At 42.6% G+C, this 120,586-nt stretch overlaps 3 protein-coding genes, 1 non-coding gene and 1 pseudogene across 5 annotated transcripts; 2 read left to right on the forward strand and 3 right to left on the reverse strand.

The window, feature by feature from the left end:
• Positions 1–4,543: 4,543 nt before the first annotated feature.
• On the forward strand, positions 4,544–8,648 carry LOC139307149 (ras-related protein Rab-37-like; the record flags this gene model as incomplete). The annotated part of the gene is made up of 8 exons (XM_070931033.1): positions 4,544–4,663; positions 5,456–5,497; positions 5,687–5,753; positions 5,871–5,923; positions 6,249–6,314; positions 7,209–7,265; positions 7,354–7,430; positions 8,543–8,648. Coding segments are annotated over 8 exons (588 nt in total), but the record flags the coding sequence as incomplete, so codon positions are not given.
• A 4,851-nt stretch (positions 8,649–13,499) lies between these two features.
• On the forward strand, positions 13,500–32,771 carry LOC139307148 (Na(+)/H(+) exchange regulatory cofactor NHE-RF1-like). Of its 2 annotated transcripts, XM_070931032.1 has the most exons (7): positions 13,500–14,090; positions 26,619–26,783; positions 29,313–29,466; positions 29,623–29,669; positions 30,864–30,869; positions 31,439–31,555; positions 32,407–32,771. In XM_070931032.1, the coding sequence occupies exons 1-7, from the start codon at positions 13,620–13,622 to the stop codon at positions 32,560–32,562; spliced, it is 1,116 nt and encodes a 371-aa protein (XP_070787133.1). In that variant the 5' UTR covers positions 13,500–13,619; the 3' UTR covers positions 32,563–32,771. The 2 variants fall into 2 exon arrangements, with proteins under 2 accessions (XP_070787133.1, XP_070787132.1); XM_070931031.1 differs by lacking the exon at positions 30,864–30,869 and having other exon boundaries at positions 26,613–26,783.
• A 3,749-nt stretch (positions 32,772–36,520) lies between these two features.
• LOC139307147 (caskin-2-like) lies at positions 36,521–78,594 on the reverse strand. Its single transcript, XM_070931030.1, has 21 exons — positions 78,501–78,594; positions 61,862–61,913; positions 58,113–58,210; positions 56,133–56,278; positions 55,447–55,542; positions 53,707–53,840; positions 50,225–50,333; positions 49,908–50,016; positions 49,655–49,749; positions 48,144–48,261; positions 45,956–46,084; positions 45,278–45,364; positions 44,246–44,373; positions 43,870–43,951; positions 41,346–41,419; positions 41,107–41,217; positions 40,709–40,810; positions 40,389–40,527; positions 37,454–39,706; positions 37,117–37,357; positions 36,521–36,826 (listed from the first exon to the last, which is right to left on the reverse strand). Exons 1-21 carry the CDS (start codon positions 78,592–78,594, stop codon positions 36,730–36,732), a joined length of 4,494 nt encoding a protein of 1,497 aa, XP_070787131.1. The 3' UTR covers positions 36,521–36,729.
• Positions 78,595–91,681: 13,087 nt separating this feature from the next.
• trnah-gug (transfer RNA histidin (anticodon GUG)) lies at positions 91,682–91,753 on the reverse strand. Its single transcript has one exon. It is a non-coding gene; the product is annotated as a tRNA-His (tRNA).
• Positions 91,754–104,090: 12,337 nt separating this feature from the next.
• Positions 104,091–105,168, reverse strand: LOC139307146 (piggyBac transposable element-derived protein 4-like; annotated as a pseudogene).
• Positions 105,169–120,586: the final 15,418 nt, after the last annotated feature.

Consider the following 120,586-nt stretch of genomic DNA (forward strand, 5'->3'; position numbering starts at 1 on the left):
CTGTGAGGTGCGGATGGAAGCTCGGAGAGGCTAGCGAGGCGGACGTTGAGGTCACCCTGCTGCACACGTTGGTGGGGGGGGGGGGGGGTGGTGTTCAGATCCTTTACTTAGGCAGCGGTACGGCAGGGTAAAAAAAACTCCATCGCAAGTAAAAGTTCAAATTACCGTGGGACAGGAGAGGGGTCGCTCACAGTAACAAACCCACGGAGAGATTGCCACCCGACTCTGCAGCGCCCCCCGGTGCTCACTGTTTGTATGGCGACTTGACCGTTTCGGTTGACTCTCACCGCTCTCATCGACCTCTGTTTTCGGCAGGCAGCTGTTTTTATGGGGGGAAAGGTATTAAAAGGGGGGCAGGAGTTCTTCGGGAGTTGGTGGAGAGTAAAACGAGCTAAAATGTATGTATGAATGTCGGACATAAAGTTTGTAAGGCCCCCCCCCCGGCCGGCCAAACACAAATTAGCTAACATGAACGCAGTGTCGGAATGAGGCTAGCCGGATAGAGGCAGCCTCCAGTTCGGCGTGGGGGAGCCGCGTCGGTCAAACAGCTCCTTTCCCCTCTCCTTAATTTGGCCTTTTTCGTCGGCGATGCCCCCACTTTCTTTCTTTTTTTTCAATATCGGCCGCCACGGAGAAAGGAGCGCGCCAGCAATCTGAGAGATTGTTGTGTCCTTGTGGCTGACGGTCGCAGGAAAACGCAACCTGCTAAAAGGCCACTGCTGTTAAAGTCATCGTTAGGAGGAGTGATCTGTGCTCCTCGGGACTACTTTGTGTCATTAGTGGGAGTTTAGCGAGAACCGTTGTAATGTAACCATTATGCACTTTGACCAGCTGCCTTTAATTGCCTTTGGGAGCCGTGTGTGTGTGTGTGTGTGTGTGTGTGTGTGTGTGAGAGTGCTTGTACTGTGAGGGGAGCAGGTGCTTTACAGAGCAAAGGCAAGCTGTTCTCTTCAAAAATCAGAAACTGTCCTTTCAGCTGACCAGCATGAGCAAGTCCATCTGTCCAGTCCGCCCCTTCTCTCTCTCTCTCTCTCTCTCTCTACATTTTGTTTATGTTGTTTTTTCTCTGGGGGGGGGGGGGTAGCGGCTTGGGGCGTCTTTGAGTGCTGTTTGGTTTAGGTAGAGGTTGAACCACGGTGACGCTGTGCTCCACCCAACATTTTTTTTTTTTTTACTAAACTCAATGTAACATTAATCTGGGATTTGGTTATCATGATATCTTTCACGGGTCTTTAAAGGATAGGCTGGTGTCCTGTTCTTCTTATTGGCAACAAATCCTATTAAAAGAATGCATTAGTGCGTCTGTCAATGCTTTCTGACTTCCCTGCGCCGTCTGGGGCACTTAGCCACAAACCCACTGGTTCCTACTGAAGTCGTCAACCTTTTAAAGCTGCATGTTTTTATGTGAACCATGCATCGAATGACTGTGTGCAATGTGAAAATGGTCACTCATAGTGATAAAAAAAACACAGAGAATTATTACCCCACTCCTCTTCTTTTTTTTTTAGCATCTTTCAGCTCATTGTTTTGGTTTTTACAGCCTGCAGACTTCACTGTTTGGGTTCAAGTCTTACGGCTCTCGTCAGCCTTTATTAGCCAAAACAAATCGATGCTGCTTTTAAAACGGGTCGCAAGTACAGTATCTCTTTTTGACCGCTAATAGCATGGTGCGCGTGCACAAGGAAGAATAAGGCTGCCAAACCCGCACGGGATGCAGCCCATTGGACTAGCATTAGCTTTCAGCATGTTCAAAGAATCGGCTTCTCAAGGATGCAGCTCATTAAAGTGTGTGTTTGACATTTAACAACGGAGCTGTAAGGCACCGAGGAATAAGCTATACCAGGCTTTCGGGCATATAGATTGTTTTGGTTTTGGCCTTTTCATGGTACTTGTTGACAGTTAAATAAATATTTAAAAATATGTTTTACAGTTACAGTTAACTGACTCACACTTTTGTGAGCTTATTTGAATGTTTTAGCTCAATCCAAATGAACAGTGAATCATTCCACGTCATTATTATTTTTTTTTTTTCCAAAGTATTTCTAAAGCACTTATTGTGATCCATGCATTGTTTTATTGTTTCATACTAATATTAAGGTATTTATTGGAAAACATCAAAACACCCAGTAATTCCCATCTGGTTATTTTATCTAAAACTGTACCATGCCACGATACATATTGCTTTGCAGGATATGAAATTACACACCAGTGTATTCCGTATTGCAGAATTCACAAGCGTGTCGTTCAACATGCACACACACACACACACACACACACACACGCAGGGAGGCATACACATACTGCCACTGACGTAAATTTGCGTCATCAGATTGACTTTTAATATAGGAAGCTACGGAGCTCCGCTGTCGTTCTGTGGTTTCAAATCCCAGCTGCGCGGCAGGGTATCGAGCAGTCCACATCCGTGGCAATATGAAAACTGTCGAGCTAGATTACGTTCCAGCCCCTGCGTCACAGACTTCATGCTCTCCGGGCAGATGAGAGTGACGTTTTCCCATTGCTTTGGGCAGGGGAGATCAGCAGAACCTCATGACTCCAAATTCTCTCCGCTCCCTCGACTTCCCTCACAGAAAAGGGACTTCCACGTATCATGTCTGTTACCATGGTGGCCTCCATGGAAGCTTCTTGGTGAGAACAACTGGGCTCAATCAGGAACAAAAGCAAAATCTGCTTACGAGCCCCGGAGATGAATCAAATCTGATGCTCTCTCTCCCCCTCCCTCTCTCTCGCGCCACACCGCGTACATGCGCACTGTACTGTATACATCATCCATGTCCAACTCCCAGACATCTGCGGTGCTTTCCCCTTAATTGCCTCCGGCCTCCAGCGGGGCTTTTGTGAGACAGGATCACTTCCCGTTAACCCCTGTTACCACGGAAACAGTGTCAGAGCCCCGTCACCGGGCCACCGCTTGTTTCACTCCGCTGCTTCAGTCCTCGCACACACACACACACACGCAGGTGTTATGTTTACACGCTCACGGGGATGTCTAAACAGGAAACAGACGCCATTAGGTCACAGGAGGATCAGGCCAAATAACAATCCTGCTGTTTGTTTATATTATGCTCCTTAGTTGAAGCCACTCTGTGTTTGCCTTTCTGATCACTTTATCCATTGTTGAGGGATCCATGATTTTGAATGCGTCTCTTCTTACAGCCGCAGTGTGTGAAATACCCCTTGACGACTGACTGTTCGCCAAACCTATGCGTCAGTAGCACAGCGTGCTGTAGTCAGAGTGATACTTGGCATTTACAGAGCTTGGAGGTCGGCGCCTTTTGTCATTTTGTCAAGCACAAAAGTGTAAGGAATGGATTAAACGGTGCTTTAACGTGGGCTGCACAACGCTGCAAGACTGCATCGCTTTGCAGGGTCACAGGTTACGCAACCCTGCAGCTTCTTTCAAAATGCTGCGCTTTCCCTCTCCACAGAGAGAATGACTAGCTGACGTTACTGGACGACGCCTGAGCAGAGTCGATATGAAAATTCAGAGGACGATTGTTGAGGCACATTTCTATCCGCGACTGAGACGTGACACGTACCCGGGAGTTTCTAAAATCCCCGTAAATGCTGAAATCAAAGGGAGGCTGTAAAAACCGTTGAGAAAAGCTGCTCCAGCTTCTCCAGTCTAATCCGTTCCTCTCCTACCTCTTTCTGCCTTCATCGCTCGCAAAGCATTAAGGGCAAAACTGAGTCACAGGTGAACCGCTGCATGGCTTAATTGATGATTGCTTGACTTCCTTGCTTTGTCTTGTATGAGGACATCCAACCAACCGAGAGCGCTTCTGACTTTCTATGGATGTTTTAGAACAGGGTCAAAATTTGGACACCTTATGACCACATTTGACATTCTTGTGTATATATAGTGCCAATATAGATAGCCAACGGTACAGAGTTGAAAGGAAATTAAGGTAGTGTGAGATGGGGAAGGACATGCAATAAAAGCCCCCAGATGTCGGTGCCGTAACACCAGAGTGCCCTCAGATTTGACATTCAATGGAAATTCAAGACAGGCCCACTTCTAGATGTTTGGCCAAGACCGTTTCTGACAGTCTGTTGCCGTTCAGAACACCTGTTAGACACACCTTATCATCTATGGACATTCGAATCAGCGGAATAATGTAAACGTCGTTTTAAGACCACTTTTGAGCATCACTAAACGTTCATTACGTGCTCAGAGTTAGGCCTCTTACTGTAGTGCGACTTTTTTTTAAGTGGGCTACAAATGAAAGAAAGGCCTATTGAAGATGAAGTATTGACTGATGGCCCTGGTGACTAACTTGGATTGTCTTGAAGGTTATCTGCTCCGGCTCGTGAGTCACACTGTAATAGCGAGACACTGCCAAGCTCTTGTGAAAGATAATATAATGTTTGTGCTGCTTGGAGGCAGAAACGTCCACCGACGTGACGCAGACGCTGACTCACAACTCAAAATGGCAAAATGATGGTGAGGGTTTTTAGCCAGAGAGAGGTTTCCGAAGGCTGATTCTGACACCGGGACGGTTTGATCGATTGAACCTGACCTGTTTTCCTGCAGACGATCCTGGTCGGGGACAGTGGAGTGGGAAAGACGTCTCTGTTGGTGCAGTTCGATCAGGGAAAGTTCATCCCCGGCTCCTTCTCTGCTACAGTGGGCATTGGATTCACGGTATGTGTGTGTGTGTGTGTGTGTGTGTGCATGTACTATTTGCGTGTGCGTATATCTTTTTCATATGGGACATACAGGAAGTGAAATTCAGTAGGACAAATCATGCAGTTAAGTGTCAGTTCATTATAATAATAATATCTATGGTTTTGGTTTAATTGGCCCAGTTTTTGAGATATCTGTGCGAGACCTCCGCCTCCATCCCTATCCCTATACAATGGAGGCAAATGGAGTTTATTTTGTTCACAACATTGCAAAATTACAAAAGAATCTGGATAATTCATAGGACACCTGCTTCTGATTTCCTCGGGAAACAAAAGCACTCCAACTCGACTACTTAAAAGTCCTCCAAAAGGGACTGCTCTCAAGGCAAGGTGGTGAACTACCGTAAGCCGGCAAGCTAACAGCTAACATGCAGGCCAACCAGTAAGAGGCTCGCGCAGTCCCAAGCACACTCACAAAAAGCTCTATGAACTAGCTAGCTGGTTAGCTCCGCAAAAAACAAACATGCCTCTTTTGTGGAGCGGTATAAATGCTGGTGTGACGGGGGCCTTTAATCCAACCAAAGTTCCAAAGAAAACAGTTGACAGTGAGACCTGTGGACGAGTATCACTGATCCTTCAAAAGAGATGCTGCTGCTGAATCTTTTAGATGTCACAGAAATCTCAAAACACAGGTTTCTGTTTGGTAATTTGGGCAAATTGCTCCTTTAATCATTCTTTAATCTGTGCGGCCAGTGCCAATTCCAGCGTCAGTTCAAATCTGTGTGTGTGTGTGTGTGTTTGCTTCTCTCAGAATAAAGAGGTGACAGTTGACGACGTGAAGGTCAAACTACAGGTCAGTAAGTAAATCAGCTCCTCTGAGAACTTGATGTGCTTTCACAATAGCAGCCTATTTTTAGTGCGTGGGCTGGTTTCCTCTTGGGCGCCAGCGTTGTAACTGAAAACGAGAGTTAGCCAAGTGGAACCAGGCCAAATCACCATGTACAGCTTCTTTTTTTTCTTTTTTCTCCCTTCTCTTTTTCAGATTTGGGACACAGCGGGACAGGAAAGGTTTCGAAGTGTGACACATGCCTATTACAGAGATGCGCACGGTGAGGCGGATACACACCGGGATCTCCATCTGACTCTCAGCTGTACATTTATCCACAGAACTTGCTGTCATATAGATTCATTTATCATCTTCTTTATTTTTGGTTCTATCTCTAAAGCTTTGCTCCTGCTGTATGACATCACCAGCAAAACCTCCTTTGACAACATTAGGGTAAGTCTGGGATATGTCTACAGCCTGGAAAGATATGGGAATGAGCGGGTCAGCAGGAGGAAATGGCCTTTAACTAAAATCAGTAAAGCCAAAGAGAGTATACAATGAACTGTGGATCAACTATCAATAGTGTCGGCACAAATGCACATGAGTGTGCGTGCATGCATATGTGTGTGTGTGTGTGTGTGTGTGTGTGTGTGTGTGTGTGTATTATAATTAACCTGCCCTCCAAGTTTAAGCCTAATACAAACACACTTTCTCTTTGTTTTGTTGGATTGTCTGTGTATTCCTGTGTCTGTCTGTCTGTCTGTCCCTCTTGTTGCAGGCATGGTTAACAGAAGTCCATGAGTATGCACAGAGCGATGTAGTCATCATGTTGCTGGGCAACAAGGTGAGAGGGAATAGTTTGAGAGGCTCCGCAAGTGAAGGAAAGAGTCTTAAGTAAATAGAAAGGGATGTGACTGTGGCCCCTTGCAGTAGCAGATATGCAATACATGTTTGTGATATTGATTGAATTTACTAAAAGAAGATATGGTATAATATAATTATAAATCATATGCATGTTATAATAAAGAACTACCAATTAGCAGGAGCTTGGTTTGTGTATTGAAATATCCGAGGACGCACATTTACACAATACGAAAATGAATAGAAGAGAGTCAAAGCCGCAACAATCATCAATATTTGTATATTAACTATGGGTCAAATGACCGTGTGTGATGTGACAGCTGTTGCTCATGGTGACAAACCCCACAGGGAATTATCACCAGGCAACCGTTCATGCCCATTAAATCTACACTGACTGGTTTAACTGACAGTTTTTACTGTTATTGCCATAATCAGTCGCTACCTAGACCTCCACCTAAAATTACCCAATGTGATGGTTAATATAACCGCTATGTCTATCAAATGAAAGAGGCGGGTTATGTGGTTTCACGCCATTCCACTGTTTGACAGTAGGCGGCAGTAAACTCATTAAGTAACGTAGCAATGTGCCAGCAAAAATAAATGTATTATGGGGAATTATAATTAATTAATACTGCTGACTGGAAACCTCCACAGGGCACCTTAAAATGTATTTTTAAAGAGTGACACCACGCGTATTTGTGCTCTAAGCATCCTGTAAGAAGTCTGAAGTCTTAAAAAGTTTATCACGCATGTTTGTTTTTTAAATATTTAAATATTGCAAGACACACAAGACCACAAAGTGTACAGTAGAGTCTTTTTCCAGGGGACCTATTCTTACCATACTGTCTCTGCATCTCTCTCTCTCTCTCTCTCTCAGGCTGACATGAGCAGTGACAGGGCGATCAGGAGAGACGAAGGAGAGAGGCTGGCCAGAGTGAGTATTTCATCCACAGCTGTGCGACCATAAGTGACGTGGTTTACCCTGCTGGTCACCGTTGTTTGGCTCCTCTTCGTGTCTGCAGGAGTACTCGGTTCCCTTCATGGAGACGAGCGCCAAGACGGGAGTCAACGTCGAGCTGGCCTTCACTGCTGTGGCCAAGTACGAAGCACTGTACACTCTGCTGTGCACTCAGCTGGCCTGAACTATTCCTTTCAGCTGTTTGGTGTTCAGCACAGAGAATAACAAGCAATAAGCAGCTGCTAATACAATAATATGTCAAACTCTATTTGGAAAAATATCTCTAAAGGGGTTAATACACATGTAGTCACTTACAGACATTAGCTGTCACATATTTTTACTGATGATGATGACTGAAATCATCATTATGATAACTGTTATTGTAATATATCATTATTCATGTTTTACAGGCTGTTTCAACCACAGACTGTGGTTTCAACCCATTTATCAAGCCATTTAATGAAATGCTGTTTTGTACACTTTAATGGGATATTATAATCCATGAATTAACCCCAAAATTTGGGGTGAACCCCTGAATTTGTGTTCCTTCCTTGAAGGGATTGATGAAGGGCTTTATTTGATATTTTAATTGCAAATTTTTTCCCCCCCTTAAAAGTCCCTTATTTCATGCAGAAAACCTATAAAAAAAAAAAAAACTTCAATATATTTCAACACATTAATGTATCCACCTAATGAAATATATGCCAAAATAATGATTAATGATTTCTTAAAATATCTTTAATTTGCACCTGGAAATATTTCAGACCACTATTTTAAACCGCAATGCCAATGATCACATTGATTTATATCAGTAAAACATAAAATGCTTATTGATATGGTAAATATGAAGAATGTTATACAGCAAAGACGCGACAAAATTAATAATAGATTTTTCATAGGATTAAAACAATTATTTTCATTTACATATGGAAAGATTGGGTAAATAACATGACACCACATCTAGTAATATACATCGATCTCATTCATTATTCATTGACATTACTCATCGTCTTAAACTGCTGAGCTGTTTAGACTGAACCATTCCTTATCCACCCCCTCATAGTTTTTCCATGTTACTGCTTCCAGGGACAAAAGTGACTGTCCTCCTAACAGTGTTAAATGAAATCTTTGGTCAGCAGCTCAGCAGCTCAGCAGGCACAGCGACGCAGCTTACGCAGCAGCCTTCACAGATCGTTGAGTGAAATCTGTATTTGCTTTCTAAACCGTGTGATGTCTCTGGTTCTGCTCCTCAGGGAGCTGAAGCACCGGGCGGTCCAGCATCCCAATGAACCCAAGTTCCAGATTCATGAATACATCGAAGCGCAGAAGGAGAAGTCGGGCTGCTGCAGCTACTTCTAAATCTCGAGTCCTCCTCCCACCACTCTGGGTGAACAGACTGTCCAGAGACACACCAGGAGCTACTGAGTGGGAGGAAGCCCTATTAAGTCACTGCTGCTCCCAAAATATGATGCTGCCAGTCATTCAAGACTACAAGCCAAAAGTAGATCAATGGAGTGAGAGGAGGATAAACCAAGCTATTGACTCACAAAACCCACATTTTCTTTAGTTAACAGTTTACTCAACTCTTTAGAGTTCATCATTATGAGCGAAATAGTTTAATGTAGAAATTTAAGCAAATAGTACACAAACGATTAGAATGATATGAGAAAATAGTCCTATGCTATTGGTTTCCTTTGTATGAGTTAGATGAGAAAACCACTCTCGTGCATGTTTGGAGCTGGAGTCAGGATGTGGTTAGCCTAGCTTAGCATGACGACCGGAGGCGGGTGGAAACAGCGAGCCTGGCTCTGTCTAAAGTTAAAATAGATACGCCTACCGACAACTCCAAAGCTCACTCATTAACACGTTGCATCTGTTTAACCCCGAAATGCATGGGTGGCTTTGCAAACATATCTACATACCTCAGGTCTTTAGTGCAAATGATATAATGCAAATGAAGCCATATATTAAAATCATGTAAACTTTTCTGAACAATAACAAACACACAAAAAAATGTATTTTTGCATCCAGCATACCATGAATAAAAAATGTATCACTCTTGCATACCTCAAATCTCTTGCAACCCTATAAACATTTTAGAGAAAAACAATGCTTTTAATCGTTTTTAACACCAGAACATTATTAAAAACAAATAGTTTGAGCAATAACAGGGAGTTTAGTGCTTAATCCTGGGTCACTTCTGACCAGAGGTATGCATTTAAAGGTTAACCCATACACAAACAGAAATATAACAAGACCAAGAGTCATGCTAGCCATGCTAGCAGCTCTGTGAGTCTGTACCACAGCGGTGCTTTGAGCTAGATGCTAACATCAATATACCAGCATGCTCACAATGACAATGCTAACAGGCTAATGTTCAGCAAGTATAATGTTTATCAAGATCAACATCTTAGTTTTGCACGTTAGAATGCTAACATTTGCTAATTAGCAATAATAAACACAAAGTACCACTGAGGCTGATGGGAATATGCTCTGCAAGTATTTGGTCATAAACCAAAGTAAAGTGCTGGACAAGTTGAAATTTTGACCTGATGACGGCGCTAGATGAAAAGATTGGGATCACCAAAGAGGTTACAATTCCTCCTCAGGGCAACATGAATGTCTGCACCAAATGCAATGGCAATCCATCTAATAGTTGTCGAGACACTTCGCTAAAAAAACGGAAATATCAACGTCATGGTGGCGCTAGAGCAAACATGCGAGAACCTCCAAAATCAGTAGGCTTCATCCTCTGAAGACCATGAATGTCTGCAGAAATGTTCATGCCAATCAAGCCAATAGTTGTTGAGCTATTTCATACCGATCGTGCTAGCATTTGTGGTGTTAAGGGGGAGTAACATGCCCTAACTACTCAGCTTAGCATGCTAAACTAGACTAACCACAGCTGAAGCTCCATATTTAACGCACAAACTCAAGATTGATACCGACCTTCTCATCTAACTCTCGGAAATTAAGTGAATTAGCATATTTCCCAAAATGTTTCACTTCTTCTTGAAGGAATTATATAATTCATGCTTCTTTGAATAATATATTTTTGGTTGTTTGCCTTACGTAGATCTCTGACTGGAAATAGTTTGTTTTTTTTAACCTACCTTTTAATTTACCACTAAATCATTGCTGAAGGTGTGTTGCGATCACACCAGTTGGCCAAACTGGAAGATATTGTAAAAACTACATACCCCCACGCACCACTGACATAAACCAGAGGAGAACACAGTCTCAAGGCAGAGTTATATAAGTTTGGATCCGCTTTGAAAAATCAACATTGCTACGACCTTATGTATCATGCAATGTACCAACAGATGGAGACAAAGGCCATACACTGTGTTCAAAGCCATGTGCATGGACAAAAGCCCGGTCCATATATATGACTTAGTCAGGCTGGCCAGCAAACTGTTCCGAGTGACTGTCGGCGGCTGTTGAACACTCACTGACTCGAGAAAAGCTCAGGGACACAGCTGGAGGAAAAGCGTATGTGCTTTGAGCACCTGGCGAGGAAGACGGCAAGGGAACTCTATTTCTGAACATGCAGAGGAACTGTTTTGGTCACCTGAAATGTGTCTCCGAACATAACCAATTGACTATGATCTGTGGTTGGATGTCCAATTTTGTCCTTCATTTAGGAAACATTTATGTCTGTATTGTGTTAGTGAGTGACTGGACAGATTTGTAAAAAAATCTTTTTTGACATGTTGGCTGCATTATCCCCCCCCCCCCCAAAAAAAATATATTTTGCTTTTTCTGGCCTGATTATGGCCTTTGAAGCTCAGTTGCATGTTTGCCGGTTTGCATGTACCAAATATGTGCGCAGTGCCTCCAGAACATTAAACTCTGTTTATATTTGTATCAAGATGAACATGAAAATATGAACAAATATTTAGCATTTCTCTTCAGATTTTAACTCAACACTCAGGGTTAAATTTTGTTTTGAAATACAAGATCTAGCATGTAAGTCCTCATCACTACATTAAAGCTGCATTAATTGATTTTCATTATCTTTATTTGAGCCACTTGGGGGCAGCAGAACAAAATGTAAACATAACATTGCCGTATTACTTGAGGGGAACAGCAGAGCGTGGTGGTAATCCTCTGTGGGTGTGTCGCTCCAGGCGACACCTTCTGCGTTACACATACGTCATTTGATCCACCGATAATAGAAAAATATTGATTAGTGCGGCTTTAAGGAGCTAATGATGTCAGAACAAAACAGCTCCATGTTCAGGTTTTACTGTAACACAAGCAAGTGAATGAACTTCTGTGTGACAACAGAATGCAATGCTCTTCTGCAAATATTTCATATTGGTCAGTTACTTTATGGATGCCCTGACTCAGTTTGGACAGCTCAGGTCTGACACACTTTATAATCTAAAATTATTCAGACTTTGTGTATATTGAACAGTTCCTTGATGACAGACCATGCTGCCAAAAGTTGTCTTTGACGTGTTGTATGCTGCATAAGAAATAAACTATTTTTAACTGAGCACACTTTATATGGACACTAGTTTCCCTTGCAGTCACCCACCACATGATTAACAGTAGCCACAAGGGTGTGTACATGTGTGAGTGTGAGAGATAGACAGGTTGCAAGCTATCAAATTACCACAAACCAGCTGACAAACAATGCATATGGGGCCTTCGGGGTTCCTTGAATTCTATTTGCCTGGTTTTGTGCTTCACTCAAAAAACAATCATGATCATGATCAACGTTTGTTATGTCGTGAAGCTGCAGGAATAAATAGAAACAAAACTTCCCATCTGCAGGTCTAGCCTTCAAAACAAAAGCGTAAAAAGTGTTGCAGCTTTTAAAAATGTGGATTCAAATTAATTTACCTTCCCCCTTGTTTTCAACCTTGTACCAACTCCAGCGAGGGAGATGTTGTTTCTCAGTGCTTTTATGGTCCAGTTACCTCATTTTGTGGAGGCCGTGTAATAACGTGGCATCACTATTTTCTAGATACTGCTTGCTCTCCTATGTTGAGAAGTTATGTGAAGTCGCGACCTTTCTTTGACCAAATTGTGCGGCAATGTTTGGTTGGTGAAAGTTGGCGAAATAGTAAAGATCGCTTAATGATCTTTCAAAAGATTGTCTTCGTTTTCAAGGTCAATAATCATCAGCCTAAAGGAGAGCAGCATCTGCAGCAACAAATCACATCCAGTAGCAGCACGTAGAACAAAAACAGAAGATCCAACCCACTTCTGCAGAGGTCATCTGCCTCCCAGACTGTAAAACTAGAGCTCTGGTCAAACCCTCTCTGTGGAAGGTTTTAATACCCTGCCCAATTACATTTAATCTCCAAGCCCCTCCTTCCTCAAACAGGAGGAGGAGGAGGCTGTGGAACACATTCAGGAGACCAAACTTAAGTAACACAGCATGTCCTGACTGCATAGCTACTTATACTACTGAACTAATAAATGTTATGAGTAACACCTGTGCTTTTCCCTATTGTCAATGACTTCCCAACATACTGTTATGTGTCCTGCGCAAATGCACGAGTGTAAGAAGTCATGTACAGTAGCCTGTGCAGTGTCAGCCTTGTATGAGGCTTGCAGAAAGCAGGAATTGGTACTCCAAACACTGCAGAACAGTAACCAAAGGAAAGAAAATGAGGTACCCAAAATATTGTTGCTAGTCAGGGTCATAGCCAGGATTTAGAAATACTGAGGTCATAAATCCATCCACCCCCCCCCCCCCCCTCCTCCACTCCCAGATAATTTTGCTCTGTCTACTTCTGATGAGGAAAAACAACTGTTGTATTTACTCATTTAGCATATATATTTCTTAAATTTTCAAATTTAAGGGCACTTAGTCTAAAGGACATTGGTATCCTGCTTTTAAAACACACTCTGTAACTTTCAGTTGTAAACTGTAGTTTAGATACCCACAATCTCAGACAAGTAGATTCAGGGGACGTGGCCCCGTGTCCTCCATGGTGGCTACGGCCCTGAAATCTTAACAGTTGCGATGTATACTGAGAAGTATTAGCTTTTATTTTGAAAATCCGATGACGCGCGTTAATCTCATTGCTGAGCACGGGACGCTTCGGATTGGATGTGGAAAAAGTAGACTGCGAAATAGCAGCTCACGGGGGGAGGGTCCGTGCACCAGGCGGTAGGCGTGAAAACGCAACATTAGCAGCGGAAAGTTTACTGTGACTCAGTGCAGCGGAAGTGAAGTTCCAGCAAAGTTAGTGTGCGCAACAGGTGTCAGCTTTTTTAGCGTATGGTTGTTGCGTGGCTCCGTCTTTAACGGCTTTGACGTGGTTTGAATAGTGAGGATAAAAGTTTTCCGTCGGTCCGAAGAGTAACAACATGTCAAACCTCCGACCCAGGCTGTGTGTGCTGGAGAAAGGAACCAGCGGCTACGGGTTCCACCTGCACGGGGAGAAGGGCAAGACCGGGCAGTTTATCAGGCTCGTGGAGCCCGACACTCCCGCCTCCGCGGCCGGACTCCTCGCGGGCGACCGCCTGGCGTTCGTGAACGGGGAGAGCGTGGAGGGTGAGAGCCACCAGCAAGTGGTCGCTAGGATACGGGTCACCGCCGGGCCACTCGAGCTTATCGTGGTGGACGCTGACACGGCCGAGCTGCTGCTGAAGCACAACCTGCAGTGCCGGAAAGAATTCGTCACGGACGGGATTCCCGTGCCCGGTGGGGACAGCGACTCAGACCGCGGGGACACACAGAGCAACGGCACCCCGAGGGAGCACACCCCTTTCCCGCGCGAGAACGGGGATGCTTCCTCGGAGAGGTCGGAGAGACTGAGTGTCAGCTCCAGCACCAAGGTACAGTAAAGCACAGCACCTCACTCTACTTAAGTTACTGCACGCTTCACTTAGTCGTACCATTAGATTGTATTCTTGAGCAAACATATTTTAAAAAATACTGTTGCCTCATAATAATGACTAAATGGGTGTCATCCCGGTTTTCTTTGGGCTTTAATAAATCCCCTCTAAACTAAACCCACCCTGGAAACTGTCAGGTCAAGAGGTCAGCTGTTAACTCCCTGTCCTGTGAATAGTAGTGTGGGTGATATGGACAAAGTCCTCTCATCCGATCCTGTGATTTCCTATCAACAAACACAGTGTTCTGATATAGTACACACTTCTGGAAAATCAGTTGAGAAACTTCCAGACGTAGAAGTTTATTTTTGGCCTTTGGATCAGTATGTGTTACGAAACCCCCTCGACTCAAGGTCCAAGTACATCACTTACATTGCGTTCTATCCACAAGTAGTTTCTTAGTTGAGAAACAGTTGACAAAATATTTTTGGCTAATCTAACAAGAATTATTTATACCTGATACAGAATTCAAAAATCATATTGCTGCATCATTTACAACGCCCTAATACACCCAGAGATGTTAAAACGATAGCTACCACGGTATAAGCAGTATGGCAGAATCTCAAATTTATATCATCTCACTGTATATGTTGACATTTTGCCCAACTCTGCCTGTCAGTGGCTAATCATAAACTGCGATGTGAGGTTTACCAGCTCGTTCACAACACATTTAATTCCACATTACCGCATTATCATTGGGTCTCAGACTAACTTGCCATATTCATCAGTCAAAACAGCGGTGGGCCCTGGCTCACATGTCCCCATCTGATCCGAGGCCAGCCCTGCCTCTGAGCTGCAAAGGTTATGTGGAAATAGATCCCCAATTAAGTAGCCACTTCCCGTGCCAGCAAAAAGGCTACAAGCTCAGGCGGAGAGGTGACACAGCACAGTGAAACATGCCAGGCCGCTACTCATTCCTGTTCAACAGAGTCTTTGTCACATCAATGTCTGTCAGTCTCTCTGCTTCTCGTCTTGAATTCCCCGTCAGGTTTGGCTTGTTGGACCAGAGGTTTTGTCACATGCCAGGTAGTCCACATCTTGTTTTTTTGAGCTGTTATTATCATCTGATTGGATTATGAGAGATATGAATGGACACAATGGGATAAAGATGTTTCTTTTATTGCACACGCCAAGAGTGTTTAGACTTTGGTGTTGGATGAAGGTGCGTCGCAATTTCTGGTCTCCTGAACGAGCTTTGTTGACGGTCCTCTCAAAACGAGCTAGATTAACAACAATGCTAATGGTTCGACGCCCTGTCTGGGCCTCTGAGACCTTCCACCACATCAAAATTTTTTGACGTGCATTTCTTTCCTTGGATTACCATAATCCGGCCTCCTTTGAAAGACCAGGCTTTTGTTGTCCGTTGTGAAACAATTTTGAAAGGTTATTCTTTGAAATGGTCGGAAACATGGCAAGCTTTTGTAGGCTATGTAACCGTTTCAACCAGAAGCCCAGCCAGCCTGGGCCCCGATTTAAATGTTGTGTAACAGCAACGTAAAAATAGCCTCATTGTGTTGGCGTTTAGCTCTGAGAATGGGAATCTGAGAATTTTATTTCGGATTTACAAATACAAATGGGATACTTGGCTATTTTAAGACTTGGCCCCCCTCAGTAGGTAAGAGTCAAGGATCAGCTATAAAACAACATGAAGGCACTGGTAGTGATTCTGTGTCTTTCATGGATTACATTGTAAATCCTCATGCTTAAATATCTATTGGTAAATAGTTTGACACCCTTTCTGGGACTTTCCACCACATCGAAATATGAAATACTTAGCTAGCTCCCAGGTAACGTTAGGCTAAGAGCTAGCTAATGCTCATCTCAACCCCCTTCTTTGTGCAGCCTCAAATGTCGGACAAAGTTAGCAGTTGTTGCTTCTCCATTCTTTTCTGTTGACCGCGACATAAAGACTCGTCTTTATATCCAAATTGCAAATGTGCGCTTCCAAACACATCTTCCCTTGCAATATAATTGGCTACTGTTGGATAGATTCAAATTATATCTGTTGTCAAAGTTAAGCTGCAGGTCTTTTTTCGATGTTGTCAAGTCTAAAGTCACCAGATTTAAGTCCACGCCTCTGCCTATACCTGTATGGATCTTCACGTAAGCACATTTTGCCCCTGTTCTGCTGTTTACAAATGGGATGTTTAGGTCTCTGTCTCCTTCCACGTAGGTGGCTCATGCCCTGTCACTAATACTCTGACCTCCAGCAAGTGAATAGGCTGGCTGGCTGGGATGCTAACCTGCAAACCTCCAGCTACATTCCTGCCTGATGGGAAACTTGGCAGAGCCTGCCTGATGGTCTGATACCAGCTTCCTAGTGGGATGCACTTGAGTGGGCTGGCCAACGATGACGTGAAACTAGCCCTGCTGAGCACAATCGTGGTTACGCTTCAAACAATAGTTCCTTTCACATGATTGTCTTTGGTTAGACTTGGTATTGCAGCCCACGGCTCAGTCACTAAACTTTTTTTTTTCACACTAGATTAAGCAAAATGCTCATGGTGATGCTCTTAACAAAGACTAGGACATCTAATTCTTCAGAGATTGCTTTTTTCCTGGCAGATAGAAGCATGAACTGAGTGAGCATGCCATCATATTATGGTAACATCCTGGCCTCCAGCGACTCGGTCCTCCACCGCGGCTGAGGGCCGTCTATCGGTCACCATAGAAATCCCAAGCAGCAGAAAGAGGCTTTGTCCGCAGTGTTTGCATGCAGAGAAAGGCTTCTGGGCCAGGGAGGAAAGGAGAGAGGACTCTCACGCCTCAACAAGGGAGGCCATGCTGACCCTGAAATACCTACACCCTCACTTAACACACACTGTCAATAAGACCGGAGAGAAGTGAGAATACGTGGGTGTGTGTGGGTGTGTGTGTGTGTGTGTGTGTGTGGGTGTGGGCCACAGGATTAAACGGCAATTTGTTCTGCACTTGATGTGAAAATGTCAAACAAATGATCAAGTAAAAGGAATCCGAAATTAATGGGTGTTGAAAGTGTTGAGGCAAGGTTCAATATAACATAAGTTGGTGCCATTTCACTCCCAACAATCCACTGGTTACTCATTAGGAGAGGATACAGAGTCATTATACTGTTTTCAGCCCTTGTGCTGCTGGCTTCCACTCGCCGCTACAGAAGATCTTGAGACTTTGATCCTCGGACTCCGACTAAAGGCCTTGAGGCAGCCCTCATCTTTCCAAGGGAGCATTTCTCCTTCAGTGTTTCGCAACATATTTTATCACCCAGCTCATATAAGCCTGGGGTAGAACAATTAATCTGGTGCTTTATTGAGTCAGGAGTAGTGAACACTATAAATCAGTATTGCTGCCATGTTACTCAATATTTCCACCTGTGCTTAAGTTTATTCCACTGATAGAATGTCTGCAGTTTGTTGCACCCCATGCATATGATATTTTCTCTGTGTATTACTCAACATATCGAAAAGTGTTTTACAGCTTAGTCGACCATATAGCTTGACCAATGCTGGATTTTTAACAGTCGATAAGAGCACCTTAAGGTTGTTTTTTAAAATGATTGTGACCAAGATATATTCTGAGCGGGACATTTGATTAAAGGACAGATGATAAATAAACGTCTGAATGTTAGAGCAGAGACTATCTGAGGGCCACATCCTTTCTAAATGACCTCAAAGCATCTCCAGCGTTTTTTGTACTGCAATTTACTTATCGGTCAGCGTATATGCCCGATACATATATATCTACAGTAGCTAATATCGGCCGGTCAGCTCTAGTCAATAAGAAAGTGAATTGCCTATTTTGACAATTGATTAACAGTCATTATTAAGTAAAAAATGCCAAACATGCTCGTTGAATATCTTTCCATGCTATTGCAGCAACTGCACCTGGTAAATGACCTTTTCCTACCGACTGAGGATTGACCTCTCAGCAGTGATCAGATAATTATCATTATTAGCGTGTGTGTGCGGAAAGTCTGTTAGATGTGCACGTACGATGCAGGCAGGAAGGCAGAGGTCGTCATCTGGTGGAGATGCCGTTTAAATTAACTGACACATGTTCACTGATGACTGGACACCTGATTGTGCAGCCCTTCCTGTTACTCCCCCAGTCAGTACCAGGCTGTTGATAAACTGTGCCTATCTGAAGTTACATTATAGCCTGTACTTAACATGGCATTAACAGCACTGATTGTTTGAAAAGTGAAAAAAAAAAGGTTTTACTGAGACCAAATCTTTATGGCATTGCCTGCCAGAGCAACTTTCCATCACATGTTTCTTGATATGGGCTGCCATCCAAAACAAACTCCATAAAAGTGCCGTTGACGTCATCTGACTTAGATCCTCAATGCCTCCCTGTTTTCCTAGTGACATAGTCTCAATAAACACACACACAGATACTAAAAATGCCTGTGGGCTGTCCTTTTTATTCTTAGCAATAGAGAAAATGTTGCCATCCCATTCATGTTTCAGCATTTTCCACTTGAGGTTAACCAGTGACACGCTCCTTACGCTGAGATGACAGGAGACTTTGAGCCATCACTGCTGTGATCACTTTGTTGCCTTCGGCCTCTGACGGGGCCGTGAAGTTAAGCTTTCCAGTGAAAGCCTGCAGATCCGTCAAGATTTAATCAGTGTTTGTGGCATGACAGGGATTATAATTACATTTGGTACAAGCAATTAGTGTCTTTGAGGTCTCTCCATCTCTCAAACTCTTACTGCGTTGATACTATGTTACATACTGTACGGAATAGGGCTTTGTCCTCGAGCTTTGCACTTCAACTCTGATCAGTCAGCAGTTGCTAAATTGAGAATTCAGCATGACCAAACCGATTTTGAGATGATTATATGCATAGAGACGAGGCGTGGGGAAAGTAGAAATACAAGATGTTCTGAAGTGGACAGTTGATGCAGAAAATGTTTGCCACCAGTCCCTTTCATACACTCTGTTATGGCGTCAAATTAAGTTTTGTGAAGCTAAATTTGAAAAGAATATTATGTAAACCATCCATTTGCAGCTGCTTACCCAGGTCTGGGTGGCAGGAGGCAAAGCAAGGTACCCCAGACGTCCTACGTCTCAACCACACCCACCAGCTCCTCCTTAAGCCGGGCTCAGACTACAGGAGTCGTGGGCCGATTGATCCCAGATTCACCCCTCCTGACAATCAGAGGAGAAATCTGGTCTGGGACCTTGGTCGGTACCAATGTTCAGCCCAGATTATCTGGTAGCGGGGAGGGGTTTACAGATCCAGTCTTAAACCTCCCAAACTGCTCCCAGACTCATCGTTTCATACCACAAGACCACAAGAGCCAATGAGAGGGAGTCTGCAATCTGTGAAGTTATTTGCAATTAACATTAGCAAGATGCTTGCTAACTTAACTTGCCAACATTAGGACTGCAGTACATTACTGGTACAGTACTGGGTGGGTGGCTTTTTCCCCGTTGCACTCCACTGAGCTCAATTTGACACCATACATTCTCCCATGTTTTTCTCTATAGATTTATAGAAGACAGATCTGTAATTCTTATTCTGTTCCTATCACATCTTTGTTGCACTCTTTCTAATACATATATATACATACGTGTATGTTTATATATGAATCTTAAATAGATTTTTCAGTTGCATATTTCATAGCCACACACACACAATACAAACATACAAGTTTCACTCACACGCAGCAGGTTCCTCTGTCAGCTTACGAGCTGTTAGCTGTCGGGGTGGAGCCAACGAGGAAACCACTTCCTGTGCCTGTAGCGAGCTGCTGTAGTGCTGAAGCTACATTGTTTGTTTTTGTCTCAGCCAGTTAATGACAACCATAACGCTAGATGCAGTGGCAGTTCTGTGTATTATGTAATCTCATAACTTCCTCAAGCAATAAACACAAAGCTACATGTTACCACGTTCACCAGTCGGTATATGGCTAATCAGTTTGGACAGATTGGACGTCACACACCAAAATACAACTGGCCGCTTTACTCAACATGATTTATTTACTGCAACAACTACTATCTGCAAGACTATACATGTAATACTGTCATGGAAATGGGTTCTAGTGGTTACAAAAGGCAGAGTAGTGTACCAGCATGCTTTGTTGGGGCTTTTTACTACAGAAAATGAGTCAGAATGAGGCTGGCTGCCTGCCTGTTTTTTATTTGTGTTACACAATGGTAACGTTTTTTTTAATCCTAAAAGTAATTATGTTACCGCAACAAGTGATAGATTAAAGTACTTGGTCATTGAACAGATACGTGTGCTGCCGGACCTCACTCATTTTTCAATTGATTTTGCATTTATTTACTGACAAGATTATTATTTTTGCGTCAAGGTCCACCTACTAGCTTTTTCAGAGCTTTCAGCAACATCTCATGGTCTTCATCAGCAAATGGAACTGGCTCGACCATATGATGTGGTTGAAAGCTCCCAAAAAGCTGGTAAGTGGACCTTGAGTTGGGGTCATTTTGTCCCACAAATAATAATAATAATGACAATAAATCCAATACAAGAACTGAAAAGCAGTGAGGAGTAAATTGGAGGAACTGTTATAAGTCCATTGCACAACATCTGCCGTTGAGGTGTACTGTGGACTGCAGTGCCTGGACTCCTCTCTTTTGAGTAGATTATTTCAAGAGGCTGGCGTGAGAGGGGCTGTAAGGTTCAAGAGTGTCACAAGGCATGCAGCACTCTGACAAACCTGTAAGGGTGGTTCAGTGTAGCTCAGTTCATAGACATGGGATATCTTGATGAATCATGAACATGTTTGGGGCGTAGCTTTTCTTTTCTCTCAGTGGAGTTGTGCCCAGAGATGGTCGTAAAGGTTTCACGTCACACTCTGTTTAGCGTTTCACCCTCAGGTCAAGGTCCTCCCAACAAGTCAACCCCTTATTATGAGATACCGAGTTGGAGCACAGGATCTGATGTTTAACTGCAGCGAGCTGTAAAACCATTAACCTTTGATATTCAACAAGCTGAGGGAATGTTTACAATGGCTGCCTTTTATACCATCACACTGAAACTAGGCTAATCCTGCATTCGCAGTGTGGCTGCTTGTGGCAGATCGCAAACCAGGTGTTATGTTGGTACAAAGTGTCATCCACTGAGCCTGCAGCCAGATCTCTGCAACAGGAATTGTATTTTCTGGTTACTCTGTAGTTGACCTTTGACCTCAGGTGCTCTGCAGATCTACAGATAAATATTTAACTTGAAATGCTAACGTTAAATGTATTTCTTTTAATTTTCTACAAAATTAAAATGAGCTTATGTTTAAGGTGTACGAGGACGAGAAGAAAAAAAAAAGGTTGCAGGCATTTTAATGGGACTTAAAGTGAGCCTGTTGTTGATGTGGGTAGAGAGAGCGCAGCCCGCAGGCCTGACTGCACTGACAGGCGCTTTCTCGTCCTGTTGTCATGTATACCAGGGATGAAAGAGACCGATCACACGTGTGTCACGTCGGGAACACGCCGCAATACCACAGTGAATCAGACAGAGACTGATATAATAAATCTATCCACAAGCAGCCAAAACCTGTCCGTTAAGCTTAGCCCGGAAGTGTTGAGTGTGATTGTAGTTTTTATAATGGGCTCCGACTCAGTCCTGTCAGACTGTGTTGAGGGCTGAGACGTATCAGCATTCCTTTGAGCTCTACAGTGTCAAACTGTTGTCACACACACATATATGACAACACATTGCATACCAAGTGGCATACCCCTCAGATTGGTATTTGCAGATGAATTCTGCGCTGCTCCCAACTTTCACTGCAGGGATCATTAGGGTATCATATTATTATTATTATTGCTGGCCAGTCACATGTCATACATACTGTGTAGATACTTCAGATGAGCTTGTAGGAGTGTGTGGGGTCTCTTTAGCAACAAACATTGTAAATTGTATCAATGCCAGCATGTTAAAAAGACTCTTTGCCGGACTTTACCCAGTGGCGTCATTATCGTACAGCACTTACTGTCGCTGCACTGTCTTGCTGTGCGCGGCTCTGCTGATACTGTGGTTTTCCTGTGCATGCTTTGAAAGAGACGGGGGGGGGGGGGTAAGAAAGTAGCACTCAAATTTCACTTGAAATGCACGCATTATGATCGTGGTAGAGAGATTTATGTAGATGGTAACAAAGGAGACGTCTGTGTCTTGCGTGTCTCTGCCACACATACATACTCCCAGGGTCGTCTTCTCATTTCATATAGATTCACTGGTATTTGCAGAGAGAGATAACCAAAGGGCGATCTATCTCTGGTCACCCGTGCCACAGGCAGATCCTCTCCTCCCCTACGGCGCAGTAAATGGATTACATGGAACCTGTTCACCTTACACGACGGGTTGAAACGCCCGTCAGTAGCCATGCTGGATCTGTGAGATGGTCCGCTTTAAGCAAAGTGTTTTGTCCGATCCTCTAATGTCTGAACGTCCCTTTTCTGTTAGATGTTAGTGTTGTTACGAGAGCTTGAAATGTCCGTACCTGTTTAGTCAACGGTGGTCAGTGACGACAAACACCAATAAACCCAAGCAGTGCTGCGCTCTTTCCGGAGATTCTTCTTTAAATTCAAACTTAAATTCATGTGCATTGGGGAAACAGGCGTTTACATTGGTAAAAACATGTACACAATGAGAAGAATTGTGATTTTGCTGTTAGGAAAAAAAAAAAAAATATATATATACAGATAAGTAAATAATAACTTAAAAGAAAATGGAAAAGAACATTTAAAAAACACTTTCTCTGGGCCGAGGTGACTTACTTTTCTTTTTTTCTCAGTTAAATTTTTATTGTCTTTTTACCTATATATACAAACACAACAACAACAACAACAACAACAAAACAAACAAACAGTGAAACATGTTGTAAAGGGGGGGTTACAGTTCATACATAGTTTGCTGGTATTTTCTTATTAAATCATTGTACAATTTACATTATTATCAATAAAATTATACAGTGCCAATGTCCCTATTTGTAAACCTTAATCCATTTTTCCCATTTTCTGTTAAACACATCTTCTTTCACTCTGAGAGAACAGGTCATTCTTCAACAGGAACACTTCTTGGGGATTGTATATCCTAATACCTCACCCAATACTGACTTCAGTCTTTCCCAGAATTGGCACGTTTGTTGTGTTTGAATTCGTTTGCTTGTTATGTTAGGTGTGATAAAAAAACATATACAATTTTTTCCAATTGAATTCTCTCCACTTAAGTGAATTTGTAGATGTCTGTAGCGTGACACACATATGGTACCACTCTTCTTCTGAAATCATGACATTCAACTCCTTTTCCCACCTAAATTTTACATAGAAAGTGGTTTTAGCCTGACACTCCATTAAGCTACAATAAAGTTTGGAAATAATCCTTGGTGTATTTCGATGATATGCATTGACCATCACTTCAAAAGAAAGTGCTTTTTGTGTGTTTGCTTCATATTTGTGTGTATGATTGGCCGGCTACTAGTGTTTGAACTCACACACAGATAAGCTAACGGAAGGGACTTTCGGTCGCTGAGTTTATCCTTAAAGCTGCATTAATTTGGTATTTTTGGCCACTTGGTGGCAGCGGATGAACACAACAACAACAAGAATATACAGTTTTTTGTTTGGAGTCGTGCTTGGGGCCACCCGATGAATGCACTGCAAGTCTAATATCTAATGACTGTTCCGTGTTCACCGGCTAGTCGCTAACTGTGTGTGTGGTTTGGTGCTGAGCAGGTCGTGTACAGTGGGTTTTTACTGCTGTGAACGAGGTCGATGAGAACGGCGAGACCCTGTAGAGCTGAGGGGAACTGCAGAGTCAGGTGATGGCTGTTTGTGGGTTTATCAGTAGAAGTGAGACCTTTCACATACATACAATATTGGTTAGCGAAGCTTTAAGAGGGCATTTCTTCCCAGGCTTGGTGCCATTTTAGGGTGGAACCTATGTTGCCTGACAGGAGGCTCTGCCTTAAAGGTTGTGATAAGGGAACAGAGGTCTTCTCGCAGTAAATGCCACAGATTACATGAAAGATTGCAACATGATTTGCTGCAGCCAGGATGGACAGTGATGCGTATCTGTAGATGTATTTTTAGGTATGTATACATAAACCCCCTGGCCCAGAAGGAGGTATATAACTCTGCCTGCAAGATGAGAAAATTGTAGTGTACAGCATTCCAGTAGCGTACTTTGCACCCAACCTGTTATATCATCCTTATCATCATCATCATTAACAGCCACTGGTTATGTGGGCTTTGTCATAAACGTGCGATTCCGTCCAAAGGTTCAACCTGACCGTCGCCTCACCTCAAATCCTCCCAAGATCCCATTGACTCGCTCAGAAACCTTCAGCAATCATCAACCAACCCGACTTCATATAAACCCCCCGGATCGATGCGTAATCCACTTTGCAAAGCGGCTGAGGGGGGCGCGCCTGCACCGAGCGAATGCTGAGGTTGCAGCAGTTGATCTTGAATGGTCACATGGCAGCGGCTGGCTTGCAGATAGCTGCTGATAGCCGAGGAGGTTGCACAGATAGCTGCGGTTTTATCAAGTGATGGAAGTGCAACTGGCGGTGGAGGAACTTTTCTTTTTTTTTTTTAATATATAAAAACGGCGCCTCAGATGTTCACTACTGTTGCCGCTTCATTCACACATTAGCTGTAAAAGGGCTGGGAGGCTTGGCTGTGGAAGCCATGCGCCAGCAAGAAAAGACATTTTAATTTTTAAATGAAGGTTGCAAGAGAGTAAATCGAAATTTTAACTTTTAACCCTTTGAAAATGGACATGTTTAAATGGATCTAAAATAAAAACAATAATGGCTAGAACATTCATTCATTTGCGTCAGAAAGCTATCATTTTACGCTACGTTACATAAGGTGAATAACGCGGCGGGTCGTTGTTTGCACAATCCTGTTCAAATCGATCTAAAACTAAAACCATAACGGCTAGAGCGCGCATTCTTTTTGCGGCAGACAGCTAATGCTTCTGTCTTGAGCGTTTATCACATTTTGCGCTCATGATGACGCCATTTTTACGTTACGTGCGGCGCAAAACGTGACGCCAGAGGAGGGAAGCAGAGAAGAAGGTTGATAGGAAAGTCGGAGAGATATTGGGAAACTTAGAATTGCACATAGTTCAAATAACTTATGGAGTGTTAATATTCTGTTGATGTTTCTACATTTAGAAATCTTTTGCATCAGTATGTTCTGTGTGTTTATTTTGCAAAATTTGACGAAAAAACACAGAACCGATTTTAGTATTTTCTCTATTTATGACACAATTTCAATACCTTTTATTATGGTACATTGACTTGCACTTCTTGTAGCTTAGGTTGCACAGATTCTAGGGACATGAAGCATTTGAAGATATTCCAAAGAAATTACATCACAATAAGCTAAAATTCCAATGTCTGCACTGGCGGACCATTTCTATTGCAGAGTTTAAAGTCAAAATGAGTTAGTTTAGCAGTATCTCTGAATTTTGACATGCATAAAATTGGCTTCCACATTGTCTGCCGCACATCCCCAGACTGGACAATATGTCAAATGTTCACAGTTAGATTAAGGAGAGAATTGTAAAACTGATCTTGATTGTCTGCAACAAAAGTTTTGTAACATGACAACACCTTTTTTTTTTCTTTTTATGGCGCTGACCCCATTCGACAATCGTTTAATAAAGAAGTCGCTCGCAGCGTCAGTTCAACAGCGCTCTAACTGCACGTGTGATCTCCACGTAGATCGTGTCATAACAAAAGATTCATTCAATGTATTACATCATGTACCACACGTACAGTATGTAAATAGGGAAGTTATGTGACGTACGTATTGGTGCGGAATCTCAGATTGACGCAAGCCACATCTGGAAAGCAGCCTGCATTGGAGAAATCGAAGGCAGATTAATTGCACCACGTTGTGTTTACATTGCGCGGGTTGAAAGCAGCCATTAAGTAGCGTATGTCCCGTCCCTTCTTCCAATCAAACATGGTCCCGAGGTTCTTGAGCTGTCTCCCTGCTGTGTAGTCGTTGTTGTGATTTGATTAACTTACCATCGCTTCATCTGTAATATCTCTTCATTGTAATTTACGTATACTATTGACTCAATGAGTTAAAATTCTGTCTCATAATTATGACTCAAAAAGTCACAATGTCTGTTTTTCTTTTTCTTTTTCCGGGCGGAGAGGGGCATTTCAGGGACTCTGGAAGTGATGAGTATTCCCAGGAAATACACAGAGCCGTGCTCACTAGAGGCTCTTCAGAAAGTCTGAATGGCATTAATCAGCTACACAAATGAAGTCGGAGCCCAGATGACACTGTGTATTATTGCTATTTAACACAGAGAGGCAGTAAAATATTACTGAGCACTCCTTTTTTTAATGAGCTGTTGATTGTCTCGTGTGTGTGTGTGTGTGTGTGTGTGTGTGTGTGTGTGTGTGTGTGTGTGTGTGTGTGTGTGTGTGTGTGTGTGTGTGTGTGTGTGTGTGTGTGTGTGTGTGTGTGTGTGTGTGTGTGCGCGCGCGTGTGTGTGTGCAGGAGGAGAGAGGCGGGCTGCGGCCTCGTCTCTGCCACCTGAAGAAGGGGGCCAGCGGCTACGGCTTCAACCTGCACAGTGAGAAGTCCAAACCAGGCCAGTTCATCAGAGCTGTGGATGAAGACTCCCCAGCACAGAGAGCCGGCCTCAGACCGCAGGACAAGATCGTCCAGGTACGCAGACACGTGTACACACACGCACGCACACACACACACACACACACACACACACACACACACACACAGTCGGTCAGACTTTTTCACATTGTTCCTGATTGGTGAGATTTTTTTCCTGATACTGTGTGTGTGTGTGTGTGTGTGTGTGTGTGTGTTTTATTTTGTTTGGATCTGAATCAGCTGTAATCCTATTACATTAGTGGGCAAACAGGAAGCTGAAATCCTGAGAGGTATTAGGTTGTTATTATTAAATGGAGAGTGTATGAAGCTGTAATATGCATATGTTTTTGCGTGTGTGTTCATCTACATGCTCGTGTGTGTGTGTGTTTTTTTATGGTGTGTGTCTGAAGCAGAAATCAGAATTTTCTCCCTCACTGTGTGTGAGACAACAACATGGCAGGGTCCGAGTTAATCCACTTACTGTGTCTGCTCAAACAGTCTGCAGGGCCTCTCACGTGCAGGAGAGAAGGGGGGAGGGGGGGATGGGTGCAAGGATGGTGTAAACGAAGTAACACCACAACTGTGCATGCTGTATTAACATCGAGAGAGAAGCTCTAAACAGGTCGTGGTGGAGGTGTAAGAGGTGGATTTCGGGAAACCAAACGCTCAGAATGTAATGAATGTTCTGTGGAGGTCGGGTCACTAGAGAAGAATATAGCGGAGCGTTCTGTACCACCGGTCCAATGTTCGCAGCCAGCGTGGGAGTCGGGGAGGCCGAGAGATTCCTGACGGCATTCCCACCGCGGATCTTCCTCCCACAGGAATTCCTCAGCGACGTCTCTCCCTGGATGCTTGATTAGTTCCAACTCGGGGAGTATGCTTGTATACCCCGCCCTGTAATAAAACGGCGCTGCCAAACATTTTCACATCACCGATACCGTTACTCATCTGTCAGGTTTCGTTCCATTCATTACTTCTTCTTCTACTTCTCTACAGTTTATGTCCAACATTCTTATCATCCTTTGGCTCAATAAGATCCAAGTGATTGGAGTATTTCCATCTGTTGCACCCTCCAAATATTCCAACAATGTAACAAACAAGCAGAGCCCCAAACCCACAAAGCAATGCGTCACATTTTTATAGATGTTAAAATGACCATTGTAGACCCGTCAGTGATGACGCAAAATGACGATGATTAGGAAGTGTCCAAAATCTCAATTTACTGCTCACTATTGACTAAACTACAGAGTGTGTTATATTAGCAGTCGTGAGCTAGTTGCTAGTTGCTTCCCTCAACACTTAGCTGACTAGGTAGGTAGCACGTTCCCTTTATTTAACAAGCTAAATAGACCCTTTTAGTGCAGATGTCATGATTACAAGGCAAAACAAAGGAAAAACGAATCACTTCAGAGTAGCAGGCTACATAACCTCCTGAAAGTATCCTCTTGCTGTGTTGTTGGGTGCCAGAACCGAAGGAGTAATGGCTCCAAATTTAAATATTTATCACATACGAGCTGCCACTGCCAGTCAAAAAAAAAAAACACCCCAAAAAACAAAGACAACTATGGTTAAGCGCAATAAGACGAAATGAGGCGATCGTGTTTGTAGCTCACAGTTCATATCACGTAAGGTTAAATAACGCGTTGTCTGTTGCAGGTATGGATAACGGTATAAAGGTGTGTCCACCTAATCAGAAATTGGGGAACTCTGAGGAATAGGTGATTTCTCTCGTTACGCTAACTCTTCTAGCGCGTTAGCTAACTCACTGAGTGAGTGTGTTCGGGTTGGCCAATCTGGCCCCATTGGTCAATGTTAATGTTAACCAAGCGAGTGACCGTACATATTCAGAGAAACTCCTATTTTCTTCAGCCATTGTTAAGAAAAAAAACAAGCCAACAAAACCTGCTAGCTAGCGTTAGCTCCGCCCTCAAAAATAGTCATAATGTTTACGAACAGAAATGGGGTCTATAAAGAGAGTTAGAGAGCTAGTCTTAGCATTCATAATTACTTTGGTATGGTTGTCGTTCTTCGCTAACAGGAGCTAACTGGCTAAATTTGGTAGCAGTTATTAAGCTTGCCAAGAGAGGTTGGGGGACGTAGTCCTTTTTTCATTTTCACTCGTCATAGCAGGTGGAGCACAGGTGTTACTAACAACATCATTCAGGTGTCCCAGCTAGCCATGAACAATACCCCGGAAACTGAAGCAGCTAAATGGAATTTGGCCATTATTCATGTTATCATTTACACCTGTGCTTCTTCTACTGTCACATGTCAAAATGTCTTCTGTGGCATAAAAGTGTGATTTGGAAACACGCCATGATATTATACAGACGTTTGAAAAGGAGCGTTATGAAATAAAACTGTATGTAATGAAATGTTATTAAAGTTTAATAAATATCTTTTTTAGCTATTTTCATAATGGTGGTTAAAGGACCGTACCACTGCTTTTGCATGTGTCATGTCCCACAAATGAAATGAAAACGACGTAGCAGACTGTTGAAACTTATCCAATGAATCAATCCGCCCTTAAACTGCAATACAACGTGACAATAACGAATCTCCCCCCCCCCCCCCGTCCTCTCTCAGGTCAATGGAGTGTCGGTGATTGGCATGCAGCACTCGGATGTGGTGGCAGCCATCAAAGCAGGAGGAGACGAGACCACGCTGCTGGTGGTCGACGCCGAGACCGAAGAATTCTTCAAGCAGTGCGACGTCCTGCCCGCCGAGGAGCACGTCACTGGTGCGACACACACACACACACCAATCGCGTTTGGCTTCGTAAAAGTCGGCTGCTTTAGTGTCTGGAACGTGGCAGAATCAGCAAAATCGCATGTCATTGCATTCCATTACGGTGTTAAAAAGGTCGTTTATTGTATGTCTTCTTTTCGCCCTGCAGGACGTCTTCCTGAGCCAGCGTCGGAGAGAGCATCAGGGGAGGAGGAGGTGAGGACCACTGCACACGCACACACACGCTTACAGATAGTGGCCTGGAAAAGCCCCACTGATCCTCTCTGGACATTCCTGGTAGCAGATTAGGAGCTCTGGACAGTGTTGTGTGAAGCACTCTGGCTGTCTTCATGCGTCTCCCGTCAGGACTGCACTGTAAAACTCTAAACACACAAGCACACACATACAGACCTGCGTCTGACCAGTAACTACTCATATTTTGATGCTGGTCCCAGTCTGTAACTGTTGTGCAAAATCGGTGGAATGCCCCTTTAATCAGCAAGCCAGTGAGTTGGTGTGTTATTCCACAGCCACAGCAGGGCGAGTTTATCAAAAGTAAACACATCCTCTCCACACACACACACACACACACACACACACACACACACTCTCACAACATGGGAAAAGTGGATTGGCCCCTCTGGTGACATAGCGACTGACCCTTCACCATGGCAACAAGAGCTCACCAGTGTGTCTTTCCCCTTCCTCTCTGTCTCTGTCTCTCTCTCTCTCTCTCTCTCTCTTTCTTCGGTGTCCCGGAGGATCATGGGATTGAAGTGGCTTTAACTCTCGTGGGGCGAGTCGGGGATTATGCTAATGAGCGGACTAACGAGCGCCGTTCACACACTCGCACATGCAGGCAGATTATACTCTGCTGCAGCAAGAACAAGCACTCATTCACCAGCAATTACATAACTCACGACGACCTCTGACCTGTATACGTGTGTGTGTGTGTGTGTGTGTGTGTGTGTGTGTGTGTGTGTGTGTGTGTGTGTGTGTGTGTGTGTGTGTGTGTGTGTGTGTGTGTGTGTGTGTGTGTGTGTGTGTGTGTTATCAGTTGACCATATAAACGGCTGAGTCGGCTTCACCATCAGTTACAGAAGCTGAGAAACATTCCGCAGCTGACTGAAATGAGTTGATTTGAGCTAATAGGCTCCATTGGACAACTTCTACTGCCACTGTCAGTTTGTACACTGACCTATTATATACACACAACATAGCAACAGACCGACCACTTGCATAAAACACTCCCAGACTCATAGAGCGTCCATTACGAGAGGAGAGTCTGAATGAAAGTCCTCCTCCAGCAGGGAGGAAACGTCGCCGCAGGGCTCCTGTGTTTTGCAGCATTTGTCCCAAAGCCACTTCCAGAGGCCCGGGTTTATTTTTAGGAGAGCACCTGCTTACGAGTTGGATGCCAATTTTCATCCACACATGAAGCGACGTCGCCGTAGATCAGGGAGATCAGGTGCACTTGGAGACCGTGGACAATATTTCAACCAGTTTGTCCGTCCTGCGCACAAAGATTAGTGCTGACGCCGAGCCTCCGCTTTTTTAATAAGTGAGTGGTGGGAATGTGATTCAAGCGGCTCAGCACGGGGCTCTGCTGCCCCCTGCTGGACAACACCGAAACAACCGTCCACGTTACAGAACGTTTCCAGCCCCTGCAGACCGTTTCAGTTGTATAAGTCCAGGTTTTGAGATATCCGTCTCTGAGGTGTCTGCATCCACGAGGTGAATATCGTTTTGTTTGTGGCGCTCAGTGCCAAGATGATTCTAGTTAAAGCAAGCAAAAAAAAAAACCAACACTGATGCACTCAATTTTCAAGTTTATCAACTGCTGTTTTTAAGTACCCAATGGAATCCCAGGGTCCATCAAATCCAGTTACCCAAAGTCTTGGAGGACCGACAGAGAGACCCTTTTTTTCATTGTCAGCAAGGCCAAGGAGTCTTTCAGTGTTGAAACTGTTTGCTTTGTTTGGCAGGGAGCAGCGGAGGCGAAGCCCAAAGCGCCCGTGAGCTCGGCCTCCTCCAGTGCCTCCTCCAGCGCCTCCTCCAGCGCCTCCCTGCCGGCAGCGACCACCAGCACCCCCCCTCCAGAGGTACTGCAACCGCATGTTTACTTCATGCAAACACTTTAGCGCCTTTTTTTGTTTGTATTGATAAAACTCCGAGATGCGCTGAGCACATGCACACATTTATACACTCGTCGATCAATAGGTCTCTTTGTCCCACCCCCTGACTGTTGTTCCTCTGGCCCAATAATGATGCAGAGGGCACAGGCATGGCAGCTTTATTTCGATTATATGTAATACCCCTTTCATTTGGTGGTCAGTGGTTGTTCATTGACCCCAACCATAGCTGCCCAGGCTTATGGCATCAAGCTTACGGCCATAGACAGAAAGGTGCTCACCCAATAATGTGTGCCGGAGCACCGTCACATGTCTGGTCAAAATCAGGATATGATTGGACACGGGGGGGGGGGGGGTCAACCCTTTGACCGAGCGTTGAGGCCACAAGGTCTGAGACTTGAGAATAAAGTTGAACTATTTCAAGACAAAAAGTCACAATTTCGTCACTTGAGGAAATGTTTTGGCGTATTCCCTCGACAAATTACTTGAACTATCAATTGATGGTAGTTGGCCAAATATTTTCCTGTAGATCGACGAATCAATTAATAGACTATCGGCTCATAATTTCAATCAAGAGAGTGTTGTAAACAGTGTATAAGTCCTTTTTCTCGCCGGAGACAATCTGACATGTAATTCAGGTGTTTGGGCAAGGTTAATGTACAATCTGTGGGGTCAATTGGGGTCAGCTTGCCCAAGCCGCGTCCCCAATTGGGACGGGAGAGTTAAGGCAAGTCTCCAGGAAATTAATGTAAGTCTATGTAATGGCCCCAAAGGTGACCCAAGTAAACATGGTGTGTGTGTGTGTGTGTGTGTGTGTCCAGGTTGAGAGGGCCCCGGAGCCGTCCCCGGCTGTCGACAGCCTGGGTCTGGGCCTGTCGCTGGCCCAGGCCAAAGAAAGAGCCCGTCAGAAAAGAGCCGCCAAGAAAGCCCCGTCCATGGACTGGAGCAAGAGGAACGAACTGTTCAGCAACTTGTAAATGACACCATCATCATCATCATCATCATCAGGTCCGTCTCCTTCAGACTCGTCCTGCCCTGTGTCCGGTCTCTGGATTTTGTTTTTATGTATGAAAGACATGTTCACATTTAGAACATTCTCAAACTCCCACATTGAACAGTATTACGTGATGATTTTATTCGTTTTTAATTTAGTTATTACTTTCATGTTCAAACAATGGTTGAAAATGTGAACGTCACACACAGGAATGAATGTTAATATATTACGAAGAATGTTTTAAAAGAGGAAAAAGTAGTAAATGTACAGTTTCTCGCATGAAAAGGACCGTGTAAGGAATAACGGGGGGGGGGATAACCTGTCGGCAGATTTTTGAGTCAAAAGTTTAAATCTACAGTTCAAATGAATTTGATGTGTGCAATCAGTAACAAGAATGAAAGAATGGATAGACATTTTCTCTCGTCAGTATCTGTGACTGAACAATGCTGAATAACTCTCCTGAGCCCTCATTGCCAACAGAACCGTTCCATGACAATCTGTTTTTCCTGTCGGAACACCGTCAGTATGTTCAAAACTCAAGGTGGTTGAAGGGACTGTGTAGTTTTTTGTTTGTTTGTTTGTTTAAATGACGAACGCTCTCGTAGCCCTACTGGAAAACAATTCTCCACTGTCTGTCCAGTCGTCTTTCCCTCCAGGGTTTCTGCCATGATATGTGATTCAAGGAAATTACAGATTTTTATTTTATTTTTTTCCCAACGTTGCTCTTGATAGATTTGTACATACATGAATAAATGATTTAAGAGGGGAGAAAAAAAAAAGAAGTATTTTGACTGGAGTGAAAACGAAGCTTCTCAGTAAGTCGTGTTGATTCTGCTGAAATTTTAAAAGCTGCGCCTGTCGGTCTGAGTATCGACGACACTTTTTATCACGTGAAAGTGTAAAGTATGCAGGTGTGCTTGTGTTGGCTCTGTGCTGTAGAATGTATTGAGCATTGACAAATATAACATTTGGATCAAACGGAATGGAGTCTCTTTTGTAATCTCGTACGTTCTTCACCGTAAAGCTGCACTTATCCATATTTTTATGTTTAGTGACTGTGTAATGTGACAGCGGACACAGTTAGCAACTAGCTGGAGAACATAGTGGAGCATTTAGCAGCTAAAGAGTCCTAAATATAGATATTTACAGTTATTATAGATGCAGACATTTTTCCAGAACGGAGCTAAAAGGAGAGCGAAGGCCAGAAACGTGACCCCAGTTGAATGCTAACGTTGCTTTGTGTCTGCTGGATGGGAAAATTAGCCAGTTCGCTAACACATATCATCACGCTGACGTTAATATGGGAATGTTGTGTTTTACAGCTTGTTCCGCTCCCCACATATGCCACAAAACTAATTTATCAATAGTCCTTTAACTTAGAGGTCCACTTACTAAGACCCTGAGATGTGGTTGACAGGTCCGGGAAAAAGATGCTAAATTTACCTTAAGTTAAGATTTTAAAAGTCTGGTCAACCTTTACAACCGCGTCATCTTTCCAGTGTCTTGAAGGTGTGTTTGGGGGGAAAAAAACCCTGCAGGTTTACCTGTCTTTATTTGTGGACATTTTGCTGCTAAACCGTTGTGCAGTCTATGTGCTAACTGTGCCGACATTAGCTGTAGCTAGCTAGCTATGCACTTAGTGTGTGGCAGCCCTGGTTTGGGCGCTAATTTCAAGCTCAAATTTAAATATTTTCAACTCACATGGACACGTCTTCACCTTCATTTGCACCACCCAGGGTAAACATATGGAAGTCCAGGGAGGCAAAAATTACTTGCGCCTTTACATTTGACTAAGTAGGATTTTTTTTTTTTTTTTTTTAATTCCCCTCGCTTTCTGCCTGAACACACCTGGACAAAGACACACTTCCTCAGTACAAATTGTCCTTTTAATGATTTCCAGGATGGTACAGAATTCCAGTGGAAATATTAATACAAAGTAACAAGAATCCACCAAAATGGAACAGAGGAACCAATAGTGTGAAAATGCCTTAACACCTCAGAATGTTAGAAACATGCCGACCCCCTTGTTTTGTTACAGTGCACCCGTCTTCTGCCTGCAAAAGTTGGGGGAGAACTTTACAGTTTAAAAAAAATCGAAGAGTGCATTTGTTGGACAAATAGAGATTTAACGGTGGCTGTAGGTAATGGCTTTTCTTCACTGGCCTCATTGACAGAGGATAGCTCACAGGCAGGCCTTCAACCGCAACAATGAAGTGAATGGCATTGGGTCAGCGACTGACTGTAACGTCAGACGAATTCATAATAAAAGCATCTTTTTGCACAGTGAATACTCAATAAGGTGCGTAAAAAAAAAAAAAAAAAAAAAAGAGGACAGGTAAATGAAAGTAAAGGAGAACTAATACTTACACAAACACAAACAACCCTAACACTGGTGATCCTGATCAACTCTCACTAAGCTGGTTTGCAGCTGGTTCTGTTAACCCTGGTTTTGCCAGTCCAACTATAAGGATCCATAGTAACGTGTTTAATGAGACAGGATGAAATAGTTGATTCCTGCTGGGAAACTCGCTCATTGCAGCAGTGAAAACTAATTATTCAATGGTTTAAAAAATAAAATTAAAAAAAATCATATATAGCTATATAGCTGGCTAACCCACTATTTACTTTGTGAGAGGTCCCTGCTCGTCTATGGAGTCTGGAGTGAGCCGGAATAATTTGAACGAAGCATTATGGAAAAAAAGATATATACTCTTGTCCCTGCAGGAGTAGTTGCCATTGATGTCCGACACTGTAGTCGGCACTGTGGACTCGGTCTACTGCAAGCCCACGGGGAGAAAAAAGCCAAAAAAGTAGTGCTTTTTGTGTTCTTCTGGTCTTTATGAATACGTTGGTTATCTGCTTATTAACAGGAAGTGATTCATCAAAATGCATCAAACGCGACCGCGAGAAACATGCAGCTTTGCTTAACGCGTTGTGAAATTGAAATGCTAGGTTGGCACATTACTAAAAGGTGTGGGGAAAAGTTACATTTGAAAGCCTTTTCAAAAGTAATTTTGTGATTCCATTTGAAGATGTAAAAGGTGAAATAAAAATATCAATAAGCAAATGTAATTATTTTTTATTTCTTTATACTTTCAGTTTTATAATGCATAGTTAAATGCTATTTTAATTAATACATTTACAATTTTTAAAAAAACAATGTAAAAAAAAAAAAAATTTATTGCAATTAAACATGTATTTTAATTATTTCAGTGGCACACTTCAGACTCCATACTCATGCTTTGTAAAACTGTAAATCTCTTACAGTGTTCGGTCACTTTGAAAGACTAATTCTAATTATTATCTCTTGAAATGCTTTGTAACAGGCCACTGTTGAAATGTTTAAAAGCATCTCTCATTCTTTGGAATCAGCACACTTACAGTAAATTCACTTAATAGCACCCTGAGGTGAGCTGTAAAAACCTTCCGAACCGTTGGTGGGAGGTGGACTGAGCTCCACAGTCTCTGAATATCAACTTTACTCCACAGCAGTCACGCCTGAGAAACATGTCTTTTCAATAACGACTCAAAGAAAGAATGTTTCCTCACTTAATGTGCTTCCTGAAGAGGATAAAACGTACACACATGGAATATGCTGCTTTTAATACAATAAACAATATTTTCCCCGTGTTATAGACAATAAGCAGCAAAATATATATATATATATATAACACAGTAATGCTAATATACACTAGAATGATTTAAGTCAAAAGGAATTCCATTTGTTAAAAAACAAACATATAGAAGTATAAATATACTCAGTATAAAGATATGACTACACACATACACAGTGCCACCATAGACTTATCTATACATTTACAGGTAACGTGTGAATAAAATGGACCCTTATTCCCTTTAGTGATAATATACTGAACACACACAGACATCTGGAGGCTGATCTCGCAGCTGCTGTTTGTTATTGCTCCAATAACATTCCCAGGTGTGTGTCCTAAGGCGAAGTGCTCACGTCGGGAAAAAAACAACAAAAAAAACGGGGCAATATTGAGGAAAAGTTGTGCCGGAAATCCTCAAATGTGCACTTATTGATTCATCCGGAGTCAGCGAGGAGGTGCCGAGCCCTCCGCTGCCCCCTGCTCTTACCGGCGTGAAAGGTCCTGCTTTAGTCCCCGCGAGGCGGAGGTCGGGGACGTCACTCCAACATGGCGTCCAGCTGGTCAGCCAGGTCGTCGAACATGTTGCCGATGTCATCCAGAATATTTCCTGCCGCCTTCACTGTGCTGCTGCCGCTGTGAAGCAAACGGGGCTGTGTTACAAGCGCACTGACACAGGTACGTAGAGTCAATAATAACATTGCACTCACTTAAGTTCAATTATCTAAAACACTTTGCCTGAAATGTTGCTAATAATCCCTCATTGCACAGAAAATTGTCTGCGTACAACTATGTATATAATAGTGCAGAAATTACAATGAATTTGTGATCTACGTAAAGAGGTGTTACACCTTATCCAGACATCGTTCCAACTGCGAGCACACAACCACCCCACCAACATGTGAGTGTAGATCAGTCGTCCTTACCCGTCCACACCGCCCCCGTGTGCCAGTTTGTTCTCCACCACTTTCAGAGCCGCCTCCAGTGACGTACTGGTTTGCTCCATCCTCTTCTGAGCCAGCACCTCCAGACCGGCCGCACCAGCCAGGGGTGTCCCCGCTTTCCCTGCCTGACCCAGTAGCGCCGAGGTGGGATACGAAGGGGCCGGAGCAGCTGGGGAGGACGGAGCCGCGAACGCAACGCTCTGGACCACGGTTAGGGTCGGAACTGAGGGACAAGAAGGAAAGGATTCATCTAAAAATGAATGCATTTTGAGGCAATGTTGTCACAAAACAAGTTTTGGGGGTTTTTGGCCAGTGTTACCTGCTGTTGATGTTGAGGCCATGCTGGGCTGAGGGAGTCTTGATGCAGACAAACCGGCAGCTTTCTGTGGACTCTCTGGCTTGGACATCAGTATCTGTGGGTGTTTCACAAGTTTGGGACCGGGTATACATGTCTGTGTGTGTATGCTGCCCCCCAGCTTTGGAGAAACCGTGTGAATCTGCACACTGGTCAGTTTGGGAATGGCCGTTTGTGCAATGGCTTGCACCGGAGACACTGTTTTCTGGGGGGTTGTTGGTTTGCTGTTAGGGGGTTCTTTGAGAGGACTGGAAGGCTTTGAGGACACTGGAGGCTTCGGGCCTTTTCCCATGGAGCCCACTCTCTGGAACACATTCCCCGGCCTTTGCGATTCATCGTCGCTCAGTGTACTGACGTCCTCACGTGTATGGAGACTCTTGGTCTGCGGGTGGTTGTCGTCTCTGTTGGGGGTGGTAGCCTCCTCGGGTGTCGACGAGTCTTTGGGTTTGTGACGCCTTTTCACCGTGTCAGACTCTTTCAGATTGAACTCTGGGAGCTCCAGGCTGTTCGGGGTCTGGAATGGACCCTCCGGAGGACTCTTGACTTCAAAGTCTGCTTGGGTGACAACTGCTACCCTGGGCCGCTGTTTGATAGTGAGGTTGCCTTCTTCGGCGAAAGGGAGGTGGCCACCGGAGCCGTGCTTTGGAGAAGCAGTGCCATTCTTTGATATTCTTTCACTTTTCCTTGCCTTCGGTTTCTCTTCCAGTGTTCCCTCTGCACCTCCACCTCTTTGTCTGTTAGTCTCCACTTCTGCCCTCTCGCTTCCTGTCCTCCTCAGGCCCCCCAGGCCCAGAGCAGGGACAGGTTTAGAGTGCTGTTGGATGATGTGAGTCATCCCATATGGATTCGGGGAGGAAACAGGGCTGAAAACAGGTGAAACTGTGATCTGAGTCGGTGGTATATCTATCCTCCTGGATGGACTACTCCCGCTGCTTCCCTCTAGCCTGGCTGCAATGCTCCTCACACTGCCCGTGCTCTCTGTCTCCACCCCTCCCTTCACCTCTGGCTCCACCACTTTCCCATTGCCTGGTTGCCGCACTGGGCTGCCGCTTACTGAGCTCATCCTCTTGGGTGGCGGCGGCGGCGGGCCTTTGCGTCGGGATCGCACGGCGAAGGAGTGGCTGCGGTTGATGTGGCGCTGGGTCCCTGTGGCGCTTGTGTGCCCGCGTCCCGGCCTGCGCGACAGGGTGGCATAGGAGGGCATGGCTGCAGAGGAAGCAGAGGTGCAGTGGGGAGCGAGGTCATCGTCTTCGTCCGGCTCACCGTCGGAGAGAGCGTATCGAGTCAGGCTTTGGGCGCGCTTCTTGTGCGGGCCTCTCTGTGCGTCATCAGGTGGACCCTGTCCAGGCCGGGGTCCCAGCAGAGGGACAGCTCCAGGCAGAGGCTTAGAGAGCCCCCGTGGAGCCCCGTTGACACCTCCTGCCTGGGCATGGAGGTAACTGAAGGCTTTCTGTGTGGGGGAAGGCTGCGGGGATGGAGAGGACGGGGAGGAGGGCGGGTGGTGCTGAGGTTGATAGAGGCGGTTAGGGGACTGGAAGTGTTTGGCCTTGGGTGGGACGGCCGGGTAAGCAAAGCGAGGCATCTTGCTGGGAGTTAGCGGAGGTGTTAGGGGGGAGAAGGGAAGTTTGTTGGGGGTAACAGACCGACTCTGGTGCTCCCACATCTCTGTGGGTCTCTGTCTACTTCTGCCTCCAGGACTGCTTCCTCCACGCTTGGCCTCCTCCCCCACACCGCTCCCCAGACTCTCCTCTGACCGGCTGGCTGCCCTGGCTGAAGACTGAACAGCTTGGTGATCTTGAGAATATCCTGAATTTGAATTTCCAGAATTCCCTGATCCCCGCGATCGCACGCTAATGCTCTCCTGACTGACTGACATGGCAGATATAGCCGTGGCTGAGGTCACGCCCCTGATGCCAAACGCCTCGGCAGCTCCCCCTCCCGCCCTGCCCATCATAGCGTTCTGCAGCTCAGCGCTCAGCTCGCTGTCCTGGAAGGAGAGGAGGGTCCTGGGCGTGCGAGGGGAGGGGCAGCAGTCATCAGAAGAAGCGTCGGAGCGAGTGTGCACGTTGTGCGTTGGCGTGTGTTCAATGGCCACCAGCTCCAGGGCGGCGGGGGGCTTCCGCCGGAGAGTCCCGCCTCCCGCTCTGTCGGAATGGTTACGAGAGCGCTGCAGGTCAGACAGTCTCTTCACGGCTAACATCAGCTTCTTCTGATGGCCTGAAACAGAGAGACAACGGTCATTACAATCTTTCACACAATGATTTAAAGCAAGGCTGTGTCACTTGTGCTGAACAGCGGCCTCTGTGGCCACAAGTAGAAATGACAGAATTCAATCTTTCAACCACATCCCAAGGTCTTCCTCATTGAATGAATAATGTCAGCTGCACAGCAATATCTATCTAAAGCTTGCTATCTAAAGCTAACATTAGCCACTGTAAGCCACTGGTCATACCAGACCACACCACACCGGGTTGGGGGTTTGAGCCCCAGCTCCGCTTGTCATGTCAAAGTGTCCTTGAGCAAGGCACTGTACCCTGAGTTTTGTAAGAGGGGGGATGTGTTATTTCTTCTTTCAAATCTTACATAGTAGTCATACCTCTTACTGCTAATTGTCTTGTGCTATAAAGTATGTGTAAAACATTTATATGGAATATTTTCAAGGCCTAAAATGAATGCAAAGCCCTAATTTCTATCAAAGTAGAGTGGAAATTCAAAACTTAAATCTGTGAGATTCTAAATCACAAGGCTTCTAAACCTCACTAGTGGAACGGCATCTTATGGATGATGGCTTGTTTGCAAATTTCAAGAGGGTGAAGAGTAAAAATGGAATGGCTTCATACTTAGGAGGGACCACCAAGGCCCACATCAAATTTCATAGGAATCTGATCCAATTCCTCACCCAGTTTGGTGATGCCTATCTCCTGCAGGTCCTCCCAGGTGATGTCTTTGACAATAGTGATGGAGTCATAGCCGTTGTCGCACAATCTCTTCTGGTACTGAGGCAGCCCGATCACACTCAGCCACTCCCCCAGGTCGGACTGAGCAGCAACGAGCGCAGACCGAAAGAGACGGAGGAAAAGAGGGAGGGAGGGGGTGATGAGACAAACAAACCACAAAAGAGACAGCAGACACAAGCGGTTCGACGTATTACGACAAATCCAAGAAGCATTTCGTGAGTGTTACAACAACGCGGGAGGGACGGCAGAATTGTTTCCTCACGGGAATGTAATCAGGCAGCCACTCGGGGATGCTCAGCTTGCCGATCTCCATTGAGATCTTTTTCCGGTGGCCTGGTTTGGTCACTCCGATGGCTGTCAGGTCCTGAAGAACCAAACACAAGTGAGCAGCCAGTGACTGAACGACTCAGTTTCATTTCATTACTGTTCATCAAAAAAAGTTGAATTAGCTAATAAATCACCGTTGTTGGTTCATTTCCCTACATATTCCTTCATTTTCAGGAATCAGTTGCCAAGCTATTATGGCGCTTTATAACAATACATGAAAAACTCTGAATGAGTCAGGCAACCAGTAGCTTCCATCCCCCCATTGTCTCAAATGCATGGCAATAATTCATTCATACTTAAAATGCTTAAAGTTATAAACACACACACACACACCTCAGGGGTCATCCTGCTGATGGTGGGTACATCATATCCTGCGTTGATGAAGTTGGATGTGTACTGCTCCAACTGGAACTCACACAACCATTGGTAGATGGCCTCACAGTCCTAGCAACAGAGAAGGGGGGACATATATGAGGCTTCTCTCACACACACACACACACACACACACACACACACACACACACACACACACACACACACACACACACATTTACTCCTAGTTCTCAACTCACCTTGCCCTCCAGAAGCTGCTCTGGCCTCACAAAGCCTTTCTGAGGAGTGCCGTTGACCTGCCGACGGGAACCACCTAGAAAACACGCACATGCGCGATCAGTCCGACGGGACGACAACGTCCGCCACGCTTTATTGTGAGTGACGCCGGGACAAAGACAGAGCAAAGACTCGACTGTAACAGGTCTCTGGTAAGTGAGACAAAGCTAGATGTATAAAACTGATAAAAATAATACAAATTGTATTTTTGGGTAAGGGAGGGGGGGCGGTGTTGTTGTTAGGTCTCTCCAGGTGAGTAAAGGTGTGTTATCAGACTAAACACGAGCATGATTTATCCCTCCCTCAGCCATGACACATTACCACAGATCTCCGAGGAATGCGCCTTTCCTCCCGCTTTCCCCCGCCGTCACCTCTCTGCGGCCCTGAGGCCAGTGTTTTGATCGCTCCCTCGTTTTCTTTCTGCCCCTCCCCCGACAGGATCCATCTACCTTTTAATTATCACCTTTAACAATAAAGCACCTTTCAGAACACGCAGATAAGCTTTGAAACGTTCGAGTTAAGAGTTTTAAGCGTGTGGGGGGGGGGTCTATGCTTATTTGCTTTCTTACAGAGAGTTACGTGAGATGGATGCCAAGCTATTTGTCTATGCATGAAGTAAAGCGCTTGAGCCAGGAGGCGATTAGCTTAGCATAAAGACTGGAAGCAGATGCTAAGCTAGGCTAACCATGCCCTGACTCCAGTTCTGTACTTAATGCACAGACACAGTGACGTCAATCCTCTCATCTGACCCGAGGAAAGATAAGTGTATTTCCCAAAATGTTTAAGTATTTACTTGAGGTAATTATTTTTACACTTTAAAAGCTTTTTCTTCTGTATTTTTCATTTACTCCTATTTTTCCTCTACTTTGTTGTTGTCGTCAGGGGCCCTGATCTCCTCAGCACCTAGTGGAGAGGTATTTGGCCTCAGGGCAAGAGGCGAAACCTCATCAGGCCGCGCTTCACAAAGCCCAAATAAAATAACAAAAGTGCGTGCCCTCCAAAAAAAACCACACACGACTCAATATTATATATCAATGTACATCTGATATAAAATCCTTTTAAAGAGCTTTCCAGACATTCTTTGCGCCTAAATAAGAGTAGGGAAGAAAAAACATCAGCTGTCCTTCATCTGCAGAGTCTCCACATTGTGCCAACAAACAAACAAACACCGACGTCCCGTTTGACAACTGAATTCAGCGACAGAAACGACGCAAGAAGTGAAGGAACTCCCGATCCCCCGCGGCCATGGCAAAACGCCCCATTAAAACCTGCGCGGGACTTCTTACCCTTCAGGAGGAGCGGCGAGAGCGGCAGAGCTCCTGATGTTTGGCACTTCATCCTTCACGCAGAGCCGACATTTCTTCAGCTTTAGTCAACTTGTCGGTTCTCCTTCTCCCCCTTTCTCCTTCATTTAACAAATGTGTTTTGCTCTCTCCGCTTCTGTTCCTGTCTCCTCCCTCTCACCCCTCCCTCCTCCTCTCCTTTACTTTACTTTAACTCCCCCGCCTCCTATTCAGCCTGAGGTCAACACAGATGATCCTCTGCTTCATAAGTCCCTCGCTTTTCTATGATTTTTCTGCACCTGAGAGACATTTTGCTCGCCTTCAGTGTTTCCTCAGAGAGGCGACCGGGTGCTTTTACGGGTTGTGTGGTCGAGAGTAGCGAGTGGTTTTATTGGTTTCTGTGGTGAGGTAAGCCTTTTCCTTTCAGACTGATTGCAGCAACAGCTCAATCTGCAGAGCAACAGCACTGCCGCTACGCTTGTCTTCCATTGCATTCCTCAGGTAAAAGTACAGTGACGTTTCAAATGTACGCCTTGAAAATAAGTCATAGAAATGTAGCTACGTCTCAGGAAATAAAGGGATTTAAGTTAAGTTTACCTTCTTACTCGTTTTTTGTTTGTTTTTTTACCCCCAAGACAGAGCAGAAATATTTTTTTTAAAAAATGAAAAGGATTATTAGGACCACCGTTAGGACAAAACATCTGAGATTCAAAATAAGTCATTTTACAAACATAAGTGTACATTTAATGATAATAAACTTTATTTCTGTAGCACTTCTTTTTACTAGAAAAAGTCATAATATTACGAGAAAAAGTTAAAATATTAGATCTGTAATTCTTTGAGAATAAAGTCAAACTTTTACAAGACAATGCTATAACATTGCAAGAAAACATGTTATATTATGAGCTTTTAATACTGAACAGGTGTCAAATGAGGGACGTGGATGACCAAAGGTTATAGCTTTCAGGAGGAAGCGTCTCATTATCATAGATTTGAGGAATCTGAAATGAAATCGATTAAATGATGTGCGAGCACGAGTCCATCAGTGGACATGTTTCGAAGCAGCAGCTAAAGCACAGCGGAGGCGGCCGAGTCAAAGAGTGCAGAGATGAATCTCTGGAAGTGATATGAAAGGGAGCCGGAAGCTATTGGGGGGGGGGGGGGTTTCCCCCACAACTAACCTGTGGTTCCCCCCACAACTAACCTGTGGTTCCATCGGCCTGTTTGCTGTGGTCTGCTCCCGTGATGTGGAGATGGTCTCCTGATTCGCCAGCAGAGGGAGCCAGCTGCAAGCATACACACACACACACACACACACACAATAAAAGTCCTGACAATGACATCAGCATATGTGAGCATCAAACTAGTGGAGAAATCTGACATGCTGTAAGATCACAAGTAGGTTCTAGGCCATTTAGAAATTGCATTGGAAGACTGGGTACGGAACATTTCGACGGAGCAATAAGGGATCAGGGTTTGTAATGAGGAACATCCCACACACAGTTTGTAGTACAGTCAACAGATGCTCGGCTTGCTCTTATTTACGATCAACGTCGCCGGTCTCTCTGAGCAGATCTAACCTTGCCGGGGTCAGCGTTGTGGCGACTTTGAGTCCCGTTCTGCTTGTGGCCGCTGTCGGAGCTCTGGCCGCTACCAGCGCTGCGGCTGCTGCCCACACTGCCGGCGCTGCCAACGCTGTTTCTGTCACCTGAGGGAGAAAGAAAGAGAAGCAAAAAAAAAAAGAGATTGCAGTGTGAAATGAGACTTTCAGACTTTCAGAGGAGAATTTCAGAGGTAGGGAGTCAGGAGAGAAAAGGCATGTGTTCTGAGTGCACTGCTGATTTGCTTTCTCTCTAAGTGTTAAATGAGAATCTCGACACCAATCTCATGTCTGTGTGTAAGCATGGAGCGAGGCCTGGCAGGTGATTAGCTTAGCTTAGCCTAAAGACTGGAAGCAGGAGGAAAAAGCTAGCTTGGTTCTGCCCAAAGTAAAAAAACAAAAAAATAGGCCTATCAACAAATCTAAAGCTCAATAACTGTATATATCGTTTGTTTAACAAATGCATTATCAGAAATGTTAAAAATGACCATTTGTGATTTTAGGGGGAGTTACATGAAGTAACCATTTCTTAACGAACAAGTTTATCCATTTTAGGAATTTTAGGAATTACAGACGGCATTATTTCTTTGCTTTCGAAAAGTACAAACTTCGTGACTCAACACATGACATGACTTGTTAAGATAATGGTTTTTCATGTTTTTGCTGCGCAGGCCATCAGGGTGGAGGCAGCTACGCCAGCAAGCTGCAAAACACCCGAGACACCAGTCAGGAGAAGCATAGGAGTTAGAGAAAAGGCTGGTCACTTACCATTACGTCCTGCTGCAAAACAACTATGGTTATGGTTACTGGATTATTGGGGTGTGGGTGGCGGGGGGGGTGGGATTTGCAGGGAGGCAAGGTAAGGTCAAGACTTTGGGATATAAAAGGGATAACGATGGGAATAAGCTTCCTTAAAGAGGCCCAGTTTATCGGAAGGGTTGGGATGGGATCTGGTTTACAGGTTCACCCGGGGTCGGAGGGGTGGCAGGGGTTGGGGACCACACACCCTTACCAGTGGGAGACCTCCTGAGGACCCAAATGTCCTGAGTGGGGCTAGCAGGACTAGCTGGGGCTGAGAGCTGACTGTCAGGTGGAGCACCTAACAAACACACACACACACACTTTAGACACACACTCACTGTACTGTAGCTGGGAGTGGACCTATCAAGCTGACACTGAGCACCAGAGGACTGATCGAGAGGAGACTGGGATCAGGGTGCTGTTTGGGAGGGGAATGTGAATGTAAAAGCCCCCCCCCCCCCCCCCACTCCTCCTACACGGCAGCAAGACACCCAGACTTTTGCGTCTCTTCATTGTCATTTTGTGTCTCTTTGTTGTTGGTGAGTGTCTCTTTGTGGTCGTCTTGAGTCTCTTTGTAGTCATTTTGTGTCTCTTTGCATCTTTTTGCATTTGTTTGATAGATTGAAATGTTAATAGTCACTACAAGCAAAAGGCTCTGGCCCAGGCCCCCCCGGACCCCTTGAGCCCCTGGGCCTGTGCCTTGTAGGCCTGGTCAGCAATCCATCCTTGCCTGGGAGAACATGAATGTGTCACAGGTAGAGAACAGAAACCAAACAGATCGGAAGAGGTTCTCGTGTGTGTGTGTGTGTGTGTGTGTGTGTGTGTGTGTGTGTGTGTGTGTGTGTGTGTGTGTGTGTGTGTGTGTGTGTGTGTGTGTGTGTGTGTGTACCTGTGGGATCAAAGCCAAGGGTGTGTGAGTTGTCAGTCTGAGGGGCGGGGCCGTGGCTTGAGGGAGGAGCTCTGGACGTAAAGTGTTGTCGTTGGCAAGGCATTGAGGCTTGGCGGGAGAGAGTGCCCCCTAGGGTCAGAGAGACAGGTTTTTGGGTTGAGGCTGGCATGCATGAGTGACGGAAAGAAGTTCATGTACATGCATGCGTGTGTGTGAGTTTGACCTGCACGCACAGGTATGGGAACAGGCTGTACGACTGCAACAAAAACTACCTGGCGAGTAGTCTGGCGAGCACATTGTGAACTTTATCACGTATTCTTGTTCTTGGAGTATACGGAACAACAGCTAAAAAAGGGCAAATTCACTGTAAATCCCCTCTGGTGTTACATAAGAGGCTGCTGAATGGAAGTGTAAGATCACCAGCGACGCTGAGAGAGGGCTTACTTTTCCTTTGTGTGTTGTTGGTCCACGGCTGCTGACACCACTGACATTATCACAGAGCTCACGCACAAACACGTGCGCGCGCACACACTCGGGCTCTTTTTGCTTGTGAGGCAAACTCGGCAGTCACCGACTTAAAGTCAAACTCTCTTGTCTCTTGTCTCTTCTCCCTCAAGCATGAGCAGACACACACACACACACACACACACTCAACATCACAACGTAGACTGTGAGAGCTTTAGCACTGAGCTGACACTTTGCAATCTGGCCATAGTAATCCTATTAATGTGTGTCTCTGTGTGTGAGTATCTACGTTTATGTGTGTGTGTGTTGCCTGGCTTGTCGAGGACCTAGAAATGAAGTGTTTTAGCTTTAGTGTGTGCGTGCGTCCGTGTCTGTTGCTGTTACTGGACCCCCTCGCCTCGCCGCGCCCGCCCCGCTGTTTGAATGTCAGTGGCTTTACAGCTGCAAAACAAGAATCATCTTATATGGATCACATTACTTGTATTCACAGGGATTAAAATCAGATGATTTACAACCGTGCCGAGCCCTCCAGTGGCCACGCTTGCCAACATGGCAGATCCTGCTTGTGTACAAGCGTCCAGATTTATTCTCAGCCCAGATATAACCACTGCTCTGGGTTAAGTTAGCCCTCTTAACACCACTCTGTCAGCTCAAGCCCCCAGCGCGAGGTCTAATCTGGCCCTGGGACAAAGTTACCATAGTCAAGAGTATGATACAGTAAACATTTATTCTTGTTGGACCCCCCCCCACTCCCATCTACCACCCTCTGTGCATTGTGTATACACCCTGTTGCCAAGTGTAAACTACACATGGCTGCTTCATTATATGCCCAGACAACCAGCATTCTCATGCTGCAATAACAGAACCGGGCACCAAGTTTTCTACGCGCCAATTAGTTTTACTGTAATTTGATTTAACACAACATTATTCAGGAATACTGATTGACTGACCTGCAACCCTTAACATTGAGCCCAAGGAGAGTGCTAAAAAAAAAAGAAGGCTATGGTAAAGGGAACATTAAGATGCCAGATATTTCTAATATGTAAATATGCATATCGTGCACATGCTTAAAAGAGTGTCTTCAGTGGTGGGGGAAGTATTCAAATACTTGACTCAAGAAAAAGTGGCACACCAGAATGCAAAAATACTCAATTGCAAGTACAACTGTGCATTCAAAATTTGATTCAAGTAGAAGCAGCAAACTATTAGCATTAAAATGGCTAATTATGCGGATCGCCCCCTTTCAAATGATCATATGTTGGACAATTATCACTGATTGCATTAATTAATAAGAAGTATTCACTGTTGCAGTCTAGTCGAGGGCCGACCCTTGATATACTTTGACCAAACTCAAGGCTCACTTACTAGCTATTTGTCATAGTTATGCATGAGGATAAAGGACTTTGGAGACCCTGGTTGGCTGTATTTTGTTTGTAAAAGTTGGGAAAAGTTGTGTACTTGCAAATTCCATCTGCTCATTTAAAAAAAGAAAAAAATGCTTTGGGTCACACTACTCTTTTCAAGCTCAACTTTATATACTGTTGGGTAACTAGTGACTATAGCTGTCAAATAAAAGTAGTGGAGTAAAAAGTACAATATATCCTTCTAAAATGTAGTAAAAGTGCCTTAACTTTGTACTTCAGTAAATGTACAAAGCTACATTTCACCACTGAGTGTCTTTGAGTTCATGCAGACGCTGTGTGCCGGCCGCTTGTTTGTCTACCTGCTCGTCTGCTGAGGACCTCCACCACTGAAGGGGGGAAGAAGCCCACCCGGTCCGTCCCCCGCTGGGTGTCGTGGATGTGACCTTTCCAACGGCCGTCCGAGTGCTGCTCCAGGACCTGACACCAACAAATCACGGAGCATGCTTCAGCTGAAGGGTTCGTAGCCTTGCAACAATTCACGAATCACATGAGACCAGCTTGAGGAACATAAACAATCCCTAACAAATTATTCAGTGATGCGAAGACTGAGAGGTTTGAAAAAATGTGGAACTTTGCGGGGTTTGCTTGCCAAACGTTTGCCACTGTCGACTCTAAGTATGCATGTCATGTGTGCGACTCCTGAAGGCAATGTTTTAAGGCCACAATGAGAGCGCCAATGAGCTGGAAATACACAGCCTATTCATTGTGAGTGTTGACAAAATGCCTGGAGAGGACAAAAACAAACACCTCTCTGCCTTCTGACGGGGGGGGGGGCGCCACACACAACAACATACTGTACGAGTTCATACAGGAGTCTGGGATGTCACAAACAACTCGTATAAAGATATCAAAATACACAGCAGCAAGCACGAAAACACACGCGAATGGGCACACACATGAATTAGTACAAACAGTGTGTGTGGGGGGGGGGGGGATGAGCAAACAAGTTGGTAATGAGAGAGAGACAGCAGCAAGTTTGTGCCTGTTTCCTCTGCTGTGGTCTCCTGCTCAGGGTACACTAAATTACCCCGCGACATCCCACACAAATCCTAACAACAAGACTTCACTCACGAAAGTCTCCGTTTTATCTCCTTAAACTCCCCGTGAATCCCCTGCTGACGAGCAGGAAGAGTGAACTTATTAACTGTATCTGTAATGATCTACCCAGTTTTACTACAAGCTATCCTGCTTCACCATGGGTATAGGGAGCTATGGTGGGAGGGGGGAATAAAATTAATGAATAATTTAAAACAATGCCGTTTTCTCCCTCTATACTTCCCAAGGAGCCTACTCGAAAGCTATCCGTGCCCATCGAATTTCTGATACAAGAAAGCGCTTCTGCGTCTGGTGTGAACGCGGGGGTCAGGGACACACGGATGAGGGGCCAGTCACCAACACACTTAGTGGTCTCTTTTGAAGCCGATCTGAGTGGAAGTGGAACATTTCTAGCTTTGGCGCCCCCACTAGTGGTCATATCAAAAAGACACTGTGGCACCCTGGCCCCAACCCCTGGGATTTTCACCGCCAATCTTTACCCATTTTCAAAGGGATTATCTAAATTTGAATGCAAACAAAAACTGACGCCATAATAATAATAATAATAATAATTTGAAGACTCACTTACAAATTCCACACTGAGTGGCTTTAAAGCAACATATAACTGCGTTAACAAGCAAAGCTCACGAAGGGTAAAAAGAAAAGTTAAGTTGTTACTTGAATTCAGCTGGACATAAAGCAGGAGCATGGCAGAACTTCGAGTCTGCTGTGCGAACCGACGACTCACTGTATTAAAAGAGACAAAAACAAGTACCATGATAAGTTCTCCTGCCCGGAGGTTGAGAGCGGTGGGGTCGTGGAGGTTCCAGTAGTCCTTCACCGCTCTGACCTGGAGGGAGCTTGATGCTTCTTCACAGAGACAGAAAGATCCAGACACATCACCAGCAGGCACAAAGGGCCCCTTTTACTCCACTGACTTCCATTCTGACCTCTCCCTCTAGTCCCAACCAAAAAAGTCAGAATCATCAATGAGCTATCGAGAAAATGTTTCTCGAAGAGCTACCAACCTCTCAGCAGCTGTTTGATTTCCCTGCTGGCTGTGGAGGTGGTGAACTGGTTGACGATGTCCAAAGCCGTCTGGTTGTACGTGTTGCGCATGTTCACGTTGATGCCCGCCTAAGCACACACACACACACACACACACACCGTGGGATTACTGTGGATGAGATGCACCTTCAAAACAAACCCTCCCTCAAACGCCTCCCTCCGTTATTAAAGAATAACACTGGATGTGTAGTTGTCTTTCCCTACGGGAACATCAGTGTCAGCCTTCAAAATCCCACATCAGCTGGACTGAAATTACATTCAGGTCGTCTTTGCTTACATCAAGCAGCAGTCGCACAACTTCAGTCTTGCCGTAGAGGGCAGCTTCGTGCAGAGACGTCCCCGCCTTGGTGGCTCTGTTGATGTCGATACCGGCTTTGAGCAGCAACCTGGGAAGCCAAAGCAGAGCACGTCATGTAAGGCCACAGGCAAGACTCACACAATACAGATTCATCCATTCAGCTGTTACAGACATATACCCCCCCACTCATCCACCCACATACACACACACACACGCACAAGAACAACAAATATGTCTCTGGTTCTGTCAGAGGCCCAGATGTAGGAATACTGGCGGCATCATATCCAGAAAGTGGTACTGGAGGAGGAGGAGGTCCTCAGCTCGCCGTGTGAAGGTTGAGTTTTGAAGAAGTAAACAACACTGAAACACTGCTGTAGGACATTAGATTGGATTCATGTGCGTGGCGCTTTCTGAACGTTAGCCAGTGGATGCTACACTTTGACTGTCAAACACGTTTAAGTGAGACAAAATAAAGCAGCCCGAGTGGCATCTGCAAACGATTGAGGTGGACAGATACTTTACGACCTTTCAGCAAGCTCACCGACAGTCTGACGGAGTGCCAAAGCTACTGATGTTAAAAAATAAAGTTGTGCACGTGATAGTACTGTGAGAATAATGTCATACTTTTGAGGAGAAAAAAAAAAGACAAATAAAGTCATAATTCTACCAGACAAAGTCATAAAGTTACATCCCTCTAAAGGCTGACACACTGCTGGTATTAGAATAAACTAACTTTTTTTCCTGACAATAATTTAATAAGTAGTATTAAAACAAACATCTTATAATATTGCAACATCATTCAGATTTTTCTGGATTTTTTTCCATAGCATGAGAGGAATGGCAAGAATGTATGAATCATGCATGAATGTTACTTATGTAACACATAAAAGCTGACTGTCCTATAATCAACATAAATATTACAACTTTTTTCTTGAAATATGACAATTCTCTCGTAAGATTAAAACTACATCTCATAATCTTTTGACTTTTTCACGTAAGTTGTAATTTCTTGAGAAAAAGCTAAAAAGTAATGAAACAATTACAACAAGAAACACCACCTCTCCCATTTGACCCTCCTCTAACCTGTTTGCTAAGACGGAGTATTAAAATAAACTTCTGGTAATATGTCAATTTCCTTTCCAAAATATCGCTTGTTGCTTGTTTTTGCTTAGTTTTTTGCTTTCTTTCTGAAAAAAAAAGTCAATATCACAAGAATAAGAGTCGCAATTTTATGAGAAAAATGTAATAACGCTGAAACCAATTCCTCATTTGACGCGTAAAAGGTGACACATACTGTAGCTCTCACCTGTTTACTACGCATCTTGTAATATTACAGCCTTGTTCTTGAAATATTGTGACTTGTTTTCTTATAATGTTTAACTTTTTTTCTCAAAATTACTTTTTTCTCTTCGCTCTTTTTTCCTCAAATATTCCAACTTTATTCACAAAAATGTTTTGGTTGTTTTCTTGACAGTGGCCTTGATAGCTTGAACTACTAGAGAAACAACTGTGTTCAAATGAGCAAAAATGAAAGCCTTGCAAAGAACTCAGCCTTTGGTTTGAGCTGAGTGTAAAACGCTTAATAGTGACTTGTGAAATGTAAATACTGCTGACAAACACTCTTCATGGCATCGTGTAAGTGGGACACGACGGGGGGCGGGGTGGGACAGACAGGAGAAATATCAAACCATGCAGCATACTACCTTCACCTTCTTCCTTTACTCAGCAGCAACAGTTTTAATCTGGGCTGAATGTCTGAAAACTGTCAACTTCTCCACCTCTGTCCTGCAGATACGCTGCAGTTGGTTTACTCATATACTCTACATGAACTGCACTGCATGTATACATAATGTATATAATATGCTAGGGCAAAGGTTCTTAACATGAGGTCTCCTGCAGCTACTGCTATCTCCCCACATACATGAAGTATATGTCATCTTCCCTGGGACAACCTGTCATCTCCTGGCTGTCTGTATGCAAATGTTTGCAGCTCCAGTTCGAACCAGACCCAGAAAGCTTCTCCAGCTATACGAAAAGTAGATACTATAAGACGTCTGCTGAATGAGTATGGCAGTCTTTGAAGAGACATAAATCCCTTACTGGGGGATCACAGTCAGATTCTGCTGAGTAAACTCTGAATAAACTTGTGTGCTAATGCAAAGAATTCATTTTTTATTATTATTTCTGTGTTGAAAGCTCCCCTTTTCTCCTCTGTGTCTCCTATTCAGCTTTGCCAGTTCAGGTGAAAGGGAGAGGAGGATGGAGAGGGTATTGCAAAAGAGATGTCATAGTTTCAGATGGGAATCGTTAGCAGCGTGTCTGAGAGGCAGGGTGGAGTTACTTGGCTAAGTGCATACATATTTACACAGATATGCTGGCATAAAAAAACAAACAAACACATGGAGCCACTCTGGGGCATCTGAAAGATGTGAAGTCTCTGGGATTAAACATCACTACAGTATAGAGTGTGTTCTTTTTGAATGCGGAGATAATTATGTTAATGTTTTTGCTTTCTGGCACTACCTGTGGGGAATATTTAGCACCTGCAGCTGTGAACTAAGGGCCGACACATACACATACTCGCTATCATGAGCATCAACTCATAAAAAATAATTAAAAAAAAATAAAAAAAAAAACACAAAAAACAAAAAAAAAAAAAAATAAAAAAAATTAAAAAAAAAAGCAAAAAAAAAAAAAAAAAAAAAACCCCCAAAACAAAAAAACAACCAAATCAAAATCAATAAAAAAAAAAAAAAAAAAAAAAAAAAAAAAAAACACCCCCCCACTAAAAACAAAAAAAAAATAAAAAATATAATATAAAATAAATATTAAATTTAAAAAAAAACACACAAAAAAAAAATTAAAATAAAATAAAAATATATATGTTATTAACAACAAAAAAGTAGGAGGAGTATTAGCACTGACAGCCCTAGTGATGGTGGCAGTAAACATAGCTGCAGTTAGCGCTAGTAATGATGGAAGTAGTAATAGTAATAGTAGTAGCAGCAGCTGTGGTAGCAGTAGTAGCTGCAGTAACTGTAGAAGTAATGGCCACAGCAGTGGTAGCAACAGTGTTAGCATGAGCAGTAGTTGTAGTAGTGGTAGTAATAATAGTAGCACTGACTGCCCTTGTGGTGGTAGCAGTAAAAATAGTTGCAGTAAACACTAGTAGTGATGGGAGTTGTAATAATAGTAGTAGCAGCAGCTGTGGTAGCAGTAGTAGCTGCAGTAACTGTAGAAGTAATGGCCATAGCAGCAGTAGCAGTGGTAGTGGCAGTAGTTAGAGTGGTAGTAGTAGCATTAGTACTAGCAGAGTTAGTAGCAGTAGCTGCTGCAACAGTAGCTGGTAGCTGGTAGTTAAAGTAGACAGAAGCTGCTGGTGAAGATGAAAGGGCAGAAATAGACATGTGACAGAAGTCTATTACAGTGCATTTCAACACTGCTCCTCGCTGCGATCTTACTTGATGGTGTCTTTGTGTCCATTCCTTGCTGCCAGGTGGAGGGGGGTGGTGGACGGAGAGTCCAGGCCGTCGTGCCCTCCCTCCCCTTCTAACAGCGCCGCCACCATGTTACTGCTCAGCAGCAACTGAGCCACCTAAAGAGATATCAAAGACACCAAACAGAGGATGAAGTGCGGGATGCTGAGAACAGAAGAGTGGCAGAATCAGGGCAAGAATTACAGCATTAGTTAAACTTACATACATACATCTATATGCAAAGCCAAGCAAGCTGAGGTTGGTAAAAATACATTAATTGAAATAATATATGTGGCGACTTATATATAGGGTCAAGCTAGTACATAGAGGCTTATCCACTACTCAGCAGCAGTCTAAAGATACCACAGCCCCCACTCACACACACACAAAGTTTGTGTGTCACAAAAACAGCCCAAAGCCGTCAGTTCTTTCACAGCCAAACTGCAAACTCAGACCAGACGAGAGAACATTTAACAGGCATAGGAAGCGTGTGCCGGTCTAATTCTGAATTACAGGGCCAGCCATACATCTCACAGCCAGGCTTATCCGCAGATGTGACAGAGAAACAGTGGAACACACTGCAATGTGCAATCCCTTTAACGTTCCAGTGTGCATGTGTCCAAAACGAGCCACTGAAGCCTATTTTCCTTTCGCTCAAACAAGCTTAATTTAGCTGGGTCACTTCATCTAAGCCATGGTTCATGTTTGACATAGGCCATCCCCCATTTAGAAAGGGCAAAAGGGGCCAAATGGGGTGCTTTCACATGCAAATAAATTGGATTAGAATGACATATATGAAGCAAATCACTACATGGCTTTACTCTCTCAGTCTTTCAATGGAAAGACAGGCACAAGAGCAGTCTCGCCAGCTGTGTGGCTCTATGAATGGCAATGTCGGTGGGTAGGGCGGTCCAACACTTTGGTCCAGAATGAAATATGTCAACAACTACTGGATGGATTGCCACTGTAATTGGCTAACTAACTAACTAAGACGGCGATAGCATTTAGCTCAAAGCACCGCTGCGCCTGAGGCCAGCCTCACAGAGCCGCTAGCATGGAGATGGCTGGAGAATCTTAGTCTTGTTTTAACTCTCAAATATGAAAAACCGGGCTCTATTGGCTATTTATTTTTGCTCAATGTGTCACTATCATCAACAGTTACGCTACACTGTATCTCAAGTATTGTCATCAAACATCCGATCAGGTATTAAAATAAAATATCAAACACAAGTGCATTCATGAAGATAATAAAATTGAGTACACAATCACCATTAAAATATATATTTTTTAATGTGACACACTTAGCAAATCTAACTACTACCAGACTAATGATAGCGTTGTGTACGCTGGTCCACTTTACCACAATATACCCCCACCCCCCACCCCGGCTCCTTCTAGAAAACCGTGTGTATATACGGTTTGAACTCTGTGTGAGGTATGCAGTTTCTCACCGCACATTCTTCTATGAATACCAGTTTACGTGCGGGAAATAGCTTAAGCACGTTTTTTTTTTTTTTACACATCTCGCCCCTGGGTTTTGAAGCTTGATATCTTTGTATTGAGGATGCTAATGAATGCTAACATCATGTCGTCTTGAGGGCTATAATTAAACAAATTGTGTCAAATACATCGTGCCGAAGGTGGATGACACTCAATGTTGAAAAGCGTATTTTTCATAATAGATCAATATTCATGCATGAAAATGACGCGCAAATATTCTCATACCTTCAGTCTCCCAAACTCACAGGACAGATCTAGAGGGGTCTTCTTTGCCTTGTTCAGCAGGCAGGGATTAGACTGGTGCTGCAGCAACATCTCCGACTGAAGAGAGAAAGGGAGAAAGGACAAGGTAAGTGATAGCACCTCATGTATTATGCCCACGCACTCACACGCCAGTCATCCCAACACATTCTGTGTGTGTGTGTGTTGATGTTTTGTCTTTGAACAGAGGGGAGGAACATACGATAGCAGTAGTGCGGCCTCTGTTTAGGGTCGTCAGTATTGTGTTTGACGGTGTTGCACTAAAGAGGTCAGGCCTCGATATAGGTAATATTACAGGGTGAGGTGTGTGTGTGTGTGTGTGTGTGTGTGTGTGTGTCCATGATATGTGCATCTATTCATTAAGACATTCCATGAGCCAAACGGATGAGGCTGGAGGATAAGAATGTGTGCGCTCACTGAGTTACACTCTTGTGAAAAACCTGTGTCATGGCATTAATGGTATTACTGGTATTGTTGGTGGACAATACAGGCTGAGACACAAAGGGGGTAGATTTCAGTGAAATGGGAGGACTGGTAATGCCTTGGAACCTTGCCTTTGGCGGCTGAGGTGTCCGTGTGTGTGTGTGTGTGTGTGTGTGTGTGTGTGTGTGTGTGTGTGTGTGTGTGTGTGTGTGTGTGTGTGCACTCACCACCTCGTAGTGTCCATACTGAGCAGAGAGATGTAACGGTATCTGTCCATCATGGGAAGGGGAGTTGACTGAAGCTCCAGCTCTCAGCAACAATAAGACGGAGTCTGCTTTACCCTGCCACGCTGCGTAGTGGAGAGGACGCATGCCTAGGGACAGAAACATGAGTGAGGGACGGGGCCATACTGATTTTACACGTTAAAGTCAACAGTTGAATAATGACTTTTGTCAAGTCTGAGAAAATAACCCTGATGATATCACAGTAATGTCGTCAGACTCTGGAATTTTTAATAGAAAGCCTGTCAGGGTTAACCAAGCAGGAAGGGGGTTCACAAAAGAAACTATCGAGTTGCATTATGGGAAGTGTAGGATCAAGGACTAAAAGTCAGAATATCTTGGCCTCTGCTGCATTGATTTTTTTTTCCTCTTGCGTGTCATCCAACTTTATGGAAATGTAACACTAAATGGCCAGAGCCCCTTTAGAGTGTAAGGCTGGCGTTTCTCCATATTGTTCTTAGCGTCAACAAATCCCATGAAAAGAACGAAACCAGCAATCTTTTCTTTTTTTTTTTGGCCACTTGGGGAAGCAAAACAAGCTGTAAAACACAACTTTGACATCTTAAAACAGTTGCCTATTTACGCATCCAGCAAACACAGAGCAACGTCAGCACTGACTTGTAATCACTTTTCTCTCCATAAATGTAAGTCCAATATTCTCAAAAAATTACAGACATTTCTGGCTTTGGACACACACACACACACACACAATACTTAGGATACATTCATTGTTGGTTTTGGTGTTTTCATGGGACTTGTCAGCAATAACAAAGAATATCACAAGCTAATTTACAACCAGATCATTTGGAAAGACGCCACTTGTTCGCTCCGTCGCCCATAATTGGATTTCGTGATTCTAGAGATTCCTTAGCGGGGGTGGTAAGCCATTTGCTTCTACTTTTCAGCCAACATCAAACGTTTTTTGAAATTAGAGGTAACGCTAGATTTAGACGCATATTGATGGGATGATAGCAGTTTCAAAAATGAATAATAATTAATGATAAAGCTTGTTGGAGTCAGGTAAGTTTAGCTTGACATTTGAGAGATAAATGTAAGTTACATTATGACATCATGGATGTGCAAATTGGCATGTGAGATAATCTGGCGACAATCTAAAGATTTTTCAAGCAGGCTTTAGCTACTTTCCACAGAAAAATAGACCTGTGCTGTATGATTTGCATTGTTTTTCGGACACGTGAGCAGCAGCAGGGTCTTGACACACGTCACTGCAGGGTGATCAAAGACAGATCAAGAGAGCAAAGATACATCAGGATACCCCACCGGCCTTTTGTCCTGCATTGACACGGATCAATGCGTCAGAAAAGCAGCAGCTGTATTGCATTGGCTCCCCAGATCACTGCACCCTGACTGCTGGCGTGCCTCCACCAGTTCCTCTGTCTGTACAGTGAGTCCAGGCTGTGACATGGGCGTCAAATGGCGCGATGCTACTGCCGCCAGCATGCATGAGACCCTGGATTCCAAAACTGACAAGCTGGCATGGAAGCACCAAAAGGTAAATTCAAACCTTCAAAATGGCCCTTTAGAAATCTATAGCTGGCCTCAGAGGCGTCACACACACACACACGCACAGTTATGAGAACTACACGCCTCTGGTGCCGGCAGCCGAGCTGCCACTCCCGCACAAATTCTACTAAATCTGTTCCGCTTGGAGTCTGAAGATATTTGCTGTAGCCCTGCTGTCACCGCATGGCAGACGAACTTCAAAGCGAATCATATTTATTCATATAGGTCAAACTTATTTCCAGCTGAGAGTGTCAGAAAGCCGTTGAGGAAGTTCCAGGCGCAATTTAACCCCAACCGACTTCCCGAGCGTGAACTTTTTATTATTTTTTTTCCTAAAGTTGTGGGGGGGGGGTTTCTGGTGACACTGGTTCAGCTGGTAAAGCTGTTCTGCCTCCACCATACCGTTGATGTCCTTGATGTCCACCGTGGCCTGGGCCTCCAGCAGCAGAGACAGCAGCTCCGTGGTGCCCGTGAGAGCGGCATGGTGCAGCGCCGAGAAGCTGTGGGGGAGAGGGAAGAAGAAAGGGGGGGGGGGGGGCAAGAAGAGGAAGAGACAAGGAGATGAGAGGTGATATAAATCATACTGATGACTTTACAGCAGGTGAGCCCTTTTCAAAACTCCAGACTGAGATGTGGGTTTTTGTGCATGCGAGTGTGCTCATATTGTGTTTTATGAGTGTGTATCCCCATCGACACTTCTGACGGACAAGACAAGAGTGTGCGTGCGTGCGTGTGTGTGTGTGTATATGCAGCATGTGTCATCACGACTATAGGCTAAGATAAGAAGCAAAGTGTGTTCATATGTATGTGTGTGTGTGTGTGTGTGTGTGTGCTCCCACATCAGAAACTGCAGACTGAGATAAGGATCATGTGTGTGTGTGTGTGTGTGTGTGTGTGTGTGTGTGTGTGTGTGTGTGTGTGTATGCGTGAGTGTGTGTGTGTGTGAGTTCATCAAAGCTCCAGAGATGAAATGTCTGTGTGTGTGTGTCTGTCAGGTCGCGGTATATTCCACAGAGGGAGAAATTAAAGGCATAAATTCTTGCCGACAAGTTTTGCTTTTGCTTGCGGCGACAGAAAAAAAGTGAGTGTTCCAGAGGAGGTGACCCTCCGAGGCAACACGCGAGCGGAGCCCGGAGCTGGAACACACTGTGGGGATGAAATAAAAAACTACAGTACAGAGGTACTTTCAGGTGATTTCACACAGCCTCAGGCAGTAATAGTGGAAGCCCTGGGCTCTTGGCCACCGGTGGTGATAAACTGGATACATTTGGAAAGAGAGCTGTAGCTCTCTCAACAGATGTCAACAGCCACGTTTAAAAACAAAAAAAGGTACACTGTGGAGTTTTCATAGTTTATACGCTGACTCCACATTGCCCTGATACACTGTTGCCAGTTGTCCACCATGTGTTGAAGTAAAATGTCTAGGCTTGTATTGTGAACTCGGGTATCATGAGACGTCTCCCATTTCACCTTATCTTGTTGGCAGTTTGAGGGACGCTTCCCAAGGAGGATCAAAACTTGAGGAAGAAACAATCTGCTTTCTTCTTACTTTTAGCATATAAAGTATTGCCAATGTAAATAATAGTTTAAATAAAAGTTGTGCATTATAAGAAAAAGTCCAAAATGCTTGTTGTATTTGAAGACAGTTAATTCAGTTTGAGAAATACACTCATAATATACGTATTCTTTCCACAAGTGAAATGAAAAGATCGAAACTAAACTCATTTCTGTGCGTAAAGCATGGAGCTGGAGCCAGAAGGCGATTAGCCTAGCTTAGAATAAAGACTGGACGAAGGAGGAAACAGCTAGCTAACAGGTAGCCTGGCTCTGTCCAAAAGTTCAAAACTGCGCCCAGCCTCTAAAGCTCACACGTCCACTAGCCCAGTGCTTCTGCGCTGTATTTGGTCATTGTATTACTTGTACTTTTTCTTTTCCTTCTCATGCCATTCTAGTTGTTAAGTTATATTTTACATGTTTTACTTTACTAAATATTACTTTATGCCATTGTAATACATTATAATACATTTTATAAGATAATTTCCCAACCGGTGGCAAGGCTTTGCTCTTGTTTCATTTATTTCTCTCATAGACGTGTTGTAAAATCCTGGTTTACACACATGACCAGCATTGTGACACTTGAGTTATACAAGATGTGCATCCATGAACAACCAATGTCAGGCTAGTGAAGTCCAAGGAAACGATAGAAAGTCCGACTAAGGCGAACGCACTTTGTGAGACTCCGTGAGGGTAGACGAGTTAGAGATTATGAAGTTTAGACGTCAGTCTGTGCTGACATGAAGTCTGAGGGATCTCCAGACTGCGAAGTGGCTTATCTTATCAGTGTCATTGTTCAGGCCTCCATGCCCCTCAGCCACACACACACACACACACACACATGCGTTCATTTATCCATCCATCTACTCTTCTACCAGACCTACCATACCATGCCCATATACTGAGTCACTTACAGCCACTTTCTACAGACGCACACACATACAGGTCTTAATCTCTCTCTGGGATGGTGTTGACTCAGTGACAAGTGACTGTTTGCTAACCTTCCTCTCCCCTCTTCATCCCTCTGCACTGATCTCATATATCACAAGTAAACCCTTCCTCTGAACCGCTCACACACACGCACACACACACACTCCCTCATAGATGGATGAGGGAGGGGTTTAATTTCAACACTATTGTGTATCACCTCCCACGCACTGCATTGACCCAGCATGTAGACACACGTAGCAGACCCAAGTCAACAGACACACACGCACACATCGCACATCTCAGTCTACAGAGGGCCAAAAACTGTAATCAGGTAAAAGTACTCTTACTTAACAAGTACTCAAATGTAAGAAACAGTTGTAATCAAAATATTTGCAGTAACAAAATAAAAAATAAATGAATGATTTACTAAAAACTTTAGGGATGAAAAGAAAGGAGAAAAATATCGGTTCTTAGCATCATATGATGTATGCGGCCATCAACCTCTTACATTGGTTCTTGTTTTAAAAAGGAGTCCACTGGAAACATTAAATAATCAGCTGCAGATGGAGTTTTCAACCAACTCGTGGCGCTCAAGTTAGCTTAATTAGCCGGCTAGCAACAGCTGATAAAGTCTGCCAGCAACTGTTTTTTTTTTTTCAGCCAGCGAAAATCAACAGCCAAATGAGAAGCCTGCGTTTGTCTACCTCTAATCTCTATAAAAAGGACAAGGGACAAGATTTTAGTATCGGAAGCGCTCGGATTTCCATTTGTAGTCCGTTTGTGGTCCGAAGTATTGACCAATCACGTTTGAGCAGGCTTTGGTTGCATGCAGGTCCGTGTGTATGCAAGAAAGTGGGCTGTGGCTAAATTTGGGAGCACAAGGTTTAACGACGATTTCGCTTTTCTTTTCTCTGAACCCTAGCTTTTTATTAGCTTTTTTTTTTTTTTAAACATATCTGCATTCAAATTGTCGTCAGACGTAAGCCGATGGCTTACCGAGATTGCTAATTGGACTGTAAACAATGACCGGTGGCTACTCCGGAAGCCCCCGAGGGCTAAATTGTCGTCAGATGATAGCCAATGGGTTTCGAGATTGGTCGACCCCGGAATCAAGGACTTATTGTTTCAAACAGGCCAGATACAAACTGGCGGCGTTGTGGTTTATATTCAGCGCTTTAAACCATAGGCAACTGTAAACTGCATGTGTGCAGTGCGAGAACAGAGAGCTTGGCAGGTGGGGCGACAGTGACGAAGGGGGTTCAGGGCCACTAAAACTACTCCATCTACTATTTACACATTAAAATGTATTCAAAAAGTGACTTAAGTACAGGAGCAAATGTAACCTGTTCCTTTCGCACCTCGCACCCACAGACAAGTTGTCATAAATTAAAGGAAAATATTTGCTTTCCTGTAATTCTGTACATCTCTCATGGTGAGATAGTAACTCTGAAGGGCACTATATGTCGGAACATGTGTGTGATTTGGTTGTGAGTCATGCTGTGAAGACTGAACAGGAGGCAGCCACAGGTTTTTCCTTTTTTCAATCTGCATGTCAATCAAGACACGGTGACTCTTCCATTGCATTCTTTTGACTCAACTTCATGCTTATCTCACAGGCTGACACACACACTCACACACTCACAAGCACGTAAACACACTCCTCTTACCCATCGGAGTCTTGGTAGTTGATGTTGAGTCTCTTGGCGGAGCCCAGCAACTCTGGAAAAAGACAGAGATGGGGGGAGGGGGGTGTGTGGAAAAAGACCATTACTATTTTCTGTATTTTTCTTTTCATCTATGCTCTCCAGAAATCCCTCCATCCCTACAGGACGCTGTGTGTGTGTGTGTGTGTGTGTGTGTGTGTTTTCACACTGTTTTTTTTTCTCCCCTCCCGCACTCCCGTCAAACAACTTGACAGCCCCGACAGAATGGGGAGCTTTCCTCACCTCCTGCCGCCTCACCCTTCCCTTCTCTCGGCGCGTCCTGACACCCTCACGGCAGCCAAATGATACATAAACAAAATGATTGTGCCTCGCAGAAATGCACCACTCCACCTCATTTGCACTTTGCTATCTCATCGCAGCTCTTTGGAGAGTGGCGACCATAAAACACAAGCACAAGCCGGGATAAAAACATACACAGATATTTCTTTTTCCGCAGCAGCACTTATTCTGCAAAAAACAGCATAAGTCAGTTAGCAAGACTGAACAAGCTCTTTTTTTTTTTTTCACTCACCTTGCAACAGACAGACTGCTACTTGTCCCATGTCTTACTCATTCACTCAAAGAGGGAACATACTGTAGTCCACTCATCTATCCTCTTGTACTAGCTCTGCTTCTGCGTGTGTTGCCTCGCCACAATAACCAAAATCACTACAAATGTGACGGAGACACAGAGTCAATATTTTCTATTAATTCAAAAAACTGTTCACGATGTCTCCAATTGAATACCAGCTGTCCTAAACCGGTTGGTCCCAGCAGTTACATTATGGAACCTCATGAGACAGCTACAAAGTTATCCAAGGACTGCAATGGAAACAGCCATTTTTTTTTTTTTTAATCCAAGGTATAAAGTCAAATACTTTTATTGTAACAACACTAACTTCTTCTTCTACATGCAGAATTCTCTTTTTTCTAAGTATCATCCGACGATCAAATCTGGCCATCGTCCCGACGCTCTACTCAACCCTTAAGAGCCTCATTCTGAATGACATCAACCCAGACTCCCATCTCCATCTCATACGTCCATCTCCAGCCCTCTAATGGGGGCAAGAAACTCTCCTCACACAGCTAAATATCCTCGAGCATCCTACAGCAGAGGTCTGCCGTAAAGGCCCTACTGTCCCCCGAGACCCACACGGGAGCCAGGCTGCCAAGGCCTCTGAATACAGAGCCATTCATGGCAGTCAATGTCCCTCACTGTTTTCTCCCACTTAGGTGTGGAAATTCTCATAAGTGTGTGTGTGTGTGTGTGTGTGTGTGTGTGTGTGTGGATGTGTGGGATAGAGAGAGACAGGAAGAGAAAGAAAAGTAGAGTTTGAGGTTGCTTGATTACAACTCGCCTGACAGACACTTTGACACGTCGCAGCAGGAAAAACACAGGTGTCAATAATAAAAATGTCCAGTTTCAAGGTCCTGGTATTGTGCACGCTGGCTCACTGTCATAGGACGGGGCCATTACCATTGACTACAAGTCAAAATGTCTGCCGTGACAAAGGCCCATCGGACAAGTTGTAATCAAGCCAGTGGTTTTGCCAGATTGTCTTAACCACTTTGCAGCGATTCACTCGGCAGAGCAATGTCATTTATTATCCATAGGTATGGTGACCAAAACTATGACACTGAGACCCAATTTGTACTAAATCGCAATTATCCTTCGAGTGAAAATGGCTGAATAAAACCTGTGGTGAAAGAAAAATGGAAAAAAGGGAGCGTTTAACAGCGGCGGATGCAGCACAAAGAAATTGGTTTGAGAAAGCTGTGCAGAAACTCAGAATAAACATTCCAGACACAACATGAAAAGAATAAGAGCACATGAAACAATTCATAGCATATGGGTCCCCAGTGGAGCACTGATTAAATATTAAATTCTGTCTTTCTCTCTGGTTTCATTGATGTTATTTCTCAGCTCAGGAGAAGTCGTAAAAAGGGGAAGTTATTCGGATTTTTCCAGCGCAGTCGGGTTTACTGTGAACAAGAGACACATGAAAACCTCAATAAGAGCACACGAAAACACTGCGCTGCATTCCTGTAATGTAACCAATTTGTAAAAACCCATTGATATTCCCCACCACCCCAGAATTTACAGACTTCATGTAGATACGATTCTATGACATTCAAGGAACGTCTTACAGGATGTCTCCCATCTCTTCTGGAGCTTACAGCGGATAAAGAAGGCATTCTCACTTCCACGGTTTGGAGATCAATTCCCACGGGAGCCTTCCGTGCCGCGAAAAGGGGGGGGGGGTTCGGAGGAAATTCTCTGCCAAGTGGCAACATGAATGTGCACAAACTGGGGAAAGTCCTGCTTTATGTTCGATGTACTCATTTTTTTTACAGCAATCCAGTGAAGTTTACATGCAGGCCTATGGCAGAGCTGTTGCTGCTGAAGACTCCAATGCATCAAAAAAAAACAAAAACAACAAGAGCCTAAAGGCACAAAAAGGCACATTGATAATGAGACAGATAGATGGGGTTGGGCGTGTTGGGCTGCTTGCCAAAACGGGGTCTAAACTGTTCCAGCGGTATGGAAAGAACAGGGCCTTTCAGGAGTTCTAGTTACAACATGAGCCGGCATTCCTCACATAGCACACCCACCACGCTATCCTACTCGCTCGCTGTCTCTCCGGCTATGCATCCACTAAACTGTCAACTCCCTTTTCCTCCCTTCTGCTCTCCATCCCCTCCCTGCTCCCCTCTTCGTCGTCTGCACAAAAGTAGTAGGGGGCTCCTTCTGACAACAGGATCAATTAAATGACCACCATTTTGACTCTCTTTTCTAAGTGTGCGCTTGTTTGTGTGTGTGTGTGTGTGTGTGTGTGTGTGTGTGTGTGTGTGTGTGTGTCTGCCCTCATCCCTCAACCCTAGGAGTTGGTGCAAACAGATAGTGTAGTAAATCTCAAGCATTGTTTTCTCGCAGGGACAGGGAAATTACAGGCTTTGCTCCCTGCTGAAAGCTGATGTCCGCGGCAACAAAAAAAAGAAGAAATTATTGAATGCTATGAGCCGAAGAGTTGTCAGCAGGGGAAGCCTTCTATTGTTTTCCACGGCCACAACAAACAAAGCGAAAGAAAGCCACGTGATGCTGTGTTTTGATAATGCTCTGAACTACTGTTGCTGGGCTGAAGCTGAAGCGTCCTGGGCAGAAGAAAGGGATCCTGGTGCTTTGATGTGGAGAACGCAGTTCACTTAGGAGCAAAGGAACGCTCCAAAGAGGGGGGAAATAAAGGGAGGAGGAGGAGGAGGAGGAGAAGGCTGGGAGAAGAAGAGATGAATCTCTACCTCCATTCAGGTGAGATCAGGGGAATGTTTGTTTTTGTTTTTTCAGTGTGTGTGTGTGTGTGTGTGTGTGTGTGTGTCAGGTGGATAAACAAGAACACGTGCACAGGACTTCTTGAAACACTTGCTGCCAGATCTCTTCGGCGTACGAACACAGAGAGGGGAGAGAAGCTGGAAAAGAAAGGGCTCGTCTCCTTCCACAAGGCTGCGGCTTCGCAAAACTCATTTTGAAAATGTCTTTGATTGCGGTCCACATTGCGGTTTTTGGCTCTTGTTTTGGGCTCCACCAACTCCTAAAAGAGAAATATCTGGCTCTTTAGAAGCCAAATGCTCCACCAGCTAGTCGCTACCTTTGTCTGTTTGCTGTTTGGCACTGGGCAGGTACTGTACAGCTGCTGTGACTGAACACAAGGCTGATGAGGGCGGCGGGGCTGAACCAGAATACTAAAGTTTCAGGTCTTGGAACCAAAACAATGGGCTACGTAGAGCTGAGGGGAACTGCAGACAAAACTGACTTGTGCAACTTTAAAGATGTAATACTGGTGAGTCCAGCTGTCTCAGTTGATGAGGGTGGGACCCTTTCTCTACTGCAGCAACACTTTGCGATATAATGGCTGATATAATGAGTGTGTCTTAACAAAAATGTCTGGTCCAGTGCATCTTAAATGTTGCTCGGTACAAAATGCTTCTCATATTGTACTGATGGTAAATCTAGTTGGCGTTTGTTGCGTGCAGCTTTCTGACTTTTGCCCTTTTCTTTTGATATCATATCAAAGCATATCTGAAATGTCTTTTCTTCCAGCTTCTTTTTTTGCCGCATTTCGCTGCCACATGTCACCTTGGAAATACAAGCCATTCTAAAAAAAAAAAAAAGACTATGCAAGCGTCAAGATTCACTTCTTTTTTCATTTCAATGTTTTAGAAAAACACTTTTCCACTGCTGTTTTAACAAAGTCAGAAAAGGACAATTGATTCAGGAGTTGTGGGTTGGGACGAGGCCCCCACACCGCGACGAGGTAGCAAGCATACAAACAGTGCAGCCACAGTGGCCTGGGGCGAGACCAAAATACAGGGGAGCGAGAAAAGGGGGGTAATTTAAGGTCATCATCTCTCCCTGGCAAGAAATGGTTTGCGGTCAGGTAAGGACCTCATCAAGGGAAACACTTATCTGAGGAACACATCCATCTAACTGCACTGATTACTGAGAGGGTAAACACAGACCCTCAAACCAAACCACCGAGGCAGAGCGGGGACCTGGCTTCCCTCCAGCTGTCCCACAGAATTCCTAATAAGGCTCCAAAAACATGATTAGGAATGTTTACTGCATGCAACACGAAGTTGCTGTTGGTCATAACCTGGGCTGCAGTTTAATATTACCAAGAAAACAGAAACAAAGTGCAGGTTTATAAACTTAAATTAGCTGTGTAATCCCAGTTTACAGCGTCTCCAGCAGTGCCAGCATCCTCGGCGGGTAGTGACCAAATCCCTGTAGTGGTGTGTATGAGCGTAAAACAACAACATTAAACTGGGATGTCATCGAAGCCTGAAGGCTGAATATGAAACGACACAGAGCCAGTCGGGGCTTATTTGCAGCAACACGGTGTTTATGAGAATACTTCAGCAAGCACTTTAGAACGTTGCCAGATCAAAACCGATGCGGCAGACCCAGAGATGTCGTCTTTTTTTTTTTATTCCGCTCCGTCTTCTTCCTTCCTACATTACCCACAATGCAACTCGAACATCGACAGCGGCCAATGTAGCCCCGAGCCTCTAGCCTCAAGCAGAGATGAGGAGTGGAGATACAGGGGTCTGATGAGCTCACACTCCTAGATTTTTTTCCCTTCCATTTTCAAACTTGTCTCCGGGCCCCCGGCCAGCGGCTGACTCGAGTGACATCACTAGAGGCAATGTATCAAATTTCGCTCAGCTCCCCCTGGAGCCCACAAAAAGCTTTACACAACGTTTTTCACATATGCAGTAATACTCCCCAACACCTGTAAACAGATTTTTACTGTGGAGCGTTAACCTTGATTGAAACATATACCACACACACTCCTGTCTAGACCCGACTAGTCGGTTACATATGGTTTACAGCTCGCCTGCTTACCCACTCCCACTCCCACTCCCGCGACCACATCACCCCTGTCCTCCGGAACCTCCACTGGCTCCCTGTCCAACAACGGATCCAATTCAAAGTCCTTCTCCTCACTCACAAATTATCACCATTTTAACTTATGGTAAAGCCCTCTATAAATAAAATGTATTATCATTATTAATATTACTATAATAATAATAATAATACTATAATAAATGAAAACATTGCTAAAGTTTGTCCTCAGTCAGGCTGAAGGCTGCGTTTGGACTCCACCAAAAATGTCACCTGCTTAGGAGAGACATCTGATTGTCAGGTGTAATCAGCTCTGCAATCCCGCTAAGCCATAGACCCACAGCCTGATATGTGATGAATGCTAAGGCTGCCGGGTGAATGGAGGCCCGCGCGACTGCCTGCAGAGACAAACAAGCCCTGAAGCAACGGCAGCGTCAGTCTTTAAATAGGCGAGTGAGCGGCAGCCAAGTGGGGTTTCCTGACTGAGTGCAACAGAACACCTTTTGCTTTATCTCCAGGGACACAATGAGTGTGCGTTGTGCATACGCCGTGAATGGAAACAGAACTGGTTCGCTTGCTTGTATGCATATGTGTGTGTTTATGGCAATGTGTTTGAGTAAACCGTGTAAGCCGTGTGCATGTACTGTTGATGGCGGCTGGAGTTTACTGGCAGAGTTTCCTAACACTGCAGAGGAAAGAGAGGACAGTATAAACAGTGCACACCACACACCCAAGGGCATACACATACACCAAAATTTGCAAAGTGACACACTTTCGCTTCATCAATTCTTCATCAATTGGCCCGTCGCTGCATCGTTTGCCGCAAGAATAAACGCCGGGAACTGGGTCTTGAGAAAAACCCTCAACATCAAAAACAGCTCCGGGCCGCATTATCCAATAAATTTGCTCCATTGTTAAAAATGTAGAGAGTAATCTCCTGCGGTGCTGGCAACTAGGTCAGACACATTCAAAACTCGCTGACAATGAGCTAGCGTGGAACTGACACAGACGATCTGTAGTGTAAATGAGAGTGTGCACGTGAACCAGCGTTGCTGCATCTGTGTAAACCCCCCACCCCCCCTCCTCCAAGCAGCAGCAGATTACAGCAGGCGTAGACACACCTGCACGTTTCATATTACGTAACATGTCTCAACCCTGCAGCTCGGGTACAAAACACTTTACATACCATTCAAATCATCTGTTTACTCTGCTTACCCAGCTCAATGCAGAGCTCCTCCTTTATTTCCATGCACTCTTTTTTCACGACTTTTAGACATGAGGGCTCTGCGTTGGACTGTTTACTACATCAAAAGATTTTACCCATCTCACCGACTCCTATCGATACTTCCCTGGGTGTACTGTGGTACGATCAAGTTTTGGAATTTCATCTGTATGGCAAAAAAAAGGTCAAACTGGATTGGAATCAAAACATCAGCTAAAATGCACCAAGAGTCATGTTAATTCAGTTCTTTCACATCCAACCAAGCCAAGTGTCTCACTGGCAATACAGTCATGTTCAACTGAACAGATAGACATTTTGCCATACCATTTCCAGATTCGTTTTTGAAACTTCCACGGGTACAAGTGACAAGGACTGTAGTGCAGGGGGAACGGTCTGTTTCAAATGGTAAGAAAAAGCTATTTAGATTTCTTCAACATTGCCTAAATGGATGGGGGGGGGGGGGGGGGGGGGGTTCTAGAAGGTACACTTTGGTTGCTTGGGGTATATAATCATACTTTTGCTACAAATGGTGGTAGAGTTAAAAATAATCATCTTGGAATTTTTTGTTTTCCGCACAATTAGCAGAAAATCAGTTCTTTCCAGGAAACCTCAGAGGAAGTTAGAGCGGTACTGGGGTAAAACCTGCCCCAGATGATCCATCCCTGATTATCCATGAATCCATGATTATCCTCAACTACAACCACAGACACACAAAGAAACAATACTCCAATGCCCATCCATTTTAGTCTGAGATGCTCCCTTTCCTTTTCTTTTTCTCTGCTGTGTGTCTAGTCGCTAGGCAGAGACCAATCCCCATCCCAGAACCACGGCTAGTACTGAGGAGGTCTGGGGTGTAATGAGAGGAAACATGACACAGGTTCAGGAAGAGTTCACCTGCCTGAAAGTGGAAAACTTTTTTATATTTGTTGCACAGCTTATGCTGGCTCATCACCGTCTACCCCTTGATGCCGTGGAGGTGTCTACTGTGTGCAGCACTTTCCCACTGTCAGTTTCTTTTTTTTTGTTTTTTTTTTAAATGCCATTTTTCAAAAAGCCAAGACGTTCCCATCTCACTAACGACAGTGATTTTTCTTGCCAAGTGACTTGATTTATACTTGTGACGATCTCTGAAATGAAGTCACGCTCAAGTTGGACTGGACTCTGGACTAGAATGTGAAGACTTGTGACCTGGTTCCAGTCAGGTCCTGAGGGTTTCCACCAACTCTTCCCTCATTTCTATTTGAAAATAGTGAGAATACTGTTGCAAAGCCTTGAGGCAATTTCTGATTACGCTGCTGTCGGGGAAAAAACAAACAACAAAATCAATTTCACAAAGGCGACTTTGCTGAGTGACCCCCTACAGCTAGTTAGTTAACTGTCATGTGATTATTGGACTTAAGCAAAACACCAGCATGAGGTCACACACTCCCACGTGGACGGAAAAGTCATTACAATTCTCATTCAGCCTAAGAGGCGAGGATCAATACGCTGTTGTCCCTACATAATGTGGAAATTAGGGTGATCGAGATGCCAAAACAGTGTATGGCACTAATAGCTTGATAAACCATATCCAACTTTCTCCACACAACATAACCCCCCCCCCCCCCCCCCAGCCTCTGTCAAGCAACATTTGAGAAGTTTGAAGGAGTTTATAGAAATTCCTTTTTATATCTTGTGCCATTTTGGTATTGGTATAAATAAATCAGGTGTCACATTGCAAGTGTTGAGAAATGTACACGACGTACAGCCCAACTCAAACTTAATGGAAAACTAAAGTTTATTACAACTAGCAACTAGCACTGATCATCATTTCTATTAATTATGCTAACATTGTACTAGCCAAAGTAATTGGAGAGATCGGGAAACACGGCAACATCGCTAAAAAGAGCGGACAGGTTGTAAACAAATCCTCAGGTTAGCAAACAAATGAGAACAAAGGCAAACGGACATCTATCACAGGCAGACTTCCTGGCTGAACTTTGACCCATTGTGCTTGCCGTAGCTGTGTCACACACACACACACACATACACCTTCTTTCCTGTGCAATGGGGGATTATTTGGAACATTACGGGTGCGCTCACTAACAGTTTTGCCTCCATATAAAGTTCAGATAATCTGGCTAAACTGTTAGCTTGTTGTTAGCTCATGCGTGTTGCTCCATCGGACCGATCTTTAGCTACGTTGCTGTGTTCCGTTTCTCAGATTAGCTGAGTGCAATTTTATAATATCCAACGGACGGCTAGGACTATGAAAATAAAGTTCTAATAAATACACCCTGCAAGCTTTCTGTTAATCATAAACAAGACCAAGCAAACTGAGCTTCATGTATGAAAACAGATATAACCTACATTACATCCATAAGCCTAGAGGCGCCCTGGATTTATAATAATAATAATAATAATAATAATAATAATAATAATAGTAGTAATAATAATAATATGGGACCAATTCCACCCCACAAGTAACAGAGCATAGATAAGTGAAAGCAATGACAAATAGTGCAGTAAGAAAAAGCAGGCGCAGGATTAAGGCGACACAGTTTTGATCTTTTGAAAGTTTGAGAGTCACAGTTTCGCAGTTGATACATCTATTGCATCGTAAAAACCGGCGCACGCCCTGCTTCAGTCTGTGTGGAAGCCAGATGATGAATAACAAACGGCAATCTCTGATTCCACTCCTTCCTCCCATGTCACAGGTTTGCCTAACACACACACACACTGATCTAAATATCATCCAAGAAGTTGTTCTCATTACAGTGCGGTAATGGTATCCTATTCGGAGGCACAGTAGCTTATCACGCAACTACAAAGCCGGGAGATATGAACAGCCACCACAGACAGGTGATTTCTATTTGCGTCCAATTCGGAGTAAGAGACGGGAGGAATTGAGGGGAGGGGGGGGGGGGATCAAGGTATTAAAAAAAAAAAGGAAAAAAACAAAATGGTGCAAAGGAGATCAAAGCCACAACAGCAGCTTCTCCTGCTGATTCTCATTACCGCCACCAGATACTGATACAGCCCGATTCCTCCCATCCGCCACACGCATTCCTTACCCATACAGTCTACACATTCATGTAAACACACACACCTTGTCAGACAATCCCATTAGCCCTGTCTGTACAAGAGCAAAAAAACAATTCCTCAGAAAACTCAGAATAAACCGCCGACAGATATGTTTTGTTGTTTTTTTCCCCCCTATCTTATCACCAGGTTCAAACCCCCCCCCCCCCAAAAAAAAGAATACATTTGCAGGGCGTGTATGGGCGGGGTAGAAACCAGCGACACCATGCCTCACACTGATTGCTACATTCACGCACCTGCCTGAATGACGGCTCGATTTTTTAGAAACGGAGGGTGGGGGGCAAGAATGGAGCTCAATGAGGATGAGTGCCAGACTCCGCAATGCGCAGCCTGGAGCGAGTAATAAAAGGCTAGTTATGCTAGATTAAATGACGCTGTCTATTGCAACCACACACACACACACACACACACACACACACACTTCTTAAATCCTTTGGTAAATTCCTCAGCAATCCTAGACAGGCTACCCCATCTGCCATGGGGAGGAAAGGGGTCAGGATTAATGTGTGTGTGTGTGTGTGTGTGTGTGTGTGTGTGTGTGATACAGCGCAAGAGTAGGTGAACTCGAAAGCTGTTCACACACTACTTGGCTGCTACCCAACTGTCTAATAAAGTAGAAGACTGATTAGCCCAGTTAGCCCGGTTGGCCAGTGGGCTAACTACAACACCCTGCTGCTGCAGACTCAAAACGCTACAGATCGAAGAGTTGACGGACAATCGACTACTCGTGTGTTTTGGCACATGCTGCATGTATGCACGGAGACAGCACCCGTGTTTTAATCCACCCAAGAACACATACTTATACACACACGCATGCACACATACACCTCCTCTTGCGCACTCTTAAATCTAACAGACCTCTAATCTGACACTCTGACAGATGGGTTATCGCCCTAATTCAAGGTACAGGGATGAAGGAAGGAGGAGGCCAAGATAAAAAGGATACAGGGCGGAGTTGGGGGTTGTTGTTTATACGCAAAAGGAAGACCCCGAACTCAATATCTTGAAGTAAATAGTTCATCGTTTTGGGAAATGCGCTTACCGGTATTCAGGGGTGAGATGAGAAGATCTATGTCAAGCTCGTACCTGTGCGTTAAGCGCGAGGAGCTGGAAGCCAGGATGCCGTTGGCCAAGCGTAGCATTAAAACCGGAGGTATGGGGAAACGGCTAGCCTGGCTGTGACGTGGAAAATTAGGCCGACAGACAAGGGCATTCCCCAAAATGTTCCACTATCAAAAGTTACCACAGATTTAAACCTGCAATAAATTGATTTTATTTTGGCCACTTAGGAGCAGCGGAAACACGTTGCGACAGGTATGATATCGTCACCCTTTAAGTCGATAAGGCGAACTTGTTAGCAAAGAGCTGCTTATTTACACATCCAACAGTTACGTAGCAACATTATCATTCATTTGGAGTTGTGTCTCCTGATGAATGTAAGTCCAATATTCTTTAAGCTTTGTTTTTGGTCTCTTCCAAAACCTATTGGAAATATCCAGCTCTTTAGCTGCTAAATGCTCCATTATTTTCACCAAGCCATAGCGAAGCTGAGGGCAGTCTTTGGGGAGACTGAGAGCACGCAGGGGATGAAACGAAGGTCAAAACAAGAAATGGCAATCTTAAGTATTTAATTATGAATGAGATCCTCACCAGCCGAGCTTCAAATGAGACTTGACAATACAGGGATACATCTGCGGAAGCAAAGATGTGAATAAAGAAATGCTAACAGTGAGTAGGCCTAAGTTTGTTGAAGAAACTTAGAAACTACAACTTATTGTAGAAAGGCCATTAATGATTCATCAATAAGAAAAAAAAAAACACACCACCAGTGTGGACTGTGAATTTCTGTTTTTGAAGTGTGAAGAGAATTCTTAAGCAAGTTCCCAATGGGAACCCCCAATTTACTGCAATGAGTTTCGCTGGTGTTGAAGCTGATGGATTTCAGAAACGAGCAGCCTCAGAACAAAAAAAATGATCAAAATGAATCTCAGCGGACGGCAATATAAAACATCACTCTTTCCTAACCACAACTCTAATACTCGATGAATCAATTAGTTGATCAGCAGAAAAACTCATTGGCAAACCTTACGTCAATTGGTTAATTGTTGGGAGTCGTTTTTTTCAAGCATTCCCTGGTGGTGTGAGGAATTACTACTTTTGTCTGTTTTACGTCGTTGAATGTCGAATGCGTTTTTGAAAACTGTTGGTCAGATAAAAATCTGAGCGTTGGTTGGCTGCTCCGCCACTTTGCTCCACAGAAGATGAATCCTATTGGCTTCGGTGATCCCGTGACTTTTCTTCTAGCGCCACCATCAGGTCAAAGTTTCACTTTGTCCAACACTTTGATTTACGGCCAAATACCTGCAAAGCTAACAGCCTCCCCTGAGTGATTCATATAGGCTCTACGCTGTTCACCCACCCTAGGAAGGCTTAAGTTCAGTACAGCAGGTGGTTCCAATTTGATAATTGAAAAATTTACTAAAACCAGATTGTATTAGTACTTTACCATACATACTTAACATTTGCAGGCCTCCGAAATCTGTTTAATTTAGTTGATCTGAGGGTCATGTGGTTGATCATGGCGGGTGTTCACCAGCATTCACTTAGGACTCAGCTGATAATACCATAACAGAGATGTGATTATGATGTGCTGATCACATCTACTTTATGAACCAGCCTGCAGACTCACTGCTGTTACCTGCATGTTCGGTGAAAACGTGCCCAAGACCGGTGAAGGTCTGAGTCATCGGCGCATCGTGTGCGGATCAAATGGCCGACACAATAGGCGTTCAAATATGATCTTTTGCCTTTGTGTCCATCTGTCCATTGAGAATTACCTAAAGGCCTTGTATTTACCATGGCAGAGAAGAGGGTTGGGCTGTGGGTCAAGATGAAAGCAAGCATGTGTTGCAACAAAAGACCTTGTAATCAGGCTGGCCTTTGAAGAACCTCTAGCCTCTAATGGTCCCAATTCAGGGAGGGGCGAGCAACACCCACGTCAGTCCACTTCTAGTCAAGAGTGTGTGAGAGGGGTACACTTTGGGCAAGATGACTTTACCGAGCTGTCCCTCTAACTGCAACACAATGTGAGTAGCTGGGCAGAGGCCACAGCCTTCTGTGTAACCGCTATATCTCTGTCTACAATGAGCCCGTCTGATTTGTCAGCTTGCAACAGCTAAGCAAAAAAAGAGGGAGGCTGTGGTAAGTCCACTTAAATTGCCTGAGCACCCAACCTGATGTCAGCAGATGGCTGATCGGAGAAGAAACCTCCCATCTCAGCTCCCTGTCCGTCAGCCAGCCTCAGTGCAACTGCTAATCCCCTGGGGACACGTCTCCTCTGCCACCCCCCAGCCAGCTCTACCCTCAGGTCCCTTCGTCCAGCATCACAAGTGATAACACAAACAATGGTATTTACAGGCTGACGCCAGTTTTATTATGTCATTCTTTAGCAAAGGCTGACATTTTGTGCTGACTTATTGCAGTTTGGCTTGCTGTTGCAGCAGTGGCCGGGACACACGGCTCACGGAGGCAATTAAGGTACTTTAATACCCTTCGCGCCTGATTGCAGCAATCTGCACCCATTATAAAAAAACAAAACGTCAGAAACATCCATTCATCTGCTTAGATATCATAGAAAGAAAGATGCTCCGTGTGACTCCAGAACTTGCCTGAGAATCATCGTTTTTTTAGGTTTCCTTTAGTATCAAAGTAATCCAGTGATAGTTGTCATGACATCCATAGGTAAACTGCAAACAGCAACTGCTAATGGCTAATTCGGCATAATTTTCATGGTGACAATTTGCCAAAATGCAACACTGCACTTCCTGTTTACAAGGGGGGATGGAGACAGTGTCAGACTTTGAAAACCCCTGATTTAAACAAATACATTGAGCCATTTTTGACCAACTAGTGCTAGGAAAAGTCGTGAACTAAATGGCCCCTTTGCGCATCCATTTGGTAATTTTGGTATTTTGCTTGATCAATGACTTAAATGAACCGATTTTTACAGTAGCTGTTGATTCATTTTCCCTCATCGACTAAGCACTAGTTTCAGCACTAGATCTTTGCAATTTGCTACTGCTAATTTGCTACACTGTGGTGTTTGAAAGGATGTTGGAGTGAAAAGGGGGGATTGAAAACACCTGAAAGACAACAACAATATTGTGGTAGGAAGGTTGATATTCGATGGTAGGAGCAACTCTAAGATGCAAAGAGTTCCCTTACAAAATTACTACTCGGTTTAATAGTGAATATAAAAATAAAAGAACATGGTATTTAAGCCTTTAGAGACCTCTCCCACACCACACTGTGATGAATCTTTTAATCAGCCATCCGAAATATTGGACTAATAAACAAAAGGAAGGAACAGGAAGCATCCTCCAGTAGTTTCGTACTGCGTAACTGTCACACTCCCAAACAACCCCACAACACGAGCACACAAACAGCCAATCCCTTTCTGCCAAGTCCCGTGCATCAAGCCAGACCAGCTGACCAGACACCCCCCTCTGTCAATACTTTGTGTTCGTGTCTGTCCACCACATGCTTGGTCACTCCCTGACCCCCAACGTTCAGAGTGCACAGGTGCCTCCCTCCTCCATATGCACCCAGCTCCGGCCCAAGGCTTAACCCGGAGGCTTGGGAATGTCCAGCATGTCAGCCTGACACCACCACCACCACCACCACAACAGCTTAAAAAGCACCTGACCCCTCCTGAAGCTTTGCACTTATGGATAAGTTGTGTTTGTTAGCAGAATGTCACTTGAGCTCACAAGGGGGTCTGTAATGGTCATTGTACCTTACAATACAAATGCGTTGGAACGAACAACACACTAAATATTTTGCTATTCTTAGAGTAGCGGGACAAAATGTTAAGTGTTGTCCTGTGGGTGGCATACCAGGAAGGGCGCTGGGAGCATTCAAATTAAATAGGTTTATCCCACTGGAAAGCATGAAAGTCTTCGGGAAACAAGACGATCACATGTGTTATTTTCAAATGTGATATCTTGAACTTTGATCTTTGAACATGTTGTCATGCTGACACTCGCACTGGGCTAAGTGCAGCCTCACAGAGTTGCTAGTGCGGCTATAGACTCGTACTCTTGTTGTTACCATTTAGTCCAATGGTGACTGTGATTTTCCCCATATCCGTCTCAACGTCATGGCATTTTATTTGTGTGCAATTTTCACGCACACCTTGGTATGCCGTGAATACGCTGCTTTCTAAGAAGTACAAATAATGCGCCTGCAACACAAACAAAAAAGCAATAACGGCCCTTTTTGCATTAGCAAACAGCGTAAAAACTGTTTTAATTTCATTGTGACTTTAACTTAATGAAACACCTCAAGGGTCAAAGTTTATAGTACATTGCACGACCCTATTTTTGGGATTTTTAAAAAACCTGTCAAAGCAGGTCACTACTAACCAATCAATCAACCCTTATTGACAGGGCCGCTCTGTAAATGGGAGACAGTGGAGGTCAGTCTGCAGAGCGCTCGCTGCCAGCTGAAGCATCTGCTGTGCTGCTGCAGTCAGACACCGCAGGCTCTGACGGAAGTGACAAATGACTACAACACTGACGAGGTCCTGCAAGGGGTCCTCGAGGACCAGCGCTGTTGAAAGCAGGGCGTGGGAGTGAGTGTGACGGAGGGAGATTACGAGAGAAATGCACGGGCAAAATGCCATTTTTCTGTCCACTTGGGCAACGATTCGAAAACTTTCTAGCACACATTTGAGCAATATCGCTGTCTCGTGCTGTTGGCATGCAGGTGCTAAAAGCATGAGCCATAAAGGCATAAAGTATAGAGCTCTGCTCTTATCATTATATAGTGGTCAGCTGCTGTGCTTGCCTGGTGAACGTATAACTTTTACTGAGCTCAGGAAAGTCAACTGAGCAAGAAAACAGCTGACCAATCCTGCTTATAATGAGGTTGGCACCACCCACCTGTTACATACATACAATTATCTATTGACGTCATTTCTTTTGTCTTCCATAATTCTCATCCGGGAGCTGCCCAGCACGCAACCCTGGGCATTTGTATTTGGCCACTGAGCTGCTGAGTGCCTTGCTCAAGGGCACCTTGATGGTAGCCTATAAAAGAGCAGAGAGCTGACCACTCATTCACTTTCCCCAGCCGCATTTTCCCAGCCAGTTAAGCGGTCATCATACAGAAGTACAAAGCACAGTACAAAAACAGGCAATATCACTTTTAATATTCTCTGACGAGCTGCTGTCGCTGTCTGTGTAGTGGGTAAAAGTGTGTAACAGGCTTTTTTTTTCCCTGACAGCCACAGCTTTGTTCCCAGAGCTTGTCACTGAGCAGCCAGCCACGCTGATGAAAGCCCAGAACAGATAACGCCACAAAGAGAGGCTTCAACTTCACAGCCTGCTTGGCCTTAACTTTCCCTCCGGGCTTGGATAAGGGAGAACCCTGTCATTTACAACAATGCTACTGTACAGGCGAGCTCGCTTGTCGCCTGACTTGGAATCTGTGCAGATAAGGAACTCTGAATGAAGAAGAAGAAGAAGAAGAAGAATACGAAGAAGAAAGCCCCCTGCAACCCACACAGCAAGAAGCACGAGCTGCAGGGGTCTGCATTTAGGAGATTAGCTCGAGTGGTGCTGCAGTTTGAATCCACTTAGTTTCAAATTGAAGTGTGTGTGTGTGTGGGGGGGGTTTGTGGTCGACAGCTGAACATGATCCTGTAGTTTATCACAAAGAAACTGCACTTGGTTTAGAAGTAACAACAACATCGCCCACGGTGGTAGCTACGGCTCTGCTATCTAAGTTCTACTTCACAGTGGAAACAATTACACTCCCAGGCCCAGAGCAAACACAAAATCACTTAGTAATAACACAAACCCGTGTATCCCCCATGCCTCCACTAGCTCCACACTCACTTGTTTTGTTGCACTTGACTTTGGAGAGAAGTTTGTGCGCCAGCAGAAGATCTCCACTCTTCACAGCCACCAGCAGATCCTGTTCTTTTCCCATGATTACAGGCCTAACCACAGACTCACAAACTGCTCACAGTCGTCGCGTTTTTTGTTTTTTTTTTGTTTGTTTTTGTCTTTTTAATGCTCCTTCAGGCGGACGGCTTCAGCAAACATTTGTCAGTTAACAGGGAGCTGCTGAATAGAAGGCTTGGCAGTATCTAGAGTGAAGGAGCCTCAGGTAAACTGGTCCAGGAGGCTTTTTTTGCCCTCGCTGTTGGAGTTTGGGTCCATTGTCCATCCGCTGACGGGTGCTCGGCTGTTTGACGGCGATCCTGGATCTGGAGTCACAGTTAGGACGAGTGCGGTTTTAGTTGCCTGCGGGGCTGAGAGTGTGTTCATACTCTATCGCCGTCAACCTGGAGGCAGCAGCAGCCCAGCCTGCCATTACAGTGCAGAGGGAATGCTAGAGAGACAGGGACAGAGAGAAATCACTACGTGTACCATCATTTCAAAATTACATTCAATGGAAAGAGTAGCCTCTTTGTAGCACTACCATAACAATGACTCATGACTGTGACTTCTCCGCCATACGAACCTATGGGTAGGGCTGGGTATCAGACCTCAATACTTCTGCAATACTGCAGAAATGCATCTGTAGTACAGAGCCTCGATTGCTCAACTGTGTGTTGAGCAATCTGTGTGTGTACGTGTTCATTCATCGCGCAGTCTTGATTTAAAAATCATAATTTCCAAATTATAGACTATTTTGATAAGGCAAGGCATTGACCTTTTTCAGAGCAGACACTTTGACTTGTCATAGTAGGTCAAGCACGGGTGTTTCCGATAATGTCCATGATGGCTGTGTTCCATTCAAGTGTCCCAGTAAGATACGAAAGTGTGACAGTGAGCCAGCAGGCACAATACCAGGAACCTGACGCTGAAGCCGCCACATGGAATTCAGCCCTCATTCGTTTTTTTATTACTTACACCTGTGCTTTCCCTCCTGTGACATGTCAGAATGTCATGTAAAAAAAGGCCTGACCGATAAATTAGCCTGGCTGATATTAGCTTATTGCAGATGTATCGTGTTGCTATGCGTCGACCGATGAATAACAATTGCTGCACATGCATGTCAAAGATGTGCAGGTATGTATATGTGTTAGAAACAGTTGTCCATCTGAAAGTTTATTCGTCAACTTTAAAATGTCCTGCTTGGTACAGTGCAATTCTTTAATAAATTAATTTAAAAAAAAATTTTTTAACTAATCTCAATTGTTTCTTTCTGATTAATCTAAGAACCATTTGGTGTATAAAATGTCAGGGAATTGTAAATGAGTGGAAGCGTCCATCACAGTTTCCAATAGCCTATGATGACACATTCAAATCTCTCTGGGGTTTTTTCATTCAACAGCATGAGTGACAAGGTAAAGTGTTATGTCTTAATCGCAGCAAACAAGGCAGTTTTTGATGGACGCATGCTGTCAGGATCAGGCTTGTGACTTCAACTTGACCCAACTTCTGTTTGTTTTCACAGATTCAGGAAGCCCGGTCCCTCAGGAGCGTGCAGCTAATCTGTTACTCTTTCCCGTGCAGGAATAAGTTCTCCGTCCATCGATAACATTCCCCCAAACTTTAAGGAAGCGCCGTTTCAGTCAAAGCCGTGTCTGGTGTTCTGCCAGCTTACGTCTTTGGAAAGAGTTCTGTGTTTTCCTCTCCAAGAAGGAAAGCGAGGCAGAGGTGACCGCTGCTTCAGAAAACCAATTTGCCTGAAATCTCAATCACGTGGAACAGCGAGTGAAGAAACAGCAGTAAAAGAGGGACACAAAATAGGTGTAGAAACAGTCCCCCTACTACTACTACTACTACTGAGGCAACAGCAAACAGGCTGCACCAGGGAGCTACACAGCCTCCAGTTAGAATAATTCAAGATTATTCTGTGTGCAAAACAAAACCACAGTTAGGACTAAGCTAGGAGGCAATTTTGGGGGAGATGGTGCAAGCAGAGCACTATCTCCCCTGTGTCGGTGAGTAGTTACTATGTAAGCAATGGAGAAATGAAGCAGCAGCCAGATGTTTTGAGATAGTCCTAGACATTTGTTTAGCAGACCTCAGAAGCATATTTATTCTCCCTGACATCCCAACAGGCTTTTGCCTTCAGTTGAGTTTGAATTCACGGCCTATGTTGTGACCAAGGATACACTTTGCAAGTCAAAAACATTAGTAGGCTGTCTTGTCTTCCAGCCTATTTAGGGCTGTTGGACGGACAGTTCAGTTATTCCACCGGACTATTGCGTGATCGTGGAGCGGTGTAGCCCAGCAGCAGATGCCAACGCATGTCTTTGCACTGACACACAATCTAAAACTAGGCAGGCGCCTTGCCAGGCAGTACACACACTGCATGGCCCTTCACTGACATGAGCCAGAATGTAAACAAGGAGTCCAAAAACGGCTTGTTAGTCTAAATGTCAATGGGTAGAGCAGTAGTTAAATGGGCTTTGGTGGCTATGGGTGACTTTCTCGTGGAATTCTGAGTGACAGGTGTCACACATGAAAGGAAGCCCATGATAAATCCTTCGGTCTCGTGTTCTACCTCAAAATATTTACAGTAATGTAGTGAAAATTATTTTATGACGGAAGCAAATGAGGGAATCTCAATTTATTGCCATTGTTCTGAAATTTTAAATCGTCATAATTGGTTAAAAAGCTCAATGATATGTTCTTGAGCACATATTTCCTTGTAACACTCTATTCAATCCTATGCAGACAATTTCAGACCAAACCCTATTCTCAACTCTGGCAATTTAATCCCACCTTGCTTGTCAGCAAACGTATATATGAATTATAACAGGTTTTAAGACATTTAAGACATCACTACTGTTGCTTGTCAATTCGGCGAACATCAAATCCACAAATCTGTATCAACATCTCAGTAACACCTCAAGTTCACCTGTGCACCTTCCACCAAAATACACCCAACGGTGGTAACGAGAGCGATTACACCGTTTCTAAAAATTGGGATTTTATTGAAATAAGGTTCTGTATGGTGGATTGCGTATATGCCGAATTTTCTAGAAAACACTAACGGTTCGTTTAAAGTTATCGTACATGCTCTACTGTTTGACAGTAAGCAAAATAACATGGATGTTAGATTTTTGACAGCGCTGGGACAGTTTCCACCGGTAAAGTAGTCAAGTATCGGATCACCAGCGACATTCAGCCGGCATCTCCAACCATTTTTAAATCCGGCCAGCCAGGCTGTCTTTTCGGAAACATTCATCAAGATTTGTCCGCTGTTACTCATCGTGTAACTTAAATCCTCCGTAACGTTACATTGCTCCTCCTTCGCTAAACTTGTCGGTCTCAACTGTCAAGGTGCTCGACTCCCAGTCACGTAAAGTCCAAAAACACACGTCTTTTTCAATCTCCGACGCGGCATTATTTGTATAAATTGAGATAGTTTCAGTTGAGCTTTATTCAGAATAAATAAGTTTACAAAGAGAGGAGTGTTCTCACCTGTGGTAGACGGTGAACTGCAGGTGGTAACAGACGCATTCGCTGTCGGTACTGAGGGAAGAGCGCTGTGCGGCACGAGACGCGGGAGCCAGAGTCAAGAGAAAAGCATATATGTATACAACTTCCGATTGTAACTTTCAAAGTAAAGCTCTTATTGGTTAAGGCGCCACGAATATTGAAACGCTGCTTGTCAAATTGTCTGTCTTTTGACTAATTTGGAAGGTACTTTGCCTCTGAGTGTTGACAAATGTTGCATATAGAGGAAATTTTACCGTCAATGTCTGAAACTACTGTGCAGAAACCTTTCTGTAACTCGGCCCGCCGCGTAATTATGTTTTTATTTTGAAGGCAAAATTGCATAACTTCTGCCATAATTGCGTCTGGTTTTTTTTCCTTGACTTAGACTGAATTCACAGAGTTTCGTGGCTGTCAAATATATTCCTGGATAACCGGGATCCCACAGAAAAAAAGAAAAGAAAAGAAAAGTAATCAATCAATCAATTAATATATTCAATCAGGGTATGCAAACAGGGTATGGAAGCTGCCTCAAACGAGCCAAAAGTTGTCATCGTTACAAACCCTCCAGTAATCGCACATTGGGAACTCCATTTGGTTTAATGTACCTGCAGGGACTCAAGTGTTAATGCTGTTGTTGCTGAATTGAATTTACCTCTCTGGGTGGTAGTAGTGAGAATAAAACTTGTAATTGTCTCATGCATTATTTCTAATTTTGACCACTTCTAGCCAACTTTACGAGGAAAATGAAACTGTTGCTTGTTTCCCTGCATGGGACCCCCTGGAGCCCCTTCAAGGACCCCTGGAGATGTTGAGGAAGACTCCGGGCACACTGTAGATATGTGGTGGCGACATCTGCTGGTTAAAAACTGGTGTCGACAGTTCAAATCAGGAGTTAGATTCATTTTCACTTATCTTTGTTGTTAACACAGACACTAGAGAGAGACAGGAAAGGAGAGAGGCAAAGCCCTGGCCAGGCAGGTAAAGACAAGCGGAGTGGACAGAGGTACCAGTACATGAACAGAGTGGCCTTTTCTCTTTTTAAGTTAAGGTGTATCACTTAGTGGTTGTCAGTCCAGGTCTCAGAGAGTGAGAGAGACCTGTGTGCCGTATGTTATTTCATTGAGCTCATCCCTCTGATGTAATTGGTAAAAAACAATTTATCCCATGTGAAAGACCAGAGCTAGACAAATATAGACAGAATATATTGTTTCGAATTCCAGGAAATGCAAAATCCCAAATTTATGTCCCCACCAGCACCTCAATATTACCCCACTTCTCATCCACTGGACACACAACTTCCTCAGTGACAGACTCTCAGGGTCGGCATAGCAACGTCTCCAACCACCACCACCACCAACACCGGGGCCCCACAAGGCTGTGTCCTCAGCCCCTTGTTCTACACCTTGTACGCGAATGACTGACCCCCAAGAACAACTGTAAACATTTCCTGAAAAACTGAAAAGTCTTGTTTAGAAGCTGTTGAGGTGAAAAAGGTCTCTTGTTTTGCAAGTCACAAGTATGAGGACTTGTCTTACAAAGTCCTGAGTCAAGTCCCAAAATCCCAAGTCCCCTGAACTTTTTGTTTTGAGTCGTAAACAAGTAATTATGTATCTTCACCAAATTTGATATCATTTAAATATTCAAACAGAGTAACAGAAATAATGAAGACTTTTAAAATGTGGGTTTTAATTCATTGCTTTCAAATAAACTCCACAACAATTGGAAGCCAAATGATCAGCAGAGTTTTCACAGTGAACTTTGCGATCATTGGACGCATCATCTGTTGTCTGTCTGCTTGTATACACTGTCAAACACACCTTTCCAGGTCAAGTCCAGTGTAAAGTCGTTAAATTAAATGAATTAAGTCTGATTCAAGCTCAAGTCACATGACTCCACAACTCTGCATGCAGTACAGGAAGAATATTGGTGGGCAAGGACACCATTTCCGTTTGCTGTACTCAACATTAGGAAAGCAATATTTTGTGAGCTGTTATATCAAACTGATTATTATAATTGACAGCACTATACAACAGTTGCATAATGAACACTTCTACTTTACTACTACTACTACTACTACTACTACTTTTTTCTAAATTTTTTTTATTTATATAGCGCCAGATCACAACAAAAGCCATATAGAGCAGGTCTAGACCGCACTCTTTATAATATTATTTACAGAGACCCAACAGTTCCCACCGTGAGGGGAAAAACTTCCTTTTAACAGGCAGAAACCTTGAACAGAACCGGGCTCTCGGTGGCGGTCATCTATTAGTTTAAGGACAATAAATAAAAGTAAGAACAAAAAATACCATTATATTAAGATTAATCTAATTTAGCGAAATTATGGAGAATAAATCGATCCAGTATGTTTCAATATTTAAAAATGAGTGAAGGAAATTATTGCAAAACCTGTTATATAATAAATAATATTGAAAAAAATTAAATAAATAAGTAAAAGAATACTGTAAATACCGACGTTACATGACGAAATTACGTTAAGATTCTACGGTTGCTATGGAATCCACAGGCTATATAAAGCAGCGGAGCTCATCGTCGTCACCATTTCACTGTTGAACTTGGAGAGAGACGCATCAGGCAAAGACTTGAAAAGTGATTTGGAAACACAAACAAAAACAGAAGCAGAAAAACTCTTTAAGAACCAGGCAGCAACTCACTGTGGTTATTTTACACCTTTCATATGGAAAAGGTAAGAATATGAATCCTTTAAAATAATTTTAAAATTTAAAAGTAGCTTGTTAGCTAACATTAACGTTAGCTTGTTAGCTAACAAGCTAATGTTAGCTAACGCGCTAACATTAACGTTAGCTTGTTTGCTAGCTTCTTAGCTAACATTAGCTGATGAGTCGAAAGTTCAAATTTAATGAAAATAATTGTCAGATTTCAGTGTAAATAATTAAAATTACGCATAAAGAAAAGAGTAAAATCTTTCAAATCCTTTAAAAGTATTTACGAGTCATTTTATTAGATGCTGTATGTATCTTTTGAAGCTAGAAAATCGGAGTTCAGAATTTAGTACAGAAATGAACTATTTGCCAACTAAATAACTAGTTAGCTATAGTTATTTCACTTTCACTCGACCTTAAATAACTGAAAGTTGACAAGACGGAAATAATTATTGAAATGAATTAACTTAACAAGGGAACTGACTTTTGTAAACACCATTTGAAGCAAAAAAAAAGTAAGGAGTTGAGACTGTTAATAGACAGTATGTTATCATATATTTATAGAATATGTGCTTTGTAGTGGTGAGGACCAAAGGCAGAGTAGAGCCTTTAAATGCCTCAAAGTCCTGAGAGCATTTATGTACATAATCTCGACTAATCAAAGATCTGAATACATCATTTCCAGGTAAATGATATTCTATCTGGATTTCTGCAACAAATGCTCCAGATAATGTAGAGATCATTTGTATGGAGATCTGCTTTGTTTCAGAGTTTTAAAAGTTAAAAGGGGTCAATGTTAAGGGAAATACCTTTTTAATCTGTGTGGTCAAAATCATCGTTTGTAGAATGAATTGTTCATTTTAATGTGACAGCAGATATTGTCTTAATTTAAAGTAATCCAAAAAACGATACGGAAAAAATAACTTTTAGTTTTGAAGAAAGGGTTTAAAATGAAATGTAGGAAATCACTATCTGAGGAATCAGACTAGACAAAGTGAGGGAGTGTGGTACACCACTAAAGTAACATACAAATTCCAACGCCATGATATTAGTTACTGCTCTGTTCTATATTGTTGATGAGTTCAGTTTGACACCAAACATAGATTTGTCCACCTCTGCTGCATCAGTCTGAAAGAGATTTAACTGAACAAAGTTGACTTAATTCCTTATTGTTTTATTCCCCGCTCTCCATATCTCTAACAGGAAAAGGACAAGCGGGAGCGGGAGAGCAGCCCTGGAGCCCTCGAGGAGCCTGCAGGAAAAAAGTCCTGCTCCGAGAGGAGCTCCAGCCCCCAGCCTTCCTCCTCTGGCTCACAGGTGACCCCTGTGCAGCCAGAGAGGAGCTCCAGCCCCCACCTGTCCACCTCTGGTCCACCGGGTGGAGGACTGCAGGCCCTTGCCCAGCAGCAGGTGCGTAGTCCACCCCAAACACTCCTCTATCCCTATCTTAGTAGGCGTTTTGAGAGCACAGCATTTAACAGTAAAAGAAAATGTAAGTGATTTGTGAATGGTGTGCTGACCTCCATGATCTCCCTCAACCCAGGTGACCCCTGTGCAGCCAGAGAGGAGCCCCCAGCCGTCCTCTTCTGGGTCACAGCGGGCAGGACTGCAGTCCCTTGCCCAGCAGCGGGTGAGTAGTCCACCCCAAACACTGATACCAGACTTGTGAGTGGTCGTGGAGTTTCTGTCGGCCTCCACGGTCACCCTCAACCCAAATGTCTTGCCTCATTCTTCTGACCCGTTTGTTCCGATTTCTCCTCCGTCCATCTCTCTAACAGACTCGGGAACGGAGGCGGCGGTGGAGGCAGAGGCAGCAGGAGGCCAGACGCAGCCGACTGCGTGACGGGTACTTCGACGTCCAGGTCGTGTTCAGCGGACCCAGGCCCTCCGTCCGCATGCCCCGTTGGGTCCCACCCGCCACTGCCCAGGAGGTAATGGCCGAGGTTTTGGCGTGGTGGGACGACTCTCCACTCAGCCCGGAGATGTAAGTATGACCCCTCACAGGTAAAGGGGCCGGGCTGAGCAGGTAGAGTATAATTAGTGGCAATTCCACCGCCTCTCACACTTATTGTAAATAGTTCTTTCTTTTTTTTTTCCTACTGTCAAAAAAACAAACAAAAAAAACCAAAAAAAACCTTTAGTGATAAGATTATTATATTAAGCGATAAGTTAAGGTTATAGTTAAGTAGTATTAAGTTAAGGATATAGATAAGTGTTGATAAGACTTTAAATTCTTTTCTCTTTTCTTCTTTTAAAAACAAACAAAAAATGTGCGTAGTTGATAGTGTATTGATAAGTTTAGAGTGTATGTTAGTTATTTTTTTCTTTGATTTATTTTATTTAAATAAGTTTATTGTAAGATTATAAAAGAAGCAAAGGGCTTTAAGAGGGTCTCAAGGAAATGTTCCATTCAAATCCTTTTTTCCTTCTGTGTTTAGTTTTAATGAGTCAGAACAAGAGAAAGAAAATTTGAATCTGTTTTCATTATTTGGCTATTTTATTCATTCATATCTCAGTATATTAACTGACGAGCAGTTGAATTGAGCTGCTAGATTTGATCGACCAGTATTAGATTTGTTGTTAAATGTGTGTCTTAATATATCATGACATTGCAGTCACAGCAGGAAGCATATATTTGTCTGGAACATTTCCAAAGGGTTAGGGTTAGTGAGGGTGAGACCCTCTTAAAGTCCTTCACTTCTGTTGCTTTGTGGATATTCAAAGTTGATTAAAGAAATAATTAATATTTAAAATTGAACAAAAAATCCACAAAAGGATCCACTGTACATATATAATGGTCAGTCCTCTGACTCTCTTTTGGGTTAGGGTTATAACTAAATAGCGATAAGGTAAGGACATAGATAAGTAGAGCTGCAAAGTTTAGTCGATTAATCAATGAGTCGATCACCAGAAAATTGATTGGTAACTATTCATATTACTGATTCATTCAAATCTGATTATCTTTGAGTTTTTGACTGTTAGATGGAAAAAACAAAACATTTGAAGACGTCAGTTTGGACTCTGGAAAAATGTGAAGATCATTTTTCACTATTTTCTGGCATTTGATAGACCAAACGATTCATCGATTAATCAAGGAAATAATTGGCAGATTTATTGATGATGAAAATAATAAGTTGCAGCCCTTTTCAGATGAGTAATGATTAGTTTAGGCTGTAGATAAGTGATAAGTTTAGGATATAGATAAGTAGTGATAAGGCTTTCAAATCTTTTCTCATTTCTTTTTTAAAAACAAACAAAAAAAAATTGTGTCGTTGAAGTATTGATAAGTTTAGGATGTGTGTTAGGATTTAGATAAGTAACTTTTGTTTTTCTTTTAACCTTTATTTAAATAAGTACATTTTGAAATTGTAAAAGCAGTAAAGGGCTTTAAGAGGGTCTCAAGGAAATGTTCCATTCAAATCCTTTTCTAAATCTGTGTTCAGGTTATTATAATGACTCAAGAACAGGAGAAGAAATGTTCTTCTATATTCATTGTTTATAATGTCTAATTGATTTATTTACATCTCAGTCTGTGAACTGATGTGCAGTTAAAGCTAATTGTAATTTACGGACCAGTTTTAGATTGTTATTGTTTGTTATATTTGGATGGAACATTTCCAAAGGGTTAGGGTTAGGGAGGGTGAGACCCTCTTAAAGCCCTTTACTTCTTTTACGTTTGTGACTATTTGAAAGTTATTAAAAACATATTTTAAATTCTACAAATCTTTTAAAGGAGAGGATCCACTGTATATAAGTAATGGTTATTAAATGATTAATATTTAAAATTCGACCAGACATCCACAAAAGCATCCACTGTAAGGACATAGATAAGTAGAGCTGCAAAGTTTAGTCGATTAATCAATGAGTCAATCGCCAGAAAACGAATTGGCAACTATTTTTATATTTATGTAACATAAAAATATTATTATTATATATTTGATCAATCGTTCAAATAATTTTCAAAATAAAAAAGATTCCCTGGTTCCAGCTTCTGGAATGAGAGGATTTGCAGCTCTTCTCTGTTTCCTATCACTGTAAACTGAGTATGTTTGAGTTTCGGACTGTTAGATGGACAAAACGAGACATTTGAAGGCGTCACTTTTGAAAAATGTGGGCCATTTTTCACTGTTTTCTGGCATTTTATGGACCAAACGATTAATTGATTAATCAAGGAAATAATTGGCAGATTTATTGAGATGAAAACGATTTGTCAGTTGCAGCCCTTTAGATAAGTAATGATTAGTTTAAACAATAGTGATAAGTAATAACAGATAAGTGATAAGTTTAAGATATAGATAAGTAGTGATGAGGCTTTCAAATCTTTTCTCCTTTCCTATTTTAAAAAATGTGTGTGTTGCTGAAAGGTTAGGATGCATGTTAGGATTAAGATAAGTAACTTTTTTTTTTAAACTTTATTTAAATAAGTAAATTGTGAAATTCTGAATTCAGTAAAAGGCTTTAAGAGGGTCTTCGAGGAAATGTTCCATTCAAATCCTTTTTTCCTTCTGTGTTTAGGTTTTAATGAGTAAATAAGAAGAGAATAAAAATATTAATCTGTTATAATTATTTGGCTATTTTATTAATTCACATCTCAGTATATTAACTGATGAGCAGTTGAATTTACCTGCATTATATCTGATTTTATTGACCAGTTTTAGATTTCTTGTTAAATTAGTGTAGTGGAACATTTCCAAAGGGTTAGGGTTAGTGAGGGTGAGACCCTCTTAAAGCCCTTTACTTCTGTTGCTTTGTGGATATTCAAAGTTGATTTAAAGAAATAATATTTAAAATTGAACAAAAAATCCACAAATGGATCCACTGTACATATATAATGGTCAGTCCTCTTACTCTCTTTAGGGTTAGGGTTATAGCTAAGAAGTGATAAGTTAAGGACATAGATAAGTAGAGCTGCAAAGTTTAGTCGATTAATCAATGAGTCGATCACCAGAAAATTGATTGGTAACTATTCATATTACTGATTCATTCAAATCTGATTATCTTTGAGTTTTTGACTGTTAGATGGAAAAAACTAAACATTTGAAGACGTCAGTTTGGACTCTGGAAAAATGTGAAGATAATTTTTCACTGTTTTCTGGCATTTGATAGACCAAACGATGATTAATCGATTAATCAAGGAAATAATTGGCAGATTTTTTAATGATGAAAATAATTAGTTGCAGCCCTTTTCAGATGAGTAATGATTAGTTTAGGCCATATGTGTCAAACTCAAGGCCCGGGGGCCAAATGTGGCCCGCCACGTCATTTTATGTGGCCCGCGAGAGCTTAAAAGGTCTGAGTGTCTAAAAATAAATAGGTCAAAAGAGTGCTTTGACCAAAAACTACATTTCCCACAATGCCTGTCGACTATGATACCCGCGAAGTGACGGCTCACCGCCAATGGGTGGTGGGTAATGGGTATTTATTATGTTATTTTTCTTCATTCACTTGGATAGTTTGATCCATGATTGATGGAGTTATGTGGGTTTCATAAGCTGACAAATTAAAAGGATTTATGTTATAACAGAGCAACAAACAAACCTATTTTTTCTATGCAACTGCAATGTTTGTGTCTTGAATAAGTAATAAATTCAGAGTTATTTAACATTAAGGAGTAGTTACATTTATTTTACATTACATTTAGTTACATTTATAAGTTACATCTGGCCCTTTGAGGACAGTCATTACGCTGATGTGGCCCTCGGTGAAAATGAGTTCGACACCCCTGGTTTAGGCTGTAGATAAGTGATAAGTTTAGGATATAGATAAGTAGTGATAAGGCTTTCAAATCTTTTCTCATTTCTTTTTTAAAAACAAACAAAAAAGATTTGTGTCGTTGAAGTATTGATAAGTTTAGGATGTGTGTTAGGATTTAGATAAGTAACTTTTGTTTTTCTTTTAACCTTTATTTAAATAAGTACATTTTGAAATTGTAAAAGCAGTAAAGGGCTTTAAGAGGGTCTCAAGGAAATGTTCCATTCAAATCCTTTTCTAAATCTGTGTTCAGGTTATTATAATGACTCAAGAACAGGAGAAGAAATGTTCTTCTATATTCATTGTTTATAATGTCTAATTGATTTATTTACATCTCAGTCTGTGAACTGATGTGCAGTTAAAGCTAATTGTAATTTACGGACCAGTTTTAGATTGTTATTGTTTGTTATATTTGGATGGAACATTTCCAAAGGGTTAGGGTTAGGGAGGGTGAGACCCTCTTAAAGCCCTTTACTTCTTTTACGTTTGTGACTATTTGAAAGTTATTAAAAACACATTTTAAATTCTACAAATCTTTTAAAGGAGAGGATCCACTGTATATAAGTAATGGTTATTAAATGATTAATATTTAAAATTCGACCAGACATCCACAAAAGCATCCACTGTAAGGACATAGATAAGTAGAGCTGCAAAGTTTAGTCAATTAATCAATGAGTCAATCGCCAGAAAACGAATTGGCAGCTATTTTTATATTAATGTGATATAAAAATATTATTATTATATATTTTATCAATCGTTCAAATAATTTTCAAAATAAAAAGCATTCCCTGGTTCCAGCTTCTGGAATGAGAGGATTTGCAGCTCTTCTCTGTTTCCTGTCACTGTAAACTGAGTATGTTTGAGTTTCGGACTGTTAGATGGACAAAACGAGACATTTGAAGGTGTCACTTTTGAAAAATGTGGCGGCCATTTTTCACTGTTTTCTGGCATTTTATGGACCAAACGATTAATCGATTAATCAAGGAAATAATTGGCAGATTTATTGAGATGAAAATGATTTGTTAGTTGCAGCCCTTTAGATAAGTAATGATTAGTTTAAACAATAGTGATAACTGATAATAGATGTGATAAGTGTAAGATATAGATAAGTATTGATCACAATCAGAAATACTTTATTGATCCCTGGGGGGAAATTGTACAAATAGACAGAGGTCCACCTGCCGTGACCCGGATTCGAACCGGGGTTGCTGCGGCCACAACGCAGAGTACTAACCACTATACGATCACGGCTGGCCATAGTCACGCTTGATAAGGCTTTCAAATCTTATGTCATTTCTTTTTTTAAAAACAAACAAAATAAAATTGTCTGTTGTTGAAGTATTGATAAGTTTAGGATGTATGTTAGGATTTAGATAAGTAACAGTTTCTTTTTCAAACTTTATTTGAATAAGTAAATTGTGAAATTATAAATAGTAAAGGGCTTTAAGAGGGTCTCGAGGAAATGTTCCATTCACATCCTTTTTTCCTTCTGTGTTTAGTTTTAATGAGTCAAGAACAAGAGAAAGAAAATATTAATCTGTTATCATTATTTGGCTATTTTACTAATTAACATCTTAGTATATTAACTGAGCAGTTGAATTGAGCTGCAAGATTTGATCGACCAGTATTAGATTTCCTGTTAAATGAATGTCTTTATTATATCATTTCAATGCAGTCTGAACAGCAGGAAGCATGTATTTGTCTGGAACATTTCCAAAGGGTTAGGGTTAGTGAGGGTGAGACCCTCTTAAAGCCCTTTACTTCTGTTGCTTTGTGGATATTCAAAGTTGATTTAAAGAAATAATTCATATTTAAAATTGAACAGAATATCCACACAAGGATCCACTGTACATAAGAAATAGTTAGTCCTCTGACTCTCTTTTGGGTTAGGGTTATAGTTAAGTAGCAATAAGTTAAGGACATAGATAAGTAGAGCTGCAAAGTTTAGTCGATTAATCAATGAGTTGATCACCAGAAAATTAATTGGCAACTATTCATATTACTAATTCATTCAAATCTGTATATCTTTGAGTTTTGGACTTTTTGAAAAATGTGAAGACCATTTTTCACTGTTTTCTGGCATTTTATAGACCAAACGATGATTAATCGATTAATCAAGGAAATAATTGGCAGATTTATTGATGATGAAAATGATTAGGTAGTTGCAGCCCTTTGGATAAGTAAAGATTAGTTTAGGATATAGTGTTAAGCGATAACAGATGTGATTGTACTTACTAAAGTAATTATAAGGCTTTTCTTCTTTTAACAACTGCTTTAAAACTAGAGCGCAGATGACGTATTGATATGTGTAGTATATATGTTTGGATTTAGATAAATGAAGATAGGTCGATATTTAAATAAGTAAATTGTATAAGAAGGAAAGGGCTTTAAGAGGGTCTCAAGGAAATGTTCCATTCAAATCCTTTTCTAAATCTGTGTTCAGGTTATTATAATGACTCAAGAACAGGAGAAGAAATGTTCTTCTATACTCATTATTTATAATGTCTAATAGATTTATTTACATCTCAGTCTGTGAACTGATGTGCAGTTAAAGCTAATTGTAATTTATGGACCAGTTTTAGATTGTTATTGCTTGTTATATTTGGATGGAACATTTCCAAAGGGTTAGGGTTAGGGAGGGTGAGACCCTCTTAAAGCCCTTTACTTCTTTTACGTTTGTGACTATTTAAAATCTACTAATATCTACTAAAAGAAAGGATCCACTGTACATAAGTAATGGTTAGTCTTCCAACTCTCTTTTGGGTCAAAATCTTAAAGTGCACTAAATGCGTATTAATCTGAAGCTGAAAATAATCCCCACAAATGCTCCATTCACTGTTGTTTGAGTGATGTTTGTTCAAAACTACAGAGCACAGCTGTTTCAGGAGATCACTGAGCCCGTTTTTCAAAATAAAACTACATATTTGTGACTCATTTATAAAGATGTATTCTTCAGTAGGAACCAATGGGTTTGGGTTTGAGTGCCATATACAGAGCAGAGAAGTCAGACAGTACTGAGAGACGCACTAATGCATTGTTGGTTTGGGTCTTTTCATCAGATTTGTTTACAATAAGACAAATACATAATATCAGCAGGCTCATCCTTTAAAATATACAACAAAGAGTTTAAATGAAGGAAAGGGCTTCAAGAGGGTCTTTTGGCCATGTTCCTTTCAAATCCTGTTTAATTAGGATTAATGTCATTATCAATGTCTAATTGATTTGTTCCAACTCAGTATATTATATGTATAAATGTTGTATAACAACAGCAAACATATATTTGGATGGAACATTGTCAAAGGGTTCGTGTTAGGGAGGGTGAGACCCTCCTCAAGCTCTTTCCTTCTGTCACTGAGGCCCTGTTTAGACCTGCGTCCTGGGTGATCCGATCACAAGTGGACAGCTCCAAGTACGTCTGTGCACACCTGGCATTAACATGCGTCTCCAGTGACCACTTGTGATCGGATCTCACTTCCGTTGTTGTTTTAACTTGAATTTGATGAATTTACTGTTTGTCAGACCACAAAACAAGCGGCCCAGACCACTTCCGAATGTGGTCTGAGCGATCTGATCTCAATGTGTCCTTGTTGCATTTACACCTGGTATTAGAGCTGTCCACTTGCGATCGGATCACCCAGGACGCATGTTTAATACCAGGTCTGAACAGGGCCTGAGTCATTAGAAGGAGTTCACCAGCAGAGCACACAGTTCAGATGCTTTAGTGGTTTAAACAGGTCAGTAATGGGAGCTGCTGGGGACGTCTCCACTCCACCACACCCTTCAACAAAAAGATTGATTTAAAACATCTTCCAGAAACAAAAAAAAAAACACCATTATGTAAACAGGGGAAGTCATGAGCCTCCAAATCTTTATTTTCCTTCTTTTCATTCTTTCAAAAATAAAACAAATACAATGTTGACACTATAACAGAAGAAAAGGACTTCAGGAGGGTCTACTGGCAATATTTCAGTCCAACTGGTTTTCCTACACTGCCTAAGTTAATCAATAAGTTCCCATTCTGCACCACATTGGATTTGTATGTGATGCAATGACTCATTTCAGCCACTAGAGGTCAGCAGTGCACAGGTCTAAAGTGTTGGTCTGATCTCAATGTATTCATGTCACAGTCTGCACTCAGCTTGTCAAAGTCTGAGCCAATCTTTCATTTCTAGCTGTTTTTAGTAGTGAATGTCATCTGGATACTGAGCCATAGAACAGAATAAGAGGCTGAACAAGAAGCTCCAAGCATCGTCAGTCCCAGTCATTGTCACTGGTCACCAGTGGGAATGCTCATTAGGATAGAAAGGTGCATTTAAGGAATCATTCATAGACAGTAGTTCAGACAATGTAAACAAACCAAACAGGAAGCCAGTCATCACAACATTGCTCCATAGTTCCACCAGTGATCAGAGACTCCACAGGGTTCCTGTTATGGAGCTTGTATGACCACTTCAAAAAACTGTGCACTCCTGATCTCTTGTGGCTGAAACTTGTAGAACACACTTTGATTGAGCTGCTTTGCTCCCAGCTATTTCATACTGGTTCATAAGTATCAGATATGAACAGCTGGATCAAATAAACGTTGAGGTCCACACCTGTTAACATTTATTGTGAACAACAGGAAGCTTATATTTGGATGGAACATTTCCAAAGGGTTAGGGTTGGGGGGGGTGAGACCCTCTTGAAGCCTTTTACTTCTGTTACTGAGTAGAGAGGATGTTCAAAATGAATGCAGAATAAAGAGCAATGATATGAGCATTTGCAGCACGTGTCAGTGGTATTAGTGACATTACTAACATTAATAACAACTAATAGCTGGACTAGTAGTTGCACTAAGCACAATTACCAGTATAAATGAGATCTCCTGTCTTGGTAAATGTAATCTTCCATTATGATATAAAATATCCAGATGGGAATGCTGGCTTTTGGATAATCCTGTAAATGAATGAACTGACAGTAGTTTAATTATTTTAATGCTGGAGTCTGTCTCTCCGTGTATATGTTCATATTGCCTGATCATAGTACCAACTCATTTAACGTGACTGAGTCCTTTTGAGCAGGAAAAATACATTCAAGTCAAATAATACAGTGAAAGAAGGAAAAGTCTTTTAGAAATGTTCCATTCAAATCCTTCTTTTTCTGTCAGAAGCTAGAGGGCAGCGTTAGATGGCTTGTTAAATGAGTGTCTTTTCATATCATTCCATTATATTCTGCACAAAAAGGTCAGGGAGGGTTAGACCCTCCTCATGACCTTTCTGTTACTGAGTCATGAGGACGAGTTCACCAGCGCAGAGCGGACAGTTTAGATGGTTTAGTGGTTTAAACAGGCCCTCTACATGGCCAAAATGATGTGGACCCTCACTCTAGTTTGTGGGTTCAGTCACCTCAGTCACACACACTGCTGATCAGCGATGTAGCCATCTAATATATGTGCTTGCATGGTAGTAACACAAGTGGCAGCTTTCTTTGCAGTAATAGTAGCAGGAGTAGCTGTAACATGTCAGTGTTAGTAGCAGTGGTAATAACAATAGAAGCCATGAAGGCAGCAGTAGAAGCTGGAGGCCTTGTTATAATGGATCATAACAGAGGGAAAGCACTTTAGGAGGCTCTGCTGGTTAAACTCCAGTCCAGCTGCTTTTCCCCGTTGCTGCATATATTAACTTAATGACTGGAAAATGTGGAAAAACATTTTGGAATGTTGTCATTTTTCAGTGTTTCATCAAATGTGAACTGTTCTTCTTCTCTTTCTTCTCAACAAGGAGGAGTGAACAAAACATTGAGGAAGCTCTTCATGTTTGGCCGGTGCTGATCGTCACAATGACACTCAGCTGACACTACTTAACGTGAACTCTGTGAATAACTTGATGACAGGCCAAAATGAAACAAGCTGCAGTTGCATTTGTATCCTCACAATAATTGAAACTTATCTGATGAATAGTTTTGAACCAGGACCTCCAGTATTTGGATCAATGAAAAATAAGGTGTGCCAAATGTACTATATGAACTATATGACATATAATTAACAGAATATCTTTATAAAGTAATGCAGAAAGTATCAAGAGTAGTGATGCGAGCGGTCGCAGCGGTGAGATCAGCAGCAGTTGTGTCAGTAGTATCGGTGACATTTCAGCTGTAGCAGTAAAGTTAAAGAATCAAATACTTTAAACTTCATTGTCCACCGACGTGGAACATTGTCTTCGGCTCATCTAGCACTTCATTAAAACATCCAAACACAGCACGTAACAACACAGGCAGCGTGAGTGTTCCCTCCTCTGCTCGGTTCGCTCGCTCTCTCTTTTCTCGTCCCCTTTCAGGAAGAAGCCGAGCAGAGTGGAGGTCGTCGTGAGAGGAGCTTCACCTGGGCTGCTGGGCTGACATGGGTGCAGAAATGGAAAGGGGGCGTTTTACCACTCCGAGTCTTGTGTAAATATGGAAATCTTTGGTTTACGAACCTTGAAAGTGCTTGAGAAGTGCTTGAATTTTCCTTTTACAAAGCTGTACGAGCCCTGTTTAAAGCTGGCCTGCTCAGTCCCTCTGTCTCTCTCTCAGCTCCTGCATGGTCCCCTTTCTTTGTTTTTGTTTGTTTGCTTTGTTAGTTGTCAGCATTCAACATCCTTCATCACTGAGGTTTCTGTAACTCCGTCAGCTGGGCCTCAGAAGCTACCTGCCCGGAGACATCTGCACCCAAAGCCTTCATTTCTCCCCCAAGCCCCCTCTTCTGTCTCCTGTTCAACAGTTCCCAGCACTGCACCTCTCTCCATTCACAGTAGAAGTCCTAGTTACAGTAGTAATGTAGCTGAAGCTGTTGGAGCAACAGGTGCAAGTGTTGACAAGCTGCTCTTTAAATGGAATCAAACAGAGAAATAATGTAATTCACAAGTCTTCATTATTTTGCCTTTTAATCACCTTAAATAATAAAATGTATTGAAGAAACTTCAAATCCTTCTGCATCTTTGTGTTGTTGCATATATATTTACTTCTAGTGATATACTGTACTGTAAATACACACAAATGGATGACAACTTAATCACTTCTTGGTTTCCTATAATGTCCGAGAAAAGAACGGGAAATTCTGAGAAAAGTACTTTGAAAAGATTTTGTAATTTGGTCTTAATTGTAGGTGAAATGCAGACGTGTGTGTGTTTGTAAAGACAACAGAGAGGGATTATACATTATGCATTGCCAACTCTTTACATAATATTAACGCATTTTTACATTTGATTTCTTCTTAAAAGATTTAAATAAAGGTTTCAAATCTTTTCCAGAAACTTTTGCATGCATATACTGTAGATTTAGCTCAAATTAAATAAATGAATAATGATGCCAATAATTGATAAATCAATACAAGCAGATTTATAGCAATAAAATGAATCAACAGTGAGGTAAAGGGAAAATAGTGGAACAGATCCATTTAGACCAAGGTATGTTTTAACCGTTTGTTACAGAAACAGGTCACAAGTTCTACATAGAGATATAAAGTAATGGTAATAATATTCATTTATGATGCCCTTTAGCCTTTAATAATTGATTATAATTGAATAATAATTCATTATTATGCAGCTGAGTGACCATAACGCATCATGACTGTTCTGAAAATGAAAGCACTTTAGTAAGTCTTCCTCGGGATGTGCTGCGGACAGTAAAGTCTGCTCTTAATAATCAGGAACAACAACGGCACAGAACCGACTGCAGGCACGCCAAAGGTAGTTACAAGAAATGACCAGCAGGTGTCGCACTGCGTGAACCTCCTCACCTAAAGGTCTGTACACTCAATGTAATTCTGCAGATTCATCTTATCTGATACGGTCTTGTCAAAAAGAACCTCATAGTTGTCATGTCTACTCAAGCAGACTGACTACATTTGTACTTTGCCACATTGCTGAGTAAGAAATAAAGCATTGGACCCTTACAGCCCATATATTTTCGTTTAACACAATTATGTACACTATATTGCCAAAAGTATTGGCTCACCTGCCTTGACTGGCATATGAACTTAAGTGACATCCCATTCTTAATCCATAGGGTTTAATATGACGTCGGTCCACCCTTTGCAGCTATAACAGCTTCAACTCTTCTGGGAAGGCTTTCCACAAGGTTTAGGAGTGTTTATGGGAATTTTTGACCATTCTTCCAGAAGCGCATTAGTGAGGTCACACACTGATGTTGGACGAGAAGGCCTGGCTCTCAGTCTCCGCTCTAATTCATCCCAAAGGTGATCTATCGGGTTGAGGTCAGGACTCTGTTCAGGCCAGTCAAGTTCATCCACACCAAACTCTCTCGTCCATGTCTTTATGGACCTTGCTTTGTGCACTGGTGCACAGTCATGTTGGAACAGGAAGGGGCCATCCCCAAACTGTTCCCACAAAGTTGGGAGCATGGAGTTGTCCAAAATCTCTTGGTATGCTGAAGCATTCAGAGTTCCTTTCACTGGAACTAAGGGGCCAAGCCCAGCTCCTGAAAAACAACCCCACACCATAATCCCGCCTCCACCAAACTTTACACTTGGCACAATGCAGTCAGACAAGTACCGTTCTCCTGGCAACCGCCAAACCCAGACTCGTCCATCAGATCGCCAGATGGTGAAGCGCGATTCGTCACTCCAGAGAAGGCGTCTCCGCTGCTCTAGAGTCCAGTGGCGGCGTGCTTTACACCACTGCATCCGACGCTTTGCATTGCACTTGGTGATGTATGGCTTGGATGCAGCTGCTCGGCCATGGAAACCCATTCCATGAAGCTCTCTACGCACTGTTCTTGAGCTAATCTGAAGGCCACATGAAGTTTGGAGGTCTGTAGCGATTGACTCTGCAGAATGTTGGTGACCTCTGCGCACTATGCGCCTCAGCATCCGCTGACCCCATTTCCGTCATTTCCGTCATTTTACGCGGCCTACCACTCCGTGGCTGAGTTGCTGTCGTTCCCAATCGCTTCCACTTTCTTATAATACCACTGACAGTTGACTGTGGAATATTTAGGAGCGAGGAGATTTCACGACTGGACTTGTTGCACAGGTGGCATCCTATCACAGTACCACACTGGAATTCACTGAGCTACTGAGAGCGACCCATTCTTTCACAAATGTTTGTAGAAACAGTCTGCATGCCTTGGTGCATGATTTTATACACCTGTGGCCATGGAAGTGATTGGAACACCTGATTTCAATTATTTGGATGGGTGAGTGAATACTTTTGGCAATATAGTGTATGTAGCTGCTATCCATCCATACCTGACCTGTTGTGATTTTGAAATTCAGAAAAGAAATAATATCTAGGTATGTGTGTAAAATAAAATGGAGTATCTGTATGTTTGACACCCATATTCAAACAGTATTTTAATTCATTCAAAAGTGAACATCAACACGAAAACACTGAGCATCAAACAGGTTTTTCAAATAAAGACCTGTAAATGGAAAACCTGTTGAAAATGACTGAGGCCAGACCAAACAGACCAAAGAGTGAGCCCATGTAAACACTCACACTGCATCATGCACGCTCGTCTGGAGCCTGACAAGTGGTGAGGGGACATCAACAAGACCAAACACATATACATCATTTAGTACAGCACAAGAGTTCTTTCAGGAGTGTTACATGTGCAGCCAGTGCCGTGGCAGCCCCCTCGAGGCACAGAGAGACACCACCTGAGATCTAGTTCAACACAGAACACTGAACTTGAACACATACAACGTACTAAACTGAGCTGCTGTCCTCTTCAGGGCAGGGACCTTAAAAAGGCCAGTGCTGCAGACAGTCCGGCCACCTCTGTGCACACAGGAGGTTCACACAGCGCGACACCTGCTGGTCATTTCTTGTTCTTGTCCAAACTACCTTTGGCGTGCTTGCAGACCAAGAAGTGATTTGTAGACCAATAAAAGAATCTTTAAATCAGTTTCAAAAGCAGCCAGTTTTAAAACTGTGTGTGTGCTCTCCTTCTGGTCCTGGTCTACGGCTTTTTTTTGGTAGACCAGAGAGGAGAGCATTACAATAGTCCAGCCTACTGGTGATAAAAGCGTGTACAAGTTTCTCAGTATGGGCCTTGGAGAGAAAAGGACACACTCCAAGCCAAGAGGTCCTGCACCGAGCCCCCCAGCCGCCCTCCTCTGGCTCACAGGTGACCCCTGTCCAGCCAGAGAGGAGCACCAGCACTGCCCAGGAAGTAATGGCAGAGGTGTTGGCATGGTGGGACGACTCTCCACTCAGCCCGGAGATGTAAGTATGACCCCTCACAGGTAAAGGGGCAGGGACTTAACTATTTTCACCATCCTCCCAGAACTGTCCCAAAATGAAAGTTCTTGTTTTTCTACATAATCGTGAGTTCAAATCATTCAAGGTGACCTTTAAGATAAATTATCTGAAATGATTAGATCAGAGACTAGAGGTAAATCGGTCACACCACAAACAAAGGTTGCCTTAAACTACTTGGTTAGGGTTAGGCACCAAAACTAAGAACCACTACCACAGCTTCGGGGTTCAAGGTGCCTGTAGTGACGCTGAACGAGGACTTTTAGGTCGAGCCGCTCTCTCTTAGCTGCTGCTGCAGAAGTAAAGTCCCCACATGCTGCAAGGATGGATTGGAAATGCTCCAGTTCAGCTGTCTCCTCTGGCCAGTTAAGACACATCAAAGTGGGTGGAGGTTGCCTTCAGAATTCCCGTCTCCAGATCCCCAAAGCGTGCTGACGGAAACCCGTCAGTGGGTTGAATTGTCTGTTTGGCTCCTGTTGAGCTGGACGCTCTGCCAGGTGTTTCAGGTGTTTCAGGTCCAACCTCATCCAGCACCTTCTGGAGCCTTGGGCCTGGGTCTGTCTAGGCTTGTGATAAAAAGAAAGTAAGAACATTTTACTCATCATCACACATGGTCGGGGACCAGTTTCAGGTGTTGCACCAAATTCTGTGACCCATCAGATTATGTGACCCAAACGGGAAGTTAAACTATGCCGCCAGCTCTTTTTTTGCCTTAAACTAGCCTACTTGGTTACGTTCAGGCACCAAAAGGCTTTCTGGCACAAAGTATGTGATATAGACACAGAATCTCGTGGGTCACAGAATTTGGCATAACACCGGCAAGGGCCAGATTTACAAGGGTATAGGGCGTGAAATACTATTTTCTGTATATTTATCTATATAGATTTTTGTGTATTTATTAAGTTATTTACAGTTCAGTGATGTGTTTAGACGTAGTTTGCAATTCGCACGTTATAATTTATTTTCTAATATGGCACTGTAATAAATTATGAATCTATCTACGCCTTTGCTGCCAGTTCACATGGGGTTGGTTTTCCTCCTGTCCCCCCAAAGTTTTGAGTCAGCAGCCGCCACTAAACACACACACTGACGCACAGAAAGCGCCTGTTGGCTTGCTAAATACTTGCTAGCCACCTGAACGTTCATGTTTTTCAAGAGACGAACATTACCAGTGTTACAGAGTTAGCTAGCTAGTGTGTGTCTCAGTTGGAGGAGCTGGTCAGCTCACAGTAAATGCAAACGCTGCTGACTCGTTAGCTAGCTAGCTAGCAAGCAAGCCACCAACAGGAAGTTACCGTTAACTGGTAACGTTAACATTAGTACTAACAAGCTTACCTCATTGACTTGGGTTAAATTCTCCGTTGCAGCTGCGGCTCTCCTTCAGGGTCTGGCTCTGCTGTGAGTTTTCTTGATGTAACAGTTAAAACATTGCAGTATCCCACCATGGCGGGACGTTATTGTCTATCTGACTCAAATGCAGGACCCCACAACTCTGCATGTAGTACAGGCAGAATATTGGTGGGCCAGTACAACATTTCTCCCAGTTTGCTGTACTCCAAAAGCAGAAAGGCTTCAGCAAGAGGTGCGCCACATAGACAGTTACATATTTGGCTGGCTACCATATTTAGCCTAGACTTTGTTTTATTCTATTTGAATGTTTGAAGACACATTGTGTGAGCTGTTATGTCAAACTGATTATTATAGTAGACAACACTATACAACTGCGGACATCCGCTGCTGAACAGAAAACACGAGGCTGATTGCTAATTAATAATTCATCTTAATTAAAATGTGTTCACTGCAGCAGGTCTTGACTTCAGATCCAGCGCAGCTTATCTGAAATGGCTGAACCACATATTTGACATATTTTGTTTAATCTGTTGCTGAACCAGCAGTTACATCATGGACACTTGTCAGCTTCTGCTTCAAGTTTAATTTAGTTCAATTAACCCTCTGGCTTTGTTCAAAATCACTATCCACTCAGTCTGTTTTTTTTGGCCACGAACAGACTGAGGATGTAATTTTTTAGATTTTTTATGTTCTTTGCTACTTTTACTGCATAAAGTCTTTAACTAACATCAGTTCTTATCATAAGTATAAAATATCCATTCCTTTTTAATTTTTTAACCCTTCAAATGCCAGTTTGTTTGCACAATGCACTTGTTGGAAAACAACCTCAAAAATGACCACTTTCTGTATTCTCAGTGCTACTGGTTTTTCTTGTATTATCAATAGCACAGTCTGAGATATGTAACTGATTAACAACAACACTGATTATTATGCATTGTTATTTTTGTGCAGGGAAAGCAAAATAGATAAAACTCCCACTCAACGTGTTTGTGGCCAAAAATGGCCACCTCCTGTTTGCATTCCCAAAATGCTATAAAATTAATATATATTAAAAGATTTTTCCACTTTCACCAACTAGATTTTTTAAATTTGCATCAGTCCTGGTCATGAAAACCAAAATTTCATTCAAATTCAGAATTTTAACCCTTTAAATGCCTGTTAGATCACATAATGCTAATGATTTATAAGGGAGAAAAGCATAAAATCACTTTTTTTAACCAAATAATACATGCTACCTGATATATTTTTTAACCATCCACGCAGCTAAATGTATGTCAATAATTAGCAGTATCATTAATTTTTATGCATCATTACTTTTTTGTACAGTGACAAAAAAACATAAAAACTCCCACTTAGCATGTTCGTGGACAAAAATGGCCATCTCCTGTTTTTACAAAATGCTATAAAAAATACCACATATTAAGATTATTTTCTACTTTCAACAGTTAATTTTTTTTTTATTAGAATCGGTCCTGACCATGAAATCCCAAATTTCATTCAATTTCAGAATTTTAACCCTTTAAATTTGATTTGAAAAATAAAGCTGCAGCATTTATTTTTATAGAGAACAACAGCTGCATGTGTGTGTGTGTGTGTGTGTGTGTCTGTGTGTGTGTGTGTGAGAGAGAGTGTGTGTGTGTGAGAGAGAGAGAGAGAGAACGTTAAATAGTGTGTTTCAATAAGTGTGTGTGTGTGTGTGTGTGCATGCTCAAGGGCGGCAGATTGTGCAAACCACAGTAGAGTGGTCCTTGCAGACACACTTTCCACAGCTGGAGCAAGTGGTTGCCGTTCTTCTCCTGTAGGTACACAGTTCGCACCTTTTCCTCGTTTTGCTGGCGGGCCGTGGGTCACGCTCTGATTCAGACTGCTGTATCCCGGCAACAATGGCAGCAGTGGCTGTTGAGCGTGGGGGTCAAGGCCGTCTTGCAATTGCTGGGGTCACCAGCATGTGCCCCAGCTCTTCCAGGAACACCCTCCGTTGGTAGGTTTTAGAGGACTCCCACTCAGGATGGACTGATTTCTGATCTGAGGAGTTCCTCTGCCAAGGCGAACGAAGTAAAGAAGTTGTCACATGTGACAGTGTGTCCTTGGAGCCCCTCTGTCAGTTGGAGTGTGACCCTCATTCCCTGGTTAACTTCCCGGGAGCTACCGGGGGGTTTTCCTGTGTAAATCTGCATCCTCCAGGCATAGGAGGTTGCCACATCACAGGTGACCCACATTTTAATGCCGTACTTTGCAGGCTTGTTGGGCATATATTGTCGAAATCCACAACGACCTTTGAATGCAACAAGCTGCTCGTCGACACACACATCAACCCCTGGATTGAACAAGAGGGGGAGGCGAGCCACCCACTTTTCCCACAGAATGCGAAATGCGGCGAGCTTATCGTCCCTGAAGCGTCCCGGGCGGGTGAGCAAAGCGGATGTTAGAGCTGATCTGAGCATAGCGGTAGAGGGGCATCGTAGCACAAAATATGGCCCGTCCTGTCTTGTCACCCCACATGCCACGTGTTGCTTCATGTCTTGAGCGGTAGACGCCAGCCAGAATCAGAATCCTGATGTAGGCTCTCATCTCCACTTCATCCACATCCCTCCAATCCTCACACCTTCGCCTCCCATGCAGGTTTGTGTGGGTACACAGCAGCTGAATGATCTCCGCTGTTATAAACAGGTCAAAGGCAGACCTCAGGCTGCTGATGCGGGCAACTGCATACAGGGTGGACCCTGGGGTGATACCAGTGGGTACTGGATTGTAGTGCAGGGTCTCTTTAGCAGTGGGAAACCACATAATTTTCCCATCACGAGACATCCACTCAGCCGCCAGCTCCTCTGTCTCTGCCACTGCTTCTACTGTCTCTGCCATTAGCTGCTCGGCCTCCACCACTGTGTCTGTATTGTCCTCACCCCCTGAGGAAGAGGAATCAGGCGCTGGCCGGTACTCCTCATCATCAGTGGTGATGCTGCCATCCTCTGAGGAGGGTGTCCCCTCATCTTCAGGAGAGGATGTGTTCTCATCTTGGGTAGAAGATGTCTCTTCTTCAACTGCAGAGGATTTCTTCCCATCTTCGCTCTCCGATTGCATCACATAGTCACGTGCTTGAAGCAGTGAATATGACCTTCTTGCCATCTTGCCAGAGAAAACATGACCTGGGAGCTGTTAGGCTTACTTATAGCATTAGTATTGACTGCACCTGCATAAACACCAGGACAGATTTATAAACAGTGCCAGAGTTTGTTTTTGTTTCCCCTGTAGCTGCATCTTTGACCTCTGCAAGATGTCCTGTGATTTTTTTTTTTTTGGAGAGTAGATATTTAGATGTGTAAGGGCTATTGTGTAGTTGTGTGTGGCATTTTTGTAATGAAAAAAAACAAAGCCACAGGTGCTTTCAACATGTGCACCAAGCCAAGTTTTCCTGGGAAACTCAAAGCTCAATAGCCTGCATCAACAGAAATTCACTGCAACTATACAATACATATTTGTGCTGCAATTTCACACACAGGAACAATTCTTTTCATGCACAAACACAAATCATTATCTGACATCCTTAAGATCACAATTATGTCAAAATTGTGTCATTCATTCGCTCCATTGGCATGCAGTAAGCCATCATACGCCCCTATTGGAAACGAAGAATATTACATGAAATTGCTCCCATGGCCAAAAATGGACAAATGACACAATCTGGTAGAAAACATTAAAAACTACAATTTTCAAGTGTTGAGTTTAGAATGAAAGCAATTTTACCTAAATTGTATGATTTAATACTGTGAATAACAAGGAATTAAAAAATGTAGTTTTCATGGGTTTCAATTGGTCAGAAGCGGCCATGATGGAGCCAAGTTGTACAATTGGATGTATACAGTATATTATTGATATATTTAAAGAGATGAAATTGAAAATTAAAAAATCTGAAAAAAATCCAGACCCTTGGGAAATTTCATTCCATATGCATTAACACAGCTAAAATGGTCAAAAAAAGGAAAGTGAACTGGACACAAATTGCCACCATGGAGCCCAGAGGGTTAATTTTTTTTATTTATAATAGCGCCAGATCACAACAAAAGCCACCCTTTCCATATAGAGCAGGTCTAGACCGCACTCTTTATAATATTATTTACAGAGACCCAGCAGTTCCCACCGTGAGGGGAAAAACTTCCTTTTAACAGGCAGAAACCTTGAACAGAATAATTAATAATAATAAACAATAAATAAAAATAAGAACAAAAAATACCATTATATTAAGATTAATCTAATTTAGCGAAATTATGGAGAATAAATCGATCCAGTATGTTTCAATATTTAAAAATGAGTGAAGGAAATTATTGCAAAACCTGTTTTATAATAAATAATATTGAAAAAAATAAAAAAAATAAGTAAAAGAATACTGTAAATACCGTCGTTACATGACGAAATTACGTTAAGATTCTATGGTTGCTATGGATTCCACAGGCTATATAAAGCAGCGGAGCTCATCGTCGTCACCATTTCACTGTTGAACTTGGAGAGAGACGCATCAGGCAAAGACTTGAAAAGTGATTTGGAAACACAAACAAAAACAGAAGCAGAAAAACTCTTTAAGAACCAGGCAGCAACTCACTGTGGTTATTTTACACCTTTCATATGGAAAAGGTAAGAATATGAATCCTTTAAAATAATTTTAAAATTTAAAAGTAGCTTGTTAGCTAACATTAACGTTAGCTTGTTAGCTAGCTTGTTAGCTAACAAGCTAATGTTAGCTAACGCGCGTTAGCTTGTTTGCTAGCTTCTTAGCTAACATTAGCTGATGAGAGTCGAAAGTTCAAATTTAATGAAAATAATTGTCAGATTTCAGTGTAAATAATTAAAATTACGCATAAAGAAAAGAGTAAAATCTTTCAAATCCTTTAAAAGTATTTACGAGTCATTTTATTAGATGCTGTATGTATCTTTTGAAGCTAGAAAATCGGAGTTCAGAATTTAGTACAGAAATTAACTATTTGCCAACTAAATAACTAGTTAGCTATAGTTATTTCACTTTCGCTAGACCTGAAATAACTGAAAGTTGACAAGATGGAAATAATTATTGAAATGAATTAACTTAACAAGGGAACTGACTTCTGTAAACACCATTTGAAGCAAAAAAAAAGTAAGGAGGAGTAAGGAGTTGAGACTGTTAATAGACAGTATGTTATCATATATTTATAGAATATGTGCTTTGTAGTGGTGAGGACCAAAGGCAGTTGTTAAGAGTAGAGCCTTTAAACACCTCAAAGTCCTGAGAGCATTTATGTACATAATCTTGACTAATCAAATATCTGAATACATCATTTCCAGGTAAATGATATTCAATCTGTATTTCTGCAACAAATGCTCCAGATAATGTAGAGATCATTCGTATGGAGATCTGCTTTGTTTCAGAGTTTTAAAAGTTAAAAGGGGTCAATGTTAAGGGAAATACCTTTTTAATCTGTGTGGTCAAAATCATCGTTTGTAGAATGAATTGTTCATTTTAATGTGACAGCAGATATTGTCTTAATTTAGAGTAATCCAAAAAACGATATGGAAAAAAAAACTTTAGGGTTTAAAATGAAATGTAGGAAATCACTATCTGAGGAATCAGACTAGACAAAGTGAGGGAGTGTGGTACACCACTAAAGTAACATACAAATTCCAACGCCATGATATTAGTTACTGCTCTGTTCTATATTGTTGATGAGTTCAGTTTGACACCAAACATAGATTTGTCCACCTCTGCTGCATCAGTCTGAAAGAGATTTAACTGAACAAAGTTGACTTAATTCCTTATTGTTTTATTCCCCGCTCTCCATATCTCTAACAGGAAAAGGACAAGCGGGAGCGGGAGAGCAGCCCTGGAGCCCTCGAGGAGCCTGCAGGAAAAAAGTCCTGCTCCGAGAGGAGCTCCAGCCCCCAGCCTTCCTCCTCTGGCTCACAGGTGACCCCTGTGCAGCCAGAGAGGAGCTCCAGCCCCCACCTGTCCACCTCTGGTCCACCGGGTGGAGGACTGCAGGCCCTTGCCCAGCAGCAGGTGAGTAGTCCACCCCAAACACTCCTCTATCCCTATCTTAGTAGGCGTTTTGAGAGCACAGCATTTAACAGTAAAAGAAAATGTAAGTGACTTGTGAATGGTGTGCTGACCTCCATGATCTCCCTCAACCCAGGTGACCCCTGTGCAGCCAGAGAGGAGCCCCCAGCCGTCCTCTTCTGGGTCACAGCGGGCAGGACTGCAGTCCCTTGCCCAGCAGCGGGTGAGTAGTCCACCCCAAACACTGATACCAGACTTGTGAGTGGTCGTGGAGTTTCTGTCGGCCTCCACGGTCACCCTCAACCCAAATGTCTTGTCTCATTCTTCTGACCCGTTTGTTCCGATTTCTCCTCCGTCCATCTCTCTAACAGGCTCGGGAACGGAGGCGGCGGTGGAGGCAGAGGCAGCAGGAGGCCAGACGCAGCCGACTGCGTGACGGGTACTTCGACGTCCAGGTCGTGTTCAGCGGACCCAGGCCCTCCGTCCGCATGCCCCGTTGGGTCCCACCCGCCACTGCCCAGGAGGTAATGGCCGAGGTTTTGGCGTGGTGGGACGACTCTCCACTCAGCCCGGAGATGTAAGTATGACCCCTCACAGGTAAAGGGGCCGGGCTGAGCAGGTAGAGTATAATTAGTGGCAATTCCACCGCCGCTCACACTTATTGTAAATAGTTCTTTCTTTTTTTTTTCCTACTGTCAAAAAAACAAACAAAAAAACCCAAAAAAAACCTTTAGTGATAAGATTATTATATTAAGTGATAAATTAAGGTTATAGTTAAGTAGTATTAAGTTAAGGATATAGATAAGTGTTGATAAGACTTTAAATTCTTTTCTCTTTTCTTCTTTTAAAAACAAACAAAAAATGTGCGTAGTTGATAGTGTATTGATAAGTTTAGAGTGTATGTTAGTCATTTTTTTCTTTGATTTATTTTATTTAAATAAGTTTATTGTAAGATTATAAAAGAAGCAAAGGGCTTTAAGAGGGTCTCAAGGAAATGTTCCATTCAAATCCTTTTTTCCTTCTGTGTTTAGTTTTAATGAGTCAGAACAAGAGAAAGAAAATTTGAATCTGTTTTCATTATTTGGCTATTTTATTCATTCATATCTCAGTATATTAACTGACGAGCAGTTGAATTGAGCTGCTAGATTTGATCGACCAGTATTAGATTTGTTGTTAAATGTGTCTCTTAATATATCATAACATTGCAGTCACAGCAGGAAGCATATATTTGTCTGGAACATTTCCAAAGGGTTAGGGTTAGTGAGGGTGAGACCCTCTTAAAGTCCTTCACTTCTGTTGCTTTGTGGATATTCAAAGTTGATTAAAGAAATAATTAATATTTAAAATTGAACAAAAAATCCACAAAAGGATCCACTGTACATATATAATGGTCAGTCCTCTGACTCTCTTTTGGGTTAGGGTTATAACTAAATAGCGATAAGGTAAGGACATAGATAAGTAGAGCTGCAAAGTTTAGTCGATTAATCAATGAGTCGATCACCAGAAAATTGATTGGTAACTATTCATATTACTGATTCATTCAAATCTGATTATCTTTGAGTTTTTGACTGTTAGATGGAAAAAACAAAACATTTGAAGACGTCAGTTTGGACTCTGGAAAAATGTGAAGATCATTTTTCACTATTTTCTGGCATTTGATAGACCAAACGATTAATCGATTAATCAAGGAAATAATTGGCAGATTTATTGATGATGAAAATAATAAGTTGCAGCCCTTTTCAGATGAGTAATGATTAGTTTAGGCTGTAGATAAGTGATAAGTTTAGGATATAGATAAGTAGTGATAAGGCTTTCAAATCTTTTCTCATTTCTTTTTTAAAAACAAACAAAAAAAAATTGTGTCGTTGAAGTATTGATAAGTTTAGGATGTGTGTTAGGATTTAGATAAGTAACTTTTGTTTTTCTTTTAACCTTTATTTAAATAAGTAAATTTTAAAACTGTAAAAGCAGTAAAGGGCTTTAAGAGGGTCTCAAGGAAATGTTCCATTCAAATCCTTTTCTAAATCTGTGTTCAGGTTATTATAATGACTCAAGAACAGGAGAAGAAATGTTCTTCTATATTCATTATTTATAATGTCTAATTGATTTATTTACATCTCAGTCTGTGAACTGATGTGCAGTTAAAGCTAATTGTAATTTACGGACCAGTTTTAGATTGTTATTGTTTGTTATATTTGGATGGAACATTTCCAAAGGGTTAGGGTTAGGGAGGGTGAGACCCTCTTAAAGCCCTTTACTTCTTTTACGTTTGTGACTATTTGAAAGTTATTAAAAACACATTTTAAATTCTACAAATCTTTTAAAGGAGAGGATCCACTGTATATAAGTAATGGTTATTAAATGATTAATATTTAAAATTCGACCAGACATCCACAAAAGCATCCACTGTAAGGACATAGATAAGTAGAGCTGCAAAGTTTAGTCGATTAATCAATGAGTCAATCGCCAGAAAACGAATTGGCAACTATTTTTATATTTATGTAACATAAAAATATTATTATTATATATTTGATCAATCGTTCAAATAATTTTCAAAATAAAAAAGATTCCCTGGTTCCAGCTTCTGGAATGAGAGGATTTGCAGCTCTTCTCTGTTTCCTATCACTGTAAACTGAGTATGTTTGAGTTTCGGACTGTTAGATGGACAAAACGAGACATTTGAAGGCGTCACTTTTGAAAACCATTTTTTTTTTGGCCATTTTTCACTGTTTTCTGGCATTTTATGGACCAAACGATTAATCGATTAATCAAGGAAATAATTGGCAGATTTATTGAGATGAAAATGATTTGTTAGTTGCAGCCCTTTAGATAAGTAATGATTAGTTTAAACAATAGTGATAACTGATAATAGATGTGATAAGTGTAAGATATAGATAAGTATTGATCACAATCAGAAATACTTTATTGATCCCTGGGGGGAAATTGTACAAATAGACAGAGGTCCACCTGCCGTTACCCGGATTCGAACCGGGGTTGCTGCGGCCACAACGCAGAGTACTAACCACTATACGATCACGGCTGGCCATAGTCACGCTTGATAAGGCTTTCAAATCTTATGTCATTTCTTTTTTTAAAAACAAACAATAAAATTGTCTGTTGTTGAAGTATTGATAAGTTTAGGATGTATGTTAGGATTTAGATAAGTAACAGTTTCTTTTTCAAACTTTATTTGAATAAGTAAATTGTGAAATTATAAATAGTAAAGGGCTTCAAGGGGGTCTCGAGGAAATGTTCCATTCACATCCTTTTTTCCTTCTGTGTTTAGTTTTAATGAGTCAAGAACAAGAGAAAGAAAATATTAATCTGTTATCATTATTTGGCTATTTTACTAATTAATATCTCAGTATATTAACTGAGCAGTTGAATTGAGCTGCAAGATTTGATCGACCAGTGTTAGATTTCCTGTTAAATGAATGTCTTTATTATATCAATGCAGTCTGAACAGCAGGAAGCATGTATTTGTCTGGAACATTTCCAAAGGGTTAGGGTTAGTGAGGGTGAGACCCTCTTAAAGCCCTTTACTTCTGTTGCTTTGTGGATACTAAAAGTTGATTAAAGCAATAATTGATATTTAAAATTGAACAGAATATCCACACAAGGATCCACTGTACATAAGAAATAGTTAGTCCTCTGACTCTCTTTTGGGTTAGGGTTATAGTTGAGTAGCAATAAGTTAAGGACATAGATAAGTAGAGCTGCAAAGTTTAGTCGATTAATCAATGAGTTGATCACCAGAAAATTAATTGGCAACAATTCATATTACTGATTAATTCAAATCTGAATATCTTTGAGTTTTGGACTTGTGAAGACCATTTTTCACTGTTTTCTGGCATTTTATAGACCAAATGATGATTAATCGATTAATCAAGGAAATAATTGGCAGATTTATTGATGATGAAAATGATTAGGTAGTTGCAGCCCTTTGGATAAGTAAAGATTAGTTTAGGATACAGTGTTAAGCGATAACAGATGTGATTGTACTTACTTAAGTAATTATAAGGCTTTTCTTCTTTTAACAACTGCTTTAAAACTAGAGCGCAGGTGACGTATTGATATGTGTAGTATATATGTTTGGATTTAGATAAATGAAGATAGGTCGATATTTAAATAAGTAAATTGTATAAGAAGGAAAGGGCTTTAAGAGGGTCTCAAGGAAATGTTCCATTCAAATCCTTTTCTAAATCTGTGTTCAGGTTATTATAATGACTCAAGAACAGGAGAAGAAATGTTCTTCTATACTCATTATTTATAATGTCTAATTGATTTATTTACATCTCAGTCTGTGAACTGATGTAGAAGTTAACGCTAATTGTAATTTATGGACCAGTTTTAGATTGTTATTGCTTGTTATATTTGGATGGAACATTTCCAAAGGGTTAGGGTTAGGGAGGGTGAGACCCTCTTAAAGCCCTTTACTTCTTTTACGTTTGTGACTATTTAAAATCTACTAATATCTACCAAAAGAAAGGATCCACTGTACATAAGTAATGGTTAGTCTTCCAACTCTCTTTTGGGTCAAAATCTTAAAGTGCACTAAATGCGTATTAATCTGAAGCTGAAAATAATCCCCACAAATGCTCCATTCACTGTTGTTTGAGTGATGTTTGTTCAAAACTACAGAGCACAGCTGTTTCAGGAGATCACTGAGCCCGTTTTTCAAAATAAAACTACATATTTGTGACTCATTTATAAAGATGTATTCTTCAGTAGGAACCAATGGGTTTGGGTTTGAGTGCCATATACAGAGCAGAGAAGTCAGACAGTACTGAGAGACGCACTAATGCATTGTTGGTGTGGGTCTTTTATTCAGATTTGTTTACAATAAGACAAATACATAATATCAGCAGGCTCATCCTTTAAAATATACAACAAAGAGTTTAAATGAAGGAAAGGGCTTCAAGAGGGTCTTTTGGCCATGTTCCTTTCAAATCCTGTTTAATTAGGATTAATGTCATTATCAATGTCTAATTGATTTGTTCCAACTCAGTATATTATATGTATAAATGTTGTATAACAACAGCAAACATATATTTGGATGGAACATTGTCAAAGGGTTCGTGTTAGGGAGGGTGAGACCCTCCTCAAGCTCTTTCCTTCTGTCACTGAGGCCCTGTTTAGACCTGCGTCCTGGGTGATCCGATCACAAGTGGACAGCTCCAAGTACGTCTGTGCACACCTGGCATTAACATGCGTCTCCAGTGACCACTTGTGATCGGATCTCACTTCCGTTGTTGTTTTAACTTGAATTTGATGAATTTACTGTTTATCAGACCACAAAACAAGCGGCCCAGACCACTTCCGAATGTGGTCTGAGCGATCTGATCTCAATGCGTCCTTGTTGCATTTACACCTGGTATTAGAGCTGTCCACTTGCGATCGGATCACCTAGGACGCATGTTTAATACCAGGTCTGAACAGGGCCTGAGTCATTAGAAGGAGTTCACCAGCAGAGCACACAGTTCAGATGCTTTAGTGGTTTAAACAGGTCAGTAATGGGAGCTGCTGGGGACGTCTCCACTCCACCACACCCTTCAACAAAAAGATTGATTTAAAACATCTTCCAGAAACAAAAAAAAAAACACCATTATGTAAACAGGGGAAGTCATGAGCCTCCAAATCTTTATTTTTCTTCTTTTAATTTTTTCAAAAATAAAACAAATACAATGTTGACACTATAACAGAAGAAAAGGACTTCAGGAGGGTCTACTGGCAATATTTCAGTCCAACTGGTTTTCCTACACTGCCTAAGTTAATCAATAAGTTCCCATTCTGCACCACATTGGATTTGTATGTGATGCAATGACTCATTTCAGCCACTAGAGGTCAGCAGTGCACAGGTCTAAAGTGTTGGTCTGATCTGAATGTATTCATGTCACAGTCTGCACTCAGCTTGTCAAAGTCTGAGCCAATCTTTCATTTCTAGCTGTTTTTAGTAGTGAATGTCATCTGGATACTGAGCCATAGAACAGAATAAGAGGCTGAACAAGAAGCTCCAAGCATCGTCAGTCCCAGTCATTGTCACTGGTCACCAGTGGGAATGCTCATTAGGATAGAAAGGTGCATTTAGGGAATCATTCATAGACAGTAGTTCAGACAATGTAAACAAACCAAACAGGAAGCCAGTCATCACAACATTGCTCCATAGTTCCACCAGTGATCAGAGACTCCACAGGGTTCCTGTTATGGAGCTTGTATGACCACTTCAAAAAACTGTGCACTCCTGATCTCTTGTGGCTGAAACTTGTAGAACACACTTTGATTGAGCTGCTTTGCTCCCAGCTATTTCATACTGGTTCATAAGTATCAGATATGAACAGCTGGATCAAATAAACGTTGAGGTCCACACCTGTTAACATTTATTGTGAACAACAGGAAGTTTATATTTGGATGGAACATTTCCAAAGGGTTAGGGTTTGGGGGGGTGAGACCCTCTTGAAGCCTTTTACTTCTGTTACTGAGTAGAGAGGATGTTCAAAATGAATGCAGAATAAAGAGTAATGATATGAGCATTTGCAGCACGTGTCAGTGGTATTAGTGACATTACTAACATTAATAACAACTAATAGCTGGACTAGTAGTTGCACTAAGCACAATTACCAGTATAAATGAGATCTCCTGTCTTGGTAAATGTAATCTTCCATTATGATATAAAATATCCAGATGGGAATGCTGGCTTTTGGATAATCCTGTAAATGAATGAACTGACAGTAGTTTAATTATTTTAATGCTGGAGTCTGTCTCTCCGTGTATATGTTCATATTGCCTGATCATAGTACCAACTCATTTAACGTGACTGAGTCCTTTTGAGCAGGAAAAATACATTCAAGTCAAATAATACAGTGAAAGAAGGAAAAGTCTTTTAGAAATGTTCCATTCAAATCCTTCTTTTTCTGTCAGAAGCTAGAGGGCAGCGTTAGATGGCTTGTTAAATGAGTGTCTTTTCATATCATTCCATTATATTCTGCACAACAGGTCAGGGAGGGTTAGACCCTCCTCATGACCTTTCTGTTACTGAGTCATGAGGACGAGTTCACCAGCGCAGAGCGGACAGTTTAGATGGTTTAGTGGTTTAAACAGGCCCTCTACATGGCCAAAATGATGTGGACCCTCACTCTAGTTTGTGGGTTCAGTCACCTCAGTCACACACACTGCTGATCAGCGATGTAGCCATCTAATATATGTGCTTGCATGGTAGTAACACAAGTGGCAGCTTTCTTTGCAGTAATAGTAGCAGTAGTAGCTGTAACATGTCAGTGTTAGTAGCAGTGGTAATAACAATAGAAGCCATGAAGGCAGCAGTAGAAGCTGGAGGCCTTGTTATAATGGATCATAACAGAGGGAAAGCACTTTAGGAGGCTCTGCTGGTTAAACTCCAGTCCAGCTGCTTTTCCCTGTTGCTGCATATATTAACTTAATGACTGGAAAATGTGGAAAAACATTTTGGAATGTTGTCATTTTCCAGTGTTTCATCAAATGTGAACTGTTCTTCTTCTCTTTCTTCTCAACAAGGAGGAGTGAACAAAACATTGAGGAAGCTCTTCATGTTTGGCCGGTGCTGATCGTCACAATGACACTCAGCTGACACTACTTAACGTGAACTCTGTGAATAACTTGATGACAGGCCAAAATGAAACAAGCTGCAGTTGCATTTGTATCCTCACAATAATTGAAACTTAGTTTTGAACCAGGACCTCCAGTATTTGGATCAATGAAAAATAAGGTGTGCCAAATGTACTATATGAACTATATGACATATAATTAACAGAGCATCTTTATAAAGTAATGCAGAAAGTATCAAGAGTAGTGATGCGAGCGGTCGCAGCGGTGAGATCAGCAGCAGTTGTGTCAGTAGTATCGGTGACATTTCAGCTGTAGCAGTAAAGTTAAAGAATCAAATACTTTAAACTTCATTGTCCACCGACGTGGAACATTGTCTTCGGCTCATCTAGCACTTCATTAAAACATCCAAACACAGCACGTAACAACACAGGCAGCGTGAGTGTTCCCTCCTCTGCTCGGTTCGCTCGCTCTCTCTTTTCTCGTCCCCTTTCAGGAAGAAGCCGAGCAGAGTGGAGGTCGTCGTGAGAGGAGCTTCACCTGGGCTGCTGGGCTGACATGGGTGCAGAAATGGAAAGGGGGCGTTTTACCACTCCGAGTCTTGTGTAAATATGGAAATCTTTGGTTTACGAACCTTGAAAGTGCTTGAGAAGTGCTTGAATTTTCCTCTTACAAAGCTGTACGAGCCCTGTTTAAAGCTGGCCTGCTCAGTCCCTCTGTCTCTCTCTCAGCTCCTGCATGGTCCCCTTTCTTTGTTTTTGTTTGTTTGCTTTGTTAGTTGTCAGCATTCAACATCCTTCATCACTGAGGTTTCTGTAACTCCGTCAGCTGGGCCTCAGAAGCTACCTGCCCGGAGACATCTGCACCCAAAGCCTTCATTTCTCCCCCAAGCCCCCTCTTCTGTCTCCTGTTCAACAGTTCCCAGCACTGCACCTCTCTCCATTCACAGTAGAAGTCCTAGTTACAGTAGTAATGTAGCTGAAGCTGTTGGAGCAACAGGTGCAAGTGTTGACAAGCTGCTCTTTAAATGGAATCAAACAGAGAAATAATGTAATTCACAAGTCTTCATTATTTTGCCTTTTAATCACCTTAAATAATAAAATGTATTGAAGAAACTTCAAATCCTTCTGCATCTTTGTGTTGTTGCATATATATTTACTTCTAGTGATATACTGTACTGTAAATACACACAAATGGATGACAACTTAATCACTTCTTGGTTTCCTATAATGTCCGAGAAAAGAACTGATAAACTCAATTCTGTGAAAAGTACTTTGAAAAGATTTTGTAATTTGGTCTTAATTGTAGGTGAAATGCAGACGTGTGTGTGTTTGTAAAGACAACAGAGAGGGATTATACATTATGCATTGCCAACTCTTTACATAATATAAATGCATTTTTACATTTGATTTCTTCTTAAAAGATTTAAATAAAGGTTTCAAATCTTTTCCAGAAACTTTTGCATGCATATACTGTAGATTTAGCTCAAATTAAATAAATGAATAATGATGCCAATAATTGATAAATCAATACAAGCAGATTTATAGCAATAAAATGAATCAACAGTGAGGTAAAGGGAAAATAGTGGAACAGATCCATTTAGACCATGGTATGTTTTAACCGTTTGTTACAGAAACAGGTCACAAGTTCTACATAGAGATATAAAGTAATGGTAATAATATTCATTTATGATGCCCTTTAGCCTTTAATAATTGATTATAATTGAATAATAATTCATTATTATGCAGCTGAGTGACCATAACGCATCATGACTGTTCTGAAAATGAAAGCACTTTAGTAAGTCTTCCTCGGGATGTGCTGCGGACAGTAAAGTCTGCTCTTAATAATCAGGAACAACAACGGCACAGAACCGACTGCAGGCACGCCAAAGGTAGTTACAAGAAATGACCAGCAGGTGTCGCACTGCGTGAACCTCCTCACCTAAAGGTCTGTACACTCAATGTAATTCTGCAGATTCATCTTATCTGATACGGTCTTGTCAAAAAGAACCTCATAGTTGTCATGTCTACTCAAGCAGACTGACTACATTTGTACTTTGCCACATTGCTGAGTAAGAAATAAAGCATTGGACCCTTACAGCCCATATATTTTCGTTTAACACAATTATGTATGTAGCTGCTATCCATCCATACCTGACCTGATGTGATTTTGAAATTCAGCAAAGAAATAATATCTAGATATGTGTATAAAATAAAATGGAGTATCTGTATGTTGGACACCCATATTCAAACAGTATTTTAATTCATTCAAAAGTGAACATCAACACGAAAACACTGAGCATCAAACAGGTTTTTCAAATAAAGACCTGTAAATGGAAAACCTGTTGAAAATGACTGAGGCCAGACCAAACAGACCAAAGAGTGAGCCCATGTAAACACTCACACTGCATCATGCACGCTCGTCTGGAGCCTGACAAGTGGTGAGGGGACATCAACAAGACCAAACACATATACAGTGCATCCGGAAAGTATTCACAGCGCTTCACTTTTTCCACATTTTGTTATGTTGCAGCCTTATACCAAAATGGATTAAATTCATTTTTTTCCTCAAAATTCTACACACAACACCCCATAATGACAACGTGAAAAAAGTTTATTTGAGATTTTTGCAAATTTATTAAAAATAAAAAACCTGAGAAATCACATGTACATAAGTATTCACAGCCTTTGCTCAATACTTTGTTGATGCACCTTTGGCAGCAATTACAGCCTCAAGTCTTTTTGAATATGATGCCACAAGCTTGGCACACCTATCTTTGGGCAGTTTCACCCATTCCTCTTTGCAGCACCTCTCAAGCTCCATCAGGTTGGATGGGAAGCGTCGGTGCACAGCCATTTTCAGATCTCTCCAGAGATGTTCAATCGGATTCAAGTCTGGGCTCTGGCTGGGCCACTCAAGGACATTCACAGAGTTGTCCTGAAGCCACTCCTTTGATATCTTGGCTGTGTGCTTAGGGTCGTTGTCCTGCTGAAAGATAAACCGTCGCCCCAGTCTGAAGTCAAGAGCGCTCTGGAGCAGGTTTTCATCCAGGATGTCTCTGTACTTTGCTGCATTCATCTTTCCCTCTATCCTGACTAGTCTCCCAGTTCCTGCCGCTGAAAAACATCCCCACAGCATGATGCTGCCACCACCATGCTTCACTGTAGGGATGGTATTGGCCTGGTGATGAGCGGTGCCTGGTTTCCTCCAAACGTGACGCCTGGCATTCACACCAAAGAGTTCAATCTTTGTCTCATCAGACCAGAGAATTTTGTTTCTCATGGTCTGAGAGTCCTTCGGGTGCCTTTTGGCAAACTCCAGGCGGGCTGCTATGTGCCTTTTACTAAGGAGTGGCTTCCGTCTGGCCACTCTACCATACAGGCCTGATTGGTGGATTGCTGCAGAGATGGTTGTCCTTCTGGAAGGTTCTCCTCTCTCCACAGAGGAACTCTGGAGCTCTGACAGAGTGACCATCGGGTTCTTGGTCACCTCCCTGACTAAGGCCCTTCTCCCCCGATTACTCAGTTTAGATGGCCGGCCAGCTCTAGGAAGAGTCCTGGTGGTTCCGAACTTCTTCCACTTACGGATGATGGAGGCCACTGTGCTCATTGGGACCTTCAAAGCAGCAGAAATTTTTCTGTAACCTTCCCCAGATTTGTGCCTCGAGACAATCCTGTCTCGGAGGTCTACAGACAATTCCTTTGACTTCATGCTTGGTTTGTGCTCTGACATGCACTGTCAACTGTGGGACCTTATATAGACAGGTGTGTGCCTTTCCAAATCATGTCCAATCAACTGAATTTACCACAGGTGGACTCCAATTAAGCTGCAGAAACATCTCAAGGATGATCAGTGGAAACAGGATGCACCTGAGCTCAATTTTGAGCTTCATGGCAAAGGCTGTGAATACTTATGTACATGTGTGAGGAAGCACCAACTCCCTCACCAACTATTTGCTAAACCCCCTCTTTGGTTAAAGGTGGAAAGAATTCTCATACCATTTTCTTTCTTTTCTTTAATTTATGGTTTCAACATTCATTTAGAAATACAAACAATTTAACTCGGTATTAAAATCTCATATCATTAAGATTTTCTTAGGAATATATTAAGGCATGCTGGCAAAGCCATAACCTGTTTGGGTCCTTTGTGGAGGCCATCTTGTGCTGGTGCTTAAGAGGAAGCACGCCTCAACTATAGTCCTTTTTATGTGGTGTATGAAGTGGGCGGGTTCTCCACTTTAATTGGTCAAAGTATAGGTGATAAATGACAGTGCTGACCTGATAGGCCAGTTTGAACGGGCAAGGCGGGCCTAATAGTATAAAAGTGAGTGCAATGAGAGAGAGGGGGACTGGTTGAGGAAGAGCAGCACCAGAATTGGTTGAGCAGAAAATGAGTAAGAAGTGTTTTTTTTTTTTTCTAACTCGCTTTTGTGTCATTTTTGTTTGTTTTTCTTTTGTTGTTTTTTTGGAGACTGAGAATAAAAGTCTACCGAATCTTTTTCAGCATAACTCCTTGCCTGTGTGATGTTTTTTTTGTCCACCATGAGTCTCACCATGCTTCCCTGCACTTCACCTTGCAACAACATGTGATTTCTTAGTTTTTTATTTTTAATAAATTTGCAAAAATTTCAAAAAAACTTTTTTCACATTGTCATTATGGGGTGTTGTGTGTAGAATTTTGAGGAAAAAATTTAATTTAATCCATTTTGGAATAAGGGTGTAACATAACAAAATGTGGAAAAAGTGAAGCGCCGTGAATACTTTCCGGATGCACTGTACATCATTTAGTACAGCACAAGAGTTCTTTCAGGAGTGTTACATGTGCAGCCAGTGCCGTGGCAGCCCCCTCGAGGCACAGAGAGACACCACCTGAGATCTAGTTCAACACAGAACACTGAAC

This window comes from Enoplosus armatus (assembly GCF_043641665.1).
Source record: "Enoplosus armatus isolate fEnoArm2 chromosome 20 unlocalized genomic scaffold, fEnoArm2.hap1 SUPER_20_unloc_1, whole genome shotgun sequence".
In the NCBI taxonomy this organism is placed as follows: Eukaryota; Metazoa; Chordata; class Actinopteri; order Centrarchiformes; family Enoplosidae; genus Enoplosus; species Enoplosus armatus.

Bases quoted from the DNA above. Each gene is read 5' to 3' on its own strand.
- LOC139307148 (XM_070931031.1), top strand. From the start codon at position 13,620: ATGTCAAACCTCCGACCCAGGCTGTGTGTGCTGGAGAAAGGAACCAGC. The intron at 14,091-26,612 runs GTACAGTAAAGC...GTGTGTGTGCAG, and splicing joins GTGTCAGCTCCAGCACCAAG to GAGGAGAGAGGCGGGCTGCG. The intron at 31,556-32,406 runs GTACTGCAACCG...GTGTGTGTCCAG, and splicing joins CCAGCACCCCCCCTCCAGAG to GTTGAGAGGGCCCCGGAGCC.
- LOC139307147 (XM_070931030.1), bottom strand. From the start codon at position 78,594: ATGGGAAAAGAACAGGATCTGCTGGTGGCTGTGAAGAGTGGAGATCTT. The intron at 44,374-45,277 runs GTAAGGGTGTGT...TTTCTCCCTCAG, and splicing joins CCTCAGGAGGTCTCCCACTG to GTGACAGAAACAGCGTTGGC. The intron at 40,811-41,106 runs GTGTGTGTGTGT...TTGGTTCTTCAG, and splicing joins TCAGCAGGATGACCCCTGAG to GACCTGACAGCCATCGGAGT.